The sequence below is a fragment of the Rhinopithecus roxellana genome, chromosome 8 (assembly GCF_007565055.1).
Source record: "Rhinopithecus roxellana isolate Shanxi Qingling chromosome 8, ASM756505v1, whole genome shotgun sequence".
Taxonomy (NCBI): domain Eukaryota; kingdom Metazoa; phylum Chordata; class Mammalia; order Primates; family Cercopithecidae; genus Rhinopithecus; species Rhinopithecus roxellana.
Genome location: NC_044556.1, coordinates 50,861,602 through 51,005,780, shown reverse-complemented (window position 1 = coordinate 51,005,780; position 144,179 = coordinate 50,861,602). Strand labels below are relative to the sequence as shown.

Below are 144,179 nucleotides of genomic sequence, written 5' to 3'. Positions count from 1 at the left end.
TAATATCCACATTTTACAGATGCAAAAACTGAGTTTAGGGAGTCGTTTCAGTGACATGAGCATGGTTACAAAGTGAGGACCAGACTAAGGGCAGACTCAGCTGCCCCAGGCCTCAATTCATGGAGGCACTAAAATATTACTGGAATTAATCAGAGATTCAGTGCTATTTAACTCAAGCTTCTACCAACACTGCAACACAAGTGATGAAATGTAAATTAGTTTTACTCCCACTCAAGAAGGAAGTGTCTTTGGATAGAAATGTAAAAACACTCCTAGGGCTGCAGATTTATCTGCGATATATACATGCATGTTTCTTGATGTAATTAGAGTCCTATCGCAATCCCAAGAAGACCAGAAGCTAGCAGCTGAATTCTGAAACTGAACAATGTGTGGCATAGCAGGAGGAATAAGATACTTTTTAGACTATTAATTTTAATCCCTTTAGTATATCTCCCATTGAGATTATCTAATTGGACAATTGAAATGAAAACTGAAGAGAGAACAAAAACTATAGAAATGTGGCAAATGTTTTATTGGTATGAGAGCCAATAAGCAAATAACTAATACAGGAGAAATTGTAAAAACATATTCCTGTGTATAGATTCTGCAAGTGATCTGTGAATACATTTTTGCTATTAAGGAATTACCATTAAGTTTTTAGATTAAAAAGTAAAGTTCGGCCGGGCGTGGTGGCTCAAGCCTGTAATCCCAGCACTTTGGGAATCCCGAGGCGGGCGGATCACGAGGTCAGGAGATCGAGACCATCTTGGCTAACACGGTGAAACCCCGTTCTACTAAAAAATACACCGTGTCTACTAAAAAATACAAAAACTAGCCGGGCAAGGTGGCGGGCGCCTGTAGTCCCAGCTACTCGGGAGGCTGAGGCAGGAGAATGGTGTGAACTCGGGAGGCGGAGCTTGCAGTGAGCTGAGATCTGGCCACTGCACTCCAGCCTGGGCAACAGAGCGAGACTCTGTCTCAAAAAAAAAAAAAAAGTAAAGTTCACTTTTCATATGCCACCAGTGGCCTTGCTATCCTCATAGCACTTTCAGAAAAAATATTTTGACCAAGCCTGGGTAACTATGCCAAGTCAGTTATCTTTGCCCTTGGTGAGCGTGAGTGACTAAAGCTTTCTAGTTATGAGCACTAGAAAAATTGTGAAACAAAGGATAATTCCAAATAAGTAGAATGTTCTGCTCTAGTTAGTGCATACAGCAAATCCCCTATTTGAGCATAAAGAGAGATTTTATTTTATTAATGAAAATAATCATCAATTTTCACATCTTGCTGTTAAAGGACATTAATTTGAAGGGACAGCAAATTATCCAGGGACTGGATCTCGCTCTTAAGGCTTCTATTCAGTGGCTGGGGCTCAGCTTTCCATTTGACAGGTTTTTTGTTTTTGTTTTGTTTGTTTGTTTTTTCTCTAAATTCCCCTTTTACTACTATGTATTTCCCAACCCTGTGAATGCCTATCATTCTGATAAACTGGACCACAAAACACTCGTGTGTCATTTTATACTGTTTTCATTGGCTCTTGGGATGCTTCATGCCATGTATTGCTTCTGTCTCCCCAATTTGAAGCTCTTTGGCACAGGGGTCTTGCCTCGTGCTTTGCCTGTCCCACCAAGTGCTTCCAGCTGCGCTGCACACAGAGCAGTTCAGGAGTCCCTCCAGGAATGTAGCCCTCCCCTCTCTCTTCTACAAAACTCAGAGGGACTCTTCAGAAGCCACACGCTCTCATCCAGCAGAAACTTTTTAAGAGGTGGACAACAACCCAGAGTAGACACAGAGCTGGTGCTCGTCCAGTAGAGGTAAAGTCTCGGCTGGCTCTCGGTGCCCTGAGGCTTCACAGATGAGCCTCCCTCCCCACAACCTCGCTGAGCCTCTTCCTGGGCCTGATTCCCAAAATAGACTTTCTCTTGTCGTGTAGTTAGTACTCCAGCTTCACTCACTTCCCAACTTAACTTCCTGACTCTTCTCAACCAGCAATCCTTTCTGGTTCACAACTTTAACTATATTAGCTCTCTTATTTCTCAAACTTCGTTTCCCTTTCCTACTGTAGGACTCACTATGACAGCTTCAGTTTCTCCTGGCTGCTTCCAGAGGCACTTAGCCATTAGCAATGGATTATTTCATAGTTGCTTTAATTATCAACGCTTACAGTTATGTATAGAGATTTCCCAGACCAGGCTATAAAATGTTTCCCTCCATCCATGTCCATGCAATAGGGACTTCTGTCCCGTATAATTGTGTCTTATGGGCTTAAATTATACCAGCATGTTCTCCATGCATGTTTTTCCCCTGTGAGATTTTATTCATGGCCATTTGTTTCAGCTGTTGATATAGAGAAACCAGTTTAACAGCTTCAAAAGGTCAACTGAAAAAGGAACCAGTCACCCTGTGTACTCATTAAAAATAAATGGAAGCATTATGGAGAGTTATTGTATATCTTATATCAAGGCTTTTTTGGAGGGGAAATGGAATGCAGGGCCAGGTGGGAGATGGATAATTACCTGGGATTATATTCTTAGGTACATCTGTTAGGATATTTGGGATTCCTCCATGTGAAGAAGCTAGAAAACCAGAACAAGAATTGATACCAGGCTGGGATCTCTAGAGATAAGGATTATGTGACAGGCTTTGTAAGCACAGAATCCAGGGGAGTAACTATTGTAAGAGTTCAGACAGCTATTAAGAACAATGTTGAAAAATTAGACCAAGTGGAAAGAGACAGAGATACAAACTGTCAAGCCAGAGTTCAGCTAAGCAAGCTGGTTAATGGTTAATACCAGTAGCTTCTCTATCTTTGTGCTGCTTACATCAACCCCAATTCCTCATCCTGTTGTAGAGTTGGTACTTAAATCTGAAAACTCAGGTGTGCCCTGAACTGATATCCAGCTGAGAAAGTGTAGGGAAGAAAGGAATGGGTGGGCAGGGCTAAAGATAACAGTAGAGCAAAGCAGAGATACTGGGTTCTCTAGAAGGTGGCCGATGAAGGAACCTATTGTTACCAAAGAGAGTTTACCCAAGAGACCCTAAGACATTGCATTAGCAGACCAGGACACATGACTGTTTCTTAATTCTATCTCCAGTTTAGAACTACATGTTAGGTAGAGTTGACAGAAGCAAAAGAAAAAGAACAAAACAAAACAAACAAACAAACAAACGAAATCTAACACTAAAGAAGGAACTACATGCCTGCTATAAATGGTGTTCAGAGGGCAGGGAAAGAGATGAAATGTATTTTCCTGCTTCTCATGTCTCATTGAAATATAGATGCTGTGGGTAGGGCATTCATCATCCCCTTCCTTGGTAAGTCCTCAGATTGCAGTGGGCCACCTTGTAGTCATATTGTTGGATGACACAGTCAGGAAAGATGGTTAATGCATGGCAGTAGGTGGACAGAGTTCAGTTGGTCTTAAATATTTAGATCTAGTGCCCCTCTAGGGATGGTGCTATGGAAAAATAATAACTGGTAATTATTAAGAGTGTAATATATTCCAGAGACTGAGCTAAAAGTCTTGAGGGTATTCCCTCATTTGCTTCTCCCTTCAATCTGATTAGATAGTTATTACTTTCTTTATTGTACATATGAGGACACTGAAGCTTAGAGAGGTTCAGTAACTTGCCCAAGGTACACAGCCAATAAGTAGCAGAGATTTTCCAACCCAGGCCTGCCTCCAGATCTCATGCTGGAAATCACCTTGCTGTCCTAGGAAAGGCACTGTTAGCTCACATGGCTGAAAGAAAAGTTAATGCTACATTTTTTTTTAACCCTGCATGTTAAAGAGTTAAAAATAGAGGTGAGATGCTTATTTCCTTACCCTTTTTCCTGCATTTTTCTCATTTCATCACGCATTATACCCCATATCCAGATGCTGGTCTTGTGCTTTCCGTTACATGCTAAGTTGTGTGGAAGGGCAAGCCAGGTTTATTTCAATGAAAGAGTGTTCATTCACCAAATTGACCTACCATTATATAACAGCAATGCAGAGGACACACTCTACGGGGGTGTGGAGAGCAGCGTGCACAGTCCTCACACTCAGGAAATTTACAACCTCCTTTGGAAGATAAGACATGCCTGTAAAAAGGTAATCCAAGGCAGCATATGATAAGCACTAAACCACCAGGAAGAATAACTGCTCTTCACATTGGAAGAGGGAGAGAGAGCGCTTCTCAGTGGGTGGTCAAGGTAGGATTCCTGGAGGACATGGCTGGTTCTGAAAACTGAGAGAGCTATTTATTTTTGGGTAGTGGAATCATGAAATGAATCACAGAGAGAGGAAGTGAAAGGTGTGTTTGGGAACAGCAACAGCACCAGGCTGACTTTAGCTAGGCCCACTAGGGGAGGAGTAGGAGATGGGGCAGGAAAGGCAAGCTGAAATTGGATTGTGCAGATCCTTGAAAACAATGCACAGCAGTTTGAATTCATCAAAAAAGATTCACAACGTAAAACACCAGGCCTACGTAGGCACTTAATAAACCGGGGAGGTTTGTGTGCAACAAGAGCAGAAAGAGTGAGAGCTTTGGAAATAAGGTCAGCCTGAGTCAAATTCTAGCTCTGCCATTTATTAGCAGTGTGACTTTGGGCTACTGAATTTCTCTGAGTTTCAGTTTATTCATCCATAAAATGTAAATACTTCCTATCTCACACAGCTATAGAGCAGGGATCAGCAACCCTTTTCTGTAATGAGCCAAATTGTAAAGATTTTAATCTATGGACCACGTGGTCTCTGCCGTTGTATGGTGAAAGCACATTGACAATACATCAACGAAAATGAGCATGCCTGTGTTCCAATAAGACTTTATTTACAAAAAGTCAGCTAGCTGAATTTGATCTTTGGGCCACAGTTTACCAACCCCTGTTACGGAAGATTAAATTAAACATCTATGAAACACCTAGCACAAAATAGACTTTCCATAAGCATTCCAACCTTTGACAATTTCTTTTGTCCCCCCCATGAAGTGGCTTCTATCTCCATTCCCACACTCTGTTGTAGTTGAGACTTATGCGTATATTATCACTTGTTTGTCTGTAGTGCGGCCATAATATTGCCCCATAAAAATGGATTTCAAAACCGACAGAGTTTTTGAGGTTCTTAAGAATATTATTTGCTAAAGACATACAGAAAAGGGACTTTTGTTAGTCATAATCTTAAGTGAGAACCATGTCCAATTTCTGGGCTGAGGGGATATGAGGCAACATGCTGTGTCCCCTCCCTTCACTTAAGGCTATAAGAAAAAAGCACTGGACCTCTACACACTGAATTTGGAATAGAACGGTGCAGGGAATTTGGAATGAAAGGGAGCCCCCTCATGGAAGTTTACAAAACACAGTTGAATTCTGTTTCACTACTCCAACTAGGATTAACCAGGATGAATTTAACTTGTGAGCAGTTTACTCTTTCCAAGCCTCTCGCGTTACCTTTCTCTCTCTCTCTCTTTTATTTTTAGTTTTAGTTTTAGTTTTTTTGAGACAGGGTCTCATTGTGTCCTCCAGGATGAAGTGCAATGGCATGATCATGGTTCACTGCAGCCTTGAACTTCTGGGCTCGACTGATCCTCCTGCCTCAGCCTCCTGAGTAGCTGGGACCACAGGTGTGCACCACTATGCCTATATAAATTTTTCTATTTTTAGTAGAGACAAAGTCTCGCTATGTTGCCCAGGCTGGCCTCCAACTCCTGACCTCAAGCATCCTCCCATCTTGGCCTCCCAAAGTGTTAGGATTATAGGCATGAGCCACCATCCCTCACCATCCCAGTTGTGTTACCTCATTTGGTCAACAACTGCATTGCGAGATAATTTTGCGCCTGAGGAATTGAAAAAGAAGTAGTTACGAATTGGGCGAAGGCTGCCCTTCATAAGGCAAAGCAATTGAGAGAGAGCAGACTAGGTGTTGGAGGTGGACACAGTGGAGAAGGCTTACCAGGGTCAATAGTGGGATGCTTTGCCAGGCCCCACAATTTTATGTAGGACCTGTTGTCAACACCATATCACGCTGAAATACAGTAAGATATCATCAGCCCTTCTCACTGAAGCCTCTCCCACTGCAAAAGAGTTGTAATTGAGCTTGCTAAGCTCTAGGCACAGCAGCCCTCCAGCTGGTAAGCCAAGCTAGCCAACAGGATGACCTTAATGGCTCTTTACCAACAACACCGTCCTTTGGAGTCACAGGACACTCATTTGCAACTGGCTGTTCTTCATCCCCTCTCCCTGCGCCAGTAAATCACCTCCTTAGTTGCTGAATGAGGCTTGTTGGCTATGGGACCACATCCCTGGGCTCTGCATTGCAGCAAGTATACACAGTCACCCAGGAGCCCTCTGTCGTCACCTGGGAATACTGGAAGCCTGAGGATAAGAAGTAAGTCCAACCATGCTGAGGAAGGGGAAACTGGAGTAAAACCTCAATAAATTGACCATCTGATTCCTCTCTGAACTGTATAAATAATAGAATTTGTAAGGTAAATTAAGAGCAAAACCAAGACTGTGGTAGGAAGTATTTTATTAGCTTAAGAAAACAGATAGATCTGAAGCAAACCCAAGCAAAATCCTAAGGAATTTTGTTCTTTAAAGCAGTAGTTCTCAAACTCAGCCTCTACTTATTCTGTAAATCGGAATTTTTTTTAACTGAATTTGAATCAAATAATGGTATTTCTCCAGGAAAAAAAAAATGGGAAAATTTTCTCAGTTCTATCTATAATTGTTTGCCATTTACTTACAACAAATCTAGTGTGAGCACTAACATATTCTTTTAGTGGACGTTTAACATAGCAGTATCCTATTTTCATTTTGTTTTATTTTTGGTGAAGAGCACTTTCACCTCAGACTGTTTTTCACCTGAACATGTTTAAGGACCATTAAGATCAACACTACTCCCAGAGTGTCATCTAAGAACAACAGGCTAGGTCGTATTTCATTATTCTTCTGTTTTAATGACAAAACAAATTTCCAACTTGAATGCAATTTTACCATATCAATCTCTTATTTACTTCAGTCTGCAGCCCATTAGAATGAGAATTTTCTCTCGTTGGTTGATACTCATTCTAAAGGCTTGGGCTCTCTCCTTGATGCATCTCCAGGATATTCAGTGTCCAATTACCTCCCTCTGTTGCTGATCTCTGATAATCCTTATCATAGGGCTGACTTCCCTGTGAGCCTTGTCTTTATGCAAGGGACCTAACCTGGAAAGCCAGAAGACAAGAACTGGCTAGAAATGTTAGATGTGCTGGCTAGATATGTTGAACAGGAAGAATTAGGTTTGCCATGTTTAGGTTAGAATCTTCAATTGATTGTGGGTCCAAGTTCTTTTTTTTTTTTTTAATTCTCAGTTTCCTAATTTGCTTGTCCAGGCCTCACCAACAGTCATTCATGTGGACATGAGCAACACTGTTCCTGAAGGACCTGTGTGTGCTCTGGGCATATCAGCCTCCTAACTACCATGGAGATTTGGGAAAAATCAAGTAGATGTTGACCGGGCGCGGTGGCTCACGCCTGTAATCCCAGCACTTTGGGAGGCCGAGGCGGGCAGATCATGAGGTCAGGAGATAGAGACCATCCTGACTAACACGGTGAAACCCCGTCTCTATTAAAAAAAAATACAAAAAATTAGCCAGGCATGGCGGCTGGCACCTGTAGTCCCAGCTGCTCAGGAGGCTGAGGCAGGAGAATGGCGTGAACCCAGGAGGCAGAGCTTGCAGTGAGCCGAGATTGTCCCACTGCACTCCAGCCTGGGCGACAGAGCGAGACTCCGTCTCAAAAAAAAAAAAAAAAAAAAAAAAAAAAAAAAAAAAAATGAACTAGATGTCCAGCTGTCTCTAGTGGGGCCCATTCTGGGACCCAGAAGCCAGATTAGTAGGGTGACCAATCATCCTGATTTGCCTGGAACTGAGGGGCTCATGGGACTTTGAGTTCCAAAGCTGGTGAAGTCCTGGGTACAAGAGGCTCGCTGATCTCTTTGCTGGTTAGAAAGGACTAGAGCCTTGTCTGTAATTGTGGTTCAGAGATCTACTGAGCTATCTAAAGAACTGGAGAACCCTGAGGGATGTGGGACACTAGGGACTCTCAACTGGTCCCCTGAGAGCAGATGACCAGGAATAAAGAAAGGTATCTGGAGTGGGTCAACTGAGCAGTAGCATCTGGAGTCAGAGGGGCAGGAGCTCCAGGCATAATGCCCAGTGGTACTTGCTACCCTTCCATGCAGCCCCCCTTTGGTCCCAGGGTACCTGTGAGCTCTGGGAGGGTAAGGCATTGGTAGAAATGCTAGAATTGTATCTAAGAGCTCACATGGCAGAACTGAGGGAGTCCTCTCTGAAAGAACTGGACATGTGGATGTACCGGCCAGAGAGAAGTGGGCACAGGAGACTGGGAGAGAGAAAGAGATGTCAAGAGAAGGACGGCAGTGCCAAGACCAGCACCGGAAATGATGAAAGTAACAGTGGACAACAGAGGAGAAGGTCCGCAGAGCCCCTGATTATACATGAGGAAGAGATCACCAAAAACCGATGGTTCCCCCAAATTATGTATTTTCTGGGAATTCTCAGATATAGCTGGAGAATTGAACACTGAAAAAATAAAAGCCTACTGATCAGCAGTTATGGGCAGCATGAAGGATTGAGATTTGGATTATTATTGCAAATATGATCCTGGGCTATAATTACATAAAACTGCCCAGTAAACATGCAGACTATAATTACATTAAACCATTTTATGTAAATTTCCTATTGAAGTAAAAGTACACAGAGAAAAGCACACTAATCACAGGTGCACAGCTCACTGAATTTTCCCAAAGAGAACATACCTGTGTACCCAAAATCTAGATGAAGAATCTAGTATCATCCCAGAGGCCCACCTCATGCCCTTCCCAGTCACTGCCTCCTCCCAAGGGTAACAAGTATCCTGATTTATAACACCATACGTTAGTTGTTGTATTTGTCTGTTTTTGAACTTTATATAAATGGCAACATATATAACTCCTTCATGTGCCTTTTTTCACTCAACATTATGAGATTCATTTTTATTGCTACGTGAGGTTGTAATTTATTTTTTGTTATTGCTGTATGGAATCCCATTACAAAAATACCACTATCTATTTATCCATTCTACTTCTGTTAGACATTTGTGTTATTTCTAGTTTGAAGCTCTTTTGAATAGTGCTGCCATGGGCTTTCTACTATGTGAAATATGGTAAATATATGATCCATTTCTGCTAGGCATATACCTAAGAGTGGAAATGCTATGTCATAGGGCATACATATGCTCAGCTTTGGAAGATACTGTCTAACAGTTTTCTGAAGTGATCATGCAATTTATATTCCCCCAAATAATGTTTGAGAGTTTCAATTGCTTTACATTTTCTTCAACACTTGCATTTTGGCCATTCTAGTGGGTGTGAATTATATATAAAACTTTAAGTTTTGGCCAGGTGCAGTGGCTCACACCGGTAATCCTAACACTTTGGGAGGCCGAGGCAGGAGAATTGCCTGAGCCCAGGAGTTCGAGACCAGCCTGGGCAACATGGCGAAACCTCATCTCTGCAAAAAATACAAAACTTAGTCGGGTGTGGTAGCACACTCCTGTAGTCCCAGCTACTCGACATGCTGAGGTGGGAGGATGACCTGAGCCCGGGAGGTTGAGGCTGCAGTGAGATGTGACTGCAGGCTCACAACTATAGCTATGGAAGGGTAGCTATACACTGTACAAAAACATTTCCTTTTCCTCCTGAGCTAATTCTTTATTTTATTTTTTTGAGACAGGGTCTCACTCTGTCACCCTGGTTGGCGTGCAGTGGCCCGATCTCGGCTCAAGCAGTCCTCCCACCTCAGCCTCCTGAGTAGCTGGGATTACAGTCTGTGCCACCATGCCTGGCTAGTTTTTTGTATTTTGGGTAGAAACAGGGTTTCACTATGTTGCCCAGGCGGGTCTTGAACTCCTGAACTCAAGCGATCTGCCCACCTCAGCCTCCCAAAGTGCTGAGATTACAGGCATGAGCCACCAAGCCTGGCCTTACTGAGCTGGTTCTTTAATACACTACAGTAAGGCTTGATGCTTACACCCTTTCTAATAGATGCATGTTGTCTCTGTAGATGTCTGGCCACAATACCACAACGTATGAACCTTTCATTTAATCTACACATCCCAAAGTAGAGAATATAATTGCTGGAGACCTACAGGCACTATTAGCAGGGGAACTGCAAGGCTTTTCATATATTTGCTCTCACAAGGGAAGACTGTTTTCTCATAGACCATTTCTCTAGGGGCCGCTGTGTGACTATAAGTGGAAGGAATCTATCATAACCAAATTGTAGACAATAAAGCAAATCTGGCGGTGGCATGGGAGTTTCTTTGATTTCTACCCTAGAGATCAATGTGTAAAATATGCATGATTGGTTTTCTCTGTTTAATGTCATCCTTGGGATGCCTAGGGATTTTGAATTCTGCAGAGTCATTTTTGCCTTTAAATGGATCATTGACCTAGCTGTCCCCAATGCGTTAGCATACTTGCATTGAAAAGATTGAAAGGGAATGAGGGAGTCTCAAATTCTATTAGTAACTTTCTCTGTTCTATGAACTTACTGATCTCAGTTGGCTTGAAAGAAAGGATCTCCCCCACTGACCTGAAAATAATTAAAAAAAAAAAAAAAAAAAAAAAACTAAAACTAAATTGTGCCGGTGTGCAAAATGGGCTTCATTCTTCAGGGCTGATAACAAGTACAGTTAAGAAACCACGGAGCCAGGTGCAGTATTGCATACCCGTAATCCCAGCTACTCTGGAAGCTGAGATAGGAGGATAGTTTAAGCCCAGGAGTTCAAGGCTATAGTGCACCATGATGGTGTCTGTGTACTCCAGCCTGGGTGACATAGTGAGACCATGTTTCTGCTTTTTTTGTTGTTTTTTTTTTAGTTGGAGTTTCACTCTTGTTGCCCAGGCTGGCGTGCAATGGTGTGATCTTGGCTTACTGAAACCTCCGCCTCCCAGGTTCAAGCAATTCTCCTGCCTCAGCCTCCCAAGTAGCTGGGATTACAGATGCCTACCACCACGCCCGGCTAATTTTATTTATTTATTTATTTATTTATTTATTTATTTATTTAGATTTTTAGTAGAGATGGGGTTTCACCATGTTGGCCAAGCTGATCTGAAACTCCTGACCTCAAGTGATCCACCCTCCTTGGACTCCCAAAGTGCTGGAGTTATAGGCATGAGTCACCGTGCCCAGTCAGTGAGACCACGTTTCTAGAAGAAAAAAGAAAAGAAACGACAAACTGGCCAGGTGCGGTGGCTCAAGTCTGTGATTCCAGCACTTTTGGAGGCCGAGGCGGGCGGATCACAAGGTCAGGAGACCGAGACCATCGTGGCTAACACGGTGAAACCCCGTCTCTACTAAAAATATTTTAAAAATTAGCTGGGCATGGTGGCAGGCGCCTGTCGTCCCAGCTACTCGGGAGGCTGAGGCAGGAGAATGGCGTGAACCCGGGAGGCGGAGCTTGCAGTGAACCGAGATCACGCCACTGCACTCCAGCCTGGGTGACAGAGTGAGACTCTGTCTCAAAAAAAAAAAAAAAAAAAAAAAAAAAACCAAGAAAGAAAGAAATGACAAACTAAAATACATGACTGTGTAGACGAGGAAGGACATGAAATGAAACAGGAAAAAGGTGACCTGAAAACTTTTAAGAATTTTATGTTATCATTGGTATTTTCCTCAAAATCACTTAAGTATCATAAAGCTTTGCAGGAAACCTTTGGTTTGGCTGAAAGGAGAGAATTCAGGACATACTCACCCAGTTGTTATCTGAGGGACTTCCTCTTAACAGCTCTTAATTTCAAAGATTATGTATCATAGCCTTGTTCCTCAACCAGACTGTAATCCTCTGGAGGGCAGGGACCACCGATTCACTCAAACATTTTTGTTAGGCACCTGCTAGATGCTGGGGATGGTAAGTTGATACTTCCTGCCATCAAATCTTCCTACACCAGCCACCTGCCTGCATCCCTGAATAGCGCCTGTTCGCCAGCTCCTGGGAACTACACTCTCCTCTTCTAGAGACACCCTGTACTTTTTGCTGAGCCCTCATGATGCCAACTGTCTGTTTGGATTAGCACCTGTTGTTTGCCTCAACGTATGTTCTGCCTAATAGACCTTTCTCCCCGTCCTTGGAGCCAGTCTACCACCCCCACTTCTAACTGCCCCTCTCTATTGGTGTGTCTCCTTCAAGGTTCTAGACCCTATTAGGCTTCCCATCCAACTCCTTTCTGGGCTATGTTACTTCACTCATAAAGATTTTCATTCCATAAGTGTTCATTGAGCTTCTGCTTAGTGCCAGGAGCTGTGCCAGGTGATAAAGATACATGTTAATGGTTATCAGGCTGCTAAGAAAAATATAGGCATGTGAATAAGAATGTATAAGAAAATTCTACAAATGCCTCAAGAGATGTGTGAATGAGATAGAGGGGCACCAAAACGCAGGTGATCAATTTTTCCATGAGGTTAGGGGTGGGCAGGTAAGATTTCATGAGTAAACATTAGATAAAGTAGCTTCAACTAGATCTCTGCTTCTACAGCAGTTCTTGACATTCTCACTTGACCACACTGCATTGCTGGTTAGAGATCCGGCAGCACTGGACAGAAGAGAGGGCAAGACAAGCTATCTGAGGGTATCTAGGTCTCATCTCCAAATTGGGTTATTTATTCTTGTATTGTTGAGTAGTAAGGGTTCATTATGTGCTATGGGTACATGTAATGAACTATTATTTCATTATGTGTTTTCCTCCAAATTAGCGGGGTTTTTTTGTTTTTTGTTTTTGACAGGGTCTCACTGTGTTGCTGAGGCTGGAGTGCACTGGTGTGATCATGGCTCACTGCAGCCTCAACCTCCTGGTCTCAAGCCATCCTCCTGCTTCAGCCTCCCATGTAGCTGGGATTACAGGTGCACTCCACCACAGGTGGCTAATTTTTGTATTTTTAGTAGAGACAGAGTTTCACCATATTGCCCAGGCTGGTCTTAAACTCCTGGGGTCTAGCCTCCTAAAGTACTGGGATTACAGGCATGAGCCACCATGCCAGGGCCTTCTAATTTAGTCTTGATGTCTCTCTTAGGATAGAGGCTATAAACTCTAGCCCTGGGCTTTGGGGAATTTGGTCATGACTGCTTACAGTGTACCTTTCATGAGATACTTCTTTATCCTGACAGATGCTTTTGTTGCTGTCTGATCTGTGTCCAGTTTATTCCTGCCAAGATGGCCACTCTCTAGGAGATCCCTGTCTAGTAAAGAAGTTAGATTTGAGTGTGTCAGTCAGGGGAGCCATGTAAGAGGCAGCACAGTAAAATGCATGAAGTAGCAGAAGCAGTGTATTGCTCATAGGTCCCAGTGGGAGGAGGGGAGCATACCAATAGGAATGGAGAGCCACCTGGTACAAAAAAGCCCAACTTGTATTTAAAATGGATGCTGAGACAACATAAAACTATAAGAATTCAGTACCATCCCTTACAAATTATGATTTGTAAATATTTTCTCCCATTATGTAAGCTATCTTTTTACTTTCTTGATGATATTCTTTGAAACACAAAATTTTTTATTTAAAGAAGTCTAATTTATTTTTGTTGCTGTTGTTGCTTATACTTTGAATGTTGTATGTAAGAAGGGTTTGCCTGCACCAAAGTCACAAAGATTTTCTCCTATATTTTCTCCTAAGAGTTTTATAGTTTTAGCTCTTAAATTTAGATCTCTGGTCTGTTTTAATAAACTTTTATAAATGGTATGAGGAAGGGTCCAACTTCGCTCTTTTACATGTAGGTACCCAGCAGTTCCAGCATCAGTTTTTGAAAAGATTATTCTTTCTCTCATTGAATTGTCTTGACTCCCTTGTTGAAAATCAGTTGAACATAATTATAAGGGGTTATATCTGAACTCTTAATTCTGCGCTATTGATTTATAAGTCTGTCTTTAGGCCAGCACCACACTGTCTTAATTACTATAGTTCCGTAGTAGGTTTTAAAATCAGGAAGTGTGGATCCTCTAACTTTTTCCTTTATTTCAAGATTATTTTGGCTATTCTGGGTGCCTCCCATTTGTACATGAATTTGTGTTTAGTTTGTCGATTTTTGCATTTAAGCCAGCTGGGATTTTTAGGGATTGTGTTGAATCTGTAAATCAATTTAGGGAAAATTGTCATTTTAACAATATCTAGTCTTCTGATCCATGAGCATGTATGTCTTTCCATTTATTTGGATCTTCTTTAAGTTATTTCAAAAATGTTTTATAATTTTTAGAGTACAAGATTTACCCTACTTTGGGAGGCTGGGGCTGGAGAATCACTTGAGCCCCATAGTTCGAGGCTACAGTGAGTTATGATCATGCCACTGTACTCCAGCCTGGGTGACAGAGAGAGACTCTGTCTCTAAAACAACAACAGGCCGGGCGCGGTGGCTCAAGCCTGTAATCCCAGCACTTTGGGAGGCCGAGACGGGTGGATCACGAGGTCAGGAGATCGAGACCATCCTGGCGAACACGGTGAAACCCCGTCTCTACTAAAAAATACAAAAAACTAGCAGGGCGAGGTGGCGGGCGCCTGTAGTCCCAGCTACTCGGAGGCTGAGGCAGGAGAATGGCATAAACCCGGGAGGCAGAGCTTGCAGTGAGCTGAGAACCAGCCACTGCACCCCAGCCCGGGCGACAGAGCGAGACTCCGTCTCAAAAAAAAAAACAACAACAACAACAACAACAAAAATGACTTACTTTTCTCTTACTAAATTTATTCCTATTTCTATTTTATAATTCCTGTTTTCTTGATGCTGCTGTCAATGGAATTATTTTCTAATTTTTTCAGATTTTTAATAAAGCATACAGAAGTACAATTCATTTTGTGTATTAATCTTTTTATTTTTATTTCCTTTTTTTGTTTTTAGAGACATGAGCTCACTATGTTGCCCAGGCTGCTCTCAAATTTGTGGCCTCAAGAGATCATCCTGCCTTGGCCTTCCAAAGCTCTGGGATTACAGGCACAAACTAATATACCTGGCCCATTTTGTGTCTTAATCTTAAATCTTAAAACTTTTCTGAACTCATTTATTAGTTCTAATAGTTTAAGTAAATTTATTAGTATTTTCTATATGCAAGATCATGTCATCTGCAGAAAGAGTCAGTTTTACTTCTTCCTTTCCGATCTGGATGCATTTTATTTTATTTTATTGCCTACTTGCCCTTTCAGCACACTGCTGAATAGAAGTGGTGAGAGCAGACATTCTTGTCTTATTCCCGAGCTTAGAGGGAAAGCTTTCAATCTTCCATTATTAAATATGGTGTTAACAATTGTGGGTTTTGCATGGATTCCCTTTATCAGGTTGAGGAAGTTCCCCAGTACTCCTATCATGAAAGGATATTGGATTCTATCAAATGCTTTTCCTGCATCTTCTGAGATATCATATGATTTTTGTCCTTTAGTCTATTGATGTAGTATATTACATTAATTACATTTTGGATGTTAAACTGACTGTATTCCAGGAATAAATCCCACTTGGTCATGGTATATAATTCTTTTTACATGTTGTTGGATTCAGGTTTTCAGTACTTTGCAGAGGATTTTTGTGTATATCATCATAGAGAATATTGGTTTGGCTTTTAGTGTTGAAAAATGAGTTGGGAAGTATTTACTCATCTTCTTTTTTTTTCTGTTGGAAGAATATGTGAATAATTGATACTAATTCTTTTTAAAAGGGTTTGCCAGAACCATGAGAAAAGCTGAAAGACAATATTCTCTGTAACCTGAAAGGGATAAACTAATTGTTTTCTAGAAACTGATGTTTTTAATAGACAGAGTCCCCACTGAAATTTTAGGAGAGTGTCTCGGCGTGTTTGGAAGGCTCTGATGAACAATCTTCATAATCTGACAAGAGAGATTACAATTAAACATTGCAGCCCAACCCATTCATGAGCTTGCATATGACAATCTTGACCAAAAATACCAGTGAATCAGAAGTGACCAAAAAAATCACAATGATACAGTAGGTTTATTTCAGGAATGCAAGGACAAAGTACTATTTTTTAAATTGTTTTTAACGTTTAATTGACAGATAATACTTTTATATATTTGTGGGGTACAATATTGTGATACATGTATACATTGTGGAATTATTAAGTCATGCTAATTAACATATTAATCACCTCACATACTTATTTATCTGTGATGAGAATGTTTAAAATCCACTTTTAACAATTTTGGTATATACAACAATTGTTATCAACTGTAGCCACCATTCTGTGCAATAGATCACTAGAACTTATTCCTCCTAACTGAATTTTGTATCCTTTAATCAACATCTTCTCTTTTCTCTTCCACCTCTCCTCCCTGCCCTCTAGCCTCTGGTAACCACTAGTCTCACCTTCTCTATTTCTATGAGTTTGACCGATTTATTTACGTATTTGTTTTTGAGACAGAGTCTCACTGTGTCACCCAGGCTGGAGTACAGTGGCACAATCTTGGCTCACTGCAACTTCTGCCTCCCAGGTTCAAGCCATTGTCCTGCCTCAGCCTCCCAAGTAGCTGGAAGTATAGGCACCCACCACCACACCTGGCTGATTTTTGTATTTTTAGTAGAGACAGGGTTTCACCTTGTTGGCTAGGCTGGTCTCAAACTCCTGACCACAGGTGATCTATCTGCCTTGGCCTCCCAAAGTGATGGGATTACAGGCGTGAGCCACCGCACCCAGTCGTGTTTGACTTTTTTGGATTCCACAAATAAGTGAGATCATGTAGTGTGTGTCTTTCCGTGCTGCCTTATTTCACTTAGCATAATGAAGGAGAAAGTAATACTAAATTGTCTATTAATATCAATAATAGGCCAAAAAAGAAAATCATACAAACTCAAATGATGCCGAAACAGTATTTGATAGACTATTCATTCTGATACAGGCTTTAAAAACTTACTCATAGGAGAATGCTTCCTTAAAAATGGAAAAGAATATATACTTCAAACCAAGAGGCAACATTGTACTCAATGGTGAATCATTGAAAGTCATCCCATTGTGATGCCTGTTATCTCTATTATTATTTATTGTCATTTGAGAAGTCCTGGCTAATACGTTAAGATATGACACACAAATAAAAGGGGTGACATTTAGGAAGCAGAGCACAAATAATTGCTGTTTACAAGTGATAGTATCCACTAGGAACCTCAAAGAAACAAACTGAAAAACAAGTTAAAATTAATACAAACAGAAGGTACAGTGGCCAGATCCAAGGTAAATATAATTTGATAGTTTATTTTGCAAATAATAATAAAACCCATTTTACATGAGCACATGTTGTGTGGTAGGCACTGTGCCAAATACTTTACATGTACCATCTGATTTAACCTTCTTAAAGTCCTTCAGCCATTAATTAATGAAACTTTACAACAAATCTTATGAGGTATGTGTTACCATTATCTCCACTTTATAGAAGAGGAAACTGGGGCTTCGGGATACAACTTAACTTGCTTAAGGCCACAAAGCTAGTATAAAACAAAGCTAGAATCCACTAAGCTTCACTCTTCATTATTCTTTTTTCATACCAATAATCATTGTTATTATTATCATGACTGATATTATTATATGTTGAAAGCGTGGGGGCAATTTTTTATGGGTCTCTCCCATTGCTCATCTTGTGAGCAGGGGCACCACTGATAGCCTTTGTTCCTGACTGTCTTTTCCAGGCTGTTTGTATAATGAATAGCCTTGGAAGCTAGAAGTGGTATCTCTATCTGTATCAGGACAAGCCACAGACAAAACCCCTCAGACACCGAGATAGAAAAGGGAGTGGCTTTAATCAGCTGGGAGCATCGGCAGGCTAGCGTCTTAAAATCCCAGCTCATCAGGTGCTCCACTTCTATCCCTTTTAAGGGCTCACAACTCTAAGGGGGTCAGTGTGAGAGGGTCCTGAGGGTTCTCACTCTTATTTTTGCTACTTATGTCTTCTTGTGCAACAGATTGATAATGATTCATATAGTACACTTGTGCTGAAGCATTTTGGTGAACTAAGGTAGTGATGAAACTTTTTATCATTTGAAGAAGTACAGGTAGCAAACAAGGGAGCAGTAAGCAGGTTTCTATTACTATTATAACTCCTATTATAAGAGTTTTAAATCCTCCTAGTGCTGGGAACCGCCTTCTAAACATGGCTTCAGGGTCGAATCCGTGCTATACTTGTACGTGCACATGTGCCAGTTTTGTCATATTTCTAATTATGTCTTTAACTACTTGCCTTTGATTATCTATGTGTAGACAGTAATTAGTAAGGTTAAATTTTTTATAGACCTTTCCTTCAGCTGCTAGCAAGCAGTCAAGAGCTAGTCAATTTTGATAGATAGCATTCCTCATCTGAGTTTCTTGCCAGGCTAGAACAGTCAAGGCTTGACAGGTTTTATTAGTGATGAGTTCTGAAACAGCTTGCAATCGTATGATTCGATTGAGCGTGTAAATGGGGGTCTGGTATCCCCATGAGCCGTCTTGTGCCTAAGTAGCAGGCCTATTATATTGTATGATTCTCTTGGGGAGCTATTCATTATTTTTCAATTTTTTTATAGCTATGCTTTTCTTTTTGTGGGAAGCATAGACAGGGAAGCCCAGGAGTTCACCTGTTTTTATGGGCAGTAGGAAGAAAGATGGTTTAATAGTACCAATAACACAATTACCTGTCCAGTGGTCAGGCAGCTTAGTGTAGGTTCTATGTCCACATATCTAGTATAGCCTAGTGGGGGCCGTCTAGTCCTGGTGGGATTCTGGTTGAGTTTAAGTGGTCTGCAACTTTGGAAATTTACTGAATGGATTTTTATCTGTGTGGTTTGAACTCCACCATGTAACTGCTTTGTGGTACTATTATACAATTTTTGTTCTAGGCAACTAAGTTGTCCTACAGAATGAGTGAATTCTTTCCTTTTTTTAGCTATGCAATATTGTCTAATAATTGAGAATTTTAGAACCTAGAAATGATCAGGGTGATTCTTTTGGGCCGGGAATTTATCAGGAACTGGGTCTGTAGGCACTGATTTTCAGACTTCTTATGGCCATTGATCTCCTATTACAGTTCCTCCACAAACATAACATTGTGGCCTACATAGCATTATACAAACAAGTTTCTTTTAGAGTCCTGGTACACTTATAATAACTGTAAAATAATAGGACTGTAGCAATCTTTTGTCCTACCTCAGTGACTTGATATATATACTGGGAACCTTCTCAGTCTGAGGAAGGTCAGTTGAAGTCCTTACTGTACCAGTCCAAATTTTAAGGAAAATGAGTCCCGTGATGAGTTTTCTCATGCTTCGGCCATGTGTGGACCAGTCAGCTTCCGCGTGTTACTGGAGCAGGGCTTGTCGTTTTCTTCAGAGTCACTTTGCAGGGGTTGGCGAAGCTGCTCCCATCCACGTACAGCTTCCAATCTACTGATGTTTAAGGATGGTCTCGGAGATTGGGCCCACTAGAATAAACTGAGTCCAATACCTCTACACAGTTATGTTTAACTGGGCTCTCTGATACCAGGAGCAAGGTGGCGGGGTTCAGGGTGTTGCAAACTTCAATGGTTATGCGGGGATTTTCACAGAGCAAGCTTTGGTATCTAGTTAGTCTAGTATTCGTTAGCTAAGGATGTCCTTTTTAAAGTCACCACAGCATGGGGGCACTTTACGTTTAGATTTTGCCTAAGCGTTAGCTTATCTGCTTCTTGTGCTAACAGGGCCATTGCTGCCAGGGCCCTTAGATATGGGGGCCAGCTTTGGAAACCCCATCTAGTTGTTTTCAGAGATAGGCCACTGGCTTTGGCCAGGGCTCTACAGTCAGGGTTAAAACTCCATCTGCCATTTTTTTTTTTTTAGACCCATAGAATGCAAAAAGTTTTGTCAGGTCAGGTAGCCCCAGGGCTGGGGCCGACCTGAGTTTTCCTTTTAACTCATGAAAAGCTTGTTGCTGTTGGTTGTAATAGATGTAGTTTATCTAATTTACATTTTTATTAACTATCACCCACTAAAATATTGACTTAAATTCTGTAGCTACTTGATTTCAAGCTTTAAACTGAGCTGGTATTCCTCGTGGGACTCCAATTGCATCTAAATGGACGTGAGAGTCGAAAGACCTGTAAGGGGGCTTCTCTCGCTTTATGATGTCTTACTATTCCTCCCTCTGGATGATGAAATGCCAGGGTGAAAGGGATATCCAATTGGACTAAAGTATAAGTGCCACTCCACTTATTCAGCAGAGTGCCCAGTAAAGGTAAATTTTTACCACCACACATCTGCTCGGGGATGAACAAGGGCTGATTGATAAGCTCTTGAAAATTCTTAAGCTCGTCGTATCCCTTCAGGTCTCCAAGGAATGCTAAGTTTCCTCCCTGTCGTGAGAGACACGAAGTGAATTTAGTGTTGGGAGATGGAGGCCGGATGGCCCTTGGGGGCTGACCCGCAAGGTGCTGGACTTTGGGATAGAGCAGAGAGAGCTTGGCACGACTGATTACTCCAGGCTGTAGAATCCTGAAAAAGAGCTACCATGGAGCCCATGTTAGGTTGACTGGAGGACCACCTTAGTGGAAAGGGGACAATCTGGGCCTCTGGCCTGCCATGTGCACAAACATAATAATTGCTTTTGTTTAACGCGCAGATGGAATATTTGATCCATTCCCACCAGGCGTTTGCATCTTGGTGTGCTGTCTTAATTGCCAAAGTTTGTTTTAAGTCTTTAACTTCTATGATCCTCTAGTAAAATGAATATTTCCTTTAGCACCTATTTTTATTAGTCTTTAGACCACAGAAAGCTAAACACCATTTTATATTTAATAATGCTTCTTGTATGATTTTTATACCAGATAAGCTAAATTTCACCTTTATATTAGTGTGCTATTAAGGTTAATCTTAGTTTTAATAAAGCTTTGTGTACATATTTATCCAATTTTTAATGTTTGACCATAAGGTAAGATTTTATAGACTCTTTTTAACCTTTTATAATTTTTGTTAAAGAGCAGGTTGGTGCTTTAAGAAAAGCCTGCTATGCTCTTATTTTAATGTCCAATTTACAGAAAAACTGGATTATACCTCTTTAACTTTAGCCAATGTTTATACACAGAATTTTCTTTCCAATTAACATTTTAAAACTTGATTAAACCTTTAAAACAAATATACATATTTTTAACCTTTTAATGTAGGTAAAAATTTATATTCTTATGCCTCCTTATAATTCTTTTATCAAAGGTGTATTTTATTTTCCTTATACGCCTTGCACATAAACTGTTCCTTCAATAGTACTCAGGAGGCCTTATTACTTTTAAATTATACAACATTTTTTGCATAAAAATTTTTTTATAACATTTTTTTCTTTCACGACTTTCGCAGAGAATTCTTCGACATGTCTCAACTTTCTGACCTATTACAAACATTTCTTTCTTTAAACAACCAGTTAATTTATTTCAGGACAAGAATTTACTATATGACACTCTTCTCTTTTTATGTAAATTCTGCCTCCCCGCTTTCCCCCCCCCTTTTTTTTCTTGAAGATAACCATTCTTTTTTTTTTTTTTTTTTTTTTTTTTTTTTTTTTTTTTTTTTTTGAGACGGAGTCTCGCTCTGCCGCCCAGGCTGGAGTGCAGTGGCCGGATCTCAGCTCACTGCAAGTTCCGCCTCCCGGGTTCACGCCATTCTCCTGCCTCAGCCTCCCGAGTAGCTGGGACTACAGGCGCCCGCCACCTCGCCCGGCTAGTTTTTTGTATTTTTTAGTAGAGACGGGGTTTCACCGTGTTCGCCAGGATGGTCTCGATCTCCTGACCTCGTGATCCGCCCGTCTCGGCCTCCCAAAGTGCTGGGATTACAGGCTTGAGCCACCGCGCCTGGCCTTTTTTTTTTTTTTAAAGCAAACTTTCTTTATGTCTGTGGACTAGACTGTCTAAGGCCACAAGATTAAAAGTTACTATAATACATGTTACCCTGTTAACTTTTAGCAAACTTCACTTTTGTTGAAAACCTTGTAAGTTTGGGATTTCAATTATCCTTTGCTATTAATAAGACCTTGTTTAGTCCAAATTAACTTAGAATTGGTATAGATGGCCCTTTTTTTTCTCTCTCTCTCTTTGACTTTCTGTCTCTCTCTCTCTCTTTGACTTTCCTTTTGCCTCTGTCTCTTCTTCTCCTTCTGCTTCTTTCTTTTTCTGTCTCTCTCTTTTCTTGACTCCTTCTTTGTCTCTCTGTCTCTTCCTCTCTGTCTTTTCCTCTCTCTCTTTGCCTCTTTTTCTCTCTGTTTCTTTCTTCTCTTTCTCTCTGCTGGTCTTTCCTTGCCTCTTCCAGTCGCTTATGTTGCTGTTCTCTTAACTACTGTCGGGGTGGGGAAGGGAGTCTAAAATCGGCTGTAACTGTCTATGTAGGGAAACTGGTCTGGGTGCCTTGGCTTACAGGTTACCTTGTGCCATACCTTTGAAACAAGGGACCTGTCCAGGCTTCCTTCTGATGTCCAACCCACCTCTAATGCTGGTCAGTCTATTTCACAAAACGTTCTAAGTGTTCCTGGTGTCATAGTAACAACGTAATCTCCCTTAAATCCTTTCTTGAAATTTTTCAACATAGTTCCTAATGGGATGGGCTTACTTTGTGCCTGACCCATGTCTCCTCAAAACAAAACACCATGCTCACACCACACGCACACTACAAAACAAAGAACAGGTAAAAAGAGGTGGGTTGGACATCAGAAGGAAGCCTGGACAGGTCCCTTGTTTCAAAGGTATGGCACAAGGTAACCTGTAAGCCAAGGCACCCAGACCAGTTTCCCTACATAGACAGTTACAGTTTTACAGTTGATGCCAAACCAGAATCAAAACCAAAATCAGAGTATCAAGAAATCTAAGCCAGGTCAAAACCAAAACCAAAGTATCAAGCAATCCAAGTCAAGTCAAATACAAAAACCAAAGAGCCAGTACAGGCACACGGTGGGTGATCAGGCCACGCTTCCACTCAAATGGAGTGGGCAAGTTCCTAAGACCAGTCCTGTCAAGCAATCCAAAACAAGTCAAAACCAAAACCAAAGTGCCGATAAAGGCACGCCATGGGTGTTCAGGCCACACTTCCACTCAAATGGAGTGGGCAAGTTCCAAAAACTAGCCTTACCAAGTTTTAGATGTCCGAACTCCAAGTGCCAGTTCCTTCCGGTGTTCAGCCACTGCGTTGATCCTCCATGGGGGCCTGCCACACACTGCTCTGGCGAGCTGTCCCACCGGGGCACATACCTACCGGGGAGCGCTCTCAGGGTCCGCGTCGGTCCGACTGGTTGGAGTCTCCCGCAGGGATGTTCCACAGGGCAGGCTAAAGCCGCCTAAGGAACTGCCTCGATGGTCTGATGGTCCGTTAATCACCTCGCTTCCTGGTCAGGCAACCAAGAAATGTAGCAGGATGAGCTGCAGACAAAACCCCTCAGACGCCGAGATAGTGAAGGGAGTGGCTTTAATCAGCTGGGAGCATCAGCAGGCTAGCGTCTTAAAATCCGAGCTCCTCAGATGCTCAACTTCTGTCCCTTTTAAGGGCTCACAACTCTAAGGGTTCCGCGTGAGAGGGTCGTGATCGATTGAGCAAGCCGGGGGTACGTGACAGGGGCTGCAAGCACTGGTGGTCAGAGTGAAACAGAACAGAACGGGAGGTTTCACAATGTCTTTCCATACAATGTCTGGAATCTATACATAACATCAGTTGCTAGGTCAGGGGTCAAATTTTAACTACCAGGCGTAGGTCAGGCAGGCCCAGGCCTGGTTTCAAGTCTGGTTCCTAGGCACCGGGCTACCTGCCTTTAGTTTCGCTTCTCTTTCCTTTTCGGAGTATAAAACAATATAAAACAATAGGAGAGGGTTTCTCTCTTCCCTCATTTCCAGAACAAAGGACAGGTTTGTTTACTGTCCAGTATAATAAAGATAATGTCTCCCTTAAGGAAAATTTTCTTTAAAAAATATTTTAAAAATAGAAAAATGCTCAGGGCTCTTCTCATGTAATGGCAGGTTTCTACTGGAACAATACATTGCCAAGAATCACTAAGTTTTTTTAAAGCAGAAAAAGGAAAGAGGAAGTACTTGCTTTAGCAGATGTTAAATTAGTCATAAAGCTATAATAGCTAAAACAATAATTGTGGTTCTGGCATAAGAAAAGATAGGCAAATCAATGAAATAGAAAGAATAGCTCAGAAGCAGATTCTAAAACACAGAAGTTAAAATATCATGAGGGAAGTGTTACAAATCAATGGTGAAAGGTTGAACTACTGGATAAATTGTGGCTATAAAAAACTAGTTGGATGTTTTGGGGGAAAATCAATTTAGGGATTCACATGATACGTCACTATACAATTCTGATGGATAAGAATTAAATATAGAGAAATACATCAAACCATTAGTAAATATAAAAGCAACGCCTGGATGAAAATCAAATCTCCAGGTAAGAAAGAACATTTCGAAATGGCTTTCAGAATTTTTAAGTTATCGTGTTTTTTGACTCGGCAATTTAACTAAAAGAATGTAAACATCATTTTTATGGATCTCAGACAATTGACTGACTTGCTCATTGCTACATTTGCGGGTGGTAAAAAGTCAATAAATATGAATTTAAAAAGAAGTTGTACAAAAGCTTAAAGGTATACGTTCAGAAAGGATGTCATAGCGATGCCGTTTGTGTGAGTCAGTAGCCAATAGTCACCCTAGGCCTTGAGATTTAAAAGAAGTTCACCTGGGAATCCTAACCCTGTGGAATGTACATGGCCCTCCCTGTGATTTCTGTGAGTTTTGGCAGTTTTATTTTCTCACAGTTCTTTCTATCTTGCTCAGAGTTCTGGTTCTGTTTCAAGCCTACTTGCATCTCACCTCTTTTAGCCTATGTTGTCTTTTTGATTTGAACCAATGTCCATGTGAAATTTAACCCTCTTTCCTTACCATTCTATTTTTTCAAGACGAAACGAGACAAAGCAGAACAACAAAAACCCCTCCCAAGCCATGTGAATGTGGATTTTTTACAACCACACAAACTGACTCATTCAAAAATTAATATTAGACCTTCTTATACATAAAGGCATTTTGTTATCTTTCCCATGAAGAATTTCTCACTGACCACTTTTGTCCATGGGCTCTGGTATCCTGCTTTGTCACTTGACCTTCTCTCTCTACCTCAGGCATTTCCTGACGTCTTATCAGTTCTGTGTTTTCAGGATTTGCTTTCCCATGGACTATTTAGGGACAGTTAAAATACCCAAGGGGGAAAAAAATCAAGCTTTTAAAGAATTAAAATAAATTTTATTCACGATTCTTACTGAGGACTGTAGACTGAGGCCCATAGCTCAGGAGGAGTCTTTTAGGGAAGTCTATCGGACTCCTTCCTCTAAAGCAGTGTTTCAGCTCATTGTTTAGGTAGGTGGTGGAGGTTAAGGATGTGCAAAATCACATCTAAGTTTGGGTGCAAGAGTACATTTGAATACAGTTTACTAAAGTACATTTGGTTATAGGTAGTAGAAGCATAATGACTAACCCCATGAGATGTTATCGTGTGTAAGAAAAAGCAAGGACTAGAGTCACTTAACTTTTAAGAAATATAGTGACTCAGGCAAGAGGCATGGAGGATCATGTGCTCTATCCTGTTTTGTCAAAGTATCTTTCTGGAAAGCTGCAGGCCTCACAGTCAGGGGCTTTGTAAAATTACCCTGGCAAGCAGAAACAGGCAAACAGGCTCCTTCCGTTTGCTACTTTGTCTCGCGGTATGCAGAACAATTCTGCTTTCTAACCCTCTCCATTCCTCGACCTTCTTTGCATTTCTAAAGCTTTGATAACATCTAGACTACTGGAGGGACCATTAATTTGGCCTCAAGCTTTAACAGTACAGAAAATCGGTAGAGGTTTCCATATTTCAGACTTCTTTTTCTCTTTTACCCACCAAGATTTATAAGTAAAAGGAAGCAATATGGATACTCGTTTTCCCTCTGTTGTGAAATATGCCTTTCCTCTTCCCTTACAAATGGCCACAGTTTGGATTTTAAATATTTTTTTTCACCAAGCTACATTTGTAAAAGTAAGAAAATTAAAAATGATCCAAATGATCATCAATAGAAGATACCAGGTTAATAAATCATGATACAGTAGATTGAAGAATGTAATAGGTCCAGATGTTCTGAAATGGAAAGATGACCAAATCTATTGTTAAGATACAACAACAACAACAACAAAATGTAAGTTAAAAAGCCAGTTGCCCGAAAGTATGTGTAATATGAAGCCATTTGCAATGTCTGAATACATTATTGGTTGTCACAACTAGGCGGTGGTGGTGGTGAGGCTACTACTGGCCTCTAGTGGGCAGAGGTCAGGGTTGCTGCTAATCATTCCACAGTCCACAGGGCAGCTTTCCAAAGAATTTGCTGGCCGCAAATACCAATAGGTCTGAGATTAAGAAACCCTGTTCTAGATGAATATACACCAAACTCTTAACAGTGGTTATCTCCAAGAGTTGAATTACACTTTTTCTAAATTTTAATCTATTTGCATTTCTTGTAATGAGCTTATTATAATCAGGAAAAAAATGTGAAAAGCTATAAACAGTTGGAAGAGCTTGCACATAAAAAAAATATATTTATAATCAAATTACACAGAAGATGAGCAGATAGGGAGAGAGCAGTACCACAGAATCTAGGAGAGGAGAGACGTCCTCTCCCAGAGACACCCAGTTGGGAGGGAACTAAAGTAAGAAACAGCCTTTCATTCAAACGGAGGAATTTCCTCCTGAGAGCACATCTCACCGATAGCCAGTTCTTTCCTAGTCTCACGAGGCAGTGCTCTGTCTTCGGAGATTACGGGTGGTTGAAGGGGTAGAGAGGCCAGGTGTGGAAGCTTGTGTTCCTCCCTGTCTGAACATCACACCCAGAGTCCAGGGGTTTGGAGAATGTAACTGTTAGGTGTTTAATAGAACATAAAAGTACACGTGAAATAGAAGTCATAGCGCTATTTATTCTTCCACAGGGCAAATTTACCTTTTTAATTTTTCTGTAGTTGTTTTGTTACACTGGAGTCTCTTGAGCGCCGTCTGGTGGACAGATTTCCATCACCCAATCGGACTGGTCAGCCTTCCCCACAAACATTTTAGTCACACTGTGTCACTGTCTGGCAGGATCATGTCTTGTCTTCAATTCCCCAGCACTTTGTGCAGTTGACACATTATGGGTAACCAGAGTCTGTTTGTTGAAGTAGTAAACATTGGTCCATTAGAAACTGTGAGTGAATACTGAAGTCATGTATGAACTGGCATTTGGAAGAAGGAACTGAAAACCAGGAGTAAGCTGTCCTGATTGCAAAGGGTGAGTGCAATGCCGGACTGAGGAATAAAACCAACTCCAAGCCAAAGAGCGTTGAAGATTCCCAACAGGCTCCCCAAGGACACACAGGGAGCCCAGTAGAATTTTCCTGGAGCCTACTGAACTTCTGCTCGGAGTGGACTCGGCCCTCTGCCCAGATGAGGTGCCATGAGGTACACAAAGGCTCTAAGATGTAATTTGACACTTCCCTGGGTAAAATAGAAAGTACAGTGGCCAGACCCCAAAGTAAACTTAGGTGCTTCCTCTTTACCCCTTTTTTTCTGCTTTAAAAAATCTCAGCGATTCTTTCCTGCCTTTCAGCTCTGCTCCTCTCAATTCCACAATAACACAAATCCCTGGTCTCCTAAGAGTGGGCCCCAGGAGAGTCTGCAAACTCATCACCTTCTAACGGGGACTGCTGTCACTGAGTGGTCCCAAGTGGGCACTAGAGGCCAGTGTTGCAATGCTTTCAGACTTTTCAAAAGAAACAGAAATCTTCATTATCTTGTGAAATCCCTTAATTTGGAGCCAATACTGGCTCCAATTACTTTTGAAACACTCCATGGGCCAAAAAGCACTTGTGGTTATGGCCAACAATTAATGACCCATCAAAGAGGCTCCCTGGACCGAGTGTGGTGGCTGATGCCTGTAATCCCAGCACCTTGGGAGGCCAAGGTAGGAGGATTACTTGAGCCCAGGACTTTGGTACCAGCCTGGGCAACATAGCAAGACCCTGTCTTTACAAAATTTAAAAAATTAGCTGGGTGTAGTGGCATGGGTCTGCGGTCCCAGCTACTTGGGAGGCTGAGGTGAGAGGATTGGTTAACCCAGAAGGTTGAGGCTTCAGTGAGCTGTATTCTTGGCACTGCACTCCAGTGTAAGTGATAGAATGAGACTCTGCCTCAAGAATTTAAAAAAGTAAAAAATTAAAAACAGAAGATTTCTAAGCTTCTTCCCAATGTTTCTGCCACACTGTGACTCTGACCTCTGCCCACATTTCTACATGGCTAATTTTTAAATCGGGTCAATTGCTGATCCTAGGTCAGCAGGAACCACAGGGTCAGGAGTGTTCTTTCTTTGAAGTTTCAGATTCATCAGTTTATCTTTAGGAAAAAGAACAAAACTTCTCTTTAGGTAAGGTATCTACCAGAGCAGCCCCCACTCCCACCCAAAAGTCACCTGAATACAGCTATTTCCTGTGCTTCTGTCTGCTACAAATTTCTGCAGCATGTTTTGTTTTATGCATCAAAACCAGATCGACCTCTGCATTCTGATCATTTCCCCATGGTGTTGTCTTTTTCCAAACTTTCTGTTTTCATTAACTTAAAAAGTCTATGATGCTCTCAAACTGATTAAACTCATTCCAATCAAGCACTATATGCTGAAGGTAGTGAATTGCATTGCCAGTTGGGCTTTAAAAAGAACAGGTTTGAATGTACATCCTAACGTATTCCATAATATATTGTGAATATGGGTTGTGTTGAATCTATACGAGGGATTCAATACATTGGGGTCTACATTCAACCCCGATATACACATACTTATATATATGTAAAATGTTTGGCCCCTTAACTTAGCCTTGCTGACAGTTATGGGAAAGTTTCTAGAGTTGTCAGACACAAGCTCCTATGAGAATCTGATCTAAGCAACTCAGCCTTCCCTCAAGAAAAAAACACTCATAAACAAACAGTTTCCCAAAGTCTGTGCATAGACCCTTAGGCATACCTGGGCCCCAGGTAAGAACTCCTGTTATATCAGTGAGGGGCAAGGCAACTGCTCAGAGCCTGTAGGTCTCATTTGATTTGAAGGTGGCTTGTTGACCATAAGCTCTTTCTCAGTACATCACACCTTCCAGTAGAACTGAACAAAACTCTAAGATACCCTTTTTATGCTCCCTTGGGAATTTAGGGCCCTTACCATGTATAGCTTCTCTGGGGTGGTTTCTGATGCTCATCAATTCTCTGATATCAACTGGGTATGTTACCAGTGGAAGATATCCCAGTTATCAGTGGCAAATTCATATGTCTCTGCAGCAACCTCAATTCTTGCCTCCTCAGAAGAAAGAATTCAACTGAGGGGCATAAGGCAGGAAAAAGACTGAGGCAAGTTTCATTGTAGGAGTGGAAGTTTATTAAAAAGCTTTAGAGCAGGAAAGGAAAGAAAGTGCTTTTGGAACAGATGCAAGTGGGCACTGAGAAGGTCGAGTGCCCCGTTTAACAATCATCCTAGGACTTTATAGGCCAGCAAACTCTGGCATCTTGCGCCCCCTTTCCATGATTCTTCCCTTAGGTTGGGTTGCCTGCATGCACAGTGCCCTCCTTACCCTTGGGAAGTGAGCACATGCGGTGTGTTTAGGAAGTTGTACGCATGCCTATCTGAGGCTTTCTTCCCTTTTCCTGTGGAGTGCCCCCAGAAGGTCATACTCCACCATTTTGTCTCTTAATGCGCATGCCTGGGAAGTTGCCTCTCTTGCCGTCTTCAGTCAGTCAACACTTTAGTGCAATGGTTGTGGACCATCGAGAAATGGCCTCTCTCCGGAGGCTGGCTGCCAATTTATCACTTAGAAAGACAACGTGATAGTCATCGAACCATCACCTGACATTCCTGGTGGGTGGAGGAGAGCCCTTTCCTGCCCCAGTCACACCTGTCTAACTACTTATAACAGGTATCCAAAAATTGAATTATGACACTATCTGGAGTTAGTGCAGATCTCACAGATTAAGGGCTCAGTCCTATCAGACTTCCCTCACTTCAAATGTCAGTCTCATCTGGGCCAGGCCACCCATAGTTCTGACCTACCAGCTATAAATCAAGGATTCCCAAGATCCCCTCCTCAAGTTCAATAATTGGCTAGAAGAGCTCACAGAACTCAGAAAAACAGTTTACTTACATTTACTGACTTATTATAAAAGATACAACTCAGGAACAGCCAAATGGAAGAGATGCAGAGGGCAAGGAATGGGGGGATAGGGTGAGGGTGGCACAGAGCTTCAATGCCCTCTCTGGGTGTGTCACCTCCCGGCACCTAGTAGCTCTCTGAATCTGTTGTTCAAGAGTTTATAGAGCTCAAATCTGTATAATACCACTTCCTAGAGGTCAGAGGGTGGGGCTGAAAGTTCCAACCCTCCAATCACTTGGTCTTTTTAGTGACCATCCTGTTCTGAAGCTATCTAGGGACCCCATCTTAAGTTACCTTGTTAACACAAGCTTCAGTGTGATCTAACAGGGCTCATTATGAATAACAAAAGGTAATCCTATCATTCATGAAATTCAAAGCATTTTAGGAGCTCTGTGCCAGGAACCCAGGAAGAAGACCAAATACATTTTTAAAATGATCGCACAGCTTCTCTGTGCTTACTAAGATCATAACTGATTACTCAGTGTTCCCACCTCTAACTTTTTGCTTGACTGCCGTCTCCTCCATTCATCTGTATTTCTCTGTCTTCAACTGGATTAGGACTGGGCTTAGGGTCAGAACCAGGGTTCTTTTGGCGTTGGTGATGGATCAACCAAGAGAAGGCTAAAACCTCCAAACCTCATCATTCTATCAAATTGGGACTGGCTCCAGTGGTAGGTAACACAACGATGTCCAGGGAGATGCAGGAAATAAATAACCAGGCATGTGGGCAGTGCAGAGCCCCCCAAAAGCCAAGCAGGATAGCAGGTGGCATTAGAGATGACTAGAAGTAGGAACCTAGCCAGAGGACTGCAATTCAGGGCCAGGACTTTAATCTCTGGAATTGGGAAGAGCAAGACAGGAAACAGAGTATGAAGCCAGGAGTCAAGGCAGGAAATTGACACAAGGGAAAAGCGGGCACCCCGTTACCAATGTTGTGGTATAAGCATTGTATTTAAGATAAGGAAGATGGGCACGGTGGCAAATGCCTGTAACCCCAGCTACATGGGAGACTGAGGTAGGAAGATTGCTTGAGCCTAGGAGTTCAAAACCAGCCTGTGCAACACAGCGCAAACCCATATCGATAAATGAATAAATACATAAATAAAATTTAAAATAACACAAGGAAATAATCCATAAACAAAGTACATCTAAGCTGAGCTAGCAGTAAGGTGGCTTGATTCCAAGTCAATGAGCTTTGACCCTATAGTTCTTAATACGTTTCTTAGGGATCAATTTATCTCTGAATCAAGATGAGCTGAACCTGCAAGTGGGGACCAAATGGATCTAGTAGGGGGTTTTAGAGGTCTTCAGGTGGTAGAGAGCCAGGTGGGAAACAAGAGGGATGCCATCAGCATCCTCATCTTTGGTAATATTTTAAATAACAATTAATATGAGAAGTCAGTGCTGAACATTTCCTGGGCCAGAGGCAGATAGTCCAGGGATATTTTCTTGTTTACCTTAAAGCAAGTAGAAAGACGACAGAGTATTGTGGTTATAATTGAATTTGGAGTCAGACTGCCTGGATTCGAATCTCATCACTGCTAGGAGGTCAGCTGCCTAAAATTGGCTTTTTAAATCTCTTTAAATTGTCTTAAAATCTCTGTATTACTCATTTAGAGATTGAATATAATTTATATTATGTTATGGATGCTAATAATAGAACACACCTCCTAGGGTTCTTAGGAGTAATGAATAAATTCTATAGAAGTGCTTGTGACAATGCTTGGAATACAATAAACACTATATGTTGAAATATAAATAGTGGTTGAAAACATTTTATGATTCAGGCTACCTCAATATGAATCCTGAGTCTCAAGTGAAATCTCTGTGGACAAGGAGATAGTGAGGAAATTGTCCAGAATGGATAGTGCTAGAGTGGCAAGAAGTGATAACCACAAGACTCAGGCTCCTGTTGAGACTTGGCCCTAATATAGTTGGGTCTTGCTTTTCTGGAATTCAAAAGTGTGCCCAAGAGTGAAGAATTACAGTCAATACATCAATGGGTAGAATCAACTGTCTAGGAAAATTCATAAGGTAATGGAATTAATGCTATTTGTCTCACGCAATACAATCCACTTGGACCTGCCAAATTTTAGACCTGTGAAAAAGAAACACCAGATTTATCCAAATACCATTTAATCCCACTTGATCTCAGTTTCTCCAGGTCTAGAACAATGTTCAGTTCCTGTTTGTATTCCCTGTCAATAAGAAAAGGACTTTGATTCAATGAATCTGTGTTAAATAGCATGTTGTTAAGCAGAGTAGCATTGGATTTGGTATTAGTCAAGGTTCTCCAGAGAAGCAGAACCAATAAGATGTGAATATATACATATAGAGATTATTATAAGGAATTGCTCACATGATTATAGAGACTGGCAAGTCCAAAATCTGCAGAGTGGCTGACAAGGTAGAGACCCAGGAGAGCCGGTGGTGCAGATGAAGCTGGAAGGCAGTGTGCTGGGGAATTCTTGCTTGCTCAGGGAGGCCAGCCTTTGTGTTCTATTTGGCTTCAATTGATTGGATGAGGCTCACCCACATTACGGAGGGCAATGCACTTACTCAAAAATTCACAGATTTAAATGTTAATCTTATCCATAAACACACTCCAGGTTTTAAATGTTAATCTCATCCAACAACATCCTCCAAGTTAACACAAAAAATGAACCATCACAGACTCTAAGCCCCCTTTAAGATCAAAGATAATCTACTGTTCTTATACCCTTATTTTGAAGGAAAATGAGCACGTTTAGTATCTTTCCACTGTTCTTTCCTATTTTTTTAAAGAGATAGGGGTATCACTCTGTTGTCCAGGCTACAGTACCATGGCATGATCAAAGCTCACCGCAGCCTCAAACTCCTCGGCTCGAGTGATCCTCCTGCCTTAGCCTCTCAAGTAGCTGGGGTTACAAGTGCACACCACTGTGCCTGCCTCCACTGTTCTTTTCTAACACATACTTTTAGTGTACTTGTGTTGGAAAAAATGGGCATTATTTGAGAAAGAACAATAAATTCTTACAGCAAAAGCAATTTTAATTATAAAAATAACGGTGGTACTAAAGGAGATGGTGCAACAGTAACGTGGAAAGACATGAGTCTTGTATTACCTCATGGAGTAGGGCTGCCTACCAATTTAAGACTGCTCATGGCGAGATCACTATGTGTGTAAGAAAAAATCCTCAATTTTATTATTATTATCTATTTATTGATTTATTTGTTTTGAGACAGAGTCTTGCTGTATCGCCTCGGCTGGAGTGCAGTGGTGCAATCTCGGCTCACTGCAAGCTCCACCTCCCGGGTTCTCGCCATTCTCCTGCCTCAGCCTCTTGAGTAGCTGGGACTACAAGCACCCGCCACCACGCCCAGCTAATTTTTTGTATTTTTAGTAGAGACAGGGTTTCACTGTTTTAGCCAGGATGGTCTCAATCTCCTGACCTCGTGATCCGCCCACCTCCGTCTCCCAAAATGCTGGGATTACAGGCGTGAGCCACCGCGCCTGGCCCCAATTTTTTTTTTTTTTTTTTTTTTTTTTTGAGACGGAGTCTAGCTCTGTCGCCCAGGCTGGAGTGCAGGTGGCGCGATCTCGGCTCACTGCAAGCTCCGCCTTCCCGGGTTTACGCCATTCTCCTGCCTCAGCCTCCCGAGTAGCTGGGACTACATGCGCCCGCCATCTCGCCCGGCTAGTTTTTTGTATTTTTTAGTAGAGACGGGGTTTCACCGTGTAGACCAGGATGGTCTCGATCTCCTGACCTCGTGATCCACCCATCTCGGCCTCCCAAAGTGCTGGGATTACAGGCTTGAGCCACCGCGCCCGGCCAGTTTTTTAAGTACTATATTTGATTAGTAAATAATATAAACCACTGATACCTGGACATGGATGCAGCCATAAAATGACCTTAAATATATAGCATCATCCTAGCAGTCAGGGATAGGCAATAAGAACAGATATTGTAGCCCAGAAAACTGGTGACCCTTGTGGAAGACAGACCACTGTCCTTTCTTTTCCCCTAGGGAAAGTTAATGTCTCTCTCAGCTATGTTTCACAACACACATGAAATACTTTGGATACCTAGTTATTTCTGTATGTTTCCTCAGAACATTTACTTTATGGAGCTGTTTATCCCCAGCATCTAACAGAATGTCAGGCCCGGAAATATGGGTTGGATGAATGAGTGAATAAATGCCCAATGAATGAATGAATGAATGGTCAGGGAATTCTTTTCTGAGACTTCATCTAAATAGGACTGGCTATAAACACATGGCATCTCTAAAGGTTGTGAGAGCCTTTCCTTCCCTCTGAGTGAAGAGATTCATGTTAGTTGTTCATCAAGGTAAGTCACTGGTGAGCCAGGGCTTCAAGACACACTGGAAATGATATGTAATAAATTCTAAGCTTTGCTTACTCACAATGTCCCTGCTGGCCAATGAAAAGTTTCCTTTATTCGATGCATCAGATTTATTTCTATAAAAAGGGCCATAATCAAACTCCAGGAGAATGGTAAATTGCTACTGAGATGATATACAGGATACAAAAAAATACAAAAATAAGCCCAAAATATTCTTTGTAATAGATCTGTGTTTATTGTAGAACATAAGCGATCCCAATGTCTTATTCTTCCTGTTCTTGTAATGCCTATGCTATGAGAGCAGAAAACAGAAGGAATCACTTATTCAGTAATTATAGAACAAATAACTGGAGGATTGAATTCTGTATCACATTTGGTTCTATTAAAACAATGAGGCTGGGCACGGTGGCTCACACCTATAATCCTGGGAGGCAGAGGCAGGAGGATCCCTGGAGCACAAAAATTCAAGACCAGTCTGGGCAACATGGTGAGACCCTGTCTCTACAAAACAAAAGAAAGAAAAAAAAAAAAACCTTAAAAAATTAACTGGGCCTGGTGGTGCACCTCTGTGGTCCCAGCTACTCAGGAGGCTTGCTTGAGCCCTGGAGGTCGAAGCTGCAGTAAGCTGCAAAAAGCAATGATAATATGTGCAGAAATCAAAAGAAAAAATTATCTATAATGCTACCATCTTACAATGTTTTAAATTTTTTTTTTCAAGACAGGGTTTCACTCTGTCACCTAAGCTGGAGTGCAGTGGTACAATCACAGCTCACTGCAGCCTCAGTCTCCTGGGTTCAAATGGTCCTCCTGCCTCAGCTTCCAGAGTAGCTGGGACTATAGGCTCGTGCTTCCATACTGGCTAATTTTTTTATTTTTTGCAGATGAGGTCTCACTATGTTGTGCAGACTGGTCTTGAGCTCCTGGCCTCAAGCAATCCTCCAGTCTGTCCTCCCAAAATGTTGGGATTACAGGCATGAGCTACTGCACCTGGCCTGTTTTAATTTTTATATAGTCTGTTTTACGCTTTATATGTTTGTCTGTATTTTTCAAACACATAAAGAAAAGAACTCATGCACGCAAAACATGCACAGACGGATTTTATGTGTATACGAGCTAGGCCAGCCTGGGGGTAGACATCAGGTCACACTAGCAGTAATCAGACAATGTTTCTCTGATTCTAGCCCTACTCATTCTGCAGAAATTCCAGTTCTCCTCACATCCTTCCTAACTAGTTTTTGAATTCTCAGGAACTAATCCTCTCAGCTATCATGTGTCATCTCTGATTTTCCTCTCCTTTTTAGCATCTCCCTTTCAGCATGTCTCCTGTTGCTGGTGCTGCGGCAGAAACTTCAAAAGCTGCCCGGTTCCTCTGCCCTAGTGTTATGCCCTCTTCCATTCTTCTTCCAGCAGCCAGCAAAGGCTGATTTGACTCCTTGGTTAGCTTGCTTGTGATCAGCAAGTCCACTGTGTTGGAATCAGGGACATGGGCTATCAAGCAGTGCAAACGTGGAGATTTTAATGGAATTGCCCTTGTGGTTTTTACAGGCTTTTTATTGCAGCCCATATTCCTTTGAGCATCTGTGAGTCCACAGTTTGAGGGAGAGAAAATTAAATGGCTGACAGTCTTTTTAGGACCACCTATTTCTTTTTTTTTGCTGATTCTATTCCTAAGCTGAGCTTATAATACTTGATTCTCTTTTCCTTATAATGAATTTTTTCTCAATAGGTTCCTCAGTACCACATGCAGATATATGCCAGGTAGGTCTCTTCAGACAGGCCTAAATATGCTCAAAGTCTTGCGTGAATGCAGTTTGAGGTGTCTGGGCATCCTAATGCAATAGCAAAGATAGAATTCGGAGTTTTGCTTTGTTCATTTCACATTGTGAGTGTGTTTGCAGGTTACTAGAGAGTTCTCATAATTACTAAGTAAGTGGTTATATAATAAATATTATATAGGATGGACATGCCGTAATTTACCTAATTGTTCTCTTAATTTGGACATTTATGTTATCACTGATTTATCTCTAGTTAAATAATGTGAGTTGAGCAAGGACAAATTAGGTGGTCTTGACTGTGTGTTTTATTTTGGAGACATACATATCAGTTAAGGGAATTCTTGGTTCTGTAACCCCCCAGATTTCAAGAGCACAAAACTCTAACCATGTATTTCTCAGCCATGTACCAGTCCGGTGTGGGGATTTTTATCAGCAATGTTGGGGAGAGCTCTGCCCTACACATTCATTAAGAGACCCAGGGGATGGGGGCGCCACCATCATCAGCACATGGTTTTCAAGGTCTCTCCGGGCACCATAATCAGCCAGCAGATGAGTAGAAGAGACAGGTTTGTGTGAGAGTTTTTTAAGTTAAATTCACCCATTTTAATGGTACAGTTTGATTTACTTTTGCTAATTGTGTATAGTTGTATAACCACCATGAAAATAAAAATATAGGCTTTCTAACACCCTAAAAATTTCCTGTTGCCTTTTTATACCTGATCCCCTCTTATAAACCCCTAGCCCCAGGCAACTTTCTGTCAATACAGATAAACTTTGCCTGTTCTCTAATCTCATACAAATGGAACACAAGATTATTATTTTGTGTTATGTTTCCTTTGTTTAGCATAATCCATGTTGATTATTGTATTAGTTCTTCATTGATTTTTGTTGCTGTGTAGTATTTCATACGGATACACAATGATTTGTTTATTCATTCACTGTTTTTTGATGTTTGGATAAGCCCTAGGTATTAGCTATTATGAATAATGGTGCTATGATTTGCATATATGCCCTTTTGTGTACATATACTTTAACTTTTCTCAAGTGGAATTACTGGGTCGTATGACAAGTGGATGCTTAACTTCGTAAGATACTGCCCTACTATTTACCAAAATTGCTGACCATCTTGCACTGTCACCAGCAATATCTGGGAGTTCCAGTTGTTCCAAATTTTGTCAATGCTTGGCATTGTCAGTGTTGTTAATTTTAGCCATATCAGTGTATGTGTAGTAGAATCTTATTTCTCATTTGCATGATCCTAACTAGTGAGGTGAGCATCTTTTCACATATTTATTGGCTATTTGTATATTTTATTCTGTGACATGCCTGTTCAAATATTTTGCCCATTTCAAAAATAGGGTTATCCATCTTATTATTGAGTTGTAAGAGTTCTTTAAACATTCTAGATATGAGCAAAGAGTGTACTCTTCTCTATCTAGTACTTACCAGTACATTCGTTATTGCTTTTTGCCTTATGTCCAGATTTGATAGGTGTTTTGTATGAAGCAGTTGGTCTTGCAGAATCTTACTGTATCATTACAGGAAATGTAAACTATGACAGAGGTTTTAAGAGCCAGGACTAGAACTGGCCCTCATCAGTTCTGCTTACACCCTATTGGCTAGAATTTAGTCATGTGACAATACCCAACACCAAGGAAGGGTAGCAAATGTGATCTATCTGTGCCCACAGGGTAGTGTGCCCTGGAGAGGAACAGGGTTAGTGATCAGCCAGCACTATCAGCTAGAAGGAACCTAGCAGGGCCTAGAAGGGCCTAGAAGGAACATGGAGTGGCAGAAGTTTTGGCCCAGGGACATGGTAACTATTTCTAGATCCCTTCCATGATAAACAATCATGGTGCCTATCATATGCTAGACATTGAGCAATAATAACTAAGGCTAGCATTTATTGAGCACTTACTATGTGTCAAGCATATATAGACTCTATAAATGTTTACTGACTGTTGAATGGACCTGATTTCTTGGAGTGGCCTGGGGAAGACTACCCACTATATGTGTTTAACGATATCTCCGGATCTTGCCAGCCCAGCAGAAGCAGGGTTGTGAGTAATGAGGCTGCTTGCCAAGCACTGCCAGTTCCCCTGAGGGAAGGGATCACTGGAGAAACAGAGCATTGTTGATGTCCTCCAAACTTCAACAAACCAGTTTTTCCACTCTCTGGGTAATTATTTATGGACTCCAGGGTTTGGGTAAGATGCTAACTTGCAAGCTCTCTCTTTGTCTCTGCTCTGCTTCTACACCAAACTCATGACTATTTACAGCATTCCATTCTAGAGCTGTTCACAAACCAATGCTTCTGATTTTTTAGTGAATTTCCTGCTTCCCTAAATGGTGCTGCCAGATTTATTGGTAATAGTTCTTTGAGTATTAAGAGGATTGAAAATGCTGCCTATGTTATCATTTCTCTGTTGAAAGCAGCTAGACACAAAACATACATAATAACAGCTAGCCCTTGTTGGGCACTGGTGCACACAAATTGCCTTCACATACATAATTCTATTTGGTCTACCCCCTCACATGATTCATTTGGATGACCCACTTGTTCACATGCTTATTAGAGTAATATGTTCAAAGTTAATTGATCTTTTTCCCCGTCCTACTCTTGTTACAAAGGTAATTGACATTGAAATGGTCAAAAGACGTTCAATAGGCATGGCCAGTAAGAGAAGTAAAAGGACCACACAATACAAATAGGATAAAAAGTTCCTCAATATGTAATAATCCAATGACTGTAAACACATCCACACCTGGACTCTTTCTTACATATCATAGACGAAACCGCACCACCTTATTGTACCATCTATTCCTTCACTGCTGCACTTTTTTCCCCCTGACTGTGCATACTCCTCTGCACAGCTCTTCTTGACCAGGCTCATGTCCATTATCCTGTATGGACGTCATCACTACTCCCTTATAACCTATACTCTGAAATTACTAATCTTATTGCAGTTTCCTGGATATGTTATGGCTTGTCATGTTTTAATCCTTTTAGGCATCCCATTCCCTCTGCACAAAGCCTGATTTACTTACTAGATTGCTCCAGTGGTCCCTGGCATTGGAAGCTTCCTCAGCCCAGCCCTGCCTCCCAGCCAATCTGATTTCTGTTAGAGCATCTGGGAGCACCCTCCTCCAAAGCCCTTTTGACATTCTTTTGGATAGTGTTTATTTACATGACTATGTGGCCCTCCTACTGTGAGCTCCTTAAGGATGTAGATTTTTTTTCTTATTTGCATAATTTCTGGACTATTTCAATTGAACAATTAGTGTGAATAAACACATAGTTAAATAAATGTTCATACCACACACTTCAACTCTTTCATTTGTTTGACTGGCATTCGATGTACATTTTATAATCTTGTATAGATGGACGAAGCAAGAAGAGACACTGTAGAAAAGGAAAGATCAATATATAAAATGACTGCAAGAAAAACAGGTTCAACGACAATGGTGTATAATAACAGAAAAATGGTCATCTTTGAGTATATTTGCCTTCTTTATATCAAGCATATACTCTTCAAACTTATACAGAAGAATAAATGATGAATGGGTGTGGAATCATGTCTCTTAGTCCTCATCACTGTATAATAATAACAAATAACAGTTGTTTAGGAACTATGTTTTCAAAGCATTTTCACGTCCATTTTTTTTTTCAGGACATCTTTACAACAACTATTTTTCAGATGAAGACATTGAGACACATAGAGGAGAAGCGATTGATCAAAGACCGTAAAGCCGCTGTAGCCTAACTGAATGGATAACATCTCAGTCTGTAAGTCAACATGGAGTCGAGTCATTGGGATGGCTTCTGATTACTAGATTGCTAATTTATACCTTATCTGCCAATCTAATTTCCTTAGAGTCCCTTTTTGCCCTCTGCAGAATAAAAAACGTATTGCTTACTATATAGATTATACATTGTCTAATAACTGGTTATAGTTGAAGCAAGTTACCAATGAATATGTAATCTTGGATTTGCTTCTAGAATTTGCCCGTTAGTTTATCTTTTCTTCCCCTATTAATAGCCTGAGCCCCCTGTCAATCTCTACATTAAAAGCTTCTCCATAGCCTACTCTTTCAAACTACTCTCCTTTCTTTCCTTTTTCAACGGGCAGACTAGGGTCCTTCACTTCCACCAACCTCCTGTGCACATTGTTGCTTCCACACCTGTGCTCAGAAACCCCTGGACTGGTACATCCTGCTTCACTGCCTGTTCTAGTCTATCCTTCTTAAGGCTCAGCTCATAGAGCCTTCCAGGAATGCTAGCCCCCAGTGATTTAGCCCTCCTCTGAACTAACCAGCTGACATGTGGCCCATTCCACTTTGTTGATGCTTGATAATACTGATCGTAGTAACACTGTGCCTTGTTCCAGTTTTTACATTCTCAGCATTCTTTACAGCCCATGGCAATAAATGTCTGTCAAATGAAAGAATAGGTGTTGTGTTTTTATTTAAATCTTCTAATGCCAGAATCAGCTTCAATTGTCAATGAGTAGTGTTTTAAGATCATCACAGATCTTGGGCTCTCGGACCTGTAATCCCTAATGGATGAAATGGCCCTGCTCTCGATTTGAAAGTAGACTCACTTTATCAGCATTCTAATTTTGATGGTGGAGTTGCACTCTCAGGACATATTCAGAACTTCCCACACTCTTCCCTAAACTTCCCTTTCCTTTTTATCTCTGATTCTCCAAATAGAAGATAAGCTCCTTTGAGAGCAGAACATGCACTTCATTTACTCTTAGATTTCCCCCACAACACTACCAATATTGTACCAACTTTGTATAGAATAAGAATGTAATTAGTGTTTGTTAATTTAAATTAATGGCAGAGTTACACGCAGCTGCAGTGTAGTGGGTTAAGATTGACCTTCGTGTCAAAAGCCCTGCACTCAAGTCCCAGTTCTACCACTTTCTGACTTTGGGCAAGTCATCTTTGTATTTGCTCACATAGATAGCATTCCTGGGACTCTTCATTTCTTTGTGTGGATCTAGATCTCCATTTGGTATCATTTTACTTTGCTGAAGGGCTTCCTTTAAGATTTTTTTAAATAGTGAAAGTATGCTGGTGATTAATTCCTTCAACATTTGTAGTTTGAAAAAGTTACCTTTATTTTTGAAAGGTGTTTTTGCTGGTTATAGAATACTTGTTGATAGATTTTTTTTCCCTTTTCAGTACTTTAAGGATGTTGCTCCACTTTCCTCTGGCTTGCATTGATGAGAAATCTGCAATCATTCTTATCTTTATTCTTCTATATTTACCATGTTTTTTTGTTTTGTCTTGTTTTGTTGTTTTTAGTCCCTGGCTGCTTTTAAGATTTTTCTTTGTCCTTATTTGAATTTTTGTTTTCTTTTTAGCAATTTTATTATGTGATACTTGGTGTCTTTTTTCCTATATTTTATGCTTGGGGTTTACTGAGATTCTGGATTTGTTGATTTACAATTTTCAACAAACTTGAAAAACTTTTGGCTATTGTTACTTCAAATTTTTTTTCTCCTACTTTGTCCCCTGATCTCTTTTGGGGACTTCAATTGCATTGATATTAGGCCACTTGATATTTTCCAGCAACTCACTGATCCTCTGTTTATTTTTTCTCAACACTTTCTCGAAGTGTTTCATTTTGGGTCATTTATATTAATATATCTTTAAGTTCACCAGCCTTTTCTTCCATAATGTCTAATCTGCAGTTATCCCCTCTCCAGTGATTTTTTCATCACAGGCATTGTAACTTCCATCTCTAGAAGTTTGAGTCTTTTATATATCTTTCATGTCTGTACTTAACATGTTCAATAATTCTTTTTCTTTTCTTTTCTTTTCTTTTCTTTTTTTTTGAGACAGAGTTCTGCTCTTGTCGCCCAGGCTGGAGCTGGAGTACAGTAGTGCAATCTTGGCTCACTGCAACCTCCGCCTCCCAGGTTCAAGTGATTCTCCGGCCTCAGTCCCCTGAGTAGCTGGGATTACAGGTGCCCAACACCACAACCGGCTAATTTTTTGTATTTTTAGTAGAGATGGGGTTTTTCCAAGTTGGCTAGGCTGGTCTCGAACCCCTGACCTCATGTGATCCACACGCCTCGGCTTCCCAAAGTGCTGGGATTACAGGCGTGAGCCACTGCGCCTGGCCCAATATTCCTTTTAGTATTTTAAATATATGAAATATGGTTATCATAATCATTTTTATGTTCTTGCCTACTCATTCTGTCATCTGTGCCAAGTTCTAGGTTGATTTCCGTCTATTGATTTTTTTCTCTTCATTATGGGTCACATGTTCCTGCTTCTTTGCATGTTTGGTAAATTTATTATTATTATTATTATACTTTAAGTTCTAGGGTACACGTGGTGCACAACGTGCAGGTTTGTTACATAGGTATACATGTGCCATGTTGGTTCGCTGCATCCATCAACTTGTCATTTACATTAGGTATTTCTCCTAATGCTATCCCTCCCCCAGACCCCCACCCCACCGACAGGCCCCAGTGTGTGATGTTCCCCACCCTGTGTCCAAGTGATCTCATTGTTCAATTCCCACCTATGAGTGAGAATATGCGGTGTTTGGTTTTCTGTCCTTGTGATAGTTTGCTGAAAATGATGGTTTCCAGCTTCATCCATGTCCCTGCAAAGGACATGAACTCATCCTTTTTTATGGCTGCATAGTATTCCATAGTGTGTATGTGCCACATTTTCTTAATCCAGTCCATCATTGATGGGCATTTGGGTTGGTTCCAAGTCTTTGCTATTGTGAATAGTGTCACAATAAACATCAATAAACATACGAATGTATGTGTCTTTATAGTAGCATGATTTATAATTCTTTGGGTATATATAAAGTAATGGGATTGCTGGGTCAAATGATATTTTTAGTTCTAGATCCTTGAGGGATTGCCACACTGTCTTCCACAATGGTTGAACTTATTTACACTCCCACCAACAGTGTAAAAGAGTTCCTATTTCTCCACATCCTCTCTAGCATCTGTTGTTTCCTGACTCTTTAATGATTGCCATTCAAATTGATGTGAGACAAGATCCCATTGTGGTTTTGATTTGCATTTCTCTGATGGCCAGTGATGATGAGCATTTTTTCATGTGTCTGTTGGCTGCACAGATGTCTTCTTTTGAGAAGTGTCTGTTCATATCCTTTGCCCACTTTTTGATGGGGTTGTTTGTTTTTTTCTTGTAAATTTGTTTGAGTTCTTTGTAGACTCTGGATATTAGCCCTTTGTCAGATGGGTAGAGTGCAAAGATTTTCTCCCATTCTGTACTTTGCCTGTTCACTCTGATGATAGTTTCTTTTGCTGTGCAGAAGCTCTTTAGTTTAATTAGATCCCACTTGTCTATTTTGGCTTTTGTTGCCATTGCTTTGGTGTTTTAGTCATGAAGTGCTTGCCCATGCTTATATCCTGAATGGTATTGCCTAGGTTTTCTTCTAGGGTTTTTAATGGTTTTAGGTCTAACATTTAAGTCTTTAGTCCTGAATTAATTTTTGTATAAGGTGTAAGGAAGCGATCCAGTTGCAGCTTTCTATATATGGCTAGCCAGTTTTCCTCGCACCATTTATTAAGTAGGGAATCCTTTCCCCATTTCTTGTTTTTGTCAGGTTTGTGAAAGATCACATGGTTGTAGATGTGTGGTGTTATTTCTGAGGCCTCTGTTCTGTTCCCTTGGTCTATATCTCCATTTTGGTACCAGTACCATGCTGTTTTGGTTACTGTAGCCTTATAGTATAGTTTGAAGGTTTAGGTAGCGTGATGCCTCCAGCTTTGTTCTTTTGGCTTAGGATTGTCTTGGCAATGCAGGCTCTTTTTTGGTTCCATATGAACTTTAAAGTAGTTTTTTCCAATTCTGTGAAGAAAATCATTGGTAGCTTGATGAGAATGGCATTGAATCTATAAATTACCTCGGGAAGTATGGCTATTTTCACGAGATTGATTCTTCCTATCCATGAACATGGAACGTTCTTCCATTTGTTTGTGTCCTCTTTTATTTTGTTGAGCAGTCATTTGTAGTTCTCCTTGAAGAAGTCCTTCATATCCCTTGTAAGTTGGATTCCTAGGTATTTTATTCTCTTTGTAGGAATTGTGAATGGGAGTTCATTCATGATTTGGCTCTCTGTTTGTCTGTTATTGGTGTATAGGAATGCTTGTGATTTTTGCACATTGATTTTGTATCACTTTGCTGAAGTTGCTTATCAGCTTAAGGAGATTTTGGGCTGAGAGGATGGGGTTTTCCAAATATACAATCATGTCATCTGCAAACAGAAACAATTTGACTTCGTCTTTTCCTAATTGAATACCCTTTATTTCTTTCTCTTTCCTGATTGCCCTGGCCAGAACTTCCAACTCTATGTTGAATAGGAGTGGTGAGAGAGGGCATCCCTGTCTTGTGCCAGTTTTCAAAGGGAATGCTTCCAGCTTTTGCCCATTCAGTATGATATTGGCTGTGGGTTTGTCATAAACAGCTCTTATTATTTTGAGATATGTTCCATCAATACCTAGTTTATTGAGAGTTTTTAGCATGAAGGGCTGTTGAATTTTGTCAAAGGCCTTTTCTGCATCTATTGAGATAATCATGTGGTTTTTGTCATTGTTTCTGTTTATGTGATGGATTTTGTTTATTGATTTGTGTATGTTGAACCAGCCTTGCATCCCAGAGATTAAGCCGACTTGATCATAGTGGATAAGCTTTTTGATGTGCTGCTGGATTCGGTTTGCCAGTATTTTATTGAGGATTTTCACACTGATGTTCATCAGGGATATTGGTCTAAAATTCTCTTTTTTTGTTGTGTCTTTACCAGGCTTTGGTATCAGGATGAAGTTGGCCTCATACAATGAGTTAGGGAGGATTCCTTCTTTTTCTTTCGATTGGAATAGTTTCAGAAGGAATGGTACCAGCTCTTCTTTGTACCTCTGATAGAATGCAGCTGTGAATCCGTCTGGTCCTGGCCTTTTGTTGGTTGGTAGGTTATTAGTTATTGCCTTAATTTCAGAGCCTGTTATTGGCCTATTCAGAGATTCAACTTCTTCCTGGTTTAGTCTTAGGAGGGTGTATGTGTCCAGGAAATTATCCATTTCTTTTTTTTTTTTTTTTTTGAGACAGTCTCGCTCTGTCACCCAGGCTGGAGTGTAGTGGCCAGATCTCAGCTCACTGCAAGCTCCGCTCCCGGGTTTACGCCATTCTCCTGCCTCAGCCTCCCGAGTAGCTGAGACTACAGGCGCCCATCACCTCGCCTGGCTAGTTTTTTGTATTTTTTTAGTAGAGACGGGGTTTCATCATGTTAGCCAGGATGGTCTCAATCTCCTGACCTAGTGATCCACCCGTCTCGGCCTCCCAAAGTGCGGGGATTACAGGCTTGAGCCACCGCACCTGGCGAATTTATCCATTTCTTCTAGATTTTCTAGTTTATTTGCGTAGAGGTGTTTATAGTATTTTCTGATGGTAGTTTGTATTTCTGTGGGGTCGGTGGTGACATCCCCTTTATCACTTTTTATTGCATCTATTTGATTCTTTTCTCTTTTCTTCTTTATTAGTCTTCCTAGTAGTCTATTAATTTTGTTGATCCTTTCAAAAAAACAGCTCCTGGATTCTTTGATTTTTTGAAGGGTCTTTGTGTCTCTATCTCTTTCAGTTCTGCTCTGATCTTAGTTATTTCTTGCCTTCTGCTAGCTTTTGAATGTGTTTGCTCTTGCTTCTCTAGTTCTTTTAATTGTGATGTTAGGGTGTTGATTTTAGATCTTTCCTGCTTTCTCTTGGGGGCATTTAGTGCTATAAATTTCCCTCTACACACTGCTTTAAATGTGTCCCAGAGATTTGGTATGTTGTGTCTTTGTTCTCATTGGTTTCAAAGAACATCTTTATTTCTGCCTTCATTTCGTTATTTACCCAGTAGTCATTCAGGAGCAAATTGTTCAGTTTCCATGTAGTTGTGTGGTTTTGAGGGAGTTTCTTAATCCTGAGTTCTAATTTGATTGAGAGACAGTTTGTTGTGATTTCTGTTCTTTTACATTTGCTGAGGAGTGCTTTACTTCCAATTATGTGGTCAATGTTAGAATAAGTGTGATGTGGTACCGGGAAGAATGTATATTCTGTTTATCTGGGGTGGAGAGTTCTGTAGATGTCTATTAGGTCTGCTTGGTGCAGAGCTGAGTTCAAGTCTTGGATATCCTTGTTAATCTTCTGTCTTATTGATCTGCCTAATATTGACAGTGAGGTGTTAAAGTCTCCCATTATTATTGTATGGGAGTCTAAGTCTCTTTGTAAGTCTCTAAGGACTTGCTTTATGAATCTGGGTGCTCCTGTACTGGGTGCATATATATTTAGGACAGTTGCCTCTTCTTGTTGAATTGATCCATTTACCATTATGTAATGGCCTTCTTTGTCTCTTTCGATCTTTGTTGGTTTAAAGTCTGTTTTATCAGAGACTAGGATTGCAACCCCTGCTTTATTTTTGCTTTCCATTTTCTTGGTAGATCTTCCTCTATCTCTTTATTTTGAGCCTATGTGCGTCTTTGCACATGAGATGGGTCGCCTGAATATAGCACACTGATGGGTCTTGACTCTTTATCCAATTTGCCATTCTATGTCTTTTCATTGGGACATTTAGCCTATTTACATTTAAGGTTAATATTGTTATGTGCGAATTTGATCTTGTCATTACGATGTTCGCTGGTTATTTTGCCCATTAATTGATGCAGTTTGTTCATAGCATTGATGGTCTTTACAATTTTGCATGTTTTTGCAGTGTCTGGTACCGGTTTTTCCTTTCCATGTTTAGTGCTTCCTTCAGGAGCTCTTGTAAGGCAGGCCTGCTGGTGACAGAATCTCTTAGCATTTGCTTGTCTGTAAAGGATTTTATTTCTCCTTCACTTATGAAGCTTAGTTTGGCTGGATATGAAATTCTAGGTTAAATATTTTTTTCTTTAAGAATGTTGAATATTGGCCCCCACTCTCTTCTGGCCTGTAGGATTTCTGCTGAGAAATCTGCCATTAGTCTCATGGGCTTCCCTTTTTGGGTAACTCGACCTTTCTCTCTGGCTGCCCTTAACATTTTTTCCTTCATTTCAACCTTGTTGAATCTAACAATTATGTGTCTTGGGGTTGCTCTTCTCGAGGAGTATCTTTGTGGTATTCTCTGTATTTCCTGAATTTGAATGTTGGCCTGCCTTGCTAGGTTGGGGAAGTTCTCCTGGATAATACCCTGAAGAGTGTTTCCCAACTTGGTTCCATTCTCCCCATCACTTTCAGCTACACCAATCAAACATAGATTTGGTCTTTTCACATAGTCCCATATTTCTTGGAGGCTTTGTTTGTTTCTTTTTACTCTTTTCTCTCTAACCTTGTCTTCTCACTTTATTTCATTAATTTCATCTTCAATCACTGATACCCTTTCTTCCACTTGATCTAATCGGCTATTGAAGCTTGTGCATGCATCATGAAGTTCTCGTGCCATGGTTTTCAGCTCCATCAGGTCATTTAAGGTCTTCTCTACACTGTTTATTCTAGTTAGTCATTCGTCTAACCTTTTTTCAAGGTTTGTTAGCTTCCTTGCGATGGGTTCAAACATGCTTCTGAAGCCTAGTACTGTCAACTTGTCAAAGTCATTCTCCATCCGGCTTGTTGATGCTATTCCTTTCTGTTTGTTAGTTTTCCTTCTTTTTTTTTTTTTTTTTTTTTTTTTGAGACGCAGTCTGGCTCTGTCGCCCAGGCTGGAGTGCAGTGGCGCGATCTCAGCTCACTGCAAGCTCCGCCTCCCGGGTTTACGCTATTCTCCTGCCTCAGCCTCCCGAGTAGCTGGGACTACAGGTGCCCGCCATCTATCCCGGCTAATTTTTTGTATTTTTTTAGTAGAGATGGGGTTTCACCGTGTTAGCCAGGATGGTCTCGATCTCCTGACATCGTGATCCACCCGTCTCGGCCTCCCAAAGTGCTGGGATTACAGGCTTGAGCCACGGCGCCCAGCCTAGTTTTCCTTCTAACATTCAGGTCTCTCAGCTGCAGGTCTGTTGGAATTTGCTAGAGGTCCACTCCAGACCCCGTTTGCCTGGGTATCACCAGCGTAGGCTGCAGAACAGCAAATATTGCTGCCTGATCCTTCCTCTGGAAGCTTCATCCTAGAGGGTCACTGTCCTATATGAGGAGTCTGTTGGCCCTTACTGGGAGATATCTCCCAGTTAGGCTACAGGGGCGTCAGGGACCCACTTAAGGAGGCAGTCTGTCTGTTCTCAGAGCTCAAACGCCATGCTGGGAGAACCACTGCTCTCTTCAGAGCTGTTAGACAGGGGCATTTACATCTGCAGAAGTTGTCTGCTGCCTTTTTTTCAGCTAAGCCCTGCCCGCAGAGGTGGAGTCTGGAGGAGTAGGTCTTGCTGAGCTGCAGTGGGCTCCACCCTGTTCGAGCTTCCTGGCTGCTTTGTTTACTTACTCAAGCCTCAGCAATGGTGGATACCCCTCCCCCAGCCAGGCTGCCACTTCGCAGTAGGATCTCAGTTTGCTGAGATAGCAGTGAGCAAGGCTCCGTGGTCTGGTGACCCACTGAGAGGGGCATAGGAGAGAATATCCTTGTCTGCTGGTTGCTAAGACCTTGGGAAAAGCACAGTATTTGGGTGGAAGTGTTCTGTTTTTCCAGGTACAATCTGTCACAGCTTCCCTTGGCTTGGAAAGAGAAATCCCCTGACCCCTTGCACTTCCCGGGTGAGGCAACACCCGGCCCTGCTTCAGCTCACCCTCCATGGGCTGCGCCCACTGTCCAACCAGTCCCAATGAGATGAACCAGGTACCTCAGTTGGAAACGCAAAAATCACCCACCTTCTGGGTCAATCACGCTGGGAGCTGCAGACTGGAGCTGTTCCTATTTGGCCATCTTGGAACTTCATGTTTGGTAATTTTAAAAATATATATTCTATATATTGAGAATTTTACCTTGTTGCATGCTGGCTTTCGTTGTGTGTGTGTGTGTGTGTGTGTGTGTGTGTGTATAAATTTTTTTTTTTTTTGTTCTATTCTCAAGTTGTTCTGGGACATGGTCAAGTTAATTGGGAACAGTTTGATCCTTTCAAGAATTTCTTTTAAGCTTTTTTAGATGGGAAGTAAGCCATGCTTAGTTTGGAGCTAATTTTTCCCTTTTACTGAAGCAAGGCCCAGTGGCCCATAAATTATGAAGGTTTTAGTTTTCAGTCTGGCTGGTGAGAATAGGAATGATTCCTGGCCTGTGTGAGCTTTAGAGATTGCTCCCTCTAATCCTCACAGGTTTTTCCTTTTCCTCCAGTAGTGTTAACACATGCATGCCATGGCCAGTCTCAGCTAAAAATTCTAAGGGACTCCTCTGCTGATCTCCAGAATTATCTCAATTTTTACCTCTCTTCTCTGCAGCATTCTCTGTCACACAGCTTGATTTCCTTAAGTCAGGGAGACCACTGGACTCCACCAGGTTTCCTCATGCCTGCCCTGTAACCTACTCTCTCTATACAGTAAGCTTGGGCAATCATAGGATACACCCTGTGTATTTCTTGTGTCTCAGAGATCACTGTCTTTTGTCACCCAATGACCAGTATCTCCAAAGACCATTGCTTCATGCATTTTGTCCATTGTTTTAGTTGTTTCAGGTAGGAGGGTACATCTGGACTCTGTTACTCTATTTGGCCGGAAGCAGAAGTCCTATGCAGGTTCTTTGTGCCCCAATTTTCTCATTTTGGAAATGGCGCTGATAATATCACTCTGTTCTACATTACCAAGTTATTGTTATTTTATGAAATATATAATTCATACATAAATATAAGATCTTATTTGAATAAATGGAATGTGCATACAAATAAGTGTGAGAGAAGTTATATTAAAATTGTATCAGTCATTTGTACTTTAGTGAGAATGTGTTAGTTAGAGCATTTACTGAAACAGATTCAAAGTTGGTAGTAGAATTGCAGGTAGCTATCCTTTTTTGCCCCAGGCCTTTTCACTCCCCAAAATACAAGTAAGAGATTAGGGCTCCAATACAGAAGAATGAGCCTAGATGATAGTAGGTTGGTCAAGGAATTATTACAGATTGCCCTAAAATGTAATGTTGAATGTTTTATCAGAAGTCACTGAACAGGACCTGGAGCCTGGTTAGAAAAGGATGCTGCCTCTTTGAGGACATGAAGGCTTAGAGAGAGGGCAACTGTGGCCTGAAAGTATGAGAAGGCAACCTAAAAAGAGACAAGAGTAATTCCAAGATCAAGATAAGGAATGAAGAGGAGAGTTTGCTGTCTGGAAAAGCAGTAAAATTAGAAGAACTTGGAAAAAAGAAAGATTAATGCCTCCAGTACAATCAATGCAAACAATAAATGGGGACTATGAATTTATAACTAATTTCATCCATATATATAATATTTGTATATATATATATTTGTATTCTGAAATCTCATGTGTACTGAGCTATAGAAGTATCTTGGACTTGATATGTGTCCAGGAAACCTGACTTTAGAACCTGGAATTTTTGGGGGTGGGGGCGTGGGATGGTAAAGGTTTTGCAGGAAAGTACCTTTTGCTGCAAGTACCTCTGTTCTCCATAGATCTTTCTGATTCATCTTGAGGAATGGCAGGAATGGAATGGGAAGAAACTTTCTGGCTGGTGTTTTCTTAGAGATGCTCATTTTGTCTTGAATTCCACTTTCTATGTGCATGGCAATTATCAAAGGAGTGACAGTGGCAGGGCCCTCTTCCAACCCAGTCCTGCCTAAGATTCTAGTGGCATCAAGGGATCAGACTGCATCTTCTCTATGCATTGATGACAATGATTGAGTCTTCAATGCTGTGACAGAGGACTACACCTCAAACTACAGAAGATTCTTTCATTTGGATGTAACTTCCATGTTCTTACATTATATTAACAGTGAAAGTCTGAATTTCCTGGTTCTTGCCCTACTTGCCTACACAACTGAGTTTGCCTCCTTTCTGCTTCTCTGCTGATGATCACTGTGATGATACAACGATCTCTGTCAGTGACACAGTCACCAGTCCTGGAGATAGTAGAATGACAGTCGTTGCATACCTGTGCATACCCTGCTCTCTGGACTCTGGCCACACTGGCCTTCTTTCAGTTTCATGAACATTCCATGATCACTTCCCATTCTCCCACCCCAAAGTATCTGCATTCACTCTGTTTCCTCTGCCTGGAGCACTCTTTCCCCGTTTGTGTCTCTTCCCCATGAAAGATTCAGAGGGCTAGTTTATATCTCAGCTTTCTCCAGATATCATCTGGATATTCATTCCCTCAAAGAAACCTCAATTCTCTTCTTCCTCCTTCTTCCACAAGTCTTGATTAAGTTCTTTTGTTAAAAACTCTCAAAGAACCAATTCTATGGTACATTTATCCTAGGCTACAAATATATTCTCATTTGTGTGATTATTTGATTAATTTCACTTTAATCTGTCTCTCAGGCTCATTCGCATTCTATAAGTTAATTTCTGTTTCCTGGGTCCATTCATTCTCTCTAATAATCATTGACTGTACCTCAAAAGAATTGCCTACATTCTCCATCTCTTCCCATTAGGTTATTGGATAATAATTTTCCTGCTTTTTCACTGTGCTTTGTTAATAAGATTGTATGCCTTTTTTCCCTATTACTCCGTCTATTGTCAATTAACTTCAACAGACTTAGACTAGAACCTTCAGAGGGAAAATCTGAACTTCCCTCCAGTGGAAAGAATGAATGGAAGAGTGGGGACAATGCCTCCCCTCACTTCTCTCCTCTCTACTACCTAGGTGCACCTAAGCAGCATTCCATGTGTCTCAGGGGCACCTCCTTAAATAGCTCTTTCAAATTTTTTGTCTATAGTACCAAGCTCCAAAGACTAGAAATCCAGCCCCTTGAACTGGTTGGAGAATAGGAAACATTTTCTATCTTGCTCAACTTTGGCCTCAGGCATCCTTAATCAGTTAATCATTCCAGGAAATAGATACTTGATGATATGGTTTGGCTCTGTGCCCCTACCCAAATCTCATGTCAAACTGCAATCCCCATGTTTTGGAGGAGGTGCCTGGTGGGGGGTAATTGAATCATGGGGGCAGACTTACCCCTTGCTGTTCTCAAGATAGTGAATTAGTTCTCACAAGAGCTGGTTGTTTAAAAGTGTGCAGTGCTTTCTTCTTCATTCTCTCTCTCTCCTGATATCATGTGAAGGTGTTTGCCTCCCTTTCACCTTCCACCATGATTGTAAGTTTCCTGAGGCCTCCCAGTCATGCTTCCTGTTAGGCATGCGAAACTATGAGTCATTAAGCCTCTTTTCTTTATAAATCATCAAGTCTCAGGTAGTTCTTTATAGCAGTGTGAAAGTGGACTACTACAGTAAATTGGTACCAGGAGTGGGACACTGCTATAAAGATACCTGAAAATGTGGAAAAGACTTTGGAACTTGAACTTGGTAAGAGGCAGAGGTTGGAACAGTTTGGAGGGCTCAAAGAAGATGAGAAGCTGTGGGAAAGTTTGGAACGTCCTAGAGACTTGTTGAATAAATTTGACCAAAATGCTGATAGTGATATGGATAATGAAGTCCAGACTGAGGTGGTCTCAGATGGAGATGAGGACCTTCTTGGGAACTGGAATAAAGGTGACCCTTGCTATGTTTTAGCAAAGAGACTGAAGGCATTTTGCCCCTGCCCTAGAGATATATGGAATTTTGAACTTGAGAGAAATGATTTAAGGTATCTGATGGAAGAAATTTCTAAGCACCAAAGCATTCAAGAGGTGACTTGACTGCTGTTAAAAGCATTCTGTTTTATGTATTCACAGATACATGGTTTGGAATTGGAACTTATATTTAAAAGGGAAACAGAGCATAAAAGTTCCAAAACTTTGCAGCCCAACAATGTGATAGAAAAGAAAAACCAATTTTCTGAGGCGAAATTCAAGTTGACTCCAGAAATTTCACAAGTAATGAGGAACCAAATGTTAATTGCCAAGACAATGGGAAAAAATGTCTCCAGGGCATGTCAGAGGTCTTCACAGCAGCCCCTCCCATCCAAAAACCAAAGGCCTAGGACACAGGGCACCAGGGCCTTGCTACTTTATGCGATCTTGGGACTTGGTGCCCTGTGTCTCAGCCATGGCTAAAAGGGACCAAGGTACATCTCAGGCCATGACTTCAGAAGGTGCAAGCCCCAAACTTTGGCAGCTTCCACAGGGTGTTGTGTCTGTAGGTACACAGAAGTCAAGAGTTGAGGCTTAGGAATCTCCACCTAGATTTCAGAGGATGTATGGAAATGCCTGGATGTTCAGGCAGAAGTTTGCTGCAAAGGCAGAGCCCTCATGGAGAACCTCTGATTAGAGCAATGCAGAAGGGAAATGTGGGGTTGGACCTTCCACACAGAGTCACCACTGGGCACTGCCTAGTGGAGCTTTGAGAAGCAGGCCATTGTCCTCCAGACCCCAGAATGGTAGATCCACCAACAGCTTGCACCATGCTCCTGGAAAAGTCACAGACACTCAATGACAGCCTGTGCAAACTGCCACTAGGGCTGTATCCTGCAGAGCAACAGGTGTAGAGCTAGCTGCCCAAGGCCTTGGGAGCCCACCCCTTGTGTCATTGTGGCCTGGATGTGAGACATGAAGTCAAAGGAGATAATTTTGGAGCTTTAAGATTTAATGACTGTCCTGCTGGATTTTGGATTTGCAGGGGGCCTGTAACCGCTTTGTTTTGGGCAATTTCCCCCAATTTGGAATGGGAGCATTTATGCAATGCCTATATCCCCATTGTATCTTGAAAGTAAGTAACTTGTTTTTGATTTTACAGGCTCATAGGCAGAAGGGACTTGCCTTGTCTCAGATGAGACTTTGGACTTGGATTTTTGAATTAATGCTGGAATGAGTTAAGACTTTGGACGACTGCTGGGAAGGCATGACTGTGTTTTGAAATGTGAGAAGGACATGAGATTTGGGAGGGGCCAGGGGCAGGATGATATGGTTTGGCTTTGTGCCCCCACCAAGATCTCATGTCGAATTGTAATCCCCATGTGTTGGAGGAGACGCCTGGTGGGAGATGACTGAATCACAGGGTGGACTTCCCCCTTGCTGTTCTCATGATAGTGAATTACTTCTCACAAGAGCTGGTTGTTTAAAGTGTGTAGCACTTTCCCCTTCACTCTCTCTGTCTCTCTCCTGCCATCATGTTAAGAAGGTGCTTCTAATTGTGTTGTTGTCCTTTGAATCTTTCAAAATGTAGTCTAAAATCCTTCAATCTCTAAACTATTATGTTAAGTTTAGAAACAAAAAGGCTTGAATGTCATATTAATGACAGACAGAAATCAAGGATATGTGTTGCCTGTTGTGCATTTACTGGGTGCCAGATGTAAACAGAATTGACTCTTCCCCTCCCTGCTCTTTTTCTCTTGCAGCATGTAGATTACCATACCCTCCCTCTTCCCCCTCCAGTCCACTTTTCCCGGCTAAATATCAAAGCCCTCGAAATAATCTTGGGAGAAAGGCACAAACTACAGACTGTTTCTTCGTTTCCATGTTCTTGTAATCTGGACATGTCCTTAACCTTGGCAAAATAATCTTCCAAATTGATTGAGAACTGTCTCAGATACTTTTTGGTTTACATATTATTAGGCCTACTTTGCACTTGTTACCATGCCTAAACCATATAACACATATGGAATTCCAATAAAAGGTTCATGGGATCCTAGGAGGCCCATGAGCAGGTTTCAGGAGGTATATGTATCCTCAAAACTGAGTGCACAGCTTAGAAGTGAGAAGGTTTGTAGCTTTCATTAGATTCTTGTTGGTAACCATAACAGGTTTGGAGGCACAATGGTTGAAGGGAAGAACTTCAACTTGAGATATCAGAGGAAAGCTCTCTGATTATGAGACTTCCAAGGCAACAGCTCAGGTTTCATCCTCAGATCAATAAATTTAAGAATGTGATCCTATCAGAGCCCTTCGTGTTGAGCAGAGTTTCAGACTAACTCACATGAGATTCGTATACAAACCAAAAAAGCCACCATGTTCAGTGGTGTGAGGGTGGAGCTTGCCCATCTAGTGACCATGCTACCAGTTCCCCTCTCCGGTACTGGCTGGCTGGGGTGTCTGAGCAGCATTTCCCTGCAGACAGGGAGCCCTTAAACCATCTTGTAGCTCTGCCTGTTTTCTCCTTTTGCCACAAGACTTGAAGACAACAGGAACTGGTGGGAAACAGATCACCCAGCAGTTCTTTACTGGCATCAGAATATCTGGAAAACAAAATAACCACTCAGAAGCGTGGCAAAGAAAGGGAGTTGTAGAATCAGAAGGCATGTTTTTGTACAGACTATGATAACATCTGATGAATTCCCTCTGTACCACATCAAAGTACAACTCACTAATGACTACAGGACCCCTGTCTGCCACACGCACGATCTTCCTCTCTCTCTCGGAACAGTTCTCAGTAAAAGTCAAGACTTTCCTTGGCTCGTTTTTGTTGAATATGCTAACTAGCCCTTTCTATTAGTATATTCTTTCCACAGAAAAATTATAATTCATTATGTTACAGTGTTTTGTTTTTTTTTTTAATGTTCAATTATATTTTGATGAAACAGTCTCTTTTGATCTGGTGTCTCCTCAATCCCTTTTCCTGCATCTGCCTTCTCTCAGGATAGGTGACTTTCTTGGATGGTTAACTTCCTTCACGATTCATTGATTCTTAGTTTTCACTATCAGAGAGTTGCCTTTTCAAGTTATAGGTGTGCCTTATCCTGTCCCTTCCTGTGCCCCACAAGGGAATCACCTCCCTGCTCACCATCATCATCACTGTCATTGTGATAACGAAAACACTAAAACACTGTGAAATGTAGCTTCTGTGTTAATGTAGAGTGCTCTTTAAAAAACTTAGTATTAGTCCCCTCCTTATAACTAACGCATCAGTTGTTTCTTGTCTACTCGGAATTAAATCTAAACTTCTTACCCATGGTGGAGTAGTCACTGTTGGTGTTCCTAGCTTGTCCTCCAATCCCCATTTCCTTTCTTTCAGCTCAGCACCCTGAATTTTCCTCTGGGGACCCACTTTTCTTACAATTTTAGTGTATACTTCAGATAGAATGAATTCTTTCCTCAGATCTGAAATGGTTGCTTTATTCAGGACTGACAAATCGCATATCCATCCTCCTGGGCACTGTGACTAATCCAAGGACAGATATGTGGCCCAGGGAAGTCTGATGAGGATAAGGTCTGGACATTTTGTGGCAATTATTAGAAAACCAGTGCAATCTTTTAGGATTGCTAAACTGCTAGACTATATGGCTGAATTTTATGTTCTTTACTAACTTGTGACATTCTTGCTACATTTTGCCTTTCTGGAAATTAAGCAAGCCAGAGGAAAATAGACAGGTGAGGGAGACGTAGATTGCCAATGACACTATCTGGGCATGTTTTTGTCCACACTTGATCTTTTTGGACACCTGAGCCAATACATTCCCTTTTTTCCCTTGAACCAGTTTACATTGGGTTTCTGATACTAGCATCTCTCAAAGTCCAGACTATTCCCATGGCCTCAATGGTGTAGCCCCTGCTGATGTCTCCCTCCTCGTCTTCTGCCACGTTCCCCCATGTTCTCTATATCATTGCTGTTCTGACTTCTGTCAGTTCCTAGAAAAATCCATGTACTTTCCTACCAAGGGACTTTGTTTTTATTGTTCTCTTTCCTCTAAATGGTCTTCACTGGCTGTCTTCACCTTCAGATCTCTGCCTAAGTGTTACCTTCTCCGAGGCTTTTCTGACACAGACTACACACATAGCACATATATGCTCACACTAGACTGCAAGGTCCCTCTGGCCAGGGACTACATGTGACTTGTTCAGCATTGTTATTCCAGTGCCTGGCACATAGTAAGTACTACAGAAATATTTGGGCAGGTTTCTTGAATGTGCCACACTTGTTCTGCTTTTCCTTCTGCTTAGAATTCTTTTTCTTTAATTCTTTGCATAGCCAGTTTCTTCTTATTTCAGTCTCAACCCAAGCTCCACCTTTTCAGGAAGGCCTTTCCTGATCATAAAGTCTATGATTCCTCTCCCCGATCCTGTCTCTCACATCATCTGGTTTTACATTATTCATTATATATGCCCTGAGATTATCCAGTTCAATTTTTTTGTTTATTTATTTATTTTCTATCCTCAAACACAATGTAAGCTCCATGAGAGCAGAGACGGTCTTAATCAAAGCTTCATTTCCAACCCCCTCAGCAGTGCCTGATACATTACGGTTTCAATAAATATACACTGATTGAGTGAATGAGTGAAGGAAAGTCAAGCACTAGAGATTACACTCATTTGCATGCTTTGCCTTATTTAATCCCTACAAAAGCCTTATGAAGTAAGCACTATCATACTATTCATTCCATATTACAGAGGAGAAAACTAAGTCTTAGAGGGGCAATGTAATTTGCCCAAAATCACATTGTTCATAACTTGAGAAGCTGTAATTCAAATCAAGATATGCCTGCTTTGTGAATGACAGTTCATTTTCTACATCTTAAAATATCTGTTTTATTTCTCATGATTTGAGTTTGGATATCATAGCTGGTCTCCAAGTAGAAAAACAGAGTTCCTACTCTCCTTCCTTTAACCCCATTAACTTTATCCTCAGAGTTACAGGCAGAGCAGCTGGACAGCTTGCAACCTTAGGTAGGGGTGGGTCCTGCCTTGACAGATTCGCTACAAACAAGGAAGCAGGAGCGTGTACATTATCTTAGGCTTCCAGCTTCGAAAGAGAGAGCCAAAAGGGGCTGGCCCGGGCACACACAAGGAACTTTTCCCCAAACTTCACTAATCAGAATGGTTTTCTCTTTAGTTTTCTCTTCACTCGTCAGAATGGGGTTGGGGCCAGAGGAAGGGAGAGAAGGAGGGGTCTGAGGAGAAGGACAGAACTGTTTTCCTAATACTTCCAAGTGGGCCAAAGTTCCTGTTTTATGGATGGATGCAGTAACACAGGGAGAGGGAGAAATTTCCCCAACTCCAATCCTCAATTAGCAAAGAAAAACCCTCAGTTTGCAATTGATGTTGGAGATTCTGGGATGTAGTGGTGAGGGATATATCTGTATTGGCAGTATGAGGTCTCAGCCTGGCCAGCAACACAATTAATGATATCGCTTCTAAAACTCACTCGATACCTCTGTACTAACTTTGGAGTCAAGTTTAAACTCCTCCTCAGGGCAAGGCCCTTCGTAAGCAACCCCTGGCCCCTCTGCAGTCTCACCTCCTGGTGTCCCACTGGCATCCCCCAACAGCCATGGTAGAGAAGACATGAACATGTTGCAACTCCTCACAACTTTAAGTCTTTGGAAATGTCATTTCTTCTCCTCCTGGCTAATTCATATTCAGCTCTCAAGATTAGGTGGTTAACCGTGAGCAGCTTCAAGGCAGGTTATGTTTTACCTATCTCTGTATCCTTGAGCCTCTCAAAGTAGCTGCCTTGAATGAGTTTCAAAATGTTAGCTGAAAGGCAACCTTGCTTGGAAATCTTCCTGGCACCTCAGGAGGTGGTTCTCCTCTTTGCTCCCAAAGCACTCCAGCACACCTGTATTTATAATTCTTAAACTATACCTTTTTAATTTTATTATTATTATTTTTTAGAGACAGGTCTCACTCTGTTGCCCAGGTTGGAGAGCAGTGGCACAATCATGGTTCACTGCAGCCTCGAACTCCTGGGCTCAAGCGATCCTCCTGTCTCAGCCTCCCAAGTAGATAGGAGTATAGCAGTGTGCCACCATGCCGGGGTACTCTTCTTAAAATGTTATTTTTTTTTTTCTTTTTGAGGAAAGAGTTTGTGTCTTATGTGTCACAGGGCCTAGCACATAGGAGACACCGGATAAATTAATTTTTGAATCAAACCTCTTCTGAGCCTTTGTGATGTGGAAGGCATGCTGCTAGGTACTACTGGGGGTATACAAAGTCGTGTCTCTGATCTTAAGGAAATGAGAGTCCATGGGGAACAAGACATGAAAAGTTCATAAATATATTCCTTAAGGCACTGTGAGATAACTTGAAGTTAATTCTACAGAAATTTAAAAGGAGAGAACATTTCTGACTTATGTAACAATTATCACACACCCTCCTTTTCACTTGGAAATGGACTCTTATCTGTTAATTATTTTCTTAATGGTTTAGAAGTGTCTTTTATTGTGTGTCTTGGATCTGTTTTAAAATAGGTGAGTCGTTAATAATAAATAAAGAAAACAGGTGATCAGGCTTAGGAGGCCCTCTGGGTTGTGCATTCAGACAGTATCCAAGAAGTTTGACTTGGTGTGAAGGGGTGGGATTACATGTTAGAGATAGCAGGGTTTAGATTCTACATAGAAAGGAAGCAGGCAGTGAGCCCTGGGAGGAGTTGAAGGAAAGCGGTTACAAAAATGGATGCTTCCCAAAGGCCCTCCATTAAGCCTCCTGGGATAGGTCTCCTGTCTGTCCTAGACCCCAGGGTACTGCTGGGCACTTCAAGGGAGGCAGATAATTTGAATACTCATGAGTCTTGGAATGTAGGAATAACAATTCATCTGAACAAGTAAACAAGATAGACAATTTTTCCCCCATTGGGAACATTGGGTCTAAAAATCTGATTTGTGCCTAGGAATTATCAGTATAGAATTTTCATTACTTTATAGAATTGATATCGCATAGTTATGTAGGATAAGGATCTAGCACTTGAGTTATGAATAGCTCAGGATGACACGACCCACAGTGGTTAGTTGGACTGAATATGTCCATAAAGCTGAATTCTAATTCAACTATGAGCATCTCTGATTCTGCTTCTAATTCTAGGTGACTTTAATCCCAAATTGAATTTTCTGACGTTTCTGTAAAATTGGACATAAGAGAGCACGTCGGTTATGGGGTTTAAACTAAAAGCAAAGTTTGCTTCTCCAGGGCAACGGAGAAGTGCCTCCTTGGTCAATTAAACCACACTGACATCCCGTTTTCCTTTTCTTCTTTTTCATAATTAGATAGGAAGTGGAGGGAAAGGAAATACATAACTTTAACAAAGTATGCCTAGTTTAAGTGTACCGGGTCCCCGCTCTTTTTATAAACTCATAATTCTCGTTGCCTCACTAATTTGAAATTAATCACAGCTCCGTGGTGTCTCAGAAAGCTTCCTATTGCTTTTCACTACCTAACTTTCCACGTCTGTGTGCTTGGTACTCTAGGATGTCAGGTCACCAGAGGAAAGAGGATATATCTTTTTGATAGTCGAATTCCCTTCAACGTCTAGCACAGAGCCTTGCACATTTACCCACCCAAAAAAAAAAAAAAAAATGCTTCTTAAGGAATTAATAAATGAATCCTTAGGAGGAAAAGTGAAAATGAAGGTTTTCTCTCACGATGAGAAGGTGTATTTCTCCGTTCATTTCAGATATGCATCAGCTAGTCAGCGTAAATTGTGCTTTTTATACGCTCACCAGGTGTAGGTAAGAGCTTTGGCTGAGATGGAGAAATTCATCGCGGGAGGATAATAAAGCGGGAGGGGATTTGGCAAGCTCAGAGCCGCGAGGAGGAGGCGGAGTCGCGGAGAGTTTGAGTATTTCCGTCCAATCAAAAGGAGACTGTAGGAGGAGGAGCGGGAGATGACGGGGGAGCGGGAGCTCAAGAATACTGCCCAGTTACTCCAGCTCGCCAGGCCGAACCGCAACTTCTTGACTTAGGTACTTCTACTCACAGCGGCAGATTCCGAGGCCAACTACAACAATGGCTTTTGCAAATCTGCGGAAAGTGCTCATCAGTGACAGCCTGGACCCTTGCTGCCGGAAAATCTTGCAAGATGGAGGGCTGCAGGTGGTGGAAAAGCAGAACCTTAGCAAAGAGGAGCTGATAGCCGAGCTGCAGGTAAGGCGAGCGAGAGAAAATTGAGGTCTCCACGGCAACCTCCACGGGAAAAGGCTGACTGCGCCCTGGCCATGGCGCTCCCCTCACGTGCCCCTGTATCAGTTAGTTCCGGGGCCTCCTGAGATTGGAGGGTAGAGGGGAACGGCGGCGGGGGGAGGCAGAAAGAGGGAAGAACAAACGGCGGCGAGAAGCAAACTTTGCTTTTAGTTTGCAACCGCGTCTTCCATGTTGGCATGCCCCTGCTAGCATTGCGAAGTGCAGGCTGCTCCAGCCGGTCCTGCAGGCTGCTCGCGGATGCCAGCGCGGGATGCCAGCGCGGCGCCCCAGTGCCTTCGCGCGCAGCTGTTCTGGCAGCCTCGGGCCGCCTCTTCCCCCACCCCCCCCAACCGCTTCCTCGCGGGGGGATCGGGAGAGGAGGGCCAAAGTGGCTTCCTTGCGGAGAACCCAGGGACTGGCGATTCTTCCCAGCCAAGTTTTGGGCGACCCCGCCGATTCCAGCCTTCCTTGGCGGTGGGGGAGTCGGGGGACGGGGGGACGCTGGCAGAGTCCCAGCCAGTCTCGTGGCTGCTGGGGCAGCTGCAGGGGAAGGCAGCCCTCGTAAAGCAGCAAACACGTACCCGCCTCTCGTCTGATGCAAGACTGCTCCGTGCTTTCGCCGCCCCTCTGCCTCCTGGGAGCCTTCGGAGGAAAGGGGGACGGGCGGGGAGCGCTGGAGTCCAGATTTAGCCTCCTCCCCACCTTTGGTTTATCGCTGGTTGGGAGTGACCAGACTCGACTAGAATCCAATCCCAAACGCTCCCAGATGATTTATAGTCTTAGCAAATTTTTATCTCCGTTTGTTGTGATATATAATTAATCTACTTCCAGTCTTTATCTACCGTGTTTGAAAAGGCCTGCTGGGCTTGGTGGCCTTGTTCAGGATATTTATTTTGTGAACTCTTCACTCCAGTGCCTGCACTTTCGACCTCTGTAGTCGACCCAGCTGCCCAGTCTCTACCTCACCTCATCCGGTATATTCTCCCCCACCCTCCAAATCGCACAGCCGCCTTCTGCCAGCCTCAGCTCTGTCCACCACCTTCAGCCATCTCCTCCTCCGAGGACCCCTTAGACTGCAGAGGCTGCTGCTTTTGCTTTAGCTGTGCCACAACCACGTGGTCCTGGAAACTGCTTGGCTCTCTTTGTCTGCCTTTGTATCTGCTGGCATGGATGCTGTCACCATGGCATGGCACTATATCCAAGTATCCAGTCCTGCCCTGTACTCAGAAGAGTTTGGTCCCTGCCTTCAAAAAGTTTGTAGCCTGGTTAGGGAGCATGGCTAACACGCAGGAGACCGTTGAGCAGATGACACAGAGCATAGCCCCGAATTAGACCATCCAGCTCCCTAACCTCTGCCTGCTCCCCTGCTGGAAAAGAGAGAGAAGGGGCGGATCATCATGCACCGAATTGGTGGGCAAGAGCTCAGCACCTGAGTAGGCAGGCTCCTCACATCTGTCACCTCATTTCTTGTGTGAAATGGTATCAGTGGCTCTGGGGAACTACCAGAAAAGATAGTGGGGTGTCCTCCAGAACAGCCTCTGACTCTCACCTCCACCAGAGCTCCAAGTTGGGGAGAGGGTGGCAATCAAGGGCTTTCACCTCTCTAAAGGAAATTAGAAACTTGATACCCCGATGAGGGGGTGGGGATAGGGAGGGAGGAGGGCAGAATTGAGAGGATTGGGAGGCCTCTTCCATAATGAGGGGTTGTTCCACGAAGTCAGGAATCAGCTGGGTGGATGCTGGGAATCTGGTGCTGAAACTTGGAGAACACTTTAAAGGCACTGAAAACTCTTGGCAGGAGAGGAGGGGTGTTTGTTGGCGAACTTGACTGCTGGGCATTGTTGGACTGTTTGGTGGGAGGGCTCAGCTTTGGTGTCTGTCTTTGCAACACGTTTGGTTCAGAATGCCAATTAATCTCCTTGGTCAGTCCACTGAAGGGCCCTCATTTCTACACTATGCCCTTTTATTCTGCATGAAGAGGTGTCTGGCATAGTGTTTCCTGCCCTCCCCCACTGAAATCTCTTTAATGCTGAAGGAAGCTTTGGCACCATTGCTAGAACCCGGCGTGGTGCTGGTTCCCACTGCCTTGTATTCTGGGCAGGCAGTCTCCTCTCACTCACCCCCTGGTCAGGAAGTATAATCATTCCTCCCTGCCCTTTCAGTGGTGCTTTTCAGACTTGAAGCAAGTCATAGTTCAGTTTAATGGGTCATGACTAGCATTTTAAAAAACAAAGTAGGAAATATGAGACAGCAATGCAGATAGTAAGGCCATAAGTATTGTTTCATGAATTTTGTTTCAATTATGTGTGTAGTTGTATGTGTGTGGTATGTGAGTATGAAATGACAACTTAAAAATGTGTTTCTTGGCCGGGCGTGGTGGTCCACGCCTGTAATCCCAGTGCTTTGTGGGGACCAAAGGAGGCAGGTCATTTGAACCCAGGAGGTTGAGATCAGACAGGGTAACATGGCAAAACCCTGTCTCTACACAAATACAAACATTAGCTAAGTGTCGTGCCACAAGCCTGTAGTCTCAGCTACTGGGGAGCAGGGTGGAGGGCTGAGGCCCTGGTTGGTGTCACTCTTCCCAACCTGGTGCTTTGGTGGGAGGATCACTTGAGCATAGGAGGTTGAGGCTGCAGTGAGCCATGATCTCGCCATGCAGTCCATCCTGGGCAACAGAACTAGACCCTGTCCTGTCCCTCCACCAAAAAAGATGTGTTTCTTTCAATGAGTCTGAGTGAAAAAAGTTTGGAAAACGTTGGCTTAAAATAATAAAGCATCTTGTTTGGAACTCACGTCTTAAATATACCTAATATGCAGGAAAATATTTAAATAATATTACCATGTATCATTAGCTTTTAAACTTTGACTGTGGCCCACAATAAGAAATTTGTTTTATGTCATAACAAACACTCATACATATGTGTACACACAGACACACAAATTTTATGAAATACTCTTTTTACATATGATGCATTCTGGTATTTTCTTCTGTTTCATTAAGTAGCATTGCTGGTCAGGACCACTAAACTAAACACTGGTAATGGTATTTAATTTACTGAAGCACATCCATATCTTCATATCAGAACTTTAAGAAAGATTAAGAAGGGAATAAATCTTTCCATGCAAGATTTCTTTTCAAAGCCTACTTAAAATAGCAAGTTCCCAGACTTTACACAGGATTTAGTTTGCAGAAGTTAAATAACCATCAAATTAATCAGGATCACACATCTTGTGCAGAACAGGGTAGACCTGCCTCCCCTATAGCTGGGGAACATGACCTGGACAGTGTCATTGTCTTGTCCTATGATTTAAGTCAGAGGCACAGCCATGCTAGAATTACTCCCAGGCCAAGCTTGTCCTCTTGGGAAAGGAAGCATGTGTGAACTTGAGGAATGGGAATGGGTTCCCACTGCTGAGTTAGCAGTTTGTCTGGAATAGCCATAAATCAAGCAGTTTTCTAGCTGAATAGCAGCTAAGGACAGGGGAGTGGGAGGACCTGTAGGAAGTATGGGAAGTGCCTGTTCCAGCCACAGTGCAGACACAGAAGCCACACGCAGAGGGCAGTGAACATCAGAATTTGGTGCTATGTAGAGAGAGACTTGCTTCCTCACCCAGGGAACGACAAAGAGGAGGAAGGATCTCTGGGCGCTGGAGAAGTTTTAATCGCAAACTGCAGAGGATGTGAGCGGATGCGTGCCTTTGGTTAGGGCTGTAGTTTGCATAAGTAGAGGACAGGAGCAGGCAGCTTGGGGGTGAGTTGTGGCATGAGGAGGGAAGGGGCCTGGGTGCAGGGGGTTTGAGGGTTCAGCAGGAGGTAGGTTGGATTCAGGCTGTCTGTGAATATGTGCTGATTGAATGAGTGGATAGAGTGGGTAGTTGAGGTTGTAAGAGGTCTTGGGAGCTCATTAATTCTGACTGGTGTGGGATATCTGGTTCTAATGTGGGACCAGGGTCTCCTGAGTGACAGTTTCTGCCCTTGGGACAGGTGAGACCTGATGCTCATCTGTAGGAGTCTGACTGGGGACTCCTAGATTCCCTGGCACCAAAGAAAGCTGGTTTCAGGGAAAAGTCCAGAGACTACAGCGTAAATCTTCACAAGGGAGATCCATCCAGAGAGGCCGTGCTCATGAAAGGAAAAATAGTGCTGTTTCTGTGCTTGTTCGGGGGCTACAAGAGTGGGTGGACTTTGAGGAGTTTGCATGCTCTCCAGCTAGTGTTGTCAGTGGGGAGTAGGTTTGCAAGGTTTGAGGAGCATTGTGGCAGCTTTGGAGAGAGCATTGAAGAAGGCTGGACCCTTAAGGCCCAACGGAATGATCGGGTAGAGCCTCTGGAGCAGGACTGGGCCTGAGATGTGGGCTCTGGAACTTGATGCTAAAGAGACAAAATGACAAGATAGATGACTCTGGGTGGTCCCTTCTCCTCTTGCTCCATGCCTGCTTCTTGTCGGTTGAACTTTGACTTTTGGTCCTGGCTGACCACTTGAAAGGAGGTTGTGTTTCCTCAGTGTGTTACCAATTATCTAAGGTGTCATTGCTGGCTGCAAAGAAATGCCCATTAAAAATGTGCGTACCCACTTTTTGTCCAGTTGCCCTCCAAAAAGGCCGTGCAGTGTACACTCCTGTTTCCCTCCATGCTCACCAATGTTGAATATTATTCATTTTCTTTTTGCCAAAATGATGCCCGAAAATATCACATTTAAAAATGTATATTGCCTTGATATCTAGTGTTGAAGAGTCTGTAAACTAGTGAGACTAGTGACCACTTTGTAGTTCTTCTGTGCATTGCCTATTTATAGATTTACCTACTTTTTATTGTGTTCTTTATCCTTTAAAAAAGTTGATTTGTGGCACATGCCTATAATCCCAACTACCCGGGAGGCTGAAGCAGGAGAATCACTTGAACCTGGGAGGCGGAGGTTGCAGTGAGCCGAGATCGTGCCATTGCACTCCAGCCCGGGCAATAAGAGCGAAACTCTGTCTCAAAAAAAAAAAAAAAAAAAAAAAAAAAAAAAAAAAAAAAGTTGATTTGTAGGAATTCCTTCACTTTTGGCAATGAATCTGTTCTGTTACATATGGTGAAAGGCGTTTTCTCCGCATATCAGGACCACCTACTTGCCTTTGTTTATGGGATCTTTTTCCATGCAGAAGTGTAAAATTTGAATGTAACTGAATTCATCAATATTTTCTTCCAGTGTTTCTGGGATTTGTGCCTTGTTTATGAAAGGTTTACCCAATCCCAGTCATAAAAATATCCCGACATTTTCTTCTAATGCTTGTATTTTTAAAAATTCTTTAATTCATCTGGATTTTTAAACATCTGAAGTGAGGTAGCCATCTATTATTTTTCTTCCTGAATTTTCGTAACACTATTTCTTGTTTAGTTCTTCCTTTCCCCATCAGTTTGAGTTCTACTTTTTATTTTCTAAATTCTCACCTATTCTGTCTGGTGTCTATTTAGTTCTGTTGACTGATTTGTCAATTTCTGAACATGTTTTTCCTGCTTTTTTTCAACTTCTTTTAATAAGATTTTTGAAAATCCTTGAGCACTCTTGGAAATAGAGCTTATGCCTCCTTATCGCAGTCAAAGGAAGGGATTTCTGATGGGCGATATTCAGGCATGTGAAGTGTTAAAGTTATTTGGGAAGGAGGGTGAAGGTGTGAGGATGGGGGACTGATGAGGGTGGTTTCTATGGGCCTCTCGTCACTGAATTCATTTATTCAATGGAAGTGTATAAAACACTTCATTGAGAAGTACCAACTGTGAGCTTGCCTACAGGCCACAGGCAACTTGCTCTTCTTGACACAGGCATTTGTGCCTATTTCTATTATCCCTCAGTAGGCAGGCTGGCTGGGAGGAGCAGGTCACCAGAAGATCCAGGGACCTTTGTTAGGGAGCTTCTGCCATCTTGGAGAAGCCACATGATTTCTGGCAGTGTCTCTCCTGGTTTAGGTGTCTAAATGCTGTTTTTGGAAGGTAGTTGGAACTTGGACTTTGGTACTCAACAGATTTGGACTTGATTCCAGCTTCTGCCATATGCTAGCCAAATGACTTCAGCAAGTTCTCTAAATTCTTTGTCAATTTGCTTGTCTGTACTATAGGGATAATTGCAATGTCTGTCCTAGGATTGTTGTGAAGCACAGTAAAGCTGGACGTAAAGTACTTGCTCAAAAACTGGTAGCTATTGTTACTAGTAAATCTCTCCAACGGATTTTACGGTTTGGTTTTTGCACCTAACTGGCCATTGCCTTGGCTCTGGCCTTATCTTCTTGACATCTTGGCAGGTCCACCCACTCTTCTTCAGTTACAGACTCAGAGTTAGTCAGTGGCAATGACTTTCCAGTTCTTGGCTGGTTTTTGATCTGTAAGAGTGACCTTGGGCAGGTTACCTCTCAAAGCCTCTGTTTCCTCATCTGGAAAGTGGGATAATTATACCCCTTCTCCTTGGAGTTGTGGAGAGAATAATGTAAAGCAACTACTGGTGTAATGCCTGGTACCCAGCAGGGGCTCGATAAATGGTTTATGTGCTGGTGAGGCTGGTACTATGGATATGTGGTATAGAGTAGATAAAGTTTTAATACAAAATCCCTGCATTAGGCATAGAAGATATAACTAAGGAGACCAAACTGCAGGTCTAAGAGAGGACAACTAGATATAAAACATATATTGGTGATCACAAGAAAAATGGTGGGGTGTAGGGGCAGTAACAGTTAGTTCAGGGTTGTTGGCAAATGTTTCCTGAAAGATAACTTTATTGCGCCTTAAAAAGTCAGTAAAGTGTGTCCAGGCAGGGAAATCCTTTTCTTTGGAGCCTGTGTGGTGGACCTGAATGTGAAAAAGATGTCAGTATCCTGTTTTCTGCCTGGCTTGGCTGATACTTAACTAGACTGCTATCAGGGGAAATCAGAGTACCTCCAGGTGCTCACCTGGTATTGGCCTCAGTATTGGGGCAGTCAGCACTGAGGTGGCTTCTGTTTGGTTCCTCTAAGCCCTGGGGGCCCATGTGACTTGTATAAACCTAGGTCATAATTAGTTTAGCATAATGCCAGATACATACATAGCAGGCATCCAATAAAATGAAGAAAGAGAAGTACCAGGGAGGGGAAGGGGAAGTGGGCGGGCTTAACTCTGTTGGCTTTCAGTTTTTCTTCTGTAAAATGGGGTTGGACCAGATGCTGGGGAACATTTCTTCGAATCTCCCACTCTGAGGTTCTACTTGGAGGTGCTTGGAGTGTCTTCCAGGTAGCCTGCATGTTTCTCTCTGCTGGTAGGCACAGCCCCCAAGCAGTGAGGATACGTGATGCATAAACACCTGCGGAGGAATCGTTCTACTATTGCCCTTGAACAATTATTCCAGTATTTAGAAGCTCTTAAGGCTTAAATATTCTATGCAGTAGCCTAAGCATCATTCCTCTTCTCTTCTCAGTGGAGGTAAAATTACCCACGGCTCTCCTTACATTTACTGTGTCCATATCTGCTCCTGTGCTCTAGGTTTCTGCACGACAAACACAATGTGGGCCCTTACCCTAGGAGCCAACTTCTCATGGCCTTTCCCTGTCTCCAGAATCCATGCAGTGGGAATGAAGGGAAAAGAAGGTTTTCATGGGATCCAGCTGAGAGCTCTATGGGGAAAATGGATCTGAGGAGCCATTTCTTTTATTTTACAGATAAGAGAGTAGGGGTATAGAAGGAGGTGAATTACGACAGTGAGCCACCCATTGTTGGCAGACTTAGGATTAGAACTCTGTTTTCCTGATTCCTAGCTTGGTGCTTTTGCAAGTACACTTGCTGCTTTCTCACTGGCCTGGGGTCTGCCACTTTGGGACAGAGTGTGGACTTGCTCACCTGCTCCATTTCTTAGAGATTCTCATTCTTTGAGCAAGAATATTCTTATTCTGGAAAGAACCACATACCACAGGATTCTGGGTGAACGTAAGGAAGATGGTCTTGGGGATCTAACTCTGCTCACGTATAGTGGCTGTGATGAATTCAGTGTCTTATTTTTCGCATATGTATATTTTTAGTCTAATATTGCCTGGGTGTCTAAGCAAGCCTAGATGAATTTAATTGCTCTCCTTCTTCCCCTGCCCCTCTTCCTTTGGTCTCTTTTTTAGGAAATGTTTTTCTTTCAACATTTCATTTCATTCATTATTTACTCATTCAGCCAACCAACATTTATTGAGTGCCTTCCCTGTGTCAGAGACAGGGGCTTACAAGGTAGAATTTGATCCCACCTCTGCCCTTCAGTAGCTTAGTGTCTAATGGAAGCAGTGATGTTCATTAAGCATGGCCAGATACTGTGCTAGGTGCTATACCTGTTCTCTCTTGCTTCCTCCTCACACACTTGAGGAAGCCAAAGCTGATTCATAGCTGGGAAGGCAGGGGCCTTGGATATGAACCCAGGCCTGACCAATGGCAGAACCTATCAGATGTGTGCACTGATGACATTGCCTTTCTTTCTTTGGATATATCAAAATCAGTCAGCATATAGGAACTCCCATTTTGAGCAAGCAGTGTGCAGGAATGATAGGGTATACAGAGAGGAACAGGAAATGGCCCCTGACTTCCAGCATGTGTCTGATGGACATCCAGGCTACAGGCATCATGGTGCTGTCTAGAGAGATGAGCCAGGTGCCCAGAGCCCATGGGCCAACGCTGCCCTTTCCTGAGCATGCCAAACAAAGCACTTGGTGTGTTAGAGGCACAGTCTCCTCCACTCTTAGTAAAAATCAGCATGAGTCCTAGCCCACATTTCCCTAGTGAATATACCAAAGATGTCTGTGAGCTGGCAGTCATCAGTGACTTCCTAAGGTTCTGGGAATGCATCTCTTACTTAGGAGTAAGCAATGATGTGCCTGAGGCTTTAGGAGTTCTCACAGAATGACTTTCTGGACCCACATGTTTTTCTGCTTCAGGACTGTGAAGGCCTTATTGTTCGCTCTGCCACCAAGGTGACCGCTGATGTCATCAACGCAGCTGAGAAACTCCAGGTGGTGGGCAGGGCTGGCACAGGTGTGGACAATGTGGATCTGGAGGCTGCAACAAGGAAGGGCGTCTTGGTTATGAAGTAAGTCATGGAAGCTGCGGGGGGCGGGGGGGGCGGTGGTGAGTGAGGAGACTGACCACACCACGGGAGAAAAAACTCACTTGAGAGAAAGCTGAGTCCATTGGAAGGGCTTCCAGAAGGATGCCTGGTCTAGGGCCTGCATGGTCAACACACACAGCATAGTGATTCCAAGGTTTTTGGAAGGCAGCTATGCTCACCACTACATCACCAATACCATCAGGGGGTTCCAGAGTTTTTGAAATTGAGAGTCCCTGCATAATCTCAAAATGTTTCACGGACCCACTCCATGCGCAGTGCTTGCACCTCTGCGACCTGGTTCAGGAATCGGAAAGTCAGTGAATTCATCTGCATTTCCTGCTCCCACCCAGCCCCCTCTGCCTCTCTTAATGCTGTTTGTGGCAGGTTTTTGTCAGCTCTACTGTACTGTGCTTGTACAGAGGCACAACTTTTGCTAGTAGACTAATGACTAGAATCCTTGCCCTCCCCACTTCCCTGCCACCTTCTGGAGCTAAGACACTAGTTTCTCTTTCAGTGCTCTAGGGCAAGAGGAGAAGGGTCCCCTTTAAAGCTGTTTCAGCAAAAGCACAGGGGCAGTGGTCATCAGCACGCCAGTGCTGTACTGTACCTGTCTGTCACTTAGAAGGTATGGCAAGGCCATCCGCAGGCTTCTTTGTCCTTAAGACTTTTCTCTTCTCTTGGGGACTTCATTGTCCTTAAGACCTTTCCCCTCCCCTGCGCTGCACTTGCCCCTGTAGGGTAGAGGTTAATTGGTCACCTGACTGAGATCAATATTCAACAGTAGAAATGTTAAACGATAACCCATCCCACATTCTTGCCTTGGACCCAGAGGCAGCCGGGCCCCAGCCTCTGCACCTCTCCTTGCTCCCCCATACAGCCTGTCCTCTGTGGGAGGATGAGAAGCCAGGTGGTTTTGCAGACAGACAACTCTGAGAGTCCCTTTATCTTATACAGGATCTCTTGACTTTTTCGTCTTGTAACCTTATTAGCCTTCGTTCCAGAGATGAAAAAGACAGACTCAGCAGGGGAATAATCAGGGTGAACACATATACGAAGTTCTTTCAAAAACCGAAAAAGCCTTTGAGAAAAGAAAAATAGTTTTGTGGGTTGCCACCTCTATTCTTTTTTCTATAAAATGGGCGGAGTCTGCATTGCCCTGTGACTTAGGGTGTGAGGAGGCTTTCTCGGTTCAGAACTTGTTGAGAAATAGAAAGAGTAGTCAGACAGGCGGAGATTACTAATAAAAGCTAGGTTGGGGCTGGGTGTGGGGGCTCACACCTGTAATCCCAGCACTTTGGAAGGCTAAGGTGGGAGGATCACTTGGGCCCAGGAGTTCGAGACCAGCCTGGGCAACAAAGTGAGACCCGCCCCCATCTCTACAAAAATACAAAAAAAAAAAAAAAAAAAAAATAGCTAGGTATGTTGGCACCAGCCTGTAGTCTCAGCAACTAAGAAGGCTGAGCTGGAAGGATCGCTTGAGCCCTGGGAAGTCAAGACTGCAGTGAGCTGTGAACATGCCAGTGCACTCCAGCCTGGGTGACAGAGTGAGGCCCTGTCAAAAAAAAAAAAAAAAGAAGAAAAAAAAAAAAGTCAGGTTGGGTAACTTGATGAAGATATGCAAGCAATGGGCTGAGCCCTGAATTTAAGAGACTCGGCCTTGGTAAGATCAATGGTAAGAGCAGCAGGGAATTTGTGCTTTCTGGAGGCAGGTAAATCCTAAAATAGGACAAAGAAAAGGGCTAAACCACACACAAATCTGATCATATGGGACACTTCTCTGCCTTGGGAGAAGTGAGTGTTTGGGTAGAGAGAAGCCAGATATGTTTCTGTAATGGCAGTCCCTCTGCAGGGAAACATGAAGCCAGGGGAAGGGGGTTTCTTTCCAGCCCTTATCTTAAAACAAGAGTACATCAGAGAGCTCTGGACAGTGGACAGTGGCGTGGTCAGCTCATGGAGCAGGAGAGAGCAAGCACAGCCCGTACTCAAGGCTTTCTCGTGGGGCAGGAGTGGGAATGCTGGGTCTGTGACCATTGATGTCCCCCTTATTTTTTATCGTTAGCACCCCCAATGGGAACAGCCTCAGTGCCGCAGAACTCACTTGTGGGATGATCATGTGCCTGGCCAGGTAAGTCCCTGACTTCTCAGCAAAACTCGTCTCTCTGATATGCCAATTATTACCATTTGCCAAGCAAACAGACCCAGAAAAACTTAGAAACATTTTATCTCGGCGACGTGCAGACTGCTAAGAAAGTGACATGCAGACTGCAAAGAACCTTTAAGGCCATCAGGTCCTCTATTCAACACTCATTACACAGGTTCCCTAGCGCACAAAGGTGCACTTCTCTTTACTCATGTTCTATTCTCCGTGCAGCAGACACTCTGCCTTCTCTAGCCTCCAACTCTTGCAAATGTTCTCCATACCCTGCTGCTTGGAGATAACAAGGAAGGATGCTCCAGGCAGCAGGGTATGGACAGCTTCTAGGTACCCTCTGCTTACTTTTCAAGATTAAACTTCAATATTAATTTATCCAAGAAGCTCTCTGGCTTCCCCAGCTAGACTATGTCCCTCTCTGATTCCCCTGGCCCTCAGGGCTTATCTCTGCAACTGCCCTTACAAATCTGTATTGTAATAGACTGGAGTAAGAACCTGCTTCAGGGTCCCTGTGTGTTCCTGTGGGTTCATAACGCAATGGAACTCAAATGGGCAAGACTCTTGCTCTTCTAGCAGGAGTCCCAGGCCTCTTGAGTGGATGGGGCAGCCTAGAAATCAAATGGATATGGCACAGAATGTGCTTGAGTCTCAGTATGTCGGTTAGTAATTTGGCAAAATTGATTGCATGGAGCACTTCTGTTGAACAGGCAATTCAAGCATTTATGTGGTCAAGGGGAAGAACAAGCCTCCCAATAAACAGGGGAGGAAGCTGTTCTAGATCCCTTTGAAGCTCCACGGATTCCCTCCACCAGGGGACATAGGCATCAAGCACTCCTTGTTTGTCTCCCCGGTCCTGAAACTTTCTGGGACCAAGAAATTACTTTTCCCACGGCAAGACCTGCTTTCCCTCCTGCTGGAGGAGGATCTGGAGGAGTTTACCTCTGCTCTAACTCCTCCCCACAGTTTCCATCTGAGCTATCTGGTATTCACTGATATTCACTGGTAGGTGAAGGGAGGCAGTAGGGGGAAAGGAGAAACAGGGATAGCTTACACAGCAGTAGGGTCTCAGCCTAGAAGGGGCTCCCAAGCTGGCAGCCTGGTTCTCCCAGAACACCTAGGCTGAGTGTCTCTGCCCCTGGAGAAGTATAGAAACCTGGTGTCCTGGCTTCACTTTAGCTATTACCTTCAGTGATTGTTTTTGTTTGTTTGTTTGTTTGTTTGTTTGTTTTGTTTTGTTTTGTTTTTTGTTTTTTTTTTTTGAGTAAGGGAAAAGATCTCAGTGTGGCTTTCTAATTAATTACCTCAATTTTTTTCTGGAGTTGGAAGGAAAGGATTGGGAGCCAGCAATACTTTCCCTCCTTTTCCAGGACGAGCTTTGTTTAAAGGAATCGGTGAAGTGCTGTGGTTTAAAAGAAGCTCCCCATTGTCAACGGCTTACCATGCCTTCACTCATCAAAGGTGCATCAAAACTAGGAAATACACACACCCTATTGGGAGGGAATATGTTCGTTTCATCAGGCTGTTCCTAGCAGGGAGGACTGTAGGAGAGAGTGGATGCTATATGTAGACTGTACAGGGTTGGGCAATGTGGGTGGAGAGCAGGCGTGGCCGGGCCCCACAGTAGGGACTTTTGAGCTGATGGTGGAGGCTCGTGAGGTGCAGAAGAACAGCACACAGAAAAGAAGGAAGGAGAGAATCAACAAATGTAGATTTCACCATTTTTGCCTGCTTTACCATCTCTTCCTCTAGTAAGTCAGGCCAGCAACCATTTAATTGTTGTGAGGCCCCTCGCCCACATTAGAGTCCTCTCCAGTCTGGCCTGATAAGGATTCCGAAGTGTTGAAACCTGGAGAGGCTCCATGATCAGCTGGGGGCAGCAGCCAGAGAAAGGGTTTAGGGATTTCTTGTGTTCTGTGGTGTCGCATTTATACATCTTAGATAGCACTGTGGAGTCTGCTGGGAAGAAAATAGGATGTGAGGGAGAGGAGAGAGGGGCCAGGTAGGGGCTCTATCTCACTAGGTCAAAGGCATTTTATCAGACAAGCTTTCCCAAAAAGTGAATGGTTTCTCAAGGCAAGTCCCTGTCCTTATTATCCACCTGGTGGGTCAGAGCAGTGAGGTGAATGTAGCTTGTCCCCCATGTGGCTTGGTACTGAAGTTCTTCTGAGTTTACCCATTAAGATGGTGCGCCTCTGTGATTGAGGAGGACAGACTCCACCTTCAGCCTTACCCTCAGATGGAGATCGATGTCCTGGTGATGTGTAGAGATGAGAGAATGTTTTTGTGTTAGAAGTTAGTGAAGTGAAAGCACAGAAGTAGCGTCTTGAGATTTCTCTTTACCCACGCTCGCTCACTCCGAGGTTTTTGGCAGCAGGTTAAAGGCCTACATTTAAGTATTCAGGAGACTGGCCGTGCTGGGGTTGACTTTGCTGGCTTTGAATCTGTTCACGTGCCTCCAGTTGGGTGATCTGGAGTGAATTGTTTAACGCTCAGTGCCTCCCTCCATGCAGCTGTGAATATTAGAGGAGTTAATGTGTGTCTAAACATTTACTTTAGGATGTCTAAAATAGAGAAAGTGCTCCTTCAACATTCTCATTTCTTCCTTTGGCCTCCAGAGATGTGTTGATGACCCATGCCCACAGGACATATATCGCCCTTTCACCTCTAACGTTGCCCTAATTGCCACTTCCTCTGTCTCCTCCAGAAAACACAGACTTCCATCTGAACTAATAGGAGACGGGCTGTGAAGTGTGTGTGTGTGTGTGTGTGTGTGTGTGTGTGTGTGTGTGTGTGTGTGTTTTGGTGGTGGTGGGACAGGAAGGTGGTGTGGATGTTTAAAAATGTTGGGACCGGCCGGGCGCGGTGGCTCAAGCCTGTAATCCCAGCACTTTGGGAGGCCGAGACGGGCGGATCACGAGGTCAGGAGATCGAGACCATCCTGGCTAACACGGTGAAACCCCGTCTCTACTAAAAATACAAAAAAAAAAAACCTAGCCGGGCGAGGTGGCGGGCGCCTTGTAGTCCCAGCTACTCGGAGGCTGAGGCAGGAGAATGGCGTAAAACCCGGGAGGCGGAGCTTGCAGTGAGCTGAGATCCGGCCACTGCACTCCAGCCCGGGCGACAGAGCAAGACTCCGTCTCAAAAAAAAAAAAAAAAAAAAAAAAAAAAAAATGTTGGGACCACGCGTTCAGGACAGAATGGAAGTGTCTAAGCTTTGGCATCCACCCACCCACTCCAGACTAGTCTAAGACCCTCGGAGTTAAGAAACTCTCAAGGAAGCATAGGTCATTAGGTGTTCTCTTCATAATAATAGAAGACGTCTTAGGTTATGGTGCTGGATGAGATTGGAAGATGAAAATAATTCCTTGAGCTTCTGGAGTACTCGATGTCATCAGAGTTGCCCAGTACCCCACTCAGTTATCCCTACAGACCCTGGAGGATTGGCAATCGCTTAAAGTAAAACACTCTTTCTGATTGATGCCTCAGTGGCTGAGGTGGAATCCGTACCTCCTCCCAGACGCCTGACTGGTCACAGAAATCCCAGGCTTTCTAAGGCAGATCTTGCCAAGGGTTTCTCTCTTCTGTTTTCCCTTTACCCCACATCAGTGTTCCTGAACCTGAACCCCCAGACCCAGTTCTTGGGGGAGTGGCTGTTAAGGGCAGTGACTGCGCAAACCTGTTGCTGTGTCTCCTTCCTGGGCTGGCGGGAGTCCAAGTGGACCCTCTGAACCTGTGTCTATCCTTGCAGGCAGATTCCCCAGGCAACGGCTTCGATGAAGGATGGCAAATGGGAGCGGAAGAAGGTGAGCAGCGGCCTTGACTCGCCCCACCTGGGCTCAGGGCCCAGGGTCCACTCATGTTGCTGACTTCAGCTTCTTTCCTTTTGCCTGTTTGGTTGCAGTTCATGGGAACAGAGCTGAATGGAAAGACCCTGGGAATTCTTGGCCTGGGCAGGATTGGGAGAGAGGTGGCTACCCGGATGCAGTCCTTTGGGATGAAGGTAGGATGTTGCTGGAACCCTGTGATGTGGGACTTTCTGCAGCAATTTTGGAAAAGGCAGCATGTCTGGGCAGAAGTCAGAAGCTTTGTTCTAGGAGGGTCTGATCCTCTCTTGGAGCCCCCATCTAAATAAGCGTTAAAGCCAAGGAGGGAGAGAACACTGGGCTGCTGATCTGGACTCAAAAGCTGGGAATACTTGGTGGGGGTCCTGTAGCTCTCTGGTGAATGAATAGCCCTGAGTCCCAGTGAACCAGATGTTGATAGCTGTTTTGAGACCTTGGTTCTTGTCTTCTTAGTTTAAAAGAATTTAAACAAGAGACGCGGTGTAGCATTGAGGAGTTTATTGCAAAGGAAAAATAATATTTTGAAAGTTCAGTGCAGAGCAGACAGTACACCTTGAGAGAGAGAGAATTTAGGGTGGGCTGCTCATAAGAATGAGGCAGTGTTGATTATTGCTGGAGAAACTCCCTTTATGGGAGTTTTACGTGATTATTCATAAGGAGGTGGGAAGAGCTGTTACTAGGAAGCATGTTTCGGGTGGTCCTCTGGGTGCACATGAGTAGTAGCTGTACATGCTTGTTCATTCGGCACATGTCTTATCAGCATCTTAAATCTCCACCCAGGAGTGTGTTTTTTACTATTATAATGAGCAGGGGTCAGTTTGAGGACAGGAAAAATCAAAGTGCACAGGCTGTCTAGATGGGAAGTTCCCTACTGAAGACAGCTTTGCTTGAATGAGCTCACTTATAATATGAATTCCAAGGCTTATTGTGTTGACTGTAGGATCACCAAGGTTGCTGCACTTCCTTGATTACCTATCCTACATCACAGGCAGGGTGCTTGTGTCCTGCCCCTTCTTTCTTTCCTTCCTGGTTTTGTTGTGTCTGCTTTCCTGTGATAATTTAGAAAACGGGAACAAGTTTATGGCCTCACAGTAGAGCCTTACATCCATTGTCCATCGGTCCTTCCAGTTTCCCTCCGTATTTCAGAAAAGATTTAAAAATGCTTGTATATACACTGTGATATGATGGTAGAGCCTATGGTGGCTGGAAGACCTCACACTTGTCTCAGAAATCACACCTGACTCCTGTCTTCCCCCAGGCCTCTTCCTTTTCCTACTCTGGGAGCTCAGTAGGCTTCTGGTTAAGGGAGAGTTGCAATTTGTAGCAGTACCATCCACCTGGGCTAATCCAGCAGCCCCTGCAAATGAGAGAGGCAGTTCAGCTAAGAGAGGGGATCTGCAGGGCTTCCCAGATAGGCCAAAGAGATGAACCCACTAAGGCTGCTATTGGACATCTCTCTGTTCACTTTCTGTTTTAGGGAATTACAGGGATTATGGGGTCAAACGGCAGCCAGGGAGTCTTTATTTAAACATTAGGAAATTCGTTTTGACAACCAGATCATGTCAGATCTAGAAAAGTGTACATAGAGCTGCTATGGAGCTCTCCCTTTTTCTACATCCCTCCTACCTTCTTAGAGTTAGAAGGGATCTTAATAGATTAACCTTTCATTTTACATTGACATCTAGAATTTGTAAGCTTATGCCTAAGGACTCATAGCAAATGGACAGTAGCCTAGAGCCTGGTGCGCATCGCATTGTACACATTGAATATTATCCTCTCCCTCCTGCCTCCACTCCCTACCTTATTCATTTAAGTCAGCAAGATATCTTTCCTAAGCCTCTGCACTGAGAAGGGCCAGATGTATTCTTGACCTCTGGACTCCTGAGAGAGGCAAATGTAGCCCAGCAGGATCACTGATCATGTAAACAAACCACAACCTTGCCCTCTGTGCAGGGATGGTGGGATGCCATAAGCCACAAAGAGCACTCCCTCCTCCATCCTCTTTTGTAAGGGATCAAGGGTCAAGGTTTAGCCCATGGAGAATATTGATCTAAAAGGCAGAGGTCAGGGGTTAAGTAAACCTAAGAGCACTCATAGCCAAATGGGTGAGCATTTCATTGATGAAGCAGTAACTTGGAGACAGGCTCCAAACCAGTGGCCGTTCCAAGGCTCCTGCTCCCTTCCCCTGGGGGTCCTCTTCCCCATGACTCCCCTTCCCAGGCCTTCCTTCTCCGTGGCACCACTACCCATCAAATTCCTGGCTCAGCAACATTCTTCATCATGGAGACTTCGGCAGTGACTTAAACCAAATGAAAAGCCCCACCTCATTCCTGAATGATTGAGGTGATAGGTAAGCTTGTCTCTCCATCTGGCACTGCCCAGCTCTCTACCCTGGGCTGCTTCCGAGAGGTGCAGGAGTATCTGGGACCTTGAGCATCAGTGTCAGGAAATGTCTGACACCTCTCGGGCATGTGTTTGATTGAAAGAGATGCCTACGGCCTGCTTATTTCAGTGTTAATCTGTGCCTCAGGGCAGATTAATGTTTAATTCCCATTCCCAGCATGGTATGGAGGGTGCCGGTGCCTTCACTTTGCATTTCTTCTGTCCAGATGTCTCTGGAGGGTCATTCTTAACTCTCTTGCTTCCAGAACATGCTCTTTGTAAAGCCCTGAAACATGGCTGGGATCATTCTGCCTCCCACCTCAGCCCCTCCGGGGCTGCCTGGACCTCATCATTCCGGAGGGCCTAAGTGGCCTCTCCTCATGCTCAGCTGCTTACCTCGACCACGTCATTATCATACTTTTGAGTCTGGATGAATTTTGTCTCAGGGCGGAGAGCTCACCAGTCCTAGTGGTCTTGGAGAACAAGATTTTCTAAAAGGAAAGGAAGATTCTTGAACATATTGTGAAAGAGATGTATAAGCATCCAGACAGGAAAAGAGGATAAGTGTTTATTAAACACAAGTTATTTCAAACTAACCTCATTCTGCCTTTGGAAACCATTATTAAACTGGTAAAGTATGGAAATCCGTAGGTGTCATATACCTAGACTATTTAAAATTATATTTTAATCATGTAATAAAGGAATGCATTCTCATATAAATTAAAACATAGACAAGGCTATACTTGATTACCACCTGAACGGTAAACATCAGTTTAGCATGTCATCCCAGACTTTTCTATGCATTTGCACAGAATGCATACAGTTCCATGCCTGTGGAAGGATTCTATGGCTGCAAAGAATAGAATATTGTTTAATGATGTTAAGAAAAAAACATGTTTATCTCAGAACAACTAAGTCTAGCATATTTTTAAACAGTTGTGTGGAATTTTGTTGTGCAGATAAATTGCTTTTTATTTGGCCAGTCTCTCAATCATGGGCATTTAGATTGTTTATAGATGTGGACTTCGGTAAAACATCTTTCATGATTCCCTCGGGGTTCAGATGGAGCCCCTTGAGCTTGGTGCTATTGAAGGGATTAGTGCTTGGTGCTTTGTGGAATGGGCCACCTCAGTTTGGAAGGAGATTGTATGTGATAGTGCCAGGCTCTGTCTTGCCCACCATTCTCATCAACAGCCTGAACCATGTGTCATTTGTGGATGGCAGGAAGCAAGGAGAGGTAGTTAATACTTCAAGGATGTAGACTCAGGTTCGAAAAGACCTGTGAAGGCTACAATGCGTGGGCACTCTCACAGGAAATTTAGCTAGATTGCACTTCTGCACCCTACTTGTGGGTCCAAAAAGCAGCTAGACAAGTTTTAGGTGTAGAAGCACTTGTCAAAATCTTTTCTAGGGGAGCAGGACTTTGGTTTACAAAAGAGCAGTGTGGTTATCAGTTGAAGGGGTGGCCTGTCCCTCCACACCTGTGGGTGCTTTTCGTTAGGTGGAACGAGAGACTTGAGAAAAAGAATAATACACAGAGACAAAGTATAGAGAAAGAAAAGCGGGGCCTAGGGGACCAGTGCTGTGCTTACAGAGGACCCACACCGGCACCAGCCCCTGAGTTCCCTCAGTATTTATTGCTCAAAAGATAAGGGAGTAAATCAGCAGTAAGACATACAGATACACGGAGATGTTCCATTTGCCCAGGGACGGGCAGGAGACAGATGTTTTTCTTTTACTGAGATTTAAGAGAATGGTACTGACCTTCAACCACAAGCAGGCTTTAAGCATTTGCCTAACAAAGCACATTCCTTACAGCCCAAAATCTTTTCAACCTTAATTACCACAGCGATGTCTCTAGCAAGGACAGGATCGGGGGTAGAGTCACAGATTAACAGCATCTCAAATACAGAGCCAAATGGAGTCTCTTAAATTTACTTCTTTCTATATAAACACACTAACAAGCTGACCTCTCTTTTCCCCACATTTCCCCCTTTTCTTTTCAACAAAACTACCTTTGTCATCATGACACTGACATTATATATTTCACAAAGTAATAGAATATTACAAAGTAAGTGGAGGCAGGATGAGATCACAGGATGGTGTTAAAATTAAAATTGCTGACGAAATTTTGGGCACGCATAGTCATTGATAACATTTCATCAGGAAATAGGGTTTGAGAGCAGACAACCTGACTGGCCAAAAATCTATTAGGTGGGAATTTCCTCTTCCTAATAAGCCTGAGAGCACTACAGGAGGCCGGGGCTTATTTCATCCCTTCGGCTTCAACTGTAAAAGGCGGCACGCCTCCAAGGGGGTCGTTTATAGGCCTACCCTTAGAGCGCATTCTCTTTCTCAGGGATATTCCTTGCTGAGAAAAAGAATTCAGCGATATCTCTCCTATTTGTGTGCAAAAGGAGAAAAGATATGGCTCTGTTCCGTCCGGCTCACCGGCGGCCAGTTCAAGGTTACCTCCCTTGTTTCCTGAACACCGCTGTTATCTCGTTCTTTTTTCAAGATGCCCAGATTTCATATTGATCAAACACACATGTTTTACAAACAATTTGTGTAGATAAGACAATCATCACATGGTCCTGAGGTGACATATATCCTCCTTATCTTACAAAGAAAATGATGGGATTAAGAGATTCAAGACAGACATAAGAAATTACAAAAGTATAAATTTTGGAGAACTAATAAAATGTCCATGAAATCTTTATATTTTATGTTTTTCTGCTGTGGCTTTAGCCAGTCCCTCCGTTCAAGGTCCCTGACTTCCCGCAACGTTTTCTCTCCCTTTTCCTCTATATAAATGTGCCATGGCGATGAAGGCTTGTTCGTTTTCTCGATTTTGGCGCAGGATTCTTCGACTGGTCCAGCACACTAAAAACAAACCGATTAAACAGAGACACATAATTCCAAAATTTATTGCAGTAGAGTTTCCAATAGACTCAATCCAAGTCGTGGGGTTTAATCCATAAAGATTTTTTGCCACTTGATCTAACGCCTCAGCTCCAGGCACAATATTTAAGTGACTCTGAGAGGCTTCAAAAATTTGTTGTTTTAATTTAGAAATGTCTAAAGTGAGATTATCTTCTCTCCCCTGTAAATGGCGTCTAACCATGTCCCAGTGATGTTTAGACTCATTATAAATTTGGGGTGTAATACAAAAATCTGAAGTATTCCAGTCACACTGTAACTGGAAACGATGTTCCAAGCTCATGAGTCTATCTCCCATCCAAATGACAGTTTGTCTAAGATCATTAATTTGATTTGCCAATTTTTGATCAATACCAGATTGTGAATTCCACAACCTTGTGGAATTCTTTTGCCAATTGTTAACAAAGCTTACTGTCTGAACAGAAGAGTGCAATGCGACTCCTGCCACAGCGGCTGTAGATGTGACTGCAATTAATCCCATAACCACTGCAATTAAAGTAAAAATGAATCTTTTGGATCTATTTAAAATGCCTTTTAATACTTCAGTTAAAATATGGATAGATGGCGAGGCCTCCCATGGTCGATCCATGGACACAGGGATCCACACGCCTTCTCTTGCTCTCACTAGCAGAATACGGTGCTGCCAATCAAAAGTCGAATCAATGCAAGTAAACAGTCTGCAATTTTCACACGTTATAGTTTGGGAGTCTGGTTTAATAACTATATTTCCTATGACTAACATATAAGGGGGTTTTACACAACTTTGTAAAGGAACTGTTAGACTGGAATTTAGGTTGATGGAGTAAAATGTCTTATAATCTCTTGTTTCTATAGTTTGGTTTCCAGACCAAATTCTAAGGTGGTATGAAGCCACAGTAAGCCTCCATAATTCTGGATGTTTAGGACCAAAAACAGGACTTATTATTTTTGGTCTTGGAGTAGAGATTCCCTTTTCTCCCCATTTCCAAGGGTAGAAAGACTGTAATTTTTTGTGCTTATGTTTGTCTACATTTCCTGTTAAGTCACTATCAACAGTTGGACTCACTAGTGCACTGGGACAGAATTGAGTTTGTCCTGTGCAATCGTGGTAGAATTGACCTCGAGGTGCCCAATCTATAACAGTTCCAAATGTATTATTTTGTAAAATTACGGCACTATCGGCCACACATTCTTCCCAAACTAAATCTCTTGTTTCTATAGAAATCTCCTTGGGGCAAGGTTTTCCTTTTGGCCTAAATTTTAATGATCTTTGATAAGAGAAGTCTTGTAAATAGTTCATCTGTGGTTTGAGTGACATTCCGCTTACCATGTGATAAGTAAATTTACAGGTGGGATTGAGAGTAGGTACTTCTACCAACCAATTTTGGATATCAGGCATTAAACATCCTGGTGCTTTCCCTAGACATATAGGAGGATAACGATACCCAATGGAAATATTTATCATCATTCCTTTTTCCTCCGGTTTGGCAGGGCAACGATCATCTGTGGGACCAGGTACCCACACACTATTATTAACATATACTTCAATAGGATTATCCATCCATGTGACTGCCCGAATTAAGGGCGGGAAAGGCACATAGGCCCAGTAGGTATAATTAGCTGCAGCTGCTCCTGCAGGCATGGAGAGACTTACCACCGTTGATACAACCATTAAAGCTGTAAGCAGCATTTTTTCTGAGGTTTGTGTCACCTTTGTGCTAGCTAGGCTTTTTCTAGCTAACAGTGTCAGCTTCTTTAACTGTGCCCAGGTCGGCAGCTCCGCCTTCTTGGTGTGTGGTGACTTCATCTGTTTTTTTAATATCACCACTTGACTCTTCATGCGAGTCAATGGTGCTCGATTGCGGTGTTTCCGTCTCCGTGGAGGCGCTTTTCTTTGCATCTCCGATGGGTTCATTGTAGAACTTCAAATGTCTAGTGGGTATCCAAATAGGAAGCTGATTTTCTCCTGGTGAAACACAAGCAAAACCTCTTCCCCAGGTTATCACCTTCCCTATTTCCCATATCCTATTTTTGTTGTCTTTCCACCAAATCAGTTTTCCTTCATGTGGACTGTTCTTTTTACCAGTAAGATGTTGTTCTGCAGAAGTAGTAGTCTGATTTCTATAAATGTTTAAAAAATTTAAAGTATAGAGTGCTAGATTAAGCTGCATCTGAGGAGAGGTACACTCCTTACTGTCTCCCCCTTCTTTTTGTTTAACTAACTGAGTTTTGAGTGTTCTATTAGTTCTTTGAACTATGGCCTGTCCTTGGGAATTATAAGGAATTTTTGTTGTATGTGTAATATTGCACTGATTTAAGAATTTTTGGAAAGTTTTACTACAATAACCTGGTCCATTGTCAGTTTTAATTTTTTGTGGAACTCCCATTACAGCAAAACAAGATAATAAATGTTTTTTAACATGGGAAGTACTTTCTCCTGTCTGGCAGGTTGCCCATATGCAATGTGAATAAGTATCAACTGTTACATGAACACATGATAATTTATTCAATGTACAAATGAAGGTACATGAGTAACATCCATTTGCCATAATGCATTAGGACACAGACCTCTGGGATTAACTCCTGCCTCTTGAGTGGGCAGGTGTAGTACTTGACACTGGGTACAATGTTGTACAATATTTTTTGCCTGTTTCCATGTAACATCAAATTTGTTTTTTAACCCTGCTGCATTTACATGAGTCAAAGCATGAAGTTCTTGTGCTTTTACGAATGTAGAGGATACCAGTAAGTCAGCTTGTTCATTTGCTTTAGTTAAAGGTCCTGGTAACTTAGTATGTGCTCGAATATGAGTAATATAAAATGGGAAATTCCTTTTTCTTACAGTTTGTTGTAACAAATTGAACAGTTGGTTTAACTGATCATCCATGCTATATTTAATTAGAGTTGTCTCAACATCCCTTGTAGCCTGTACTACATATGCAGAATCTGATATAATATTAACAGGTTGATTAAAATCTTCTAACACTGTAATGACTGTAACCAACTCTGCCCTTTGAGCTGATTGATACTGAGTTTTGACTACTCGCTCCTTTGGCCCTGTGTAAGCCGCTTTTCCATTGCTGGAACCATCAGTAAATACTGTCAGAGCATTTTCTAAAGGTTTATGTCTGGTAATTTTAGGTAAAATCCAAGTAGTCAATTTTAAAAATTGGAAGATTTTTGTTTTGGGGTAATGATTATCAATAATTTCCACAAAATCAGCAAGGCCAATTTGCCATGCACCAGAATTGATAAAGGCTTGTTTAACTTGTTCCTTGGTTAAAGGAACAACTATTTTGTCTGGGTCATTACCACACAATTTTATTATTCGTAATCTTGTCTGACCAATTAATGTAGCTATTTGATCCAAGTACAATGTAAAAGTTTTAATTGTACTGTGGGGAAGGAATGACCACTCCACAAGATCAGTATTTTGAACAATGATGCCTGTTGGAGAATGTGCAGTAGCAAAAATCAAAAGTTGGAGTGGGGCTAAAGAATCTATTCTACTTATTTGTGCTGACCGAATTTTTTCTTCACTAATTTAATTTCTTTTGTTGCCTCTGGGGTTAATATTCTTCTACTGTTTAAGTCTGGATCTCCTCTTAGGATAGAGAACAAATTTGACATGGCATAAGTAGGAATGCCTAGAGTTGGCCGAATCCAATTAATATCGCCTAACAATTTTTGAAAGTCATTTAATGTTTTTAATGTGTCTTTTCTTATTTCTATTTTTTGTGGCTTAATTTTTCTATTTTCTATTTGCATCCCTAAATAATGAAAAGGAGCAGAGGTTTGGATCTTATCAGATGTTATTGTTAGTCCTGCGTTGGCCACCTCTGCTTGCAGAAATGTGTAACAGTCAATTAATTTGTCTCTTGTTTCTGCAGCACATAAAATATCATCAATATAGTGAATGATATAACAATCTGAAAATTTGTCTCTAACTGGTTGAAGGACTTGACTTACGAAAGTTTGACAAATAGTTGGACTATTAAGCATTCCCTGAGGTAACACTTTCCACTGAAACCTGGTGGCTGGTCCTTTATTATTTATGGCTGGTAAAGTAAAGGCAAATTTTTCACAATCTTGCTCTGTCAGAGGAATGGTAAAAAAGCAATTCTTAAGATCAATTATAATTAAAGGCCAGTCTTTTGGGATCATGGCCAGAGAGGGCAATCCAGGTTGGAGAGGCCCCATGGGTTGAATTACAGCGTTTATGGCTCTTAAGTCCATTAACATACGCCATTTGCCTGACTTTTTCTGAATTACAAATACAGGAGAATTCCAGGGTGAGAATGAAGGCTCAATGTGTCCCTTTTCTAATTGTTTCTTTGCTAATAAGTGTAAAGCCTCCAGTTTTTGCTTTGGTAGCGGCCACTGATTTACCCATACCGGTTTTTCTGTTTTCCAAGTTAATGGAATGGGTTTAGGAGGCTCTACAGTGGCCGCCCCTAAAAAGGATACCCTATTCCTTTCCTTTCTTGATTTTTTTTAGTCGCAATTGGGACTTTAATGCCATTTTCATTTTTTCCTAATCCCTTTCCTGGTACATATCCCATTTCAGTCATGATTTTTTGACTCATGGGGCTGTATAATGGAGTAGGCATAATGATTTTTGCACCCCATTGTTGTAACAAATCTCGACCCCATAGATTAACAGGAATTGAAGTAATCATTGGCTGAACAGTACTTTCTTGATTATCTGGCCCTAAACAATGTAAAATCATTGTACTTTCATACACTTCTGAAGCTGTGCCTACGCCGACAAGTCTTGTAACAGCCTTTTGTTTAGGCCAATTTTTTGGCCACTGATTTAAAGCAATGACAGAGATATCTGCTCCTGTGTCTACCAACCCTTCAAACTGTTTTCCTTGAATAATGGCCTTACACACAGGTCTGCTCTCAGAGACCAGACTTGCCCAATATGCAGCCTTTCCTGCCAGATCAGTGCTTCCGAACCCTCCTGTTCTTTTTTTTTTTTTTTTTTTTTTGAGGCGGAGTCTCGCTCTGTCGCCCCGTCTGGAGTGCAGTGGCCCGATCTCAGCTCACTGCAAGCTCCGCCTCCTGGGTTTGCGCCATTCTCCCGCCTCAGCCTCTCGAGTAGCTGGGACTACAGGCGCCCGCCACCTCGCCCGGCTAGTTTTTGTATTTTTAGTAGAGACGGGGTTTCCCTGTGTTAGCCAGGATGGTCTCGATCTCCTGACCTCGTGATCCGCCCGTCTCGGCCTCCCAAAGTGCTGGGATTACAGGCTTGAGCCACCGCGCCCGGCCCCTCCTGTTCTTTTTATCTCACTGTTTTTAACTTTAACATAAGGTAGGAGTAATAATTGAGCGATCCTGTCTCCTGGACTGGCACTCCAAGGAATTGAGGAACTAATAACCAATTGAATTTTTCCTTTATAGTTTGAATCAACCACACCAGTATGAATTTGAACTCCTTTTAGATTTAAACTTGATCTTCCTAAAATTAGTCCTACAGTCCCCTCAGGCAATGGGCCGTATACCCCTGTGGGGATTTTTTGTGGAGGCTCCCCTGGAAGCAGAGAGACTGCTTGTAAAGTACATAGATCTACTGCTGCACTGCCACTTGTGACGGGGGATAATTGCTGTATTGTGATAACTGGCTTATTTCCTGAGACACTTGTGACAGTGGGGGTTGTTGTTCCTGAAAACCCTGGGGAACAAAGGGTTGAATTTTGAATGCCCCAGTTTGTTGCGGGGCCTGAGGCTGGCCCCTCCCCTCGTTTCCCGACAGTGGTTGCCCATTTTTATCAAATTTAGAACGACATTGATTACCCCAATGTTTTCCCCTTTTACATCTTGGACATAGGCCAGGTGGCCCTTTATCTGTTGTTGTAGTAACTTGAGTAGTTACATTTTGTTTATTTGTGACTATGCAATTTTTTTTTATATGACCAATTTGACCACAATTATAGCATTTTCCCCCAAACGTCTTTACTTGTCCTCCTAAAGCAACTCCTGTGATTGCTTGAGCCATAAGCATAGCTTTATGCATAGCTCCTCCAATTCCATCGCAGGCTTTCACGTACTCTGAGATTACATCTGATCCTGCGGGAACCCTTCCTTTTAATGGCTTAATGGCTGATTGACAATCTGGATTGGCGTTTTCATATGCCATCAACTCCACTATGACTTTACGGGCATTGTCATCAGTGATTGACTTTTGAGCAGCATCTTGAAGTCTTGCTACAAAATCAGGGTAGGGCTCTTTTGAGCCTTGTCTTACTGTATTAAAGGAAGGGCAGGCAGTTCCTGGGTCTTGGATTTTTTCCCAGGCCCTAAGGCAGATAGCCCTGATTTGCTCAATGGCCTCATTTGGCATTATTGCTTGTTGGTCAACAGTGCTCCAATTTTGACCTATTCCTAATAGTTGATCTGCATCTATGTTAATTGGAGGATTGGCAGTCCTATTTCTTCGGACCTGCACTTGTGCCCCATCAATCCACCAAGTCTTAAATTGTAAAAATTGAGAGGGTGAGAGTGATGATTTTGCCAGAATCTCCCAATCATAAGGAATGAGTCTATGTCCATGAGCAATGGAATCTAATAATGTTCTCATGTAAGGAGAGTTGGGTCCATACTGTTTTACTCCTTCTTTCATCTCTTTTAGTATTTTTATAGAAAAGGACTGATATCTGGCTTCAGCTACGGGAGGTTCTCCCTCTTGGGCCCCTTCTCCAGGTGGTCTTGCTTCTAATATTACTGGGAATTGCCACGCCTCAATATCTCCCTGTTTTCTTGCCTCATCAATAATTTTATGTATTGCACTACCTTGTGTACTAGGCGGTGCCATAGGATTAAGTCTCATGGTGGGCGGCTGAGGATATGGCGCCCTGCCCTGTGGCACTGGCAATGCTCCTGGCTGTCCATACAGATTTTCTGGAGGCTGCAGATACTGCAGTTCAGCTGGCGGCCAGTATTGATAGGCTACTGGCGGCTGAATCTTACTTTCTACCTGTTGATATTGTGGACACTGTATTTGGATTGGCATTGCCATGACAGAGACTCTATCTTTTTTTATTTGATCTTCTTTTGGAGTTTGTACTTGTTTAACCTGCATTTGAGGTTCTAACGTTGCAGGCATCTGAGCTGTTGTAAGAGTTGGCCATCGTGGTTTAGACTCTGATGGCTCTACTAATTCTGGATCTTTTTCCCCTAATTTTAACGTTTCAGGATATATTACCTCCTGTAATTGATTATTGTCAACATTTTGCGTTGACCGAGCCATTACCGGCTCTGCTACACATTTACAGTGTGAACTTTCTTTTCCTTTCCGGGATTCTATCCCTGCCTCTTTTTCACAATCTACTGCACAGCTTTTAGGGACATCAGAAATTGAAATGTTATCTTCTTCTGTTTGCAACGGTTCTAAAGCTACTTTAACAATGACCCAATCATTCCATACTGTAAGTGGGATGATTTTACCTTCCCTACTTGCTTGTTTTAACTCTTTGCCAATTTTTTCCCAATCTTTTAGATCTAAAGTTCCTTGTTCTGGAAACCATGGACAAAACTGTTCTATTGTTTGAAAGAGCGTAATTAGATTTTTGGTAGACACTTTAACTCCCCCTCTTTTTAAGAGAATTTTTATAAAGCTGCGATAAGAGGCATATTTACTTTTAGTTTGCCCCATTGTTACCCTAGGTTCTTCCGAGCGCACAAGCTTACCGCAAGGCTGACTGTAGACGTACTCGGGAGTCTCTCGTCGACTTGTCCTCAATGACCACGCTCCAGCGTACCTTCACCTTAGAGAAAAGCCCCACGTTGGGCGCCAGATGAAGGGGTGGCCTGCCCCTCCACACCTGTGGGTGCTTCTCGTTAGGTGGAACGAGAGACTTGAGAAAAAGAATAATACACAGAGACAAAGTATAGAGAAAGAAAAGCGGGGCCTAGGGGACCGGTGCTGTGCTTACAGAGGACCCACACCGGCACCAGCCCCTGAGTTCCCTCAGTATTTATTGCTCAAAAGATAAGGGAGTAAATCAGCAGTAAGACATACAGATACACGGAGATGTTCCATTTGCCCAGGGACGGGCAGGAGACAGATGTTTTTCTTTTACTGAGATTTAAGAGAATGGTACTGACCTTCAACCACAAGCAGGCTTTAAGCATTTGCCTAACAAAGCACATTCCTTACAGCCCAAAATCTTTTCAACCTTAATTACCACAGCGATGTCTCTAGCAAGGACAGGATCAGGGGTAGAGTCACAGATTAACAGCATCTCAAATACAGAGCCAAATGGAGTCTCTTAAATTTACTTCTTTCTATATAAACACACTAACAAGCTGACCTCTCTTTTCCCCACAATCAGTGGCATAGCTGATAGAAAAGGTAACCTGACGTTTGGCAGCATTGAAAGAAGTATGGCTCCCGGAGCAGGGGAAGTGACATTCTTCACGCTCTGGCCTGATCAGCCTGCAGCCTGCCCGTGGTCTGAGTCATACAGGTCTTACGCTCTATACTGTTCTGTCTGCGTGAGACTTTTTCTCAGTAGTGTTGCTGAATAACAGGTTGTGACCTCAAGACGCAACTCATTCATGCTGGTGTGTTCCTTAGAATGTGTTAAGAGGCACAAACCAATCAAGAAGCAAGCCTTGTGCTTTCTTATCAAGGTGTTTGGAGAGGGAACAGACAAGCATCTCTTAACAGTTTCTTTGTAGCCAGCATTGTGATGAATCCAGCTTTAGCCCAGAAGGATGGATGTTGAACCTGAGGCACCACTTATCACAGATTCTTTCAGGTCCAGCTAATGTTTGCTGAGGTCTGCTGTGTCAGTTCCTGTGCTTGAAATGACTCTGCGGGGTCAGAATTATTATCCCAGGGTTATAGATAAAGAAACTGAGGCCCATGAAGGTTCTATGATATGCTGAAGATAAGCGACTACTAACTGGTGAATTCTGGCTCAGCCTTCCAGGCTGGCATTCTTTGCCCAGTACCACTTGACTTTATTCTTGATCCATTGTAGGTAAACAGTCCCTGTGCCATGCCAGTATGCTTAGCTATTCCAAGGACAGACACTCTTCAGGATAGGCAGCTCCTATGTGTTACCTGGAATGCTTACTGCCTGTGTGTTACCTGGAATGCTTACTGCCCAGAGCAGTGATTCTCAAACTCAGAGCCTCAGGTTCTGGCAAGGTGCCTTCAGGACACAGGTGGGAGCAAGGAGGGGCCCCGGGAGACAGCAGGTGGTGGCACTTTGAGCCTTCACCTCTGCAGCTTTGAATTGACCTGTTTTTATATTTGGGTCTCTGTTTAAGATTTCGTTGCCCTGGTAGGGAGAGTTCCCATGCTAAACTAAAAATTCAGCTATGGGGCAGAGACAGCAGGTGACGGTGAGGGTTCTTCTTCAGAGCCTCTTGAACTGGGAGGCCTCCTTGCTCTCCTCTTTGCTCTGCTAAGCCAGCAAGGCCCTGCAGCCAGCATAGCAGCCTCTCAGGGCTGCCTTCTGTGGCCTCAGGCAGGTAGGCGCCATCAGCTGCCCTGGAGTCCTGCTTAGAATGTGAGGGTTCCTCTGTTGCTCCAACATCAGGAGTCTGGCCTGGGGCTGGGATTGAGGTGAGGGGACTCCTTCATGTTTCTCCCCAAGGCTTCCCTCCGGGAGTAGTCTTTGAATTGTGTGTACCCAGAGGTGCTCCAATGTCTGTATATTAGGACATCTGACCCTTTCCAGCACACATCAGGACCCTGGCAGGCACGTGTGTCCTGGGCCTATTGTCACCCTTTCCATCCCCTCAACATTGTCTCCTAGTGTCAGAACCCCAACCCCCAGCTGAGTTCAGCTCTTCTCTGCCCTGGTTATCTGAAATGGAGAATGAGAACAGAGGTTTGCTCAGCCAGATTCCTTCCTTGCAGTCATCTGCAGATAAATGAGATACTCTCTGTGAAAGAAGGAAGCTGGGTCAGTGCTTCGCTGACCACTGAGGAAGATGCTCACCTGCTCCTCTCCCCAGCCCCCTCCCTCCAGCCCCAGGCACCTGTCTGTGGAGGAGGTCAGGCTCAGCCTGCAGGGTCCTTCCTCCTGCCAGCCCCCAGGTTGTTCTTGGCTCCTGAGCATGGAGTAGACGTCAGTCAGGCTGGACCTTGTGATCTCTATTGGTGTTCCCTTCCTCTCCCCACTCCACATGAGAAAAAAAAAAATACATCTGGGTTAGAGATGAACAGGGCCATTGTTCAGGCCGGCCTCAGGACCAGCAGACAAAGAAGACTTGTGACAATGATGGCAGGGGATGGCAGGGATCCCATCTCCTCCCCTGGACACTGTCTCCTCCCACCAGAAATGAGTAGCTTAGAGCTGAGGGAAGCCACAGTGTCTGAAAAAGACCACCAGCGTTCCGAGCTGAACGTTCTTATAGGGCATGGGCGAGGCAGCATCTTTCCGCCAAACCTACCTGATGGTTGGTGTGGGGTCACTTGGCTTTCCTTATTCCACAAGGCTAATGATGAAAAAAAGGATCCAGAGGCTTCACCTTAATCATAACCATTTTAGCTTCTGCCTTAGAATTACTGAATTTGAAGTCTTCTTTCCTATTATGTTCTTTTTTATTTTATTTTATTTTATTTATTTTTTCTGAGACATCTTGTCTGTCACCCAGGCTAGAGTGCAGTGGCTCAATCTTGGCTCACTGCAGCCTCAACCTCCTAGGCCCAAGTGATCCTCCTGCCTCAGCCTTCTGAGTGGCACAGGTGCGTGCCACCACACTTGGCTAATTTTTTAAATTTTTTGTAGAGGTGGGATCTCACTATGTTGCCCCAGCTAGTCTCCGACTCCCGGGGTCAAATGATCCTCCTGCCTCAGCCTCCCAAAGTGCTGGGATTATAAGCATGAGCCATAGCACCCAGCTTTCCCATTATGTTCTAAAGTATCTATTCTGTATCCCTAATTTCAAAAGTAATTTATGAATAATGTAGTAGAGAACTTGAAAGCACAGGAAAGCATAAAGGAGAAAAATAATTCCACTACCCAGAGACAATGCTGTGTGTTCTTTGTTTTCGTCTAATCCTGGGCTCACTCTTTATATTCTCTCTCGGGGTTAAGGGGGATTTCTCTTCAAATAATTCCCAGTGATTGCACGTGAGAGTAAGGGATGGCTGCAATGATCCGCCCAGCTCCTTCATTTAGGATTGACGACCCAGGTCCAGGGGAACTGACCTGTACCTTTCCACACAGTGGGCAGTGACTGGGGGAGGACACAGGCCAGGCTTCCTGGTTTAGAGGGCATGCAGTCTCACTCCCGCTCCGGGTCCTGCCTTGTACCACTGTTGCCCTCCTCCTTCGCCTCTGCTCACTTTGTTTTAGTACCTGATGCACCTGTCTGTTTTCTGGACTGGACCCTCCAGCTGCAGCTGCCATTTCTCCTCCTCCCTTTCCTGGCTGTCCGCTCCCCACATGACTGCCCTCCCTCCCTCAGGGCTCCCCGATTTCTAAGGACTTCCAAGCTCCAACTTGTCCAGACATACATGAGCTATTGTTGCATCTGTGTGTGGTCAGAGCATGGAGGCAGACGCACCTTCTTTTGAGCTCTGGTTGTGCCCCTCCTCATTGTGGAAGCCCTGCTTCCCTCAGCTCTCAAGCAGACAAGAACAGTCCCAGCATCGTTGTGTTGTCATGAGAGTTAATTAAGCTGAGCATGGTACTTAGTATATGGCAGATGGTGCTTAGTATATGGAGCATGGTACTTAGTGCATGGTAAATTAACTGGAGAATTAATTAAGCTGAGCATGGTACTTAGTATATGGTAATGCTCAAAAAAATGTTTGCCATTCTTAATAATAACACTGCTAATAATTAAGAATGACACTCTCCCTCTCTCTTGCTTCCTACTAGACTATAGGGTATGACCCCATCATTTCCCCAGAGGTCTCGGCCTCCTTTGGTGTTCAGCAGCTGCCCCTGGAGGAGATCTGGCCTCTCTGTGATTTCATCACTGTGCACACTCCTCTCCTGCCCTCCACGACAGGTAGGTGTGTCCTTACATTGTGGATTGGTCACAGAAGCCACAGACCAGTTAACAAATGGGCCCTCCATCTGGGCCTTCTCCAGACAGTGGTAATGAGCTGCAGGGAGAGGTCCACCTGGGTCCTGCAGAGCGTGATGCTTTGTTAGACACCCCTGCATCCGATAGGGGAGAGTGAGCCAGCTAGAAGTGCTTGGGGTCTAGGTGAGCTGGGCACAGGGATGACCAGTGACCCCCATGGATGCTTTCTGCAGCCCCTGCAGGGCTTTCTGATTCCCAGACCCACTTGAAACAGTAATATCTCAAGAATTTCTAAGATGTTTCTAAACTGAGTCTGGCCCAGATCCATAACAGGGACTCCTGCCCCAGAGCATCTGAGGAGGAAGAGATGAGAGCAAAGAAGCTGCCATCCTGCAGGAGAGAGGCTCTGAGAAAGAGCTGGCTCGAGGAAAGGGAAGACCTCTGGGAGCCAGGGATGAGCGTGGGGATCCTGGTGCTGCCCCAGCAGGAAGATGCTTCACTTTCTTCCAGGCTTGCTGAATGACAACACTTTTGCCCAGTGCAAGAAGGGGGTGCGTGTGGTGAACTGTGCCCGTGGAGGGATCGTGGATGAAGGCGCCCTGCTCCGGGCCCTGCAGTCTGGCCAGTGTGCCGGGGCTGCACTGGACGTGTTTACGGAAGTAAGTGCCTGGCAGCCTCAGAGTCAGGAGGAGGGGAGAGATAGGGAGCAGAGAGGACCATGGCAGGAAAGCCTGGCGTTTTACAGAAGGCCTCTAGCTTATAGTCTCTTTCATCCATGGTAAACAGGTGAAAGCTGTGTTGCCGAAAACACACCTTTGTGGTTTGAGGAGTTCTTGCGGAGCCTGGTATGGAGGCAGCTATGTGGTTTTCTGCAAAACTCAGGTTTTAAAGCGGACCCAATTCCTGGTTCCAGGCTTCTCAGACTGCTAACATATTGATAAAGATAGAGCCACAAATCAGTTCTGAGGTCGAGGGTCTGGAGCAGGGAGAGAGGGGGCTTTAGCGTATAGTTAAGGGACACTGATGGATATGCAGTCCCATTGCCAAGATGTCCTTTTCAGTGTCCATGGGCACTCCTTTTTCCTTCTTCTCTTCCTGGGTGGACAGAAGCCTGAGGATACTGGCAGTATTCCCCCAGGGTCCTCAAGGTGGGCTGCTCTCCCAGCGGGAGCAGAGGCTCAGCCTCACACCGGATCCAATAGGGAAGAGTGCATTTGCACTTGAATCCTGTTGGCTCCTCTCCTGAAAGATCCTGCCCCCAACATTGAATCTTCCCTCAGTAAGGAATGGGAAAGGGCATGGACTTTGGATTAGGTAGTTGTGGTTTGCAGGTTACTAGCTGTGTGTCCTTGGAAGGTCACTGGCCCTCTCTGAGCCCCTGTAGCCCTCGTTGTGTACTCCCAGCCCAGGGCACACAGTGCCTTTTGGTTTGTAACCTTGGTCATCTTTCTCAACTCTTAGACCATAAGCTCCCTGAAGGCAGGGCAAGCCTTGTCCATCTTTGTATCACCATCCTCCCTAATATAGCATCTTCTCCTGCTCTCTTCAGCATCCTTGTACCATTTGCTGGTGGTACAGGACTCACAGGGTTACATGGTTACATGTGGCCAGGACTCACAGGTTTAAATGGTCAAAATTCAATGGGACCAACAGAGCCCTGAGGAGAATGGCCAGAAGATGCCTAAATAACATTCCCAAGGGCAATCTTCTCAGTGAGCAGAAGGGTGGAAAAGACCCTGGGGGGGGGGCGGGTGGAAGTGCCACAGTTGGACAACCTGTTCTGATGACAGCCAAGATGCAGTTACCTGCGTAGAGTGTCTGGGAAGAGCAGGACACTGTGCTAAAAGTCCAGCAACGCACATCGACAGCAAGTGCTGCATGGATGCAGGGGGGTGAGTTTCAGGGAAAAGCCCAGTAACAACAACAGTAGCTCCCATTGGTTGACAACTTCCCATGTTAAACGTGCATAATCCCCACAGTAATGTTATGAGGGAGATAGGATCAACCCATTTCACAGATAAAGAAACTGAAGCTTAGATCAAGGTTCACCCCCAAGGCACCTAGGTGGTTAAGTGGTGACGGTGAGATTTGAATCTGGTTCACACTTTCTGCTCTGTCCACTCTGCTGAGATGGAACATTCATGAGGAAACCCATTATTGAGTCCATTGACCACCCTGACAAAATAGAAGTGGAAGGCACCAGCACTCCTGACTGCCTTCCCTCCAACCTTCCCTGGGGTGGTCCAAGAGGGTGTGACAAGTCTGTGGCAGCCAGCCTAGAGGTATCTCTTTCTGGGCAGGAGCCACCACGGGACCGGGCCTTGGTGGACCATGAGAATGTCATCAGCTGTCCCCACCTGGGTGCCAGCACCAAGGAGGCGCAGAGCCGCTGTGGGGAGGAGATAGCTGTGCAGTTCGTGGACATGGTGAAGGGGAAATCTCTCATGGGGGTTGTAAGTATCACCACCTGGGGCTGGGGGCCAGCAGTCAGAGGGAGGAGAGGAAGGACGGCATCTTGTAGGGGCTGGTAGCAGCGTGGGTGAACAGATTCAGCCCTGGGAGCTAAAGATAAGGGAAATCTGCTTGAGTCAGCACTCTCTGCAGTGGATGGGCGGGAGCCTCCCGTCTCCAGCCTTGATAGCAGAGGCCTTGGCAGCAGAGAGCCCGGCTCAGGCCTGTTATATCGTAGTCTTGCTGCAGAGATTGTGGCCCTTCCCAGGCCCAGCCTCTAGAGAAAGGCTCCTTTGTTCTCTACTTGCCTTGGGAATGAAGGAGTGCTGTTTGGGTGCCAGCTGGACGCAGCAGGTGGGGACGTGGTTGGGGGGATGGCCTGTGTAGAAAATTTGCACCCTGTAAGCTCCTCAGACCCTGCCTTGACAGCCTGCCCTTCCTACTCCCAAATGAACCCTCCATGCTGGCTGACCCCCTTGTTTTCCCCAAATCATGGCATAAGATGTCTTTGCTTCCGTCAAGCCTTTCCTGGCGTGTGCGTCTCCTACGAGCTTAACCTGACCTACACTTCAAGTCCTGTCTCATTCATTCAGTCTGTGGATATTCCTTAAGTTTCACTGGGTACCAGATGTTGTCATAGCTCTTGGGAGACACAGGTGCATGAGGGAGGCATAGCTCTCCTTCCAGGGGCTTGCTGCTTCCTTTTGAAGTCTTGCTTGGCCTTTCCAGCCCCTTCTCAATTCTGAGAACCACGTTCTTTCTTGTTATTAAGGTTCAGTCCCATGGGGTGTTTGTTTTCTTTTGTTTTGTTTTATCCTAATCTTCCTACTTAACCTAAATTCTAAGTTCCCTGAGGACAGAAAAACATGACGCAAGCCTCTCTGCAGCTTGTGTGGGTGGGCCGAGGCCATGGAGTCAAAGAATCAGGGAAATGGGCTCGGTGTTCTCAGCTGTCTTGGCTGACCCTCAGCTGGGCAATTTTTGCCGGTGAGGACAGCACTGTGGCAGGAGAGGCAGGGATTTTGGTTCTGCTCTCCCACCTCTGGATTGAGAGCCCAGCCCTCCAGGCCTCTCTGCCCCGCCCAGCCCTCCAGGCCTCTCTGCCCCCTCCATCCTGAGGAAGCCTACACAGCAGAGAGGACAGAGGATGCAGACAGGTCAGCGTCTTTGCTGACCTCCTCACATGCTGCTGGTCCTAGCCCTGCTGACTTCCATGGATTTCCCCCGCTGCCCCACCACTTCCATGGAGGGGGCTGGGGTGGACACAGTTCGGCAAAAGGAACAATTTTGAGTGGTTGTGGCCTTCTGTGTCCATTGCTGGCTCTCCAGCTCTCCTCATCTGTAGGAACAAGTCCTTGTCCTGTTGTTAGTGACTGGTGGAAGTTGTCACCCACCAGGCACCAAGCATGAGTGACCCTAGACTGTCTTTCTTGTGGAGCTGGGTCTTGGCAGCCAGATCTTGATTCAGGCTCTGCAATGCCTCTTCCAGACCACAGTCCCGCTCCTCCATCCTCTGCAGGTTAATGCCCAGGCGCTTACCAGTGCCTTCTCTCCACACACCAAGCCTTGGATTGGTCTGGCAGAAGCTCTGGGGACACTGATGCGAGCCTGGGCTGGGTCCCCCAAAGGGACCATCCAGGTGATAACACAGGGTGAGCTGGGGACCTTGCAGAAGGAGAGGGAGGAGGGGATGAGGGGGTGTGAGATCTGCCCTGCTGGGTGTATCTGCTACAGGACACAGGGTTAGTGAGAGGCAGTAGGGGTGGCTTAGACCCTGAGTATAGCTCCCTTACTACTGGTGAGAGAGTGGTAAAGGGAGGGGTAGAAAAAGTCATTGGAAAGATGTACTGAATATTCAAAAATCATGTTTATGTAGCATTTTAAGACGTAGATATTTTGGGTACAAGAGAGACCTCTACAAGAGATAGAGTTTCGTGTGAGAGGGCGTAGGATAGCTGGAGGGAGGCCCTCATTAAGCAGCAGTATGCTGGATTCTGGTTTTGGGCCCTGTCTCTTGCCTGCTGTGTGACTCTCCCTTCTGGGGCTTGGATTCTTCAGTTGTAAAGTGAGAGTTAGGGGCAGATGAACCAGGAGGCGGGAGGACACTTTGTGCTCTGTGACTAACCAAGGTGGTCCCTTGGGCCGTCTGACAGCCCTTGAGGGTGTTTGCTCAGCTGTGGAGTGGGAATGAGAGCAGTGCCCTCTGTCCTTCTCTCGGGCTGCTGAGCAGGCTGTGGTCACCTTTGCAATGGATCCAGTACTGTGCGGATGTGGTTGAGTGACCAAGGAGGGCTCCAGTTGCCTTAACCCTGTAGAGGTGTATCTTCCCCCATGGACTGTTGGGCATCTCACTCTTGGAGAGAGATTGCAGGGTGAGGGCAGCTAAACCCCAGGCATTGACAATACCAGGGAAGGGCAGAGCCAGGGGGTCCCCACTGGCCTGGGTGTCTGAGCCCTGAAGGAAACAAGGCAGGGAGCTGGGCAGCAGTTGCTTCGGTTGCTTCTTTCTGCTTCGATTTCCTGAGGCTGGCAAGGCTCTGAGTGTCAGGGAGGGGTAAGAGTAGGGAATTTTCCAGTGTCCCCTGGGAGAATAATAGGTAGGCCAGGATAGCCAAGCCAGGTGCAGGGTTGGGGAGCGGAGTGGAGTTGGACTGAGTTTTGGAGAGGAGTTTCTCAGGGTGGTTAAAACATCCTGGGTTTCCTGGCTTGGGCCCAGATTATGCCTCCTTTGAGCCCACCGAAGGGCAAGTGGACCTGCCTGGAGCAGGCTGCCCTTGGGGTCCCCAGGGTAGCGAGGAGCCCATCGTCCAGAGCTAGGTGCCAGTGGCTTCCTGCCCCCTCCTGTGGTGCTCAACAAACAGTAACCTCATGGTGGCTTCTCTCTGTCCCCAGGAACATCCCTGAAGAATGCTGGGAACTGCCTAAGCCCTGCAGTCATTGTCGGCCTCCTGAAAGAGGCTTCCAAGCAGGCAGATGTGAATTTGGTTAACGCCAAGCTGCTGGTGAAAGAGGCTGGCCTCGATGTGCGCCCCCCTCCCTGACACTACCTCCCCATCCCTGTCAGCACTAGCCTTCTCCCCGACATTTCCAGAGCCCATCTGCTGAGCGGAGGAGGCCTAGGTGCCAGCCTTGCATCGGCCTGTCTACCTGTGAGGGGTAGCTGCAGTTTCTTCATCTGCAAAATGGAGACACTGCCTGGCCCCGAGTGTTGCTAATGGCACTGCTTTGTGTATGAGTGCTGTGGGAATGGAGGCAGTAGCAGCGTCCCCATTTCACAGCCAAAGAAAATGATGAGCCAGTGTGTTTGCCACTGCCCGACATGGCTGCCAGGCCGTGTTTGACTCTGCCTAACTCATGCCGTAGCACCCGGGTTCTTGATTCACTTGCAAGCTCTGGGAGCAAGCAGCATGTCCTACTGCCTCGCACGGCTTCCTATTGGCACCTTCCCCTCTGGTTCCCTGTTTAGATCAAAGTCTGTTTCAAAGCCTGTTGCTCAGCCAGTGGGAGCTGGCAGAAGGGATAGGCAGTAAAACTTCCATGTCCTCACCCATCTGCTCCACTCTACTCCTGCATGCCAGTCATGCCACTGATGCTATGCAGGAAGCTGTGTCAGAGCCGGAGGGGCCAGAGTGGAGTCTCCTCATAGCCCTGCCTCCCTCCTTTTCTTTCCTCCCTATTTCCCTCCAAGCCTTCATCCGTGCCTGGCAGATCTCTTTGCCCGCTCTTTAAGGAGATCATTGGATGTTCCAGGAAGCTGATGCCGAAGGGCACACAGCTTGGCCCATTTGCCCTCTCCCTTCTGGTCCTGAATTACTGAGCACATTATCCGTGCTGGAGCCCTACATCCTACCAATAGGTGATTCGGCCAAGAGAGGAGGGTGGGCGTGGTGCAACCAGGAAGAGTAACTGTCACCTTGCCTTCTCCACACAGGTCACCACCTCTCACAGCCCTGCTGCACCAGGGGAGCAAGGCTTCGGGGAATGCCTCCTGGCCGTGGCCCTGGCAGGCGCCCCTTACCAGGCTGTGGGCTTGGTCCAGGGCACTACACCTGTACTGCAGGGGCTCAATGGAGCTGTCTTCAGGCCAGAAGTGCCTCTCCGCAGGGGCCTGCCCCTGCTCCTATTCCGAACTCAGACCTCTGACCCTGCAATGCTGCCTACCATGATTGGTGAGGAGGGCCTTGTAGGGCTGGCTGGTGTCTTTGAGGCTGGGGTGGAGTCTGCCCTGGAATTGGATCCTACCCACCTTCCTTTAGCCCCTCTTCATGCCCCAGGGTGTCTCTGGATCTGCACCATACTGGGGAGTTTGTCATGCCAGTTTCCAGAACATTCAGGGAGTGGATACTCAGTTCAAAGAGGGAAAGTGCCTTATCCAGGGTCATAGAGCAGCATGGCAGGGGTGGGGCCAGAGACTCTATTCCTGCCCAGTTGTGGGTTCCCAGCTCGCCGTGTTAAGCACACTGGACCTGCCTATGGAGCCATAGCCCAGGAGTTCAGGGACATTGAGAGCAGGTTTCTTACTCCTGCCTGCTGGCCCCATGGCCGTCCCTGGTGGCCAGCCCAGCTGCAGCAAAGCCTACAAAGCTTCTAGCCATGGTGGGCATCTCGGACCTGCCCCATTCCGCGGGGACTTGGGCTGCTAGGCGTTTTGGAGCACATCCATGTTTGGCGGAGGGTGTGCCTTCAAACCCTGAAGGGCCTAATTTCACTATTCTTGCTGGCTGCCCAAGGGAACTTTCCTGCTTTTCTCCCTTGCTGTTGGCTGGCTAAAACTGGCAATCAGAAAGTCAAGAGCTACAGCTGATGGTCACGGTGTTCTCAGAGAGTCAGGAATATCCATGGAAGCTGGGCAGATGCCCTCTGGCTGTCCCATCTCAGCTCTTTGACTCTGAGACCATCGTCCGCTCATTGCACCTTTGATCACAGAAGCTTAGAACTTCTGACTCTGTTCCCAATCCCTCGCTCCTTTTTCCCCTATGCCCTGTGCCATCCAGGAGTTTCTTCTATTTCCAGGCCTCCTGGCAGAGGCAGGCGTGCGGCTGCTGTCCTACCAGACATCACTGGTGTCAGATGGGGAGACCTGGCACGTCATGGGCATCTCCTCCTTGCTGCCCAGCCTGGAAGCTTGGAAGCCGCACGTGACCGAGGCCTTCCAGTTCCACTTCTAACCTTGGGGCTGACTCACTGGTCCCCGCCTCTGGGGCTTTTCTGAAGAAACCTACCCACTGTGATCAACAGGGAGAGAAGATCCATATTCTTGGGCTGAACACGGGCCTCTGACACTGCTTACACTGCACTCTGACCCTGTGATACAGCAGTAACTGTCCAATAAAGAGCCAACCCCCAACTCCTCCTGCGTCTTTGTGTGGTCATTATCCTAAAGAGCCACCAGAGGGCGTCCAAAGGCAGAGGTAGGGTTCGGTTTAGACTGGGGGAGGGTAGAGGGTGTGGGGGAAGACTAGGATGGGCAAATGGCTTGGTTGTGAGTTCTTTGAAGATGACCCCTCTCTTGTCTGTCTAAGGCTACTCAGAGGCACTTTTACACAGCTCAATGTATTTCACAGTGCTATGGTATTTCAGATCCCTTCCATCTGGGAATGTACATGCACATTAGTAAGTAAGATACAACACACAAGCCCAGCATTATGTACCAGGCACTGGGCTAGGTGATGCTTTACTAAGAGGAGAATTCAAACCTGACCCTTTTTCCATAGAAGTCTGGTGGGAGGGACAGAGCATGCAGAAGTCACTGGAAGCAGTGAGTGATGCTACAACAGAGGTGTATAGGAAATTCTCTTGAGTCCAGAGGAGGAAGTTATTTGAGCTGAGGATATTGGTGTCTTGGGAGATGTTTAGAAGGATTTCATAAGGGAAAGAAAGCGTAAAATCATGGGAATATGAGAATATTTGGCAAGTTCACAAAGCAAGTTCAGTGTGGGTTGATGAACATGTCACTTTTTTTTGAAAGATTATTTTCATGAAAAATACAGCTAAACAGCACTCTACCCAAAAGATTCACTTCAGGGAGTGTTTTCCCCCATTTATAAGGGATGATCCATTCTTAGTGTGTGCCCAGTAGTGTCTGTTTCTGAGATTCCTGGCCTGGCTAAGAAAGCTTGACATGGAGCAGCTGCTTGGCACTGGCAGGGGTGAGTCCAGCACTCTGGCCTCCTTCGTTTTGTGATGGAGCTAGGCGTCAGTAAGAACTCCAGCATTAAGGGCTGTGTTAGCATCTGCAGTGAGCTCAGAGGGGTTGTCCTTGCTGTAGCTAACTTTGAAGGGAATGGGCCTGGGTGTGAATGCCACGGTCAACTTTGGAAGCTGTCTGACCATGAGTTCAGTGTTTAATTCTCCTAAGCCTTTGTTTCCTCACCTGTGGGAGGGCTAATGGTGCCTCTCACAGAACTGCAATGAGAATTTACTGGATTAAACAGTGACTTATGGGAAGTGCCAGGAGCACTTGGTGAACGTTGGTTTCTTCGTCCTATGCTAGTCTGAGAGCAGACAGGCAGGTCTCAATTCCTTACATAGAACCAACCCCATGAACCAAAGAGTTCTCTACGTGACCTCATTACAATTATGTTCAGCCAGATCTAGATACTGGGTGTCCTGACATCAGACAACCCATTCTCTCCAACTGGAAAAATACCTGTGCCTCACATGGTATCTGCCGAGGTCACTTGAGTGCAATGATGGGTAGAAAAACAGGCTGAAATTGATGAAGTTAAAAATTCAGTTAAAAACTGAGCTCATTGTCTAGCCTCTCAGCCTCCTTCCTCATCAGCCCCTAAACAAATCATGCTCTGTACACTAACGTGGTCGGAACACTACTAGAAACCCAGATTACTTGAGCATCTCAAAATATCTTCCTAGACTGGGTCATGAACGAGGGTATGGGATGATCTCATGGTATCACGTGCCCCATGGCTGTCCACATGACCTCTCCCAAAGTTAAAGGGCAGGAATCATTGTAAAATTCAGCTGGTTTCTTCAGGAACCTCCGTGATATTTTTCATAATAGCTGCATCAATTTATATTCCCATCAACAGTCCGGAAACGTTCTCCTTTTCTCCACATCTTTACCAACACTTGCTATCTCTTGTCTTTTTGGTAATAGCCATCTTAACAGATAGGAGGTGGTATCTCACTGTGGTTTTGATTTGCATTTCCCTGATGACTAAGTAAATAGGCCAGACACAAAAAGAAAATTATTACATGTACTCACTTATATGTGGAATCAAAAAAAAAAAAAAAGTCACATATATTGACATGGGGACTGGAAAAGCAGTTGAGGGGGGTGTCTAGGGAGATACAGGTCAAAGAATGTAAAGTAGAAAATACGTAGGGTGAGTAAGTCAAAAGATCTAATGTACAACATGAGGACTATAGTTAATAATATTGTATTCTACTGAAGATTTTTCCTAAATTAGTAGATTGCAGCTGCTTTTGCCATGGTGGCAGTGGGGATGGGTAACTTTGTAAAATAATGAACATGTTAATTTGTTCCATTACAGTAACCATTTTACTACATATATGTATCTTACAACATCATGTTCTATCCCTCAAATATATACAATGAAATTTTTGAAAAATCCAGCTAGTGCTACAGGAAGGGTGCCATGGACTCCCTCGTGCTCTCTGTGGCATGCGGCATCTCTTCACTGCCCCTTTAGAGTAGAAGTTCATTCTTGTGCACACTGGCTGGGAAGCAGAAGGCTGGCTGTGAGCTCAGGGTGGAGGCAGGGCAAAAGCTGGGCCACTGCAGAATCTGCCTCAGCGTGCTGACTCCTGAAGGTGTGATCAGTGTGTCTCCCTAGAGCCTGCACTTGTCTCACAGTCAGTGGCGCGGGGCCATTCTTTGCATCAGTTTTAACATCACATGTTGAGTATTCCCGTTTGAATGAGTGTATCATAGCCCAATTCTTGCCCAATCTGCCATCCTCTTTCCTGCCCTAGGTCACCCTGCGTGAATTTTTGCCCACAGGCAAAGTCTTTATTTGCAGGATATCTGTAGACTTTAGGGTGAAAATGTTGACAGAGTCATTGGCAACTCATTCCCTTGTGTGCTAACCTTACATAGGGGAGAGGGCTTTGCTCAGAGCAGGCAGGCATCAGTGTCCCAGAGCTGCCAGAGGAAGGCCTCGGGCTCAGTATAAAAGATGGTGAATAAGGGAAGTTGGAGGGAGCCAGGGGCCTCTGCACATGCAATGGTGGCAAAGACTAATGCCCTGCGGGTGAACCAGTGCTGATGCCCAGCTGGTGTGCGGGGTGTGGGCAGTGTCCATTCAGTTGGTCAGCCCTTGACAACCTGGTTGTCGAATATGTTTAATATCCTATTTGTGCTCAAATGCTTCCCTAGTGGAGACAGGCCTGGCCTCTGATGCAGGACGTATGGGAAGTTCTGGTTGCTGAGGCTGACTGAGGCTGAGGGAGGCAGTTTCAGCACCAACACCCCACAGTGAGCTCCCGTGTGGATAGAAGGCCAGGCCCAAGGCCTCTTGTCTCCAGAGCTAAGATGAATGCTGGCTTTTCTCCCCTGCACACGGACACCGAAAGGCACATGTTGTTCTGCTAGGGATGCCAACCAGGTTGAGGGCCCCTAAACATCTTGCTGAGAAGGTGCAGGCAGCAGGAGGGAAGCAAAGAGAGGCTGTTAAGTGGTGGCCGCAGCTGGTGTGATGAGTAGAGTTTTGCAGGCACCTTGAGAGAGGCCTGGGAAGGCAGTCAGCTGATGCCGGATTCGCTGAACAAATTGGGGCTTATCCGGGATTTGTTGTGGCACGAACAGCCTTGAGAAAAACAGTGAAGGGAACAGACCCAGCTTCTCATTCCCATGGGGCCGTTTTTAAGCGCTCCCTGAAGGCTTCTCCCCTGCCCCCACCAGGTCTGCTCCCCTCCAATGGAAAAGATCCTCTCTCTTTTCCACGGTGCTCTTTCCTCACGGGGCTGGCGGAGGAAACTTTCTAAAAGAAAGTGATGACAACACCCTGATACTTTCCCTCTCCTCCCACTCCCCTCCTCAATTCAATCCCCACCTCCCTGAACCATTATAAGAGGACCCTAGAAGAAGCAGTGCACTCCCCGAAGGGGGAAAGATCCTGTAATGGAATAATTTCCTGCCAGGTATCAAAATTTATTGATTTTTTTACTTTTGGCTGTAGAAGGCAAAAATTTGTTAACCTTTGCCCTGTGTTTATTTGTTCAAATAACAGCAGCAAGGAATGACCAAGAAGATCTTAACTACAGCTCCTGCTGGCCCCTGTCTGCTGCTCTCTGTCTATGCAGTGTCTTTAGATCAGGGCTGGGGGAAGCTATGTTCTACCATTCTTATTTGCCTTGTCTCTGTCATAGTACTTGGCATGTGGCAGAAATAGAATGGAATTGCAAGGGGACAGAGGCAGCCTGTGAGGCAAGGACCCAGCCCTCTGACCCAGGAGGTCTAGTAGGCTTGCTGCCTGTTAGCTGGGTTTGTATTCTGGGTTCCAAGAAACACAGGAATCATTTCCTCTTTCTCTCTTTTTAATTGCCCTATATTAGCTTAGAACAAGATACAAAATTTGGAGATTCACAGGAATGGCACAGAAGTTTAACAATATTCATAACAATAAAGTTATAACACATGACAGGAAAGTTTATCTGGATCTTGAAGGCAACAGCTGATCTGCATGCACATTTCTGGAGGCCAGTGACTCAGGAAGAGGTCTTCGCTCCATTGCTCCATCTTGCTCTTTCACAAAGGACCCCTAGTCCTTAGCACCACAAGCCCAGGACAGTGATTACAGCATGGAGAAGAATGAAGGGGCTGCTAGGGATAGCTCCTCACTCTACAGGGCTGATGCTTATGGAGCTACTATGTCGATTCAAATTCATTTACCAGCTAAGAGTGGGATCTTAAAAATATGATTCACGGGCAGAAGCTCTGCTAGCATACGTTTCCCAGGAAGCTCTCCACGGATCTATAGAACTTAAATAAACAAAAGATCACTCAATTATGGGTCTCCTCTTGGGCACCCTGCCCCCAGTGCCTGCTTCTTGCCCGAGGTGTGGCTGTACAGAGGGGCTCTCCTAAATGTATCCTGAGGGTGCTCCCACTATGCACCCAGGGCCAAGCCTGAACACCTGAAGGATCTGTGCCCAATGCTACTGGAGCCAAGGCTGGGGTAGGCAATGTCCCCATTGCACATCTGCCTGTGATACGAAAGCAGAAGGGGCAGGCTAGGGCAGTGCAGAGAACTGTAGCGCTCCACCACGAGCTCTGCATCGACAGCAGCCCTTCATTTCTGCTAAAATCTCATTGTTGGAAATTCACTGCTCATATTAATAATCAACATGAGAAAAGTTCAAGAGTTCCAGCTTCTCTTTTCAGGTATAATGCTGCCTAAGCACTTGTGAGAAGCTTGTCTACCATGAGAGGGAGGGAGCCCGATGTGGAAATTCTCCTTTAAAAATTCCAAATTTCTCTTTCTCTCTCCCCCTCCCTCTGAGTCTCTCCCCAACCTTTCTCTCTCCCTTTCCCCACTCCCTCCCTATTTCTCCCACTCTTCTTCTGATAAATGAACTAAGTCGACACATTTAACAGCCCCTTTGCTACTGACCTGCCCTTAAGAACCATATTTCCAACACGCACACAGGCTCCCAGGCAGTACCACAGTCTTCAGGGCCTGCTAACTGAGCTCGCCCTCTCAACGGCATCCTGCGGCCCCCAGCCCGCTTGTCCACCTCTCCTAGCCCTAACAACACCTGGGCTGCAGCAGCCTAGCACCTGCGAATATCCCAGCGGTGAGGAATGAAACCAGGATCCCTCCAGCTGCACTTCTGCTTCCTCTCAGGTGGCTGTATCTGTGCATCTCCGCCTCCCACTGACTTCTTCCCTCTCTTCCTCTGCTCCATCCCTGCCTCGACACACCTTTTTCTTCTTCCCTCTCCATCTACCAAAAGGAGGGGAAAATCTTAAAAACTTGAGCATGGAGACTGCACTAATTAAAATTTACGGATGTAAAATAAATCTCTTCTCACTCTATCATTCTATTTATCCTACCTATTTGGTCAACTGAAGGCAGCTACCTGGGTTCATACAAGATTCTTATTTTGAATGTTTGCTTTCCTTTTAAAACGATCATAAAGCATTCTCCCATTTCTCCTCTCCCCACAATCCTCTTTCATTTTGCTCTCTTCTCCCTATCCTTGTGTCCATGAATTTCCTGAACCTCACTGCTTCTCCCCAGAAGGAATCCCATGATGTAAGAATTGTTACACGACCCTTAGCCTAAAACTCCCTCCAGCGGAAGTGCCTGGCTTTAAGGGACTCTTCAACCAAGTCATTTCCTTATGAATTTGCCTCCCACACATTGGTGTGTACCATTTCTGAGGCTTTGGTGCTGCTCATCTTGGTTGTTCCGTTGCTCATCAGATCTGTTGATCTCATCCCCCTAGAGTAATGATTTCTGTAGGTTCAGGTTCATAGCCTGTTCACTCAACAGATGCTCTGAATGCTAATCTGTCAAGCTTCTTCTAGGAGAGCTTCGTATCTTCAGCAGATCAGGAAAACAAATCCCACTCTTATTTCTCACATTCAAGATTTCAGAACATGTTTCTCCCCTCAAGCTTTTGCCTTCCAAGGCAAAGAACCTCAAGAGTTTTAATTGGTCTTTATGGTGCAAATCTCCACTTCTGATTAGTTTGAAAGCTATGAACCCTCCCTGGCCTGGTTAATGTTCCCAAACTACAAGATTCCTATTCTGAATACTTGCTTTTCCTTTTAAAAATACCACAAATAATGCTCCCATTTCTCCTCTCACTCCAATCCTCTTCCATTAAACTCTCTTCTCCCTGCACAAGTCCCCACCCTCTCTCTCTGTGTTGTTACCCAGAGGAAGACTTTAGGGTTTTATGCCACCAACTCTGCAAACTCTCACTCACCACCTTTAGATGGGACGCCGGGCATACTTTCGGCGATGCAGCTCGTCCACTCGCTCCAGGTACCAAGTACCTGGGAAAAGGCTGTTTATGTCACCAGGTGGGGAGAAATTCACTGTGGAATGAGGAGAAGAGGCAGTACTCACAAAGAGTTGTATGAGTTTTTGGAAGAGAAAATGGTAATGAAAATGTCTGCACCTCCACAGTGAAGCTCTCTTGGCTGTGCTGAAAGGGGCTGCAAGGTCACCCTTAGTCCACCAAATAGAACACTGGACCCGCAGAACCAGAGGAGTGGCCATCTTGAATCTAGCACTTAAGGCCTTAATAAAAGGCTACTAAGACTTTTATTGTAAGAGTACAACATTTTCCCACAGTAAACATAGCCTTCCTCCACTGAAATCTTCATCCCATCCTTTTGCCAATAGTTCCTACTTTGAGATGTAATTCCCAGCTTCCTGTTTCCTAATAGACACTTCCTTCTAAACTAAATTTTCTGGTTCTGATTCATTGCAGTATTTCAGTGCTTTGTCCATTAATGTTTGTCTTAGAGGTCCTATTTTTCTTTTCTTTCTTTCTTTTTTTTTTTTGTTTTGAGACGCAAGTCTCACTCTGTCACCCAGGCTAGAGTGTGGTGGTGTGATCTCAGCTCACTGCAGCCTCTGCCTCCTGGGTTCAAGCAGTTCTCCTCAGCCTCCCACGTAGCTGAGATTACAGGTGTGTGCTACCACGTCCGTCTAATTTTTATATAATTTTTATTTTTTCATATTATATTCATATGGTTATATTTTTTATATTTTTGGTAGAGATGGGGTTTCACCATGTTGGCCAGACTGGTCTCGAACTCCTGGCCTCAAGTGATCCACCTGCCTCTCCCTCCCAAAGGGCTAGCGTTACAGATGTGAGTCACTGCGCCTGGGTCTATTTTTATTTTCATTGTCTTTCTTTGCTATAACATATCCATTGGTCCAGAAGAGATCAGTGACCATTAGGTCTAGGTTTTCTGGAACATTTCCAATTCCATATATTCTGTCTTCTTTTGAGACCATGCTACAAACATGTATCTCAAGTTTTGCTTGAGAATATATATAAAACCTATAGAAACCATGGTAAAACTGTGCAGTACCATGGTTTTAAAACCACTAACTAATCTCTCTAGTATTACCTTTGGGTTTCATTTTCCTTTTATTTGTCACTTTTGGGGCAATATTTTGTTTTTATGTTTGGTGGAGAAAGAGGGCAATTTGGAGGAGACAGTAATATTAGTTGATAACATATTTATGTAGAGCAATTCATTTAATTTGTTTGGAAATCCTGCAAAATCAGTATGATTTTAGAAATAAGACTATTGAGAAAAGTTTAACAATTTTTGCAAAGATAAACAGCTAGTGAGTGGCACAGCTCAGGGTTAGATTTGGATATCTAGCTCCAAAGTCTGCACTCTTTCTTTTTTTTTTTTTTTTTTTTTTGAGACGGAGTCTCGCTCTATCACCCGGGCTAATTTTGTATTTTTTTTTTTTTTTTTTGAGACGGAGTATCGCTCTGTCACCCAGGCTGGAGTGCTGTGGCCGCATCTCAGCTCACTGCCAGCTCCGCCTCCCGGGTTTACGCCATTCTCCTGCCTCAGCCTCCTGAGTAGCTGGGACTACAGGCGCCCGCCACCTCGCCCGGCTAGCTTTTTGTATTTTTTAGTAGAGACGGGGTTTCACCGTGTTAGCCAGGATGGTCTCGATCTCCTGACCTCATGATCCGCCCATCTTGGCCTCCCAAAGTGCTGGGATTACAGGCTTAAGCCACCGCGCCCGGCCAGTCTGCACTCTTTCAACTGTTGCAGACAGTATTTTCAAAGACTATACTTCTGGTTTCCATGGGACTACACATTCTGGGTGTTTAGCTATATTCTATACTAGGAAGCTGCATCCTGCCTCCCTCTTCCCAACTCTATCCTCTATTTTCGCAACCACTTATTGCCCCTTTGGACAACAGATCTTCTAGCAAATCTTCTCCCAACCATATCTCATAGAAGTCTTGACCCTGGACTACTACATTCTAGATTTCTGAGGAATCCCTGACTCCCAGCTACTGGAATGGAGTCTGAGATGAGTTACCTTCTCTTCCTCTCTTCCTGCCCCTTTTCTTACCCTTATGGTAGAATTGCTCTCTTTGGTTCATTATTTCTGTGAACTCCTCAGGAGACATACACTTTCGGGAGTCTAGGCGCTTTGGCAGGTCTGATGTACTGGACACCAACTTGTCCAGGGGAGAGCCTGGTAAGCAAAAGCAAGATTGTTATACCTTCTTCATTGTCATTATCACTATTGCCAATCACGAGTCCAACAGAGAGTCAGGTTCTGTGGGAGGTTACACCCTGGAGGACCGTGCAGTGTGGTGTGTGTGGCTTAGAATACCAAGAAATGATAAGCAAACATACTTGTTAGCAAAACGGGCAGGCAGACACACTGATTTAGTCAAGGTGTATGCCACATAGTACTTAGATGCATGTCCTTAATCACATCAATCACAAAATAATCAATAAATTCTTATTAGGTATCTCAAATCCATCAACTTCTCTTTAATCAATTGCAACCAAGCAACCATTACCTCTTGCCTGAACTATTTACTGGAACAATCTAAGTGGTTTCCCCATATCCACCTTTGTTCCTTTTCAATCTAGTCTCTAAGTAGTAGCCAAAGAAGTGCTTTAAACACATAAATTAAACCAACTTCCTCCATGCTTAAATCCCTTCAGTGATTTACTTTGCTATTAATAATAACATTAACTCTGTCAAGATGGCAGCCTCGGCAACGGTGGGGAAGAAGATGGTTATTCTACCAAATGAATCTTGTCAGGAATGCCTACTAGAAAGATGAGACTCACCTGGAGAAGCATCCTGGGACACTCGAAATGAAAAGAAACTTGCTGCTAAACCAGAGCCATAAGAGAAGGCACCAATCCTGGACCCAGCCAGTTCTTGGGCAGAGTGGCTATGGGGAAAAAAATCAAATAAAAAACACATTATATATATATATATATATTTAATATATATATATATAAAATATATTCTGCGCTGCAAATAGAAAAACAGCCTATCATCCCTATATTCTCCCTGTCTACCTCACACAACTAAAAATGGGTTCCAGGTACCCTACATAAAGAGGGACTTCTGGTAGACCTCAGGGACAGGCCTATGTGTAGGAAACCTTGCCAAAAGGAAAGCAGCTAATATCCCAGCTATATAAGGCAGAGGAAACACAAGATAATTTTTGGTGTACATAGAGCTTCTACCCTCTCGTGAGGACAGGATAAATTCAGCACCTTCTGAAGGTACCTCCAAGTGGAGATCAGACCACTGGACTCACCCTTTAGGCTCACATGTTGACTGGTAATGGTTCAGCAGTCATAACTTTTTGATCATCCCCTGTGAGTAATAATTTGATCAAGTTCACCCATAAGCATTGTTTCCTGCTTTTTTTTTTTTTTTTTTTTTTTTTTTTTTTTAGCAGAATCTTGCTTTGTTGCCCAGCCTGGAGTGCCTGGAGTGCAGTGGTGTGATCATGGCTCACTGTAGCCTTTGCCTCCTGGGCTCAAGTGATCCTGCCACCTCAGGATTCAGGATCCTGAGTAGCTGAGACTACAGGTACAAGCTGCCACACTCAGCTATTTTTTTCTTTTTTGAGACAAGTCTCACTCTGTCACCTGGGCTAGGGTGCAGTAGCTCGATCTCAGCTCACTGCAACCTCTGCCTCCCGGGTTCAAGCAATTCTCATGCCTCAGCTTCTCGAATTGCTGGGACTACAGGCGCGAACCACCATGCCTGGTTAATTTTTGTATTTTTAGTAGAGAAGAGGTTTTGCCGTGTTGGCCAGGTTGGTCTCAAACTCCTGACCTCAGATGATCTTCCCACCTTGGCCTCCCAAAGTGTTGGTATCACAGGCGTGAGCCACCGCAAACATCCACGGCTAATTGTTTTAAACAATTTTTGTAGAGATGGGGTCTCCCTGTGTTCCCAAGGCTGGTCTCAAACTCCCGAGCTCAAGAGATCCTCCTGCCTCAGCCTTCCAAAGCTCTGGGATTACAGACATGAGCCACCTCACCTAGCCCTTTCCTATGTTATATGCAGCACTTCCTTATAAAACCCACACAACAGAAAATGAATAGAAATAACATCCAACATTTGAGCACCCGCTGAGCACTGCTATTTTCATTCAGATCCTTAATGCTCATAAAAACAGTAGAACACAGGTATCGTGATTGCACATATGCTACAGATAAGGAATGTGAGGTGCATTGAGGTTAAGTATTGTCCCAGGTCAACCCTAATAAGTGGTTAAAAAAATTTGAACCCAAGTTGTGGGCTCTAACGTCAGACCCATTTAACCACCATGCTCTACTAAGTAGAGAGATTTTAAATAAATGAGACAAAAATATGCATACAAAAGCTACAGTTTTCTTCATGCACCTGAACAGATCTTGCCCATCCCTTGACATCATGTACTTCACTTTGGAGACCACTGTCTGATACAGACCGTAAATCCGCCTATACATACACCTTTGGTACGAGTTTCTTTCATCTTCCTTCCTTTTCCTGCCTTCTCCCTCCCCTCCTTTCTTTTATATTTATTTATTTATTTATGACAGGGTCTCATTCTGTCATCCAGGTTGGAGTCCAATGGCACAATCATGGCTCACTGCAACCTTCCACTCCTGAGCTCAAACCATCCTCCCACTTCAGCCTCCCGAGCAGCTGGGACCACACGTGCACACAACCATGCTCAGCTAATTTTTGTAGAGATGAGGTTTCACCACTTTACCCAGGCGGATCTCGAACTCCTAGGCTCAGGCAATCTGCCCGCCTAAACCTCCCCAAATGCTGAGATTACAGGCATGAGCCACCATACTAGTCCCCTTCCTTTCTTTTAAATTTCTGAGCCAGAAGAGAAACCCAACTTTTTTGACCCCGCAGACCATGGTGGTGGAGGCTGGGGGTGTGCATGTAGGACACAGAGCCAGACACAGTACTCACTGGGACAGAAGTGAGGCCAGGCACCCATACAAGGATGAGGTGTACATGTTCCCATTGTGCGTGGAGAGGTAAAGGGAGGCCTTGGTTTTCTTGTCGAATATGTCCTGAGAGGCCTTTAGAAGTGCTTTATCCAGGTCCTTGTTGGTGTAGGTGTCTTCCAGCTTTAGCCCCCTGTGAGGCAGCCAGAGGTAGCCATGTGAGAGGCCAGGGGAGGAGAGGGAGGGAGCAAGGGGGAAAAGTAACAGCTTCTGGAGAGAAGACTTTTGGCGCATGTTTTTTTCTACAATATTTGGAAATACAGAACAGCCCAAAGGAGAACATACCACTAATGGACTTACCATTCAGAGAGAGCACTTAATAGCATATTTTTCTGGTGGAATCCATCCCTACTTTTATACAGTTTACTAGAAAATTAGAAAGAAAATCATGCTATGTGTTGTGGTTAGCATACTTCCTTAACTGTGTGTGTGTGTGTGTGTGTGTGTGTGTGCGCGCGCGCACGCCTGTGTTTTCCCATGACATTCTATAACATTATTTGTAAAGGCCGAAGAATAGTCCATGACAGGATGTACCCCACGTTAACCTATCTTCCTGCTCCTGTTCCTTGCTAGTTAAAACACTATAGTGAATAGGTAGGTGTTCTTTTAAACACGTGGGATTACTGAGCCCAAAGGTTGCACATCTTTAAGGCTTTGGCTTCATGCTTTTCTGTTACTCCTCAAAACACCTGATCCATTTACACATCCACTACTGCCCATTTTCCCATAGCCTTGACAATTCTGGGTATTCACATTTTAAAAAGACTATCTGGAGAAAATGGTAACTTGAGTAAACATTTTATTAATCAACATGCATATTTAAAATGTGATCATACACATTTCTTCTTTGAGAAAATTTTCCGTTCATATCGTTTGCTCATTTTTCTATTAGGGTATTTATTTTATTATTGATAATATCTTTATATATTAAAGATATTAAACTAGTGTATTTGGTATACGTTATACTTTTTGTTTCAATAGGGCCGGTCTTACAAGCAGTGTTTGTGCTAATTTTGACGTTTTAGTTAGTGGCAGGGTTAGGAGTACTAGTTAGTAACAGGGGCTACACTTGGTAGCCTATTCTACTGTTGATAAAATTGACCGAAATTTGAAATAAACAGGTACCAAGAAGAAAGGGAAAGATTCCTTTCCCAGTGGAAACTATATTGAAGATATTTCTTTGTAAATATTAGTGATTAGTGTGGTGAGTCAATATACAGCATTCCTTCTGCTTTTTCATATCTAAGGGGGTGAGCTGGAATATCCCCATTTTATAGATGGAAGAAAGTGAAGCAAAAAGCAGGACATGAATTAAGACAATGACAAGTGAGAATGGGACCTGACATTTCGCAAATTGCTACCCCTAGTGTGATCATTTACTTCTACGTTTTTGTGTCTGTTTAGACTGTGAGATCCTCTAGGGCAGGGATCATGGAGTCACATTCATTTTAGTATCCTCAGAGGTTAGTACGATGTCTAGCACATAACATGTTCAGAAAATGTGTATTGACTGAATGATTTAGCTATTCTTTCTTTCTCCCTTCCTCCTTTTCTCCCTTTCTGCCTTTCTCTCTTTCTTTCTTTCTTCTCTGTAGTTTCTTACTGTCCCTTTATCCTGCAGTGCTGCCAGATCTCCTGTGTTTCCCTGCATTAACTCATGGAGGGCCCTACCCAGGCAATAACCCACTACCCCGCAGAAGGACCTAGGATCGTTCCTGTTTAGCTGGAGGATTGCCATTTGTCCGCCACAAGGGTGCTGGTGGTCCAGACTCAAGGCATGAAGAAGCCTCCTTCTTGCTCACCCCTTACCAGCCTCTAGGATCCCCAAGAAGAGGACTCACCTGAAAGCCTCCAGCCCCTTGTATAAGCTGGTTTGTGTGTCGCTGCTGGCTGACAGGAAGTCATTGAACATCAGGCGAGCCAGAGACTTCTGGACCATCTTGCAAAAGGGTGTATGAAAGATCATGTACTGTAAATCATCAAGGGTGAAGGGTCGATCGCTACCAGCTGGAAGAGGAAGCGTGAAGGCAAGGATGGGGCATGAGGGGCGAGCCATTTAGATCTCCTCCCTGAGATTTAACTGTGCCAAGTTTCTCCAGGCCTCCCACCTCCTGCAAATGCATGTAAGCTTTATTTATTCATTTTACATGCACTTACTAAGCACTCTCTACTAACAAGGAAAGAGGGGAAAGAAGCAAAGTCTTTGTGTCTACTATTACCAGTCTCTATGATACTCATCTCAAATCAACCTTGTGTTATATAATTTTCTTCATTTTCCAGAGGAGGAACCAGTCTCCAAAACATTGTCATCTGTCCAAGGTAACCCAACTTTAAAAAGGCTAGTTTGGGATTCAGGTTCAGATGTCTCTGACTCTACTCTACAGACTGTCTCTCTCACTCTGAAGAGGAATGCAATGCAATCTTTGCCCTTAGGAAAGATTACATTTTAGTGCTGGGATCCAAAGCCTCATCTGTCACATTACATATGCAAATAAGGAGTAAAATTTAAATGCCACAAGAATTCAGAGGAGTTAAGAGCAAATAACCAATTACAGAAGACAGACAGAGGCAGAGAGGCCCAAGGCAACTTCTTACCCATAAGGTTCACCTCTAGTAGGTGGTCTCCCACCCACTGCAGTGGAAAGAGACAAGAGGTAGCTCTTTATGCCACCCCCAAGGCATCCATGCCTTCTCCCACACTGCAGTCTGTCTTTTGCGGATGCCCATCTGGGCATGCCTGAGCAGGCGAGAATACTATTTATTTCTTTAAAGTGGGTTTAACTGTATTTATTTTTATTTAGTCATATGTTCTTAGAGACAGGGTTTGTTTCACTCTGTAGTCCAGGCTGGAGGGCAGTCGCTTGATCATAGCTCACTGTATGGGCTCCTGTTCTCAAGCAATTACCCCCATCTCAGCCTTCTGAGTAGCTGGGACTACAGGCTCATGCCACCATGCCTGGCTAACTTTTGTATTTTTTTTTTTTTTTTTTTTTTTTTTTTTTTTTTTTAGAGACAGGGTCTTGCTTTGTTGCCGACATTGGTCTCAAATTCCTGGATTCAAGCGATCCTCCTGCCTCAGCTTCCCAAAGTGCTGGGATTACAGGCATAAACCACCACTCCCTGCTTCTCTGTATTTTAAAAGGAAGATTTATTTGCTTCTTTTCTGCTTATGAAAGCAGTACATATTTCTCAGCAGGGAAATTGCAAAACTAAAGGTGAAAATAAAATCAACCTGCAATAGCACCACAAAGAGAAAAATCACTGACAACACTTTAGCATATAGAAAATATAGGTACGATTTCTCAACGTCAGACTTTAAAAGATGGTAAACTACAAACCAAACACCAAACCATGCCTGACTTAACCAGAAACAAATGCCAACCACTGTAGAATGTGGTTGCCCGGCCTCTTAATGCCGTCTCCCCAAGTGGCTGACACCCCTTGGTTTCATACTGGGGGCCTTGCCCTGGATTGTTTACTTTCTTTTATTTAGCTCAAGTTAGAAGCCATTTTACATCTGAACTTGAATGACATCCAAATGGATTTTAGCATAGACCCAGGGAAGAGTGTAAGAAAGAGGACAGGAAACAATTCTCTTGACATTATTTTCAAGGCAGGAGAGAAGAGACCTTGCCATGGCCTTTGGGTACAAACTCTTGGCCTATGTAAATAGAGCCCCCACTGTCTGCCCTCTGAATCGCATACCTTGCTTCCACTGATTCTGGATTTTTTTACGGTATGAGGTGTAACATCGATCCAAGGCCCGCAAGTAGCACTGGATGGAAAGCTTCCCATCCACCAATGGGTACTCCGAGGCCAAATTTGGTTTGTAGAAGTCATACACATTCTCCATATGGGTTCCTCTCAGTCCTGGAAAGGCACACAGGGGGTTTCAGAGACCACACAATGCAGCCTACCTTGAGCGCAAAGGATGACAGAACCATGTAAAAAGAGCTTTCTGGTCATTATCTGTGTCCCATGTCCAAGTTCGAGCCCATTCAACATCCCTCGCATATTCAAAAGGAGTTGGACAGGTTGTTGGTATTACACAAATGAGATGTACATTTGCCTTTCCTCACCTACATGGGCTTAACAAAACCTGGAATAGAAGCCAAGAGTCTCAAAGGAAAGACTTGTGCTTTATATCCAGTTATCTATTTTAATCTTCGATTGCCAGTTCCCTAAGGTTCCTCACCAGTATCTGCACCACTCATTTCATGCATCATTATCCCAATGCCTGATGACACAGGAGAGGAAACCTGGTGGATTCCCCTCTCCTATTTCTCCTCTCCTCCCTCTGCTCCATAGATCAGCCCTTTTTAGAGGCAAGCAATACCATCCTCAAACCCATACCCTAGCCCTGAGTAGCAGGTGTGCCAATATGGGATTAGGATCTATGTTCTTGGCTATGCCATGCACAGCCTCTTGGTAATGGTTTACTACAAACCTCGCTCCAGGGCCAAAGGGGCCTTGGGCCCAATCAGCATAGCCACAGCTCCGGCCCCACCTGTGGGACGAGCATTACCACTGGGATAGACGGCAATGTCTCCACAGACCACCATGGCATAACGACCTATAAAGAGAAACAAGAAATAATTACCATCACAACGAAATCTGGAGTAGACTGAGTGCCTACTGTGTACCAGGCACAATTCTAGGTCCTAGATATAGAGTGATAAACAAAATTAAAAATCCCAGTCCTATGGAGCTTATGTTCTAGTGCAATTCGTGATACATTTGAAATGTAAAGTCAAAATTTAGCATCCTGACACTCTGTAAAATGCTCATTTATACAGAATTCTGTCTCTGATTCCAGTGAAACATGTGTTAATTGACACTTTTGGAGAAAATTCAGGTTTGTGTTTGTACTCATCTCCTTATAGCACTCCATGATCCTGAAATTATATCCTAAATCATAGAAGGTAAAGGACAGGGAGGGAAACTAACACTAGTAGGACACTAGTTATCCTTAAACAATTCTTCAAACAATCCAGTGAGGTAGGTAACATCCACATTCATAAGTGAAGACATTGCCTTCCTGAGAGACTGAGTAACTAGTATAAGGTCACATACCTAGTTAATATGGATTTTGATATTCAAACCCAGTTCTGACTGGATCCTGAGCCATGTGCCTTGAATTGCATGGCACTACTTTCAGTGTGAAAAGAGTTTATGTAGAGTAAATGATTCATAGTCACTAACTTTATGATAATCAGACTAGTATTCAATAAATAATTGTGGTCTTGACTATTATGTGTTCCACTTTCATCTGTCAGAAGTACTGTCCCAAAAACTCGAGTTTGTGGGTGAGATATTGTGGTAATTTTAGTATTCTGACCTGTGAGGAAGCTCCCAGTATTCACCCACAGCACTGCTTTGGGAGATATATTTCCATATAATTTAATCCTCATGATAAATCTATATAGCAGATACAGTTATCCCCATCCTACAGATGAAGAAACTGAGGCCTAAAGAATCTAAGCCACTTGCCCAAAAACCACATAGCTAATAAATGGTAGGATAAGGATTCAGAGTCAGGACTCCAACCCAAATTCACTGAAATCCAGGAACCTTCTCTTAAGAATTATAATAATCCCAACTCCAACATCAATGAAAAAGTATTGTTTTCTTCCCCAATGTTATGTGCACGTGTGTGTATATACATATGTGTGTGTATATATATAAATATATATAATAATTCATATAAAAAATATGTATAAAATACGTATAAAAATAATTCATACAAAATATATAAATGTAAATATATATTTAGTATATATAAATATATTAGTATATGTATATTGGTATATTTAATATATATAATATATATTTAAGTATATATAATTTTATATACATAAAATTAAGGGAAAACAATACTTTTTTCTACCTGTATACACACACACACACACACACACACACACACACATTTTGAAAATTTTAGAAATGATAGAATAGTATTTAGAATCCATTTAGGAAAAGACCAGTAAATTTGATTACCAAAAAATCAAAGCCTTCTATCAGAAACAAAGTCAAAAGACAAATTGGGGAAGTATTTACAGTACTTACGATCAACAAAAAGCAGTTTATCTTCATTTATAAAAGTTTCACTAAAAAGGCAAACTAGGCCGGGCATGGTGGCTCACGCCTGTAATCCCAGCACTTTGGGAGGCCGAGGAGGGAGGATCAGGAGGTCAGGAGATCGAGACCATCCTGGCTAACACGGTGAAACCCTATCTCTACTGAAAATACAAAAAATGAGCCGGTCACGGTGGTGGGCACCTGTAGTCCCAGCTACTCAGGAGGCTGAGGCAGGAGAATTGCTTGAACCTGGGAGGCAGAGGTTGCAGTGAGCGGAGATTACTGCCACTGTACTTCAGCCTGGCAACAGAGCGAGACTCTGTCTAAAAAAATTAAAAAATGTTTTTAAAAAGGCAAACTATATAATAGAAAAACAGCCAATAAACAACATAGAAATATTCAAGATTTCTTATGATAAAAGAAAAGCAAATCAAAAACATTATAATTTTACTTGTTAAATTAACAAAGATTGGAAAGTTTGATAATATATACATTGTAGTAATGTAAGTTAGTACAACATTTTGGAGAAGAATTTGGCATACTTTATCAAACTTTTAGATCAACCTATCCTGAGATTCCACTTCTAGGAATTTATTCTTATAATACAATGCCAAAAGCATACAAAGCTGTTGTACAATGTTCATTAAAACCTTATTTATCATTGCAAAAAAACTAAATATTCAACAATATGGGACTAATTAAATAAAATTTGGCATATCCATCAAAGAATATTGTGGTTTTAAAAATAATCAGATGGACCTTATATATGTTGATACAGAATTATCTCTAAGACCTAAGAGATGAGGAATATTTTATACAAGGTTTAAAATGGAATAAATACGTGTATACTTGTAGGACCTAGAAAAAAATATTGGAAGAATACAAAGAAACCACTAGTGTTAAATTTTGGGAAGTGGTAACGGTGGGGGGGTGGTCAAATGAGGAGTTTTTCTTCACTTTTTTTTTTTGTTTTTGAGACGGAGTCTCACTGTCGCCCAGGCTGGACTGCAGTGGCGTGATCTCGGCTCACTGCAAGCTCCACCTCCCGGGCTCATGCCATTCTCCTGCCTCAGCCTCCCGAGTAGCTGGGACTACAGGCACCCACCACCACGCCCGGCTAATTTTTTATATTTTTAGTTGAGACGGGGTTTCCCCGTGTTAGCCAGGATGGTCTCGATCTCCTGACCTTGTGATCCGCCCTCCTTGGCTTCCCAAAGTGCTGGGATTACAGGCATGAGCCACCGCGACCGGCTGAGTTTTTCTTCACTTTATATACTTTTGTGTATGGGTATGTTTTTTTCCAAATACAAATTTTAATTACTTTCATTTTTTTAAAAAAAGACAAGAAAACATGGGGACTCCCAGCTAATCTGAGCCAGAAATACTCTTCTCTTTCCTCATGCCCTCCTCTTTTCTCTGGAGTGATTCAGAACTCCCTGAGTCTCAGAGCCACTCCCTCCCACCTGAGGGTCCCCAGGTGAATGATTGGTTAGGTCAGAAGCAGAGTTCTCATTCACACTGGCATCCTCTGGTCCTGGTGGTTGCTGTCACCTGCAGGGTATATAGTCCGAGAGTCCAGGCTCAAGCTTAGGTGTTTTCGTTTTAAATACAAACTAAAAATTCACATTTCAATAACTTATTTTTAAAACTTTTACTTTTATACCAAGATACCATATTTGTTTTAAAAGATGCATTTGCGGCCGGGCGCGGTGGCTCAAGCCTGTAATCCCAGCACTTTGGGAGGCCGAGACGGGCGGATCATGAGGTCAGGAGATCGAGACCATCCTGGCTAATACGGTGAAACCCCGTCTCTACTAAAAAATACAAAAAACTAGCCGGGCGACGAGGCGGGCGCCTGTAGTCCCAGCTACTCGGGAGGCTGAGACAGGAGAATGGCGTAAACCCGGGAGGCGGAGCTTGCAGTGAGCTGAGAGCCGGCCACTGCACTCCAGCCTGGGCGGCAGAGCAAGACTCCGTCTCAAAAAAAAAAAAAAAAAAAAAAAAAAAGATGCATTTGCAACCCCATCTGTGGAATACCCAGTCCCTCAGAAGAATCTACTCATTTGAAATGGCATGCTTAAGGCTGACAATGATCTCAAGAATAGGCTCTTTGATTTTAGGTTAAAGGCTGGTGAATGCCCCTTATTTTTCATTTCTACTCCTCAACTAAATAATTGGTTGGACATATCTGGTGGTAACGGTGGTAGGGGTTACTAGACAGGTAGTAATACAAGTACCAAGTAGGAGAGGCACTTTAAGAACAGACTTGATGATGTAGACTGGACCATCCCATGTCAGTGGAATTGTTAATGATGGAGCCAGGTAGGGCAGTTGGAAAAGCATGGAATGGACTTTTGGAATTGCACTGTCTTGCTGCATGAACAGAGATAAACTGTCAAACTCCTTTTGACCTCTTTTTTCTAAGGCAAAAGATATTGAATTAGATAATCTCTGAGGACTCTGCCAATATTAAGGCTTTTTGATTAATTTTATAATTAATGCTCATCATGGTTTCTAAGATTTTTAACCCTAGTTTCAAACTTAGTAAATACAGTGTCTTAACTACTGCCAACACACTTTTTTATATCTTTATGAAAATTTCACATTTCTATGAATTATTTTATTCAGTCCTCTTATGAGTTAAGCAAGGCAGATAGGCATATAAGAACCCTGAGGCTCAAAAGGTTAGGGAATTTATCATTGTTTATTGATAGAGCTATGGCTTCAAACTCTCATATTGTACTGTTTCCCTTGAATTGTTTCTTGCCATAACAACAAGGGTTGTCCTCCAGTATAGCATTGGGAGAAGATATAAGTAAGATACAAGGTAATGTTAATACGTTAAGCAAAAAGCGATATCCGAGGAGCCAGCTAAGGAAGAAAGAGGAGAAATATTCACAGTCTATCCTGTGATTTTCTGGGCCTATTTCTACGAGGGTGTTTTTTTCCTGAACATCTAAACTTGTATAAATCTTTCAACATCACCAATCTCTCTCTCAGAGACTTAGGACATGTTTAAGAGAAACAGGTACAGTAAAATAGGGAATATATCAGATGTGGTTTGGCATTTTTGCCTCTGCCACTCACTCTGTGTAGAATATCAGATCTTCCATGTTCTCAACTATAAATCTGGTATAATACACACTTCCTAGGCTGTTGTAAGAATTAAATGAATGGCCATGTGAACATGCTACCTAACTGTGTAAAGCTATATGAGCCTAAGTGGTTATTGTTGGATGATAGCAGCAGCTGTGTGAATGTATTGTCCTTCCTTCACTAGTTGAAGCCACCTGGGGAACTGAAAAGCAAAACTGGTAATATTCAGCCTCCAATCCCAGCACCTTTCTTACATAAGGCTCGTGGCAGTACATACCATCCCAGGAACTAGACTCCATCCAGTTGGCAGCATTGAAGAGGGAGGCAGTACCACCGTAGCAGGCATTGGTGGTATCTATGCCCTCAATATCAGTATTGCCTGAATCCTGGAAGAGTTCCATGAGCACTGTTTTGACAGCTTTGGACTTGTCAATGATGGTCTCAGTGCCTACTTCCAGCCTGCCCACTGAGTCCCATGGGAGCTGTATGCGCTCCATCAGCCGTTGCACCACCGTCAGGCACAGGGAGTTGATGTCCTCTTGGACTGAGCAGAAGCCCATACGAGTCTGGCCCAAGCCCACCGTATACTTTCCTGCTTCCACATTGTTATACTTCTCCAGGTCAGTTTGGTCCACATATTGGGCTGGGAAGTAGACCTCCAGGGCCAGGATGCCCACGTCTTTTGGCCAAGTATCTGTTTTGGCCAGGGGGACAGCAGAGGCTGTAGAAAACCTGTGATAGACATAACAATCAAACTCCCACTAATGGTCTGTAGACAGTTTCCTCAAAAGACAGTAATATAGCAATCATTTAATTAATTTTCTAGATGTTTTGAAGCTATGTTATCAGATGACTACAAATTTAGTATTGTTACATCTTTTCATTGAATTGACCCCTTTATCCTTATTAAATTTCCCTTTTCACCTTTGTGATATTCTTGGCATAGTTTCCTTTTCTGATATCGATATAGCTACACTAGCTTTTTGCTTACTGTTTGCATGGTATGTCTTTTTCTGTCCCTTTTTACTTTCAACTTCTTAAAGTCTTTATCTTTAACATACTTCTCTTGTAACCAGTGTATATTTTTAGTCCTTTAAAAAAATTTTAATAAGTCTAACAATAGTGGTGTTTTAATTTGAGTATTTCATCCATTTATATTTGTTGTAATTACTGATATAGTTGGAACTAAGTCTTTTTTTTTTCTTTTTTTCTTTTTTTTTTTCTTGAGAGGAGTCTCACTCTGTCACCCAGGGTGGAGTGCAGTGGCGTGATCTCTGCTTATTGCAAGCTCTGCCTCCTAGGTTCATGCCAATCTCCTGCCTCAGCCTCCCAAGTAGCTGGGACTACAGGTGCCTGCCAACACGCCCAGCTAATTTTTTGTAGTTTTAGTAGAGATGGGTTAGCCAGGATGATCTCAATCTCCTGGCCTCGTGATCAGCCCACCTCGGTCTCCCAAAGTGCTGGCATGAGCCACCACCCGGAACTAAGTCTATTTTTTCATTTGTTTCTATTTGTCTCATTTGTTCTTTGTTCTTTTATTCCTCCTTTTCCCTATCCTTTTTGGTTAAGTAAATATTTATTATTCATCTTATACCCTCTTTTCCTTTTACTGATGACCTTAAAGATTATAACATGCTTAATTGGCTTGTTGAAATCTTACTTAAATTAATACTTCTTACATCTGGAACACTGCAAAAACTTTAGGTTGCCTTTATTTACTCTCTGCATCCTTTTGAACTATTATTGTCATATACTTTACTTCTACATGTTATAAGCCCTTATAGGGCTTGTATAAATCTTTCAACATCACCATGAGTAAAGATACAATCTTTACTCATTTTTAAAGTATACCTCTAATTATATGCCTTTCTCTTTCTTCTTTCTTTTTTTCTACACAAGAATATACCCACTGTTTTCCTACTTATAAGTAAGTTTTCTGCTAGCTGATTTTTCTGATTGGGCCTTCCAATGCTTATTGAGCACACCCAACACAGTTCTAGTCCAAACACACAGTAGTAAATAAGACATGCATTGTGCCCATAAAGAGAGCAGAGCCCAGTGAAAGAGGCAGACATTTTTACAGCTAAATATACAGGGAACACAGAGAGCAGAAAGAGCAATTCTAAATGAGAGCAGAGGGAAAAAAGGCAGGGAAAAGGGGTCAGCAGAAGAGGGGAGAGATGATCTATTTCTTTTCTGGACCAATCCACATTTCTTCAACCCAGATTCTTAACATCCCCGGTGAAAATCTATGTTCCCTTTTGTATGGGAGCATATGGGAGGTGAACTTGGTGATCTCTGTACTGCTCCCATACAAAAGTACTTCCTACCTTCTGTTCACTTCAGCAACATTCTTCATTTTATAGATAGTAAAACCAAGGCACACACTGGTAAAGTGATGCGCTCAGGTAACTTCATAGTTTATCACGTGTTAGAAATATTCTGTCCCTTCACTGCCTTGGGTGCCAGGCTTACAAATTTAGCTCCATTCTACAGGAGCTGAAACTCAGATTGAATGTGTCTATCAATCACCTTTGGGATTCTGAGCCTCTGGTAGCCCCAATTCTCCCAGCAGGAAGGTCACTTTTAAGGACAGCTGTCAGGCAAAAGTGGATCATATGATCACAAGATAGTGAAGCAAAGTGATAAATACACATTATATCTGACAGGAGAGGTTTGGAGTTTATTTATCTGCCCTGTTTATTTGACGCCCTCCAAATAACTGGAGTTTGTACTCTCAAATATTTACAGACGAGCTTCCCCAGTACCTAGGAGCTAATGGTTAGCCAGTGCTTGTACTGCCAGCTTGGCTGCCTTTCTCTCAGCCTCGTTCTCACTCTGCCTTCTCTGGGCTGACTCCCTCCCTTTCTTCCCAGTTAGAAATCTAAGCTTGCAAGAAGCTTAGAATGGGTCAGTTGGTAACTTTTGTAGCTGTCTTGGTGGGGAGCTATTTCTAGAAATGGATTATAAAGCCTTGAAGAAAATTAACACATAGAGGCTTCGGAAGCTTCAGCCCACCGTAGTTAAGAGTATCCTTCTCATCTTGTGCTTTCTCTAAAGAACGATCACTTTGTGTAATTTTAAATCATTTTCTCCTGGTGTTGCCCACTTCAAGAACATGTACCACATCTTTCCTTCTGTGTTCCATCTTGCCTCCTTCTTTGTGTTTCAAAATTATTACTACATTTCAGGCACTGTGCTGGGAAGGGGTTGTGAGGGTTGAACAAAGAGGTTGGACAAAGAAAAGAAGAGGGCGAGGTTCTTGAGACCTCCTTGACCAGTGTGAGGAATGATAAGCACACATATAACCCAACTTCAAGGCAGAATGTGGTCAGGGCCACAAGAGGGATGTGGGCAAAATCCACAGGAGTTCAAAGGAAGCAGAGATTTCAGTGGGTTGGAGGATCAGGGAAGCTTCATGGAAGAGACTGCATTTGAGGCAATGCAGACTTCTGCCAGTGAAGAACTGGAGGGGAATGAAGGGGCAGTGGCCACAGCGGGGGGTGACTGAACAACTAAGGAACCCTGGAGATGCAGATATGTAGGGGAGCAGGGAGACAATACGTGAGAAATACAGGACGTGGAGGGCACAAGTCTTGCTAATTTTGAAGACAGCAAAGCAGATGCTGAGATGGAAGTCACTTTTAGATTGGAGTTAGAGCCAATGTGGGTTGGATTAAAGGCGATTAGACATAGAGAGAAAAGATGACTCATGAAAAGCAATATTAGTTCAAGCCATGCCTAATGGGATGAACTGTAAATATACCAGAAGGGAAATGTGAATGATTCCAAGAGTTTGAACCAAGGAAGTCAGAATGTCGGGGAGGATTGATGTGTGTCTTTTGGCTGATGGCCAACTATTGCTATCGAAACAAGCAAACCCACATCAATCTCTTCTTCACAAATATAGAAACAGGTTAAATCCTGAGCTGGGACATTTAACCAACATGCAGGGCTTGGCAGTGCATGGGGAGAGTGAGGTGATGGTAGCACAGTGAAGAATATAAGAAAGCTACATGTATCAGCCCCTACCATGCACATCTATACACCCAGGTTCCCTGGGTATTTGGCAAGGAAAGACACTAGATCAAAATCATTTTTCTAAATATTTAGTAGTCATAGAATATAAAACCAGTCCCAATGTGTAGTGAATTGTTTGGGGACTAGACAGCAACACATAGGTGGCTGGGAGCTGGAGACACTAACGATAGCTGTATTACCATCATCCCTGACTATGGAAAACATAAGCACTTGGGCCACATTCAGGGAGTATTTACAAAGAAAAGGGGTGTGCCTGTTCTTGCAAAGAACATGTACACATACACACATAAACACACATTTCCCCTTTTCATAAAATTGGAACACAAGACAAACATAGCTTCTTATCCTCGGTCCATTTTTGATCCTGCTGCAGTGATTTAAAGTCACTGGTTTTACTAACACTGCAGTTGGCACAGGGTCCTGAGGGTCTTGGCAGAGGCTAGGGGTAAAGGTTGGAATGGTAGTGGAGAGAGGAGAGCTGTGGCCCTGGTACTGATATTTCTACTGCTTCGTGCAGTTGATGGAGTAAAAGATGCCATTGCTCACAAACACAGCATGTGTCAGAGGTTTGGGCTCCTCTCATTCTACAGCTGAAAGAGATTGTCTGTTTAGAGATGAGGCAACTGAGACCCTGTAAAGTTAACTTGCTTGTCTAAGGCCTCTGTGCACAAGCCTTGCCAAATTTTGAGTGGGATTCTAGTCAGTTTTCCCCAAGAGCAGGCCCTCTGTCTCTTTTACTGGTTACAAAATGCTTATCAAAAAGTGACTCACGTTTGGTGGGCTGCTGGGAGCAGGCGAGCAGGTGTGAGGGAGGCTTCCTGCATCACTCTTGTCAGTTGCAGAATGTTCTTCACTGGAGTCAACAGACGCTGCATCTCCAGAGGAGCAAGGAGAAAGCCAGCAGTTCACAGACCTTGAAAGAGATGCCCAGCGGTGCCCAACAGGGCTTTATAAAGCCCCAGGACTCCTGCCTCCTTAAGCCCCGCCTCTACTCACCGTGGCTCAGTCTGCTTCTAAAACTGGGCCAAAGGGCTCACTCAGAACATGGGCGAGTCAAAGACAAACAGCATCTCTCCAACATGTACATAGTTGCCCTGCTCTTGAGCATGTGTGGCTGGGCGTGGTTCCTCCTACTCCATCAGGCTCTGTGACAGCCTTGTTTCTGCCCTACCATCTAAGCAGGGAGGTTATGATGTTCCCTGTTGTATCACGTCCCAAGGTAATCCTATGTGGCTTGTTTTAGACCCTGGCTCCTTATCTGTATTACTCTCACTGGGTGTTCCACACTCCTCTCTGTGGTGTTAGTTGTTATTATTTTAAAGTGCTATGCATTATAAGAAACATCTTTCAAAACCAAAGGGAAACTCTTTTTAATAGTAGCTTTTCAAGGAGTTGGGAGTGAGTGCTGGCACACAGGCCAAGGGCTGGGTATTAGAGTATGTGGAACCTACTATATTTCTCCTGTTTATTGTCCACCCTTTTATTTGTACAGCTCTACACAATTTCCAAGTGGATACAATTACTGTTATAGTAAAGGGACAGGAGCCTCAAAGAGGTGACAGTTTGAAGCTCAATCTCCTAAGGAGGAAAGGTTTACTTTATAGATGAGGTCAGAGTTATGTATAAAGGAGTCATTTTCCCAAAGACCTACAGCTAGGAAGTTGCAGAATGAGAACTCAACCATGTCTTTTGACTCCAGATTCTGGTCTTTCTGCTTTGCTCTTCTATTACTCAATAAAAAGGCTCTTGCCATCTGATTTTCCAAATGAATGTCTCCCTCCACTCCTCCCACAGCACCAATCTTCCTCTACCTTTTACGAGAATCATGCATTCACTCCTTAGTTCATTCAATTATCCCTACCACCAACCCCCTGTCTAATATGAGCCTGTAGAGAACACAGAAAAGAGCTGGAGTGGTTCCTGCTTTAGGGGGATATGGTTGACTTCATGTTCCTACAGACAGAGAATGTCTAGGTGCCCCCAGCAGTCCAGGATATCTAAGTCTTCCGTCTTATCTTTAAATTCTTATCTCCATATATCTTGGTGTGGTGGTGTTCTAACTCAATCTCCTACCTTGCTCTGTCACCTCCTGCTCTTACACTGAGCCTTTTGCAAAGTTCTGTCATCAGTGAAATTCTTCATTTCCAATCTCTTCTCTGAAATACCTGTTGCTTCTTGTCAATCCAACACACTTTAAGTGCTTACAACAAGGCCTGTATCCTCTTTGCTTCATACTATTACTTCCAGGGTATATCTCTACTTCCTCCTCTCAAAAACCCTGCTGTCTTAAAGCACATGCTGCAGTCTGTGCCACCCAGTGCCCTTTATTCTTGCAGCCAACTAACTGTCATGTTCCACTGTCCCTCAGTCATAAAATTTAAGCACATAGATCACCACTTTCCTCTTCACCATCTGTCATCGCAATGGATGTGAGATGTCAGTCTCCACATAAGATAATTCACCTGCCCTAGCCTCTCATTGAAGCTCCCATGTCCATGTCCATGTTGATGGACATGACTTTAGCCTCCCACTCTACAGTCATAATGTGGACTTTGTTATTACAGTGTTTATGCCACCTCCAACATTTTAATTTCATGCATTGCAATTTCCAACCACCTCTATCTTCCCAGCTCCTGTTTAAAGTACCCCCACACCTTTTTCTCCCACTGAGACCACCACTGACTCCTCTACATTTTTACCATTTATTACACCTCATCACCTCTTTTCTCTCCTTACCCAGCTCAGATTAACCATGGTGCCTCACCATAAGCAATCCCTTGCACACACTTTGCCATTTGTGCTCTCTGTTGGACTGGCCTACCAAACCTTCAATTTTGGTTAAACCCAACTCTTAATCTACTCTACGCCTGCATCTGAGCAGCTAAACATAGATGAAGAAAATCACAACTTTGTACTAACTTGTTAGCTTTAAATGTACAAACATACATCTCAAGTCGACCCTCACCATGGCCTCGTAACTCTACTACCTTTTGCCAGTCCATTTGGTCTCCCGTCCCAAGAGGGCTAGTCACAACTTCTCTTCTGCCATAGTCCCTTTCTACTCATTCTCAGCTAATCACTTTGACTCTCAATTCACTGAGAAAATAGAAACAATCAGAAAAGAACAGCTCCATTTTCCATTAGCAAATTTGGCAGATTGCCTGCCTTTATACCCCACACACTGCCTTGTCACTGCCTTCTCACTATGTGGAGGAACAGTCCCTGCTCTGGCCCTGGGGCCAGCACCACCATGCATGCACTGGTTGTACTGCTTATTTCTCACATAAGGCTGTGCTCCTGCAGTTTTCCCCTCTCTTTCTCGTGATCTATTTCCCCTTTCTACTATATTCTTCTTATTGTTCTTATACAATTCCATCTTTAAATACCTCCTCTTGACCCTATATGTCTTACTGAATGCCACCAAATCTATGCTGTCATCTATAGCGAAATTTATTTAAAATGTCTGCTCTCGGCCGGGCGCGGTGGCTCAAGCCTGTAATCCCAGCACTTTGGGAGGCCGAGACGGGCGGATCACGAGGTCGGGAGATCAAGACCATCCTGGCTAACACGGTGAAACCCCGTCTCTACTAAAAAATACAAAAATCTAGCCGGGCGAGGTGGCGGGCGCCTGTAGTCCCAGCTACTCGGGAGGCTGAGGCAGGAGAATGGCGTGAACCCGGGAGGCGGAGCTTGCAGTGAGCTGAGATCCGGCCACTGCACTCCAGCCTGGGCGACAGAGCGAGACTCCATCTCAAAAAAAATAAATAAAAATAAAATAAAATAAAATGTCTGCTTTCAGTGTTGTACATGCTTACCTCTCATTCTGTCTTTAATTGACCACTTAGGCTTTTGCCCCCAGTGCTCCAAGGAAATCCCTCTCATCAAGGTCACCAGTGGCTTCCTTATTGCCAAATGCAGTGTTTGGTCTTGAACCTTCAGCAGCAAATGGCAAAGCTGCTCTCCCTTCTTCTCAAAGCACCTTTTTCACTTTGCCCTTAGACCTGACAATCCCATAGTTTTCCTCCAAATCCCTGGTCACTCCACACAGGTGCTCCCCTCTTTCTGATCTCTAAATTTTGGAGTACTCGGGTAGTCTCCACAAGTTCATTATTCCACTAAGAAAATGGATAAAACTCAATAGCATTAAAGTAAATTTAATGTGGCCCCAAACTGCCTAGGTAGGTAGGGTACTTAACCTAATATATAAACAATCTGCAACTTAACCTGAGAGTATATTCGTGTAACAAGTAACTGAGTCTTGACCAATCATAGTAGCCATGCTTTCAGTCAATCACAGGCTGCAAACTGCCAAAACATGTTCCTCAAAGGCAAATGCCAGCTGTAACCAATCAAGCTATTTTTGTCTCTAAATACTGACAGTCCAGTATTTATATTGGAGCTCTCTAAATCTTTACTAATTCAGGGTGCTGACTTATTCATGAATGGTTTCTTTGCTCAAATAAATTCAACGAAATTTAATTTGTTTAAGGTTTTTCTTTCAACACTAGAAACATTAAACTCTTACACAATGTCACACGTGATTATGGATACATCATGGCTCAGTTTGATAGAATTGAAGACCAAAACCATCCAATCCAATACAAATTTTAATTAGTGTATAGAACGAATTAGGCACTGTGATAAGCATTGGGAATACAGATAGATGGATCAATTTCGTTCCCTTTTCTCTTTTAAGCTGACATGTACTAAGTAATTACTGTGTGCTAGGCACTGTGCTAAGTACTTTCTGTTCATCATCTCATTTAATTTTTACAACTGTCTGAAGTTGGCACTATTGTTAAGCCCATTTTACAGATGAGGAAACTGAGGTTCAGAAAAATCATATAACCATTTGCGGTTTGAGACCTAGGAAATGACTTGAATGGGCTTTGAATCCAGAAATCTGGCTCTACACAAAACCTGAGTCAATCATGAACCATTTTTGACTCGGAAAGGCAGAAATTTTATATGGCCAATCTAATATTAAGTTGATCCTTTGGGATAAGGGAACTTGTAGATTGAGGAAGCACCAGGAATGTATTATGTAAAGTACAAATTGAGGGAAATAATAGTAAAACACCATTAGGTGGTAGTTTTTCATACTGAAGGAAATGTATATGACTTAATCAAGTAATTGTTTCAAGTACAATCAAGTAATTGGTTTGTCTACTAATTGCTCAAAGTGTTGAAGAAAATGGAACACAACATTTGTGTCTGAAGAAGATACTACCTCCAAATACTTAAATAAACCCACATTTTGACACTTCTTAAATGAAAACAGACATACTTATTTTTGCTTTGAGACTTTAGGGTCCTTCAACTCCCAGACTTCAGTTTTTCGGCTGAAGTGTTGATACAAGGATTAATTTAAAATGCATGTTACCTGTTAGATAAGCATTCAAAGTCAGAAAAATTGATTGTTAGGGATTTTAGAAGTTTAGACATCTAGGGTGAGGTCTTGCAAAAACAATGTTTGTTTTTTAAGCAATTCTGACAAAAGAGCTGGTGTAGGACAGCAAAACTATAAACAAGGTTCCCAGGCACCTGGATTTGCCTCTTTTAGCCCACATAAAGATTGCAATTCTTCTACCTCAGAAGCCCACTGCTCTCCTTTCAATAAATGCTCTGAAAATGCGTTTACCCCAGGTTCCCACGACTGATAAATTGAAGCAATCTTTTCCCATGCAGATTTGCCCTTTACATCTCAACCTAAGGGAAAAGAACTTTCAAAATTCTCGGCATCAGAAAGTGGATAGGAAAGTTATTTCTATGGAAAGTCTAGACCTAGGAAGAAGTCTTTATACTTGCCGGGTCTTTGTACCTTTGGAAATGAGCCCTGTTTATTTCACGATAGTAATGCAGTACTAGCATATCTGGTGCTTTATCAGTTTTCAGTTGCTTTTGCATACAGTCTTTTCTCATGAAAGTTCCACGGAGTTAACCTGAATTTTTAGCCCCATTTGGAAGATATGTACTTTGAGGCTTTGAGAGATTAAGTGACCTGGCTTGTGGATATGTGATTAGTGACAATCGCTGGGAGGGCATCTGATGGCCTTGGCTTCAAATCTAGGGCTCTTTCACTGCACCTACTTGTGGATTCTGTGGAAGGGGAAGAGCACATGTTGTCTGTGATTTTGTCACTGGTTAGTACAATCTCTTATTTGCCAGGTCTTGCCGTTTCTGATTGCCTGGGGAGATATTCAGACCTTTGATTTCAAAGCCTGCAGAGTGTGGTGGGGGAGGAGTCCTGAACCCTGTGACTAGTATATATAAATTCCTAGCTAATTAGGTGAAAGGTCCAGAGGAAAGTAGGGGAAAGGACATGGAGTCTGATGCGATCTCCCCGAACAAAAGCAACGAGTACTGGTGTTTTGATGCTTCTCAAGTTTCACCCTTCCAGGTGTTCCCTAGTGTATGTGCATCTTCTAGGGAGCAAACCTAACAAGCTAATTGGAGTCTCAGGTGGGAATTAAGTATTTGCATGAGGTGACCTAGTGTGCAGCTGCCCATGGCTCTCGAGGACCTGACCCTGGCATCACTCCGTGTCAGTCCTTCTTGGTGTCTATTGTCAAGCTTTCATCTTCACAGACACTTAAACAATTAAAAAAAAAATCTGTTCTCACAGCCATTTTATGTCAAACAAATAATGTCACAAAGATACCCAAAACTAACTTCCTTTTCTTTTTTTGTTTTTGAGCTCTAGAAGTTGATTGATAGATAATTATCAAGTATTTGTCCTAGTTCTTACAGTTTCTATTTGCATAACATTTTATCATGTCATCACTTTTCTACCTGGCAATATGGCAAACTGTCATAGGCTGTGTAGTGCTTCTTCCAAAATCAAACTGGAAGACACTTATAAAAAAAAGGAAGGCCGGGAGCGGTGGCTCAAGCCTGTAATCCCAGCACTTTGGGAGGCCGAGATGAGCGGATCACGAGGTCAGGAGATCGAGACCATCCTGATTAACACGTTGAAACCCCGTCTCTACTAAAAAAAAATACAAAAAACTAGCCGGGCGAGGTGGCGGGCGCCTGTAGTCCCAGCTACTCGGGAGGCTGAGGCAGGAGAATGGCCTAAGCCTGGGAGGCGGAGCTTGCAGTGAGCTGAGATCCGGCCACTGCACTCCAGCCTGGGCGACAGAGCCAGACTCCTGTCTCAAAAAAAAAAAAAAAAAAAAAAGAAGAAGTATTAATTTGAAAAACAATTTATTTAAAAATCTGAGAGAAATTGTTCCTGGACCAAACGGAAGGTTGGGCTGTTTATTCTTGCGGCCCAATAACGAGATGCTGGTGAACTGGGAAAGAAGAGAGTTTATTTCTGTAACCGGGTACAGGGAGAAGGCCTGGGAAATATTGCCAGATCAGCTCAAAATTACAAACTTTTCCAGGGCTTACATACCTTCAAAGCTATATGTCAACGTGTAAGTGTGCATTCATCTAAAGACATCAGTGATTAACTTCTTCTAATCTAGGTCTGAGTCCTGAAGACCTTCCTCAGGAGCCTCGTAAATTTACTTAATCTAAATGGGTCCAGGTGCTGGGTTGATTAACCTTATCTTGTCTCCTGCTAAATCATGGAGACTTGGGGAGTTCCTTCAGACCCCCAGTAAACTTGTTTGTAGAGGCCTGGGAGGATTTTTTTCAGACCCCCAATAAAACTTGTTTAATCCTAAAAGGGTCCTGTTAAGAATTCCTTGGTTATCTTGCAATGCTTCAAGGCCCAGGAGAGGCCTGGGCAAAACTCTTGGTGGGCTTTTGTTACAATCTAGCCTTTGTAGAAGAGCACTGGCTCAATCAGCTTTTAATATTTAACTGAACCACTCCGTCAGTACAGAAGCAGTTGTTACTGAGACCTGCGTTAATGACACCTGACTTGCCACAAAATCTCTGAGGAGTTGGATGTGTAAAGGTCAGAGGCAGGGCTGGGAATAGGAAGGGCTGGAGCCTGAGGTGGAGGATGGCTAGGGGTGGCGGGGAGTGACAGTGAGAGGAGGAACATTGTAAAAGCCCTACAGTGGGGCCTCGTTGATGACAAGAGTTGCGGACTGAGCAATCACACTCTGACAATCACTCCAACAAACCTCCATTTCCAACCCCCAGATGGGTGTCCCAGCAATAATTTCCTCCTGGTACTCTTGCCTTCTAGCAGCTTAAATGTGAAATCTTGGTCACAGGAATCTCCAGCTGAAGAGGCAGCAAACAGGGATGGTCTGCTGCCATGTCTAGGGCTCTCCACTGTGGGTTTCCTCCCCGTCCCTCACCTTAAATATGCCTAGAGGGACATAGGCTGGGACCAGGCCTTCTGTACTTCCCCAGAAGCACCAGCCATGACCGCCAAGGAACATGAACCCACACACCAACATAATCAGACGCCTGAGGATTGGTAAAGGAAGACAGCACCCTGAACAACAGGCACCACCTGAAACAGCCCAAGAACATGGAATAATCTAGTACATTTACTCAAGGACACAAAGAAAGATTTCCTACTATAATGCACTAAAAAGAAATCATAACTAAGAATTTCATGTATAAATACTTAAATATAATGTTGAAATAAAGAATATGCTAAATGAGAAATATTACAGGATGGATGTAACTAAAAATAATTAGTGAGGAGGCATATTTGATTGGGGAACTCTCACAAAAAAGGAAAGAGCAAAGAGAGAAAACATTTAAAGAAGTGCTAAGATGTTGGGAGACTAGATATAAAAGTATCAGGAATATTTGAATAATGGGATCCCCACAGGGGAAAAATTAGAACTAATAAAGATGTATTTCCATTTTTAAAGAAAGATGACACAGCTCATTAAAAAAAAAGAAAAGAAAAGAAAAAGAAAAATGAAAAAAAAGACTGGGCAGAGTGGCTCATGCTTGTAATCCCAGCACTTTGGGAGGCCAAGATGGGCAGATCACTTGAGGCCAGGAGTTCCAGACAAGTGTGGGCAACATGGAGAAACCCTGCTCTACTAAAACTACAAGAAACACCTGGGTGTTGTGGGGCACACCTATAATCCCAGCTACTTGGGAGGCTGAGGCAGGAGAATCGCTGGAACCTGGGAGGTGGAGGTTGCAGTGAGCCGACATCACACCACTGCACTGCAGCCTGGGTGACAGAACAAGACTCAGTCAAAGAAAACAAAAAAAAACTCATCAAGGAACAAACAAGAGTTAAGGAGAAAATGGACCTAGAGTACGCAAAGAGAAAGAGGACATTCTAAAAGCTGCTAGAGAGAAAGATCACCTAAAAAGAAAAAAGTCAAGTGGCATTGTACTACGCATCAGCAACACTGGACTCAGTTAGACAATGAAGTAATATATTTAAAGAACTGATGAAGACGACACATCAAACTGTCATTCAAATATAGGGGCATAACAAATATGTCCTCAGGCACTCAAAGACTCATAATGGAAACAGAATCGGAGGAAGAAGCTAAATCTCTTTACATTTGTAGAGAAAAACAAATTCAGGAGGATGCAGTACTAAGTACAGAAGAAACATGGGTGATCAAATACTTTGGTAAATGTATTGCTGATGCAGCAAAGTTCCAACAGACAACATCAATTTATAAAAATCAGTAGGATTTCCTTACATTTGCATTAATCAACTAGAAAATTTAATGAAAAAATGAACCAACAAGAGCAATTCGCAATAACAACAAAAACTGGTGTCTAGAAATTATTTTAATCAAGGCTATAAAAGACCTCTATGAAAAACTTTTAAAACTTGAACAAGTAATAGAGAAAATAATTTTACTTTTTTATTTTATTTTATTTTATTTTATTTTATTTTATTTTATTTTAATTTATTTTATTTTATTTGTAGAGACAAGGGTCTTCCTATGTTGCCCAGGCTGGTCTCGAATTCCTGGGCTAAAGCGATCCTCCCACCTCGGCCTCCTAAAGTGCTGAGACTATAGGCGTGAGCCACTATGCCCAGTTGATTTTAAAATAATAGAAAAACATTCTGTGCTCTTGGATGGCACAATTTACTATTTTAAAGGTATTTGTTCTTCCCGAATTAATCCAAAAATTCAATGCAATCCCCATACAAATTCTAGTTGGATTTTTTGAGGAACTTGAGTTATTATTCTGAACTACACTGAAAAGAAATAATAAATATTCAGAAATAAGTTAAAATTGAAAAATAGGAATAATGAGGGAGATTTCTTTTACCAGTCACTGTAACTTAGTACAAATCTCTAGTAATAGAAACAGTGTGGTTTTGGTGCAAAAAAAAATATATTAGGCCGGGTACAGTGGCTCATGCCTGTAATCCCAGACTTTTGGAGGCCCAGGCAGATGGATTACTTGAGGCCAGAAGTTCGAGCCCAGCCCGGCCAACATGGAAAAACCCTAGCTCAACTAAAAATTCAAAAATTAGCCCAGTGTGGTGGTGGGTGCCTGCAATCCCAGCTACTCGGGAGGCTGAGGCATAAGAATTGCTTGAACCCAGGAGTCGGAGGTTGCAGTGAGCTGTGATAGAGCCACTGCACTCCAGCCTGGGAGACAGCGCCAGACCTTGTCCCCACCTCCGAAAAAAAAAAAAAAAAAATCACTGGAGTAGAACAGAGAGATCAAAAGGAAATTCATGTGTAGACGGACATTTTAACAACAAATATCGTACCCAAAGTCAGTTGGCAGAAAATTGAATGGATTATTTAATAAATAATGTAAAGAAAACTAAAATCGAGCTCAAACAAGGCGATGGGGGTAATTGGGCGTCTATCTTTGGGGAGAGATGGGTATAATGTGGTTGGAGGTATGACACGGAGTGCTATGAAATCGTTAGAAAAAGCACTTCAAATGTACAAATGATGACATGGATGCATCTTAAAGGCAATGCTAAAGTAATGCAAAGTAACATTTATGTAAGTTTAAAATAAAGATCCACAAAACAAAAATATGCGTTTCATAAAAACAGATAAAAATAAGAATAGTTGCCACAGTGGGATCAGGGAGGGAACTGGAAATGGAAAAATAAATAATCATAAAAACATAAAGTTTATATCTATGGCTGTATGATTTGATAGTATAGTGATAAAGAATACATTTTGTGTGTGCTTATTGGCGTTTCTTTTCCCCTTCCTTTTGAACTCAGGACGTGTTTGGTTATGGGGAGATGGGATCTGAAGGAAAAGTCAGGTATTAAAGCCATTGGACAGAGCACACAGCCTCAGAAAAATGAAATGCTTTGTACAAGTGCATGTAGCTGGTTAAGTGGTGGTGCCAGGGACTCTGGACTCCTACTCTTGTGAAAACTCTTGTGCCTGCAAATGTTTGTAAAATATCTGGAATTCTTAGTAAAAACATCTGGACAGCAAAAGTTTCCTTGTTTGCTTCTCAATCTAAAGACAAAACTCATTTCAGAAAAATGTAAATAAGCAAACAGAAAACACACCATGATTCTAGCACAACCCCCCCCACCCCCACTTTTTTTTTAATTTGCAAAGTGAGAAACCTGACACTAAGTCTGAGGAGAAATTTCCTGACCATGAGTCTTGGAACCTTCTTTTTTGGAGGAGACAATTCCAGAAAAATGGTTGTTCTGGAGGTAAAGACTTTAAACCCTGTTTTGTTTTTGTTTTAAATTACTTTGGCATCTGCTGAGTTAAACAGTGACCAGAAAGTCAAGAGAATATCAGAGGCTGCGTGAAGCAGGCAAAAGGGCATCAAGTTTAATGGTGGAACCTGCAGGGCCCCAGAGAGCTGATAGCTAAGGGGAAGTATCTTCTATAAAAATTTAACAGAAGGCCTTTTCTATGAAAAATCACTAGTACTGCAGTCCTGACCCCCAGGAGGGCTTCGCAGGCCTCATGAGAGGTCAGCTACAGCTGTAGTCCAACTCACTGTTTCACAAGAGTTGTCAGGGATTTGAACCTAGACAATTTCAGAACGGGAACAAAGCTTAGAACAAATCTATAAGTCATCCATCTTATAGATTCTGGGAAGACGGTGGTGACATAGTTTTCAAATCTCTGAATCCCCACATAAAAACACAAGAAAACAAAAATTTGCAAATCAATATTTGCAATAAAGCTAAGTGATAGCGTGTCTCGTTAGTAGAAGCCCCGCAAAAACAAGTGGATGAGGATAAACCAACAGTCATGAAACCTGCAGCAGCATCTGAGAGGGAGGAAGCAGAGGGCAGCAATGATACGTCTACGGAATCTGAATCTCTGAATAGCCAGAGAACTCACTGGAGAGCAGGCAGACGGATTCAGCAGCAGTAGCTCAAATCAGAAGTAGTTTTGCCTACCCCAATGCTGATGAGTTTAAGCTCCACTCTCCAACCCCAAATAAGATCCAAAGGGCTGGCACAGCATAAACAGTGGTGTGTTGATAACTGTTGAACAACCTGATTTGTAGTATTTACTGATTTCCATGATGTAAACACTCTCATCATGGGCGATTGCAGGTTACTGACATGAACACGACACTGGGAAGTGTTGTACATGATTTGTTTTTCTAAGACCACCAGAGCGGGCACAAAAGAACCAGCGAGCAGGCAAGGGTAGGAGCAAAACTGCAAATTTATTTTTGGTCACCTAGCTTCAGAGAAGGAGGTGGGTAGGGAGAGGTCTGTCGGCCTCTGGCAAAGGTGGCCGACAGAGTCCCCAGGTGGGGCTCTCGGGCGGGGTTCCTGATGCAGTCCCGACATCCCGACAGGAGTGGGGGGCTGGGAAGTCCGCGCGCGGGGCTGGCCGGGAGCGGCTTTTCTGGGAGTGGGAGGGCAATAGGCGGGGCACGGGCGTGTCGGGGGCATTCTGCAGGTGCAACCAGGTAAATCTTGGTCTCTTCGGATTGACGTCACCTGGTGCATGCCCGGTTGGTCTGCACCTTCCCGGGCGCCGGCTGCATTTTCGCGCCGCTGGAAAAGTTGGTGATGAAGAACCCGGAAGTGCACCATCTTGCCTCCGTTCCTCCAAACAGTACACAGTTGACTCTTGCAAGGTTGGAGCCAGCTGTGAACTCTGGGAAGAGCCAGGGCTCTTTTCCAGGACTGGCTGGACCTTTGGGAGTCAAATAAAAACTGAGCAGGAATAGGAACAACAGCAATGAAGGGAAGAGAAGGTTGAGATAAAAAGTGGGGATGGAACAGAGCCAGGGCATTTCAGAGAGCAAGTGGCTATGCTTCACAACACTACCCACAAAACAAAGAATAGGGAGCTCTGCAAAGTTGGATGAGTGGTCTCTAACCACCCCACCTTCTAGAAGTTCAGGAACGGCAATGTTACATAACAATATACCGAGGTAAAATCCCAAGCAAAGTTATTATAAAGCATTTAACTCCATGGTTCCCAGACTTGTAGCACATGAGAATCACTGGAAACAAAAATGAAAAAAGAGAATACTCTTTCTGTGCCATTTATTGTGGGTAGGAGGCCACACTCCTAACTACCTACAATAGGTTAAACTGACCTAACCAAAGCCATGACATTGACAGCTGTTGTCTTCAACAGCCTCCTTCCACCCACTCAACTCTCTGCATCCTCCTAACTTTCTCCCAGTTTTCTAGCGATTTTCAGCCACAGGGATATCATGACAACTAATATTAATTTTAGCTGAGTAAAGTTTCCTTCCCCAATACTTTCATACAATAGCTGTAGTATTGTATGTTTTCATTGTATGACTCTCAAGAAGTCACTAATGTGGGGATTTCAAAAAAAGGTTATGCTAGGGTAATGGGGAAGAGATTTGGGGTCAGAAGAGCTTCAGCAGTTCCAGTTCTTTGGCAGACTAGAAAGAAGGGCTGTTCATGTTCTTAGGAGGGGCAGGAACCAGGGGCAGGCAGGCAGGGAATTGCAGTAGCAGTTATTCGAGAACCATCTGCTCTGAGTGTGCACTCGGTAATTCAGGTTCAAAAACATTTGATTCTCAAGATTCAAATTCCTGGGTGTGGTAGCACATGACTATAATCCCAACTACACCAGAGGCTGATGTGGGAATATCCCTTAAACCCAGGAGTTCAAGACCAGTCTCGAAACCATCGTGAGATCCTCCTGTCTCGTTAAACAAATAAACAAACAAAACAACTAAGAAAGTCACACACACAAAATTAAAATTTCTGAGAACGAAACTTTAATTGTTCTATTTTGGGTCACATGTCCATTCTCTTGGTATGTAAGTGGGATTTTATAATCAACAGCTCTGGACTACATGGAATTTCTCAAGAAGGGAAGCAAAAGAGCAAAATTATACAAGATGTCCACTGGAGGCATTTGTTTAAATTGGCCTGGTTCCAGTCAGCCTGGTTAGGTAACTTGATGCACTTTTGTTGAATGAAATCTAATAAGTAACCCAAGAAATTAAAACCGACTTGATGTGGCTGGTTCACACGTTGCTTCTGTTCCATGCCACACTATCCCTGACACTGGACTTGGCACTTCTTTGCATTAACTTTACAAAATCCTCTCATGCCACACATTATTGATTAAAGATTTTGTGTTGAGACAGAGAAAATGATTATATTGTATGCCACAGAGCAAACAAACTCGACCAAACTCAAATCCTATTAAGAAACTATCCCAATGCCCACCAACAATAGAACGAACAATTAAAATGTGTATATTTGCAGAATGAAATATGACATAGCATGAAAATAAATGCTCTAGAACTATGCAATGACATGGATGATGTAACAAACAATATTGTCAGACAAAAACGAGTATATGTTATATGATTCCGTGTACATGAAAACAGGCAAAGCGAGTCCACATTGTGCTGAGTCAGGATAATGGTTGCCTTCTGGGCGGAGGCATCAAGAGTGGAAGGGCGCACAAAGGCAGCTTCTGGGGTGTTGCTCAGGTTCTGCTTCTTGATCTGGGTCTGGTTCCATGGGTGTGTCCTGTCTGTGAAAATTGATTCAGGTGTGTACTTATGATATGTGCACATTTCTGTTTGCATATTATATACTCAATAAAAAGTTAAAGCAACTTTGACGGTCCTGCTCTTCCCACAGCGCCTCCTTGGTGGTCAGGCCAATCAGGGATGCTTCTGCTGTCATCCGTCAGCTGTGTCCCCACTGCACCCCTCATGCTCAGGCATCCTGCTTTAAACGTGTGCCCACCTCTGCTCTGTACAGCTCCCTGGCAGGTGCAGTCTTCTGCTGTAACCGCTTCTCTGTGGGAGGGCAGCCCTGCCCTGCCTTCTGGCTTCCCTGGTTCTTCCACAGTTCTTGTAAATGAAATGTTCTTCATCTCATGACGTTTTCAACCTGAGGAAAGTATTTGAAAATATTTGCAATTTTGGATTCAAAAATTATCTCCCTATGGGATAGATTAGGAGAAGAGACCTAGTAGTCCACCGACTTACAGTACAAACACATTTCTTCATCTTCCTTCTCTCGAGGAAGTTACATGCTAAGTACCAGTGCTGATAGTCTAGTCATCGCCCTTGTGATATTTGTGCTCATGGAGTCGCTCTCAGGCCTCTGCCTGTATCCTCTCAGTTCCGCTGTTTTCAGTACCTGCTGCTGGGGGATAAACACTGCAGCCCCCAGCCCTCAGATAATACTCTGATGCATGTGTATTGTGTGGGCTTCTTGAGTTACCAGAGGGATGAAAGCTCCAGAAGTCCACAGTTTATAATTTATTAACACATCTTTTCTTAGCTGCCTCTCTTCACAATCGCAATTTCCGATTCCCCTGCAGCCCTGCAGGCATTTCCTAGGATCAGCTCCCAAATAGACCAGTTCCACATGAATTCCTGCCTCAGAGTCTGAGCCTGGGGGAACTCAAAACCAAGGCAGAGATCTGCCTTTCCCATAAACAGACACATGTGCCAGTGTGCACGGGTACACATGCACACACAATGAATTTTATTGGTGCGTGGCAGACATACCTTAACGGTGTCCCCAGTGAGTCATGCCCTTTGTTTACTTCTTTCCCCTTTAGAGTGGAGGGAACCTGGGACTTACCTGTAGCCAAGTGAATATAAGATGATTCCCCCTGTGACTATGTTCCATTACAGCAGACTAGAGGCAGAGATTCTCTCCAGTTTTGAAGAAGGCAGCTATGTTTGAACTGTCTATGGGGTTCACAGGATAAGAACTGTGGCTGGCCTCTAGGAGCAGGGTCTGGTTTCTAGCCAACAGCCAGTGAGAAATAGGGACCTCTGTCCCACAACCGTCAGGAGATGAATTCTGTCAAAACCCAAGTCTGGAGCGGATTCTTAAAGCCTCTGATGAAAACACAGCCTTGCTGACACCCTGACAGCATCTTTACAAGACCTCGGACAAGAGAACCCAGCTAGGTCATGTGTACACCTCGGATGCACAGAAATTCAGAGATGATAAATGTGCATTGCTTGAAGCCGCTAAGTTTGTGGTAATTTGTTATGCAACATAGAAAACTGTTCTCTATGGGAACTTCTGAACACAGCTGGGGCATTATTTCTTTCTACTCTTTAGGAATTTGTTGGCAAGGATGTGACCTCAAGGTGCCTTTAGTGCCGTTCTTTCTTTCTCTCTCTCTCTTTCTTTCTTTCTCTCTCTCCCTTCTTTGCTTCCTTCCTTCCTTCCTTTTTTCCTTCCTTCCTTCCTTCCTTCCTTCCTTCCTTCCTTCCTTCCTTCCTTCCTTCCTTCCTTCTTTCTTTCAAGATAGGGCCTCACTCTGTTGCTCAGGTTGAGTGTAGTGGCATGATCATAACTCACTGCAGCCTTGAACTCCTGCCTTTCAGCCATCCTCCTGCCTTGGCCTCCTCCCAAGAAGCCGGGACTACATGTGCCAACCACCAGGCACAGCCCACTTTGCTCTTTGATTTGTTTTGAGAACAGCCAATATTGCCACCCTTTCTTGTTCCTCCTGAATGATTTTTCCTGAAAGTAAATATTAGGATGGCCCAACAATTCCCTGGTGAATACGTATGTCTTCAATAATGCTTCTCCATCATTGCTTCTTCAGGGCTTGCCAGCACAGCCTGATTTTTCCAATGTCAGGACCAGGTCAAGGCTCACAGGACCTTGTTCCATGGCTCGTTTCACAAGTCTGTGGGATAAAGTTCTGTCCTTCCTGAACACGAATGTCAGATATTGAACTTATGAATTTGTGCAATCCTCTAAAACGCTGTAAAGCTGAAGCGCTCTCCTCTGCTATGAGGAATTTGCCAGCATTATTCGGCAGCTCTGCGTATTTCCAAACACTGTTTTACAGGCTTCCAAGAACTTCCCTGCAGCTGTGGAGGCATTTTCTGGAGTGGAACCACGTTAGCCTCCTCTTGTTCTTCCTTTCTGACATCTGCACTCTTTCCAGTCAAGATTCAAATATTTCTTCCTAGAGAGAGTGATGGGGGAAGCTTCTTCTGTCATCTCAGCATTTCAATCTGGCTAAAGAGAGCTGCCCCTTGGCTGTCCCACACGCCAGCCCTCATCTCTGTTGGCTGTTCCCAGCTTGGGCAATAGGCACACTTGTGTAAACGAGGTCAGGGTTGGGCCTCCATATCAGCAGTCTCCACACCTGCGGATTCAACCAAATGTGATAGAAAATATTGAATATTATATTATTAATAAAAATAACAATATAGCAGTAAAAATTAATACAAATAAAAAACAATAGAGCATAACAATTATTTACATTGTGTTAGGTATTATAAGTAATCTAGAGATGATTTAAAGCATTTGGGAGGATGTAAGAAGGTTATATGCAAATACTACACCATTTTGTATAAGGGACTCAGGTATCTGAGGATTTCGGTGTCCGATAAGGGCCTAGAACCGATCGCCCACAGGATACTGGGGGATGACTGTACTGGGTTCTCTCATGCCTCAAAAACATTAGTCTTTTGAGAAATTTAGACAAAGTTAGGATCTTTAAAAATCACTTTCTAGTTATTTCCCTTCTCTATTATCACACTGGAAGTCAGAAAAATTAATATCCTATTAAAGCTGTAGTCACTTTGTCTTCTCCTGTGAATAATTTTTCAAACTATTTTATATTTGCCCTCATTTTTTAAAAGTCTGCAAGTAGGATCCTT

The 144,179-nt window shown here is 43.4% G+C and overlaps 2 protein-coding genes across 3 annotated transcripts; one reads left to right on the top strand and one right to left on the bottom strand.

Annotated features, from left to right (window-relative positions):
* The first annotated feature begins 60,709 nt into the window (after positions 1-60,709).
* Positions 60,710-101,369, top strand: PHGDH (phosphoglycerate dehydrogenase). 2 transcript variants are annotated; one of them, XM_030934973.1, is made up of 12 exons: positions 60,710-61,152; positions 70,104-70,255; positions 72,333-72,398; positions 76,174-76,228; positions 76,327-76,425; positions 93,418-93,550; positions 94,079-94,227; positions 95,869-96,021; positions 97,539-97,671; positions 98,912-99,042; positions 99,951-100,188; positions 101,033-101,369. In XM_030934973.1, exons 1-12 carry the CDS (start codon positions 61,015-61,017, stop codon positions 101,185-101,187), a joined length of 1,602 nt encoding a protein of 533 aa, XP_030790833.1. In that variant the 5' UTR covers positions 60,710-61,014; the 3' UTR covers positions 101,188-101,369. The 2 variants fall into 2 exon arrangements, with proteins under 2 accessions (XP_030790833.1, XP_030790834.1); XM_030934974.1 differs by lacking the exon at positions 60,710-61,152 and adding an exon at positions 64,821-64,943.
* Positions 101,370-105,520: 4,151 nt separating this feature from the next.
* On the bottom strand, positions 105,521-127,170 carry HMGCS2 (3-hydroxy-3-methylglutaryl-CoA synthase 2). The gene is made up of 10 exons (XM_010353818.2): positions 126,981-127,170; positions 122,446-122,900; positions 117,442-117,567; positions 116,700-116,864; positions 114,836-115,001; positions 112,957-113,127; positions 110,811-110,917; positions 110,074-110,199; positions 107,939-108,050; positions 105,521-105,983 (listed from the first exon to the last, which is right to left on the bottom strand). Exons 1-9 carry the CDS (start codon positions 127,082-127,084, stop codon positions 107,944-107,946), a joined length of 1,527 nt encoding a protein of 508 aa, XP_010352120.1. The 5' UTR covers positions 127,085-127,170; the 3' UTR covers positions 105,521-105,983; positions 107,939-107,943.
* Between the last annotated feature and the right edge of the window lie 17,009 nt (positions 127,171-144,179).

What these genes read in the sequence shown, in the direction of transcription:
- PHGDH (XM_030934973.1), top strand. Translation starts at nt 61,015, where the DNA reads ATGGCTTTTGCAAATCTGCGGAAAGTGCTCATCAGTGACAGCCTGGAC. An exon ending in GCAAATGGGAGCGGAAGAAG is followed by an intron (nt 76,229 to 76,326) that starts GTGAGCAGCGGC and finishes GTTTGGTTGCAG; the next exon opens with TTCATGGGAACAGAGCTGAA. An exon ending in TGCAGTCCTTTGGGATGAAG is followed by an intron (nt 76,426 to 93,417) that starts GTAGGATGTTGC and finishes GCTTCCTACTAG; the next exon opens with ACTATAGGGTATGACCCCAT.
- HMGCS2 (XM_010353818.2), bottom strand. Translation starts at nt 127,084, where the DNA reads ATGCAGCGTCTGTTGACTCCAGTGAAGAACATTCTGCAACTGACAAGA. An exon ending in CCAGAATCAGTGGAAGCAAG is followed by an intron (nt 115,002 to 116,699) that starts GTATGCGATTCA and finishes TTCCTCTTCCAG; the next exon opens with CTGGTAGCGATCGACCCTTC. An exon ending in AGAGCAATTCTACCATAAGG is followed by an intron (nt 108,051 to 110,073) that starts GTAAGAAAAGGG and finishes CTCATTCCACAG; the next exon opens with TGAATTTCTCCCCACCTGGT.